We start from the raw sequence: 144,179 nt of genomic DNA, 5'->3' as shown, positions 1-144,179 counted from the left end.
TGCTAAGGCTGTTTCATAACAGTGCCATATAATGCTCTGATTATTGGCCCTAGCTTGCTTTTTCAATTTGATAACTAAAAAAGGAATGCAGAGTACAAATTCTGCAGTAGAGAGAAGAGGACTCAGATAAGGTTTTTGTTGTGCAATCTCTTGCCTCATTCAGGAATTCTATAAGGTTTTCATGCGATTGTTTGTTTTTCTTTTTCTTTTGAAATGCCTGTGCATTCTTTGGCTTCTTCTATTTTTATCTTACCAGAGAAACTCCATTAAGGAAAGAAATGCAGAATAGTTTTGAAATACCTATTGATTGATCTTATTAAGAGCCCACTGTCTGGAAACAGGGGAGAGGATGCCAAGGGCAAGAGCGATTGTGGATAAAAATACAACCAGATGCAGGTATGTACAGTACCTTAAGCTTTGTTTCCTTCAGAGGTTTTAAAAGAAATTGTTCAACACTATTTATCTTCCACCCAAGTATTATTTTCCAGGGATTTCTCCCCCTGTAATGATTACATTTTGACCTTTTTGGCAAGAAAAGAGCACTGGATCCTGCCAGTTTTTTGGTGTTTTTTTTTTAAAAGTCCTATTCTTTTTAATGCAATATACTGTATAGAGAAAACTCATACTGCTACTGTGAAATGTCAGATTCTGAATAATAAGTGGTTTCGTTTAAAATGGGAACCTGTGGCTAAAAATGAACTGTTGATGTTTGATATCTCTTCAATCAAAGGTGGCTAGCTCCTGATTCAGACCGATTCTATAGAACCGGTAGCGGGAATTTCCTCCCCGCTTGCGATCACTGGTTGGCCATGCCCCTGAACAAGCTCTAAGTTCTTGTTTTTGGCTTCTGTGCATCAACAGCTGTTTTTTGCTTCTGTGCACAGCTGTTTTTTACTTCTCTGTTAGTTTTCGGCAATGTACATGCACCTAAATGGAGCAGGAGGAAGCAAACCAGCGCTGAGGTCAGAACCCACCCCTGTCTTTAGTACATTTTGCTTCCTAAGGTAAAGCAAGGGAGAGACAACTGTACTCAACCAGAAGCACTTTCGCAGGGAAACTTCATCCTTTTGAGGAACTGAACGTTACAGATCCCACCTAAATTTTATCTGGATGCTTGTTTCCACTCTGTGCATTTCACAGACCCCTCCCAGTTTTATATCTTATTTTTAAATCCATATAAACATCAATACATGAACAGTGTGGCCTCTGGGTATAATTCATTTTGTTACAAATAACAATAATACCATTAATATTGTATAATCACATTAATATACATTTGTTTTTCTAAAAAATAATCTTTATTGAGTATTTACATTAAAAAGGTAAACAGAATAGGTTACATAGTATAACAATGATGTCAGGTATACATAAACAGAAAAAATGAAGAGAAAAAGAAATGAAAATAAGAAAATTAGAGAAATAAAGAGGAGGATTTAGGGGAAAAGGGGGAGGGAGGATGTGTCAGCTACATGGCTGACACTTGGGTATTATACGACCTCTGGTACTAGGTGTATTTGTCTCCAAATTTTGTTTGTTGAAATGAAGAAATAAGATTAGTAAAAGTTAATATATTAATAGTGATTAAGTACTATACATATTTTGTCTGAATGGTCGATATCAGGGGTTAGGTTTATAGGATTTGATATTTGTCTTCAGGTTGTCATGGTCAATACCTTTTAGGACATAATCTATAACATTATTTTCATGTCATATTGTGTTGAACCGTAAGATTGTTACTAAGTTTTTCTTCTTTTTTGATGGTAGTTATGGTAAGTTGTTGGGGGTTTTTTTGAGATAGCCAATGGTACCATTTCTCCCAAGCCTTGTAGAAGTCAGATTCATTCCTATTTTGGATCCCCATTGTCAGTTTGGACATTTCTGCACATTCCATGATTTTAATTAAGATATTTAAAGTAGTTGGAGTCTTTTCTTGTTTCCAAAACTGCACATATACAATTCTCGCTATAGTGCGGAAGGATGTGTAAAATAATGTACCGGTCTTCTTTTTTAATATTGTGCCTAAACATTCCTAGAAGGAAGAGCTCTGGTTTAAGTTGGATTGTCTGAGATGTGATCTGATCTAGGTTTTTTATTTTTTGCCAGTAATTCTTTGAGATATCACAGGTCCATCATAAATGATAGTAAGTTCTGAGTTGCTTTTACATATTTGTTTTATAATAAATATGCAATATGTCAATGTTCCATTTCAAATATTTAGTGCTCCATGTCAAATATTCAATGTCAATGTTCCATTTTAATGCCAAAAGTAATATTATTTAAGCATACACAGCAATACCATCCACTCACAACACCTTTGACCATTAATCTTTCCATTTTATTATTACTCATATTCTATCATATAAAAATTATAGAAGTTAATATTCCCCTTATTTCTTATTTCTGCCTCTATTTCAAATTCTAGTCAGGTCATCATTACTTATTCTAGTATTAATACATCAGTTTATATTAAGATATAGTCCTTCATTAGTGGTTGTTCAATATTTCAATACGTATTCTATTGGCATTCTAATTTATTTATTGATTGATTGATTTGATTTGTACGCCGCCCCTCTCCGCAGACTATGGCCTATGGTCATAAAGTTGTCATAGCTGCTCATCCCAGGGTTAAGAATAGATTATCATAGAGAAAATCAATGTAGTCAATAAGGACTGAAAAGGATTTGATGGCACATAATCAAAATGTCGAAAATAATCAGAAGTAGGATCAAGTGGACTGTATAATCTGGGAAATTGAGGTAGTAAAAAAAAGGGTTTACAGGGTCACACAACATTTAGTTGCTCTTCTAGGTGATTTAGGACTGCAACTTCAACACAAATAGGAAGCCAATCTGCAGGTGGTACAATATGGGAGAAGTGGTTTGCTCAAAACCGCCTTTTTTAAAAAGAAAAAACAACAAGCGAACTCGAGCCTAAAAGCACCCCCCCACACACACCTTTCCAAATAGAGACGATAGTTGAGGAAGAGTCCGCGGAGAGGGGCGGCATAAAAATCTAAATAATAAATAATAAAATAAATAAAGAAGCTGCAGAATAACGGGGGATGGATGGGGGTGGAATCCACTCAGTTACCCTTCTTTCTCCCCAGGGGACCCCATGTGCCAATTCGTCACCATTAATCCATGAAACGTAGTTCAAAATGTGATCCTAGATGGGCAAGATTAAATGCAGCGGCAGAGACCGATTTCCCGGGCGGGCTGCTACCCGGTCACCCTCTACATGGCTGCATTCCTGAAAGTGGCTTTCTTTGAAAGGCAGCTAATCAAAGGAGGCCGCCAAACGTTGAGGTAATGGTATATTTTCGTCCCTGCCCACAGTCCTTCTGTCCCGCTCCCCCACGCGGACCAGCCGGCCTCCCAGACTGCAGTAGATCGTGCGATCCACACTAATCAGCCTCTCTCTCTCTCTCTCTCCGCTCGCCTGAGGGAGACGGCGGGTTACGTCACTCCGTAACACAGGCAGCAGCTGTTTAAATTGGCGGGATCTGCAGAGCTCCGGTGCTCCCCCCCCCCTTCAAGTTTAGGCTTCGTTGCCTGGAGAAAACACGGCTGAGGATTATTATAATTATTATTATTATTACTATTTTTGGGGGGGGGGAGTCTGAAATCTTATGGGATGGCCCCTTCGGAACCAGGCATCGTTTTTAAGAACTGGGTTATGGTTACAAGGAAGCTTTGGACTGCAAAACTCCAGCGACGCTTGGCGGCAGTAAAGTCGCCGTTTTGGATTTCTGCAGTCTGGATGTGGTGGCACGAAATACCTAGCCAGAAGGACTTTTGTTAACTGGCTTTTTTCATCCGCTGTGCTCCTCACCAGAGACATGGAGGTTTTTTCCCCCCCCAGGGCCTTTTTCTGCAACATGGGTTCATATAGTGCAGTTTGTTAAGATAAGCAAGTCCAGCCAAGAATGTTTGCTTCTGCTTATCAACTGAAGTCGGAGAAATAGAACTGCAGGGATTAAGTGCACCTTTGTGCCTACCGTTCCTGTGTTTTTATCTTTTCTATCTCTACTTTATACTTATGTGTTATGTTAAACATACTACCATACAATACTATATTTGTATGACAAATAAATAAATAAATAAATAAATAATAAAATAATATTGCAAATCCCAGTCTCCGTTTGCAATAGGCAACCTCTGAAGTGCTTTCAGACTAAAGGAGATCTTCTACTTTACCCTTTTGTCTGTCTGTCTGTCTGTCTGTCTATTAATATCTATCTATTAATATGTTTGTCCTAGAACAGGGACAGAAGCACCAGCCTAAAGATGACGAGTGGGACCTCGTCGAAACGTCGCCAGAAATGTCTAAATCCTACATGGGAAGAAACCCGAATATATCAAGACTGTCATACCTGTACCCGTGAAAATCTACGAAAACAAACATCTATTAATATCTATCTATCTATCTATCTATCTATCTATCTATCTATCTATCTATCTATCTATTGGATTTGTGTGCTGACCCTCTCTGAGGACTCGGGGTGGCTCACAAATCAAACAATATACAATATACATATCTTAAAAATCCAATTAATACAGCTAAGAAACTTTAAAAACTCTAATAACGTTTAAAATCATTCATTCCCATTCACACCTACTACACTCTACAGTTCTGGTCACCACACCCCAAGAAGGATATAATGGAACTGGAAAAGGTGCAAAAAAGGGCAACAAGAATGATAAAGGAAATGGAGCACTTCCCTTATGATACCAGGTTGCAATGCCTTGGTCTCTTCAGCCTTGAAAGACGGCGTTTAAGGGATGACTTGATCAAAGTGTATAATCATGCATGGGATAGAAAAGGAGGATAGAGAAAAAATATTTTCTCTATCACACAATACTAGGACAGGAGGGCACTCCCTAAAGATCATAGGTAAGAAAGTGAGGACAAATCAAGGGAAATATTTCTTCACCCAGAGGGTCGTTGGTTTATGGAATTCACTTCCAGAAGAGGTCGTGACAGCTGTCAGCCTTGATAGCTTCAAGGCAGGATTAGACAGATTCATGGATGCCAAGTGTATCAGTGGTTATTGAAATGGATGTCCATGTGCCGCCTCTGTTGGTTGAGGCAGGCAGGATTCCCTTGAGTACCATTTGTTGAGGGTCAGGGGAAAGGGAGGGGTTTGCCTTCTCTTTCTGCGCAAGATCCCCAAGGACAATTGGTGGGCCACTGTGTGGCACAGAATGCTGGAATCGATGGGCTTTAATAGGAAAGTGAATACAAGAACTAGGGGACACAATCTGAAGTTAGTTGGGGAAAAGATCAAAAGCAACATGAGAAAATATTATTTTACTGAAAGAGTAGTAGATCCTTGGAACAAACTTCCAGCAGTCGTGGTTGGTAAATCCACAGTAACTGAATTTAAACATGCCTGGGATGCGTTCTTATGTTCTACACTCGTCGGCCAGGGGGCTAAGGTCTAATGGCGCCCAGCCTGGCAGTACAGTTAGGTCTTTAAACTTTTACGGAAGGCGAGGAGGGTGGGGGCAGTGCGAACATCTGGGGGAAGCTGATTCCACAGGGCCGGGCCCCGCACAAAAAAGGCTCTTCCCCTAGGTCCCACCAAACAACATGTTTGGTTTGTAAAGTTCTTCCATATTTCCCTCCCCTTAAGCCTTATGTTTTTATTTTTTTGCTTTTGTGGCAGGTGGTGACGGTAATGGAACTAGCAAAATATAGAATACTAAATTTCAGTATGATCACATCGGCCCGCTTTCCCTATAAAATTCCACAAACAGGCAAGGCAAATATAGAGAAAACGTTCTTTTGCAATCCTTCCTGTCGTAGAACTTTTAATATTGCTCAGATGGGGATCAGAATGTGAAACCAGCTGCTGGTACTTCCTTACCTTTAATATGATATTGAAATGCAAATAGCAAAGCCCTCTGAAACATGAATATACCAGCTATTGCAGGCACTGGGCTGTTCTTGATGTGGATAGAAACTATTGTTTGCCAATTTGCCTATGGCTGTTGACTCAGAAGTAAGGACAACTGGATTGTTACTCTTTGGCATACATAGGCCTGGACTGGGGCAGGCCAGTGTTGGGTGATACATGTTTGTTTTCCATGCCACTGCGTAGCAGTTTGAACTTTAACTATACATATCACCAATTTTATTTTTATCCTTTCCTTCAGCCAAGAAATTACTAGTCACTGTGAACAATGCTTGAAACCCATTGCTCCAACATGTAGAAATTAATCTGACAACCTTTACTTCCTTGTAAAGAGAGAATATTTGAGACCCCAGGATTTTAAAAGTGATTGTGATATTTTTCTTTTGCCCAAGCTCCCTAAGTAGCTCTCAGCAAGCCACAATCTCTTCGCACCAAACCACTGATGACGTCTTTGAAGATATCAGTTGCCCTCCTTGGTCTAATAATAGCAATGAAAGCTTGGGCATTTCAATAGGGGAAACTGCATAGGAAGAAAGAGCTACAGGGCCAAGAGAGATAAATTTCAGAAGAAACGTGGAAGGGGAAATCAATGGTTACCTCTGTTTTCAGTAGATAGATGCTTTATCACTCACCTGCAATATATTCCTGACCTAGAGAAAAATATTAGTGTCAAGGATTATTGAGATAATTCTGTAAAATGCTAAATATACATTTATATGCTAAACGCTGGAGACCTTATATGTATCCCAACTGAATGGCACACAACTGAATTCTCCCATTGTTGGTCCTTTTCTATTGTTTCTACTTGACCCAGGTAGACTCCTGCCATTGAGAATGGTTTAAGAAACCCTCTTCTAGCTACTATTTCTACCTATTCTTGGAATGCGATTTAGATTAGATGAAAGGAAGTAATCACTTCCTTAACTGAGCAAAACAAAAATATATATTTAAGAAAAACCCCAAATGCTGTTCAAATTGCAGAGCTATATTTTCTTAAGATAAGGACATTACAGGAAGTAAAGGGGATTGCACAGCTTAGAATCTATTCAAACTTACCTTTTGTTTATCCTTCCTGTTGCAATAAGTTGTGGTGGAAAAGGAGAACAAATGACAATAAAAATCAAGAATTCTACTCTGTTAACACAAAGGTGGTTTTTCAAGAGGCAACTGGACTTTCTGGTTTTTCTTTGAAGACAGTTTGCTTATCATCCAAGAAGTTATCAGAGCTAAAGAAGCTTCTTGGATGAGAAGCGAAATGACTTCAAAGAAAAACCAGATAGTCCATGTTCTGTCGGGCTCTCTGGTAGACTCCTCCCAAAAATTCACAGGCACAAATTTCAGACACACACACGTTTGAAAATTCAAAACAATGTTCTTTATAATGACAATTCACACCAAGCCCTCTTTTGGTATAGCAAAGAGCACTTGTCTCCAAACAAACTGGTAATTTGTACAAGTCCCTTATCAGTTCTGTGATACTTAGCTTGCAGCTGTGAGGCAATTCACAGTCCTTCTTCTTTCACAAAGTGACACACACTTTGCTCTGGTTTAGTTTCAAAGCGGGGGGAAATCAGCACACAAAAAGTCAAAGTCAGTAAAGCAGTCAGGAAACACAATGATCAGATAATCCTCCACAATGGCCAAACCCACAGGCTGCTATTTATAGCAGCCTCACTAAGTACCACAGCCCCACCCAACCACAGGTGGCCTCATTTTCTTTGATAATAATCTCTCAGTTGTTGTTGCCTATGCATGGCTCTCCGCATGCGTGGCTGTATCATTAACTCTTGTTCTGAATCCAAGGAGGAGCTAGATAATTGATCTCCTTCTGAGCTGTCTGCCACACTCTCCTCTTCCCTGTCACTCATGTCTTCTTGGTAAATGACAAAAAACAGATTCCCCTTTCTTTGAAGTTTCTCAACACCAAATATGGTCCAGAGACCTAGTGGATTGCCTGTCAGATAACACTGACATCAGTAGCTAATACATTCTAAATTCTTGCTCCAGATAAGTATATCTTGGAAAAAAGATTAAATCAGATTTATCCCTATCTTTTTGCACAAGCATTAAAGCACAAGATTTACAGGGTCCTTGTATTAAAAAAAGGAGTCAGGAAGTTCCTTTTTTTTGACTAACAATTTTTACTAAAAGACGCAACTTTTTCATGGGCTGGAGCAAACATCATATGCATAGAATGGTTAAGCCAATGTATGATTTAAATTGGGGTGAAGTTGGGAGGAGGGAGAGGAAGACGATGGCTATGCAGATGCAGGTTACATAAGAGTCAGAATATAATTGTCTTATAATGGTACTGCAGTGTATTAAAACACGTTGAAACATTCAGAGGTTAAAAGAAACATTTAACTATTGCTGAAAATACTGTGCCAAGCAAACAAACACAAGAGCATTCATATGTTAGCAATCACCCATTTGTCCTTGACTTTTTTCTCTTTTTTTTTACCACAAGGAAGAAGTCATCTCTGCCAGCATGACTGGCTGGCTGGCTGGCACATGTACTGCCATCTTCTGGAGATGATTTGGTTTTACAAGCCTCAAGTCTTTGTCATTTCTGGTGAATGGAAAGGAAGTGGATTAATCAAGTTTGTGTCAGTGACAGTTGAGGATGCTTGGAAAAAAGATTTTGTTAAAGTTCAGAGATTAAAATTAAAAAAACCCAAACATATATCTAAACATTCTGAAACCAGAATCATATGGCCACCCTCATCAGTCATTGCGCTTCAATTCTTTTGTACCAATGTAGTCCAAAGATACAAAGGCATGTTTTTCTCATTGCCGGAGCCATTCCATTCCTTCTGCCAGTTGAAATGGTTGGCTGAATTCTTAGGCTGGTAGGAGAGAAGGGTCATTGTCACCCTTTTGGGAGGATGGCCACTTACATGCTTATCTATTATCTATCTATCTATCTATCTATCTATCTATCTATCTATCTATCTATCTATCTATCTATCTATCTATTGGATTTGTATGCCGCCCCTCTCCGGAGACTCGGGGCGGCTAACAGCGACAATAAAACATTGTACAATAGTAATTTGGTATTAGAAATGATTAAAAATCCATTAATATAAAAACCAAACATACATACATACATACCATGCATAGAATTGTAAAGGCCTAGGGGGAAAGAGGATCTCAATTCCCCCATGCCTGGCGGCAGAGGTGGGTTTTAAGTTGTTTACGAAAGGCAAGGAAGGTGGGGGCAGTTCTAATCTCTGGGGGGAGTTGGTTCCAGAGGGCCGGGGCCGCCACAGAGAAGGCTCTTCCCCTGGGTCCCGCCAGATGGCATTGCTTAGTTGACGGGACCCAGAGAAGATCCACTCTGTGGGACCTAACTGGTCGCTGGGATTCGTGCAGCAGAAGGCGGTCCCTGAGGTAATCTGGTCCGGTGCCATGAAGGGCTTTATAGGTCATAACCAACACTGTGAATTGTGACCGGAAACTGATCGGCAACCAATGCAGACTGCGGAGTGTTGGTGTAACATGGGCATATTTGGGAAAGCCCATGATTGCTCTCTTTATACCTGCCACATGCTGCTCTTTATACAAGCCACATGCTGCTGCAACCTACTGTATTTTTCGGAGTATAAGACATACCTTAGTTTGGGAGAGGAAAACAAGGTAAAAAGGCCTCTGCCTCCCAGCAATTTGCCAAACAGCAAATAGCACAGATGATATACACTGTTTGCTGTGTATTTGTGTGCATGTGTGTGTGTCTGACCCATAGAAATAGCAAAGAATTGGAGAAATGTACATTATGGCAGTAGTATATTAATCCCAGAAAGTTTTCTTAAACTCCTAATTATTTAAACAAATCTACTCCAAACATGACTAACTCAGGATTTAAGTCAGCTGCCTAATCTTAATACTAAACAGGACACTGTTATAGTTCAGATTATACTTTTACAGATTTTTAAATTTTTTGTGACTTTCTGGAAGTATTCTCTGCTATTTAACAGAAGATACAATGGCACTGGGCTTCTTCAGATCAAACATTTATTTTTTTAAAAAGCTTCTTCATTTTGTTAAGCTGCCTGGAACAATAATAAAGCAGTCTTTAAAAAAATAGGTCTAATGATTTGAACTTTCTATAGACATTTATAGTTATTGACTTACCTCCTTGCAGTTTCAGCAGTCCAACATTGCAGCAATTTGACTCTTTGCACCTGGTTTGACTTTCAGTTCTAGCTTGCCTGTGCTGAATCAGCTGTGTGTCGGGAGGCTGATACTCAATTGCTTATGCTAATCAGGCTCTGGGCTGTTTGCTGCAAGGAGGTAAATTGCTGGGAGGCAGAAGCCAAAAGGCAGGGGTGGCTAGGTGGCTGGGGCTACATTTGGTGCATAAGAAGCACCCAAGTTTTCACCCTGTTTTGGGGGGATAAAATGTGTGTCTTATACTCCAAAAAATATGGTAACTTTGAAAGAACAGAGTCTCAAGTTGCCAGTCCTTCACCCCACTCCTAGTTCAAGATAGAGTGGAGGTAGGGTTGGTTGTTCTTTCTCTCGCTGCTGCTTTTGCAGAAGGCCCCATGCCAGCAGAGCATTCAGGTTTTCGGCAAGAAGGAAACTGCTACTGCAGTTGCTCACTGCAAAAGAGGAAATGGGATTATTAAGGTAAATGGACAGCCCCTGGAAATCCAGAGCTCTCCAATATAAATTGTACTTCTTTTGGGCAAAGAGTGCTTTGCAGGCATTGACATAAGAGTCTGTATGAAGGGTGGTAGTCATGTGGCCCAGATATACGCAATTCGGCAATCTACTTCCAAAGTACTGGAGGCTTATTACCAGAAATATGTTGATGAAGCTTCTAAGAAGGAAATAAAAGACATCCTCTTCTAGTATGATAGGACCTTGTTAGTTACTGATCCTCGACGTTGTGAGTCAAAGAATTCTGGAGGACCTGGTGCTTCTGCAGGTTACCAAAAAATCCTACCATTAAAAGGAAACTCTGTCTGTTTGAAATAAAGGATAAAATTTAATTTTAAAAAAAGATAGAGAGGAGTCTTTGTTGTATCCTGTAATGGCTACCTTGTAACTCTGTAAATAGTTTGTTCCTCTTTCGGCGCTGTCTGAGCCCAAGCAGGAAGTCGCTCCTGATTGGCTCAGACGCGGCCGGCTCTAGCTTTGGCGGGAACCGCAAATATATAAAAGGAGCGGTTTCTCCAGGCAGAGTCAGTCGGTACTCGCTGAATTGTCACTTTACCTTGCTGAGCTGTCACTTATTCTCTGAGCTGAATAAAAGTACCGATTGCTCAAAACCCTGTCTCTGGGTCTACTTCACTGGCGACGAACGGACGGAAGAAACTTCGCGTGCAACATGGACAAAATCCAGATCGGCCAGGCTCCGGAACTCTTCGATCCCGAGAAATCGACATGGGACGAGTACATGGCCACCTTCGAGATCTTCCTCGAGGCGGCGGGAATGCAGGACGCCGAAGCCGATCGCAGACGGGCTATTTTCCTTAACTACTGCGGCGCAGAAATCCGTAGACTTGCCCAAACTCTCACCGAACCGGAACAAGCAAGAGCCACAGCGTGGGACGTCCTACAACAAAAACTGGCGAGCCATTTCAAGCCGACCAAACCAGCCATGGTTTTTCGGCATCAATTCCACATGATGGCTCAGAGGGAAACCGAGTCGATCAGCCAGTTTACAACGCGGCTTCGAACGGTACTTGCTCAATGCAAGTTTAAAGACCCGGAAGCTCGCCTCACCGACGCCTTGGTTTTCGGCATGAAAAGCAGCACGGTGAGAAATAAACTCCTCATCGAAGAAGAGCCGAGCCTACAAACCGTGATTAAACTGGCGCAAACCGCAGAAGCAGCCGACGCAGCGGCTAGAGAATTGAAAGAGCACGGAAGGCGAGAACTCATTGCAAAAATCGACTCCGCGTCTCCCAGCGCCGTGGAAACAGACAACAGCCAACAAATTCCCAGCGGAGACAACTGCCTCCTGGTGCAAGACCAGCCGAGACACCTGAGAGCTACTCACCCAGCCCCCTGCGCGGGCTGCCGGGGAAATCACCAGCGCCATCGATGCCCCTTCCGAGACGCTACATGCCGCCGTTGCAACCGGAGAGGCCACATCGCCATCGCATGCAGAGCAACAGCGCCAGAGGAAACATTTGCCACACCGCAATACCAGCGACCTCAAAACCAGACCCCCCAAGCGCGAGAAAGGAGACCATTCCGCAACGCGGGTCAAAGGAACTACTCAACCGCTAACCGCGACTACTATAGAGGTAACTCTCAATTTTCCGTGAATAACACGGCAACCAAAAAAGGGGCTAAAATTGTTATATCACTGTTACTCAATAACCAACCTTGCTCAATGGAGCTGGATACGGGCTCTAGATATACCATCATGCCCTGGGAAAAATTTAAACTGTATATGCCTAATGTATCTAAGGCTGACCTAAATCAAACCTCTTTGGTGATTAGAGACTTTCAGGGGGGAGTAATCTCGGTCTTGGGAACAGCAAATGTACCTATCGCATTCAAGAATGTTAAATGTACCCTTCCCATGCTTATTGTAACAGGGGCCAAGCACTCTCTTCTGGGTTTAGCATGGATGGAACCACTGGGGATCGAGATTTCGGGTGTGTGTAATGTAAACTGTTATGATATGCCTAACTTTGTGAAAGAGTTCCCTGAAGTGTTCAGCCCCACACTGGGATTGTATAAGGGGCCCCCTATATCTTTCTCTATTGACCCCAAGGTCCCACCGATCAGACTAAAACCTCGCAGGGTCCCCCTGCCGCTCCTCCCCAAACTAGACATACAGCTGGACAAACTCATTAGCCAAGGTATTTTGGTCCCTGTGGAGCAGGGGCCATGGGAAACTCCCATAGTTACCCCTCTGAAGCCAGATGGCTCTTTAAGAGTTTGCGCTGATTACAAATCGACCCTAAACAAGGCACTCCAACACCACCCCTACCCCATCCCGGTTGTGCAACAACTGCTACACTCCCTGGGGGAGGGGAAAAGGTTCGCAAAGATCGACCTGGCGCAAGCTTACCAGCAACTTCCGGTCGATGAACAAACAGCAAACGCTCAAACAATTGTAACGCACAGGGGGGCTTTCAAATGCACGAGGTTACAGTTTGGGGTAAGCATAGCCCCAGGAATATTCCAGAGCATTATGGAACGCCTATTGTCAGGGGTAAATGGGGCCATTCCATACTTTGATGACATCTTAATTGCAGGGGAAAACCAGGAACAAGTAAACAAAAGAATAAGGGAAGTACTTAAGAGGTTACAGGACAAAGGTTTAAGAATCAAGCCTGATAAATGTGTCTGGGGAACCAACAGTATAGAATTCCTAGGATATAAAATAGATAAGGAAGGTATCCACCCCACAACAGAGAAGCTGAGAGCAATTAGAGAAGCCCCAGAGCCACGAGATAAGAATGAGTTGCAGGCATTTTTGGGCCTCCTTAATTTTTATTCCGTTTTTTTAAAGCAGAAGGCAACAGTAGCAGAGCCTCTCCATCGTTTACTCCAGAAGGAAGCCCGCTGGACATGGGGGAAAACTGAACGTGAAGCTTTTTCTCAAATAAAAAATTTATTAACTTCTAAAAGTGTAGTAGTCCAATATAGTGCTTCACTACCCATTAGGCTCACGTGCGACGCTTCGCCGTACGGCATAGGAGGAGTCCTAGCTCACGTTCTACCTAATAAGACAGAGGCCCCAATAGCATTTTTTTCAAGAACCATGACCAGCACAGAAAGGAATTATAGCCAGTTAGACAAGGAGGCTCTAGCATTAGTGGCAGGGGTAAAGAAGTTTCACAATTACATATTTGGAAGAAGCTTTGAGCTAGTCACTGACCACAAACCCCTACTAGGCCTGCTAGCCCCCAACAAGCCCACTCCACCTTTTATGTCTCCAAGACTAATCAGATGGGCTCTTTTCCTCTCAGGGTATCAGTATGAGCTCACCCACAAGGGGGGGAAGGAAATCAATCATGCAGACGGTCTCAGCAGATGCCCCATAACAGACTTAGTGGAAGACCCTGTTCCTTCCACAGATGTGTTAATGATAGAACTCGAGGAAAACCCACTAACCACAGCAAAAGAGGTAGCTGCACACACGCAGCAAGATCAAATCCTTAAACAAGTGGTGAACTGTGTTCTAAAGGGATGGCAAAATGATGTTGTGAAACCTGAATTGTGTGATTTTAAAAACAAGAGACTTGAGTTATCGTATGTAAAAGGTTGTTTGCTGTGGGGGGATAGAGTGATCATCCCCAAAAGCCTAAGGGGAAAGGTACTCAAAATGTTACATGTGGGTCATCCTGGGATTGTCAGGATGAAGAGCCTGGCAAGGGGGCATTTATGGTGGCCAGGGCTGGATGCTGATATTGAAAGTTGGGTTTCAAAGTGTGATCCGTGCCAAGAGTCACGGCCCAGTCCCCCCAAAACAACTCCGGCTGAGTGGGAACAGCCTGCTGGTCCTTGGTCTAGAATCCACATTGATTTTGCTGGCCCAGTGGGGTCTCAGTATTTTTTAATAGTGGTTGATGCCTTCTCCAAATGGTTGGAAATAATAGCAATGAACAACATAACCACAAGTGCCACTATCAAGGTATTGAGCAGACTGTTTGCATCCCATGGGTGCCCAGATCTCTTAGTGTCTGACAATGGGCCACAGCTAACAGCCAGGCAATTCGAATTGTTCCTAGATGGCCTAGGGGTCAGGCATGCCCTCATCTCGCCTTATTCGCCCTGGGCTAACGGATTGGCAGAACGTTACGTACGGGTGGCAAAGGAGGCATTGCGCAGGTCAGGCCCTGGGGATGTGCAACAGAACTTGGACCAATTCTTACTCACCCAACACATTACCCCTAACTCGCACACACATGTAAGCCCTGCAGAGTTATTGATGGGAAGGAAGTTGAGGTCACCACTAGACAGGTTAAACCCAAGGTTCTGTGTTAATAATAACCAAATGTGTACAAAACCTGAAAGAGAAATGTATTTGGGACAAAATGTATATGTAAAAAGTTTTGATGGAAATGTAAACTGGATGAAGGGAATTATTGTTAAGCAAAATGCACCTAAGACCTATGTTGTTAAACTAGAGGATGGTCGTTTGTGGAAACGACACATAGACCACATTCGAAAGCGAACAGAAAATCAATTGCCACAAACCGCTGACATGGACTCTCCCCCTTCAACAGACTTTAGTACATTGCCCGAAATAAGAGACACGCAAAGAGACTTATCGGGCCAGGGGGAACCATCCAGCGACGCCGAACCATCCTCGTCCTCCGAAGCCTTCGTTGGGCCCGCCAGGCCAAGTCCGCCACACCGGGAGAACAGCGGCGAGCCATCCTCCACAGTCGGTGGCGAAGGAGAAATTGAACTGCGCAGGTCAGCGCGAGCTCCTCAGAGGCCCCACCGATTGGACGACTTTGTCACATGGCTTTCTTGATGGATGTGTCCAACTATGAGGGGAGGGGTGTTGTATCCTGTAATGGCTACCTTGTAACTCTGTAAATAGTTTGTTCCTCTTTCGGCGCTGTCTGAGCCCAAGCAGGAAGTCGCTCCTGATTGGCTCAGACGCGGCCGGCTCTAGCTTTGGCGGGAACCGCAAATATATAAAAGGAGCGGTTTCTCCAGGCAGAGTCAGTCGGTACTCGCTGAATTGTCACTTTACCTTGCTGAGCTGTCACTTATTCTCTGAGCTGAATAAAAGTACCGATTGCTCAAAACCCTGTCTCTGGGTCTACTTCAGTCTTCATAAGGAAACAAATTAAGTCCTTGCTTACTGTTTTGATTTCCTTCTCATTTGTTTCTGTCTATCATCTGCCCCCCCCCAAGCACCTTCAAAGAATCAAAGGCACCCTAACTCTGCCCTTTAGGTTCTGCCTTGCTCCCATAACACAGATAGTAAACACCATGATAACAATGAACAGCTCCAGAAACAGATTTCTATATCATAGTTTTCTGAGTCACAATAGCCATATGTTATCCCTGTACTGTGACTCCTATTCTCTGACTGGAACCCATTACTGTTGTTATTTTTGCATGCCTAACTCTACCATCCCACCAGCGACTGGATAATTCATCAGTCACCACAGTTAACAGTTTTGCTGGAATATTGGCAATTGCAGGCTCAACTCTTGGAAACTTGAGCCTAGTAGAGTCTGACATGAACAATATATGACTATTTATTTTTTGTATATCGAATTCTATTATGCACACACTTGCATTCCCATGAAATAAGGTACTCTGTGATAATACCTATTGGTAAGCTTTAAACTGTGCCTTAGAGGCATTTTACATGTAAGAGATTAGAACTGATACCAAGTTCAGATCGTGCAGAACGCGGCCGTGAGAGCCATTGTGGGGCTTCCTAGATTCGCCCACGTCTCTGCAACACTCCGTGGCCTGCATCGGCTGCCGATCAGTTTCCGGTCACAATTCAACGTGTTAAAGCCCTACATGGCATTGGACCAGAGTACCTCCGGAACAGCCTGCTACTCCACGAATCCCAGCGACCGATAAGGTCCCACAGAGTTGGCCTTCTCTGGGTCCTATTGACTAAACAATGTCGTTTGGCGGGCCCCAGGGGAAGAGCCTTCTCTGTGGCGGCCCCGGCCCTCTGGAATCAACTCCCCCCGGAGATTAGAACTGCCCCCACCCTCCTTGTCTTTCATAAGTTACTCAAGACCCATCTATACCACCAGGCATGGGGGAGTTGAGACACCTTTTCCCCCAGGCTTTTTATATTTATGTTTGGATATGTATGTGTTGTTTGCTTTTTAAATATGATAGGGTTTTTATGTGCTTTTTAATATTAGATTTGTTTTCGCTAGAACATTGTTTTTATTGTTGTTGTGAGCTGCCCCGAGTCTTCGGAGAGGGGCGGCAAACAAATGTAATAAATTGAATTGAATTGAATAGAAGAGAATGTAATTAGCTCAGGATTGAACTGTGGAATCGTTGGTGCTGAGACTGGTTCTTGCTTGCAGAATTTTTGTTACCTGACTTGGTAATTGGGTAACATCTTTAATGTTAGAAGCGAGTGGGGTTTGCTTTCTGTTTATATAGAGTAGCATGTGTTGGTGGAGATATGGTTTTATCCTAGGTAGGTCTTTGACCAGGCTGTTGTTTACTACTTGTTTTATTGCAAGAAAACAACCAAGCTCAGCAACCCCAAGGATTCCACAGATCAGAAATGTTTCATTATAGTTTTCCTTTCAGTTTAAATAATAATCAACGTGCCTTGCAATATTAAGATTAAAACAAAATTATCTGTCTCCCACATGTCTAAGTATTCAGCCAGAGACAGCAGATTGCATGGCTATTAAACTAAAAAAAAATTCTCCCAATTGAGATTCTCCATCAAAGAGAAGGGAGGGTAGGACAGAAAGATTTCAGGCACCTATGGCAGCTGTTAAAGGAGAGCTTGTGGGGCAGTTTAATCATTCAGAGACAAATGGAAATGTCAAGATAATCACCTGAGTGATCAATTACTCCTGAAACAGGTTGGGAGCCAGTGAAGCTGTGACATGAAGAAGAATATGCTCCCAAATAAAAGGGATGCATTCGGGAGAAACATGTTGCTACTACCACATTAAGGTTTCACAATAATTAAATTATAAGCTATCTGAAGGAAGAACCTTTCTTTCTCTAAGCAAACAAGCTGCTAAACCCACAAAAACATAGTTTGCTGAAACTCCTGCTGGGCAAAGCTCAGTTCAGGGTCATTCCAGATCTAAAAGTTGGACAGGAAAATATAACCCATTTGACTGTTGGTAAAAATCCCTATTGCCAGACCAGCAGTTTCGTTAACTAGGAAACTTTATTATTAATTAGATTTGTATGCCGCCCCTCTCTGCAGACTCGGGGCGGCTAACAACAATAGTGAAACAACATATAACAAATCTAATATTTAAAATTTAAAATAATTTTAAAAACCCTAATTTAAAAAAACAAACATACACACAAACATACCATGCATAAATTGTACAGGCCTAGGGGGAAGGGCATATCTCAGTTCCCCCATGCCTGACGACAGAGTTTTAAGGAGCTTGCGAAAGGCAAGGAGGGTGGGGGCAATTCTGATCTCTGGGGGGAGTTGGTTCCAGAGGGTCGGGGCCACCACAGAGAAGGCTCTTCCCCTGGGTCCCACCAAATGACATTGTTTAGTCGACGGGACCCGGAGAAGGCCAACTCTGTGGGACCTAACTGGTCGCTGGGATTCGTGCGGCAGAAGGCGGTCCCGGAGATATTCTGGTCTCTGAGCAGTTGATTTTTTTTTTGTCTTTCAAATTTACCTGTTTCTGGCTTTAGTCACCAGTTTAAAGTAGAGATATCGATGGGTCAGCAACACACTCCAAATCTTCAGACAACCATTTCAAGCGTTTTGATGATGAGAATCCTGAAGGACAGTCTCAATTGACTCAGCCAATTCCCTGCTGTCCTATCTAGGGTTGCCCCAAAATATTCATTGCAGGACTATTTGGGATGGCAGCACTGTTTGGGATGATGGCAGGAACAAAGGAAGTGGAGGGAGCCACAGCACCACACTCTGCAGTCCATGTGCTGGATTCATTCCTGGAAAAGGCCATCACTGGTCTTCTACTCACTCATGGCCCTGCCTTCCTTCTGCAAAGCCTGGCAAAGCACCAGCAGCTTCTGATGCACTGAAGCCCACAGACCAGTTCTCTAGGGCAGTGTTTCCCAACCTTGGCAACTTGGAGATATCTGGACTTCAACTCCCAGAATTCCCCAGCCAGCATTCGCTGGTTGGGGAATTCTGGGAGTTGAAGTCCAAATATCTTCAAGTTGCCAAGGTTGGGAAACACTGCTTCAGAATATCTAATGTTGAGCAATAAAACCTAAAGTAATCCATTAAATACCAGATGGAATATTAAGTTATGCAAGAAATGGAAGAAGCCCCGAGTCTTCGGAGAGGGGCGGCATACAAATCTAAATAATAATAATAATAATAATAATAATAATAATAATTATTATTATTATTATTATTATTATTATTATTATTATTATTATTATTATTATTAACTGGAGAGCACTGTTGACCTGCTCAGCGCAACCTGAAAGAGATCAGCCTCTGCTCGACCTGGACAGGCTCGCTAGGAGGCATAAAGCGCTGGCTACCCTGGGCAGAACGTCCTGATAGAATAAAAACTGAACGTCCATCTTCTTGAGTCAATGTTCCTCTCCTCCAGGTTGCCTAGTGTTAATCCGAGTCACCTTTCCATCCCATCGAGAGCCCGAGTTGCTAGGCACAAGGCAGTTTAGAAAGGCTACAGACTGAGTAAATATGAGCAGCCCTACCTAAACATGCTGAGCAGCCCTGAGTAAACATGCTAAGCAACCCTAACCTGAAAAACAACTTCGATCTAGATGAATGGATTTCAACTCTTAGAACTCTCATTAATGGCCGTGCTCATTAATGGGAGGATTCTCGGACTTGCCTAGTTGATAACATGGGAGTTTTTACACTGCAGCATTTGTCAGCAAACGTGATACCCGATGTGCTGGGCTACTAAATCCAAATTTCCACAAGATGGCAGCCAAGAGATACAGTAAACCCTAGAACAGAGGCAGGTCTGCTTGTCCTATGTGGCCATCCACCAATTCCTAAACTGACCTCAGACAGCAATGGAGCCTGTTTGTCCTCAGGCAGTGCGGGGATGGGTGGGAGAGACTGCAGGGTTGTCTGGCTAATTTTTGTACACAACAAGGGGTTGGAGTGAGGAGAAACGTTTTCCCCAATGCAGCAAATCTTATTAGATGGCTCTCTCTATGCTAATACTTGTATTTATCTGGCACAGAGATGCATACATACTTTCTTTTGTGTGCATGAAACTCCCTTCAGCTACAAGAGCTCAGCTGCACCGCTGAAGGGCTCCTCTAGTTGGCCTTCTATAATACTGTGGGTCAGGAGAAGCATAATCCAGGCCACAAATTGCTTCTGGCAGTTTCTCTCTGGAAATTAAATATGATCAGTAGCAATTGATAGCCAGACGTTGTTTGCTGCAAATATATTTCACGAAAAGATGAGTTTGCAGGGATTTCGGTGCAGAAGCCAGATCAGATCTGGACACTGAGGTGCTTAAGCCTATCTGTGGTCACACCAGAAGGAGAGACCGATTGAAGGAGTAAAGAAGGACAATCTCTCCCACTTGAGCTAGGCAAAAAGGGCTACTGAAAAAGCAGAGCCACAGAAGGAAGAAAATCCAGCTATCAACGTGCTTCTTGAGATCCTTAAAACAAACCTCATTCTCATAGTCATAAAACCAAATCTGCTTCTATCAAGTCTTACTTGGTCCCTAAATCCTAAATATATTAGGTTTAGGTTCCTATACACACATCAGAGTCATGATTGCCATTATTTTCTATCAAAAACAGAGCTGCTTTGATGGAATTAGAATATATGTGCTGGAGCTTGGGGTTCAAGCCCACCTTGTGCGTCAGATGATGGAATTAGAGACAAATCATGGAAGATTTGTTTGGCGGGACCCAGGGGAAGAGCCTTCTCTGTGGCGGCCCCGACCCTCTGGAACCAGCTCCCCCTGGAGATCAGAATTGCCCCCACCCTCCTTGCCTTTCATAAGCTCCTTAAAACCCACCTCTGTCGTCAGGCTTGGGGGAATTGAACTACCCTTTTTTCCCCTAGGCCTATACAATTTATGCATGGTATGTTTGTGTGTATGTTTGGTTTTAAATAAGGGTTTTTAATTATTTTAAACATTAGATTTGTTATATGCTGTTTATTACTACAGTTGTTAGCCGCCCCGAGTCTACAGAGAGGGGCGGTATACAAATCTAATAAATAAGTAAGTAAGTAAGTAAGTAAGTAAGTAAGTAAGTAAGTAAGTAAGTAAATAAATAAATAAAATAAAATAAAATAAAATAAAATAATAAAGATGATGTCTGAAAGCCTCTGTAGTGTTTATTGCTTATACAGTGTATACAGTTTTCCAAGCAGCCAAAGGTAGAAAGAAGCAATAGCATTTTCATTGGTGAATTCCCAACCCCCACCAATCCTCAAGAATATTCTGTTGAGACAACCTAGATAACATCACGTACCAGCCAGAGTTATTGTCTTAGATCTTTCTGACCATTAGAACTGGTTGGTCTCATGTAGGCATGAAGGACCCACTTAGGGAAGGCAGTATTCTGACACACACCATTCACCAGGCCCTCATCCCTACACTGTTTTTTCTCCCAGTCCTCTATGGTTTGGTTTAACCTTAGAATAGAATTCTACTTTCATCCTGTCAACTCAAGGTTGGGGCGACTAGTGTGCGAGTGTGTATGGATGTGTCTTCAAAACAGTGTTGCTTCTGATGAATGCCTAGACAAATCCCTGCATTTTGGGGGTATGTGTGTCAAGATTTCAAAAGTGTTATTTATTTATTTATTTGTTTGTTTATTTATTTATTTATTTGTTTATTTATTATTAGATTTGTATGCCGCCCCTCTCCGTAGACTCGGGGCAGCTCACAGCAATAATAAACAATATATAACAAATCCAATAATTTAAGAGAAACACTAAAAACCTCATTATTAAAAGCAAACATACACACAAACATACCATACATAAACTGTATAGGCCCGGGGGAGATGTTTCAATTCCCCCATGCCTGACGGCAGAGGTGGGTTTTAAGGAGTTTACGAAAGGCGAGGAGGGTGGGGGCAGTTCTAATCTCTGGGGGGAGCTGGTTCCAGAGGGTCGGGGCCGCCACAGAGAAGGCTCTTCCCCTGGGTCCCGCCAAACGGCATTGTTTAGTTGACGGGACCCAGAGAAGACCCACTCTGTGGGACCTAATCCTACTGCCTAGTACCTAAGGTCGAGAAAGAAAGACTGAGCCAAGTTTACCCATCTAGCTTTGTGCTTAAGATAGAAGTTACCATCTCAGTTTCCAATCTGAGATCACTACACCCAACTGTCTGCCGCTCTCTCCTTTTTTCTAGGATTCTTAAAAAATGAAAGGCTACTTTTCTGCCATTTTCAAATGGGAAAGAAATGAAGACTGTTGGGTAAGTATGGTATGTCATATCTTAAAAGTTAATACAAATTTAAATTTCCCTACAACCAAGCCCATTTATTGAGTGATTTGATCCCACCCACTTATTTCTCTTTCTTCCAATTCTGAAGATATCTACTCCCCTTTATTTTTAATAGAAGCTGTGATTAATTTCAGATGGTGACTTCACAATGAATTATGGAAGTTCCTGAAAAGAAGATAATTTGCATTTGCTAAAAGGAGGAAGAGAGCAGGTAAACTTGAGGATATTTCACAAAAATCATGCGTGGGAATGGTAAGAGTCTTGGTGGTGCAGTGGTTAGAGTGCAGCACTGCAAGCTACTTCTGCTGATCACCAGCTGCCAGCAGTTTGGCAGATCGAATCTCAGTAGGCTCAAGGTTGACGCAGCCTTCCATCCTTCCAGGTAAAATGAGGACCCAGATTGTTGGGGGAAATATGTTTACTCTCTGTAAACCGCTTAGAGAGAAGCGGCATATAAATCTAAATCTAAATGATCAATACTTTTGAGACAACGATGGGATTATAAATTATTCTGATTAAAAAACAGGATGCCCTTTGATTTAGTGTATGTTCAAACCCAGCCCATTATGGCTTGCATCACAGTACGTAGTTCAGCATTTTGTGAAGCCGAGTACAAAAACCATGGTTAAAACAACCACAGCCTAACACAGCACACAAACTTAGTCAATGTTTGTTTTTGTCTCCAATGATACAGGAAATAGTATAAGAGCAATACAGGAAATAGTATAAGGGCAGACTAGATGGACTATGAGGTCTTTTTATGCCGTCAATCTTCTATGTTTCTATGATAGAACTCGGGCCAGCCAAAATACCATCCCAAGCCATGAAAACTGCCAGCATAAATTGAATTTCTAGATTATTTTACAGTAAAAGGAATTAATCGACAAGTGAATTGAAACCTCTCTCCCCCATCCATTTGAAAAAGGGGAAATTAACAGAAAACCTTTAATGAAACCGAACATTGAGATATTGATCACCACTTCTCCTCTTCACTGAAGATTTCTATTTAGCTCCCGGCTTCTACAGGGACAGGTTGCGATTGCAAGCTTGGAAAATGTATAGCCAAGGTCACACAAGACTGGGTTCTCGTGTTTCACGGTGTGGTTTTAGCAATAGAAAACCATGGGATTTTTCTCCAAAGAGGGTGAACTGGTAGAACAAAATCTGGCTTCAAGGGAGCAGGAGACAGGATCAGACTGACTAAACACCACCAGCCACCTAAAGCTCTGCTGATTGTAGGGACTGAGACAAACTATGTTAAGACAGCTTTCTTCACCACCATCCCTGGCTTTTAAATATTTTAAATAGTTTGGTTTTCCTCCCCTAATTTATTCTTTTTTTCACGAATTCCCAGATAATTCCCTGACATTTCCTGAACTGCCGACTTCCCTGATAATTCCCAGGTTTGCTGGACACCCTGCACCATCACCATCCCATACAGGTTAAAGCAAAAAAAGAAAAAATCCAACTCAGAATGGGCCACCGTTCAGAGTTCACGCGCCTGATTTTGAGAGAGTTCAAGACATTAATTAAGAACAAGGGGGCACAATCTGAGGTTAGTTGGGGGAAAGATCAGAAGCAACTTGAGAAAATATTATTTTACTGAAAGAGTAGTAGCTGCTTGGAACAAACTTCCAGCAGACGTGGTTGGTAAATCCACAGTAACATGCCTGGGATAAGCATATATCCATCCTAAAATACAATACAGGAAATAGTATAAGGGCAGACTAGATCAGTGTTTCCCAACCTTGGCAATTTGAAGATATCTGGACTTCAACTCCCAGAATTCCCCAGCCAGCGAATGCTGGCTGGGGAATTCTGGGAGTTGAAGTCCAAATATCTTCAAGTTGCCAAGGTTGGGAAACACTGGACTCAGGGCCGCCGATAGACGGGTATTACTGGGACTGCTGTCCCGGGCCCGGGGAAAATTGGAAAATTGGGGGGGCCCGGCACCCCCCAAAAACTCCCCAACCCCGAAGAGAGCCTGAATAATGGGGGGGGCGGGCCCGGCGCTTCTGCTGCTGAGCCCAGTCTTCTCCCGGTGGCTTTCGACTACTGCAAGGCTGGCCTCGGCTCCCCTTCCCTAAAGCCCCGCCAGCCCCCTCCTGCCCTCCTTCCCCGAGGCGTCCCTTGCCCAGCTCTTCCGGCGAGGGTGGGCCTCCGCCCGCGCAGAAAGCATCCTCCCTCACACCCAGTGCCGGCCATGGGGGCTTCCGCCGGCGCCTTCCGCAAGGCCCCCAGAGGAGCCGCGTGGGTCTCCAGACTTCTCCTGGTGAGTCCCCGCCGCAAGGATGCGGACGAGGGAGAAAGGGGAAACGGCGCCTTGCGGTAGAGGGGTAGTTGGTTTGTGGGGAGCGGGGGAGGGAATTGTAAAAATCACAATTTCTTGCGTTGCTTTTTCTTTCTTTCTCTCTTTCTCTCTTGCTCTTTCATTCTTTTTTCTTTCTCTTGCTTTCTTTCTCCCTCTTTCTTTCTCTCCTTCCTTCCTTCCCTCCTTCCATTTCTTTCATTCCCCCTCTCTTTTTATTTCTCTTTCATTCTTTCTTTCTTTTTCTTTCTTTCTCTTTCTTTCTCTTTTTCTTTCTCTTTTACCTTCCCTTCCTCTATTTCTTCTTTTCTTTCTCCTTCCTACCTTCTTCCCTCCCTCCCTTCCTTCAGTCCTTTCTCTCTTACTCTCCCCTTTCATAAGTTTCCTTCCTTCCTTCCTCTGTTCCTGTCCCTTCCCCCTTTCTTTCTTTCTTTCTTTCCTTCCCTCCATTTCTTGCTTTCCTTCTCCTTTCTCCCTTCTTTCCTCCCTCACTCCCTTCTTTCACTCCTTCCTCTCTTACTCTCCCCTTTCACACCTTTCCTTGCTTACTTTGCACCCTCCCTCTGTTCCTGTCCCTTCCCTCCCTCCTTCCTTCCTTCCCACCCTCCGTCCATTCATTCACCCATTCCTCTCTTGATCGCCCCTTTTACAATTCCTTCCTTCCTTCCTTCCGATGTGGGCCCGGGCCGGCAGAGTAGTTTGCTTTTGCACCCCGTCTCGAGCTCCCTTGGTGCCAACCCGGCCCTCCCCACTTCAGAGAGAGGGGGGAGAAAGAGAGAGAGAGAAAGAGAGAGATAAAAAGAGAAAGAGAGAGGGAGGGAGAGAAAGAGATAGAGACAAAGAGAGGGGGAGAGAAAGAGAGAGAGAAAGAGAGAAAGGGAGATAAAAGAGAAAAAAGAGAGAAAGAGAGATAAAAAGAGGAAGAGAAAGAGAGAGGGGGAGGGAGAGAAAGAGAAAGAAAGAGAGAAGGGGAGAGAGGGAGAGAAAGAGGTAGAGAAAGTGAAAGAGAGAGGGAGGGAGAGAAAGAGATAGAAAGAGAGAGAGAGAGGTTGGGAGAGAGAAAAAAGAGAGAAAGAGATATAAAGAGAAAGAGAGAAAGGGAGAGAAAAAGAGAAAAAGAGAGAGAAAGGGAGAGAAAAAGAGAAAAAGAAAGAAAAGTAGAGAGAGAAAGAGACAAAAAGAGAAAGAGAGGGAGAGAAAGAGAGAGAGAGAGAGAGATAGAAAAGCAGGTGGGGGGGCACACCTATTTTGCCAGCCCTCGGATGGGCCATAGGGATCCAGTGTATGTGGAGGGAGAGGTCCCCAGCTTCTGTTCTGCAGAGGGGAAGCCAAAGCCCCCGCATGGGTTATGCAGAGTGCCAGTGTTTGGGGCAAGGTGGGGGGTGGGGGTCTTCCTTAACCCCCATTTCTTTGGTGGGGCTAAGAGGCCTGCCCAGCAGGGCTGATGTGTTGCGGAAGGTCTTGTTGAGGGAGACCAGTGGAGCCTCCCCCCCCCCCGCTCCCATCCCCAGGGAAGGGGGTTCTGGCATCACTGCCACTGGCTTTGGAAAGAAGCCCCCGGCCTCTTCAGGGGGTGGAGGGAGGGGTCCATAGCACAGGGCTGGACAATGGCTGAAGACAGTTGACTGCAGCTTTCAGAATTCCTCAGCCAGGAATATGAAGAAGACAGTTTGAAAATTTAAAAGGGAAGGAAGGAAGGAAGGAAGGAAGGAAGGAAGGAAGGAAGGAAGGAAGGAAGGAGGGACGGAGGGAGGGAAGGAAGGAGGGAGGGAAAAGAAAAAGAAGAGAAAAAAGGAAAGAAAGAAAAAGAAGAAAGAAAGAAAGAAAGAGGAAGAAAGGAAGGGGGAAAAAACCAAAAGAGAAAAAAAAGAAAAAGGGAAGGAAGGAAGGAAGGAAGAAGGGAGGGGGGCCCCAGACACTTAGGCTGTATGGGGCCCCAAAATTCCTGATGGCGGCCCTGACTGGACTAGATGGACCATGAAGTCTTTTTCTGCCGTCGATCTTCTATGTTTCTATTTTAAACCAGCAAAATTGCTAGTTGAGGGAAACAAGGAAAACGGCCCCGCTTGTTTGTAACTGGCCTCAGATTAGCGCCGCGTCCCTCATCTCCTTCATGGGGAGGGGAGGGGGCTCGGAGCCGCATCTCCTCCTGAGGGCACCGCCAACCATCGCCAAAAATCGCCCTCAGCCGAAGAGCGCCCGGCGTGTCTGCAGGTGGAGTCGCGGCAGCGGAAGGGGAGGAGAAAAAGGACGCCGCAACCTACTTGAATAATTGATAGGCTGGGCTGCGAAGGGGAGAGAGCGAGAGCGAGAGAGCGCGCTAGCGAATGCGGAGGAGCAGCCGGGCGCCGGGCTCCCCGCGTCGTTGCCGCCGTCCGCTTGCCTGCTCGCCGGCGATGAGAGAATTGCGCGCAGGTAGGGGAGCTCGGCCGCCGCGTGGCGCCTCTCCTGCCCGGCTAATTAAAGGAGGCGCGGGAAAAGGGAAGGAGGCAGGGAGGAGGAGGAGGAGGAGGGAGAGCCGGCTGCGGCTCTTGACCCTGACAGATAAGTCGAGCCTCCATCTTCAGCAGCAGTGTACCACTTGGTGACCATTTATTGAGAAGGAGAAGGGCTGAGGCATTCAGGCTCCTCTCTTTAAATAATAATAATAATAATAATAATAATAATAATAATAATAATAATAATAATAATAATAATAATAATGTGAATGAATTCCTGGATGGAGGGATGTTTTGGCTGGGCTGAGCCCTAAATTGAGCGCAAATCACATCCCTCCCCAGGTGGAGCTGGTGGGTGGAAAACGAAAAGGAGGAGGAGGAGAGAGATGGTCCACTTCTTCTCCCATAGCCTTTCTTGCTGGGGCAGTTGAAAACGTTGCAGGCGGAAAATGCTGCAAGAGTTGTTCCTTGGGACTACAACTTGATGCCCCTCTTGGAACTGCTGCCTGTCATTGCTTATTGTTGAAGGGACGGTACTGGAAGAAATGGTGCAAGCATCTTTGCAAGTGATGCTCGGCTAATAAGAGATCTTGGTTTCTTGCGCCAGTAATTATGGTCTTTGTATGTGCCGGAGTGCAGTAGTGTTTAGATCCAGCATAGGTTTTCATTGGTGAGGCTTATCTGTGAAATATAACAAGGATTTTGTTGCTAAGAATGTTCCTTGGCAGGTATAAAATAAGAGAGGGATTTACATTTAGGCAAAAACTATCCCAAAACTCAGTCTGAGATGGAATGCAATTCAAGATTGCTTGCCATTTGTGTCTGTGCCTGCTGGTCTTTGAGGTATTTAGGAAGCAATGGCGGAACCAAAGGGGTTCTGATTGCTCCAACTCTTATCTTGTCTAGGGGGCATTCTTGTATGTTTGGTATGAATGAAGAGGTCTTGCTTCCATTTTCATGCATTAAAAAGAGACGATCGTATTCGTCTCTTGGTTCTGCTGCTGTGCATTGGAGCAGATGTTTGCATTTGTGTTTGAGACATACTGATCTGTTGCAGCAAAAACAGAAGAGTCTGTGTATATGTGTTCTGTGGCATTTTAAGGAATAATAGATTCAATGGGGCATAAGTTTTTGTCAAGATGATTCTATTTCGTCAAACATCACTATTACCTTGAATTGGAAAATGTATTCTTTCAGTGATAAAGAAAGCTTTAAGCTGGTATCTCAGTGACTGTGGCTCTGTCCTGTTTTCTTCTACCTATTTCATATCAGGCTTGTACAATCTTGATGTCATTTATTTAACTGATGGATGGCACATCAGTTTGTTTGATCTACTCATGCAGCCTAAATCATGCACTTTCATCAAAGATAGGGAAATCTACTCTGACATATTTGAAGATAGCTTGGTAAAGGATATGGAATGTTATCTCTTTACTGCACATACAAATTTAAAATGTTGTAACATCCACTAGGAACACTGACAGTGAAAAAATGTTCTTCATGAAAACCTAGGCAAGTGAATTTAAGAACAACTTAAATTGCTAAATGCTAAAACTTTGCAGTTTTATATCAAGTTGCTTTTTTTATAACATTTGCTTATAAATCACTGCACCAAAAATACAAATCTCCCAGCACGCACTTAAATTCCAATTTGGCAGCAGAATAAATTCTACCTTATTTCAGCTGAAGATTGACAAGTGATTTTAAAAGGGAAACATGATTGGATTAGTAAACCTGAGCCCAGTTAGCCAATCTGGAGGAGTTTGTAATTGCTTTTGGAAAACTAACATCTGATGCCAGAGATGCTATCATCTGACATATGCTAAACCAAAAAGTGTTGTCACTGTATTTTCATTTCAGCTTGGAGAATTTAATGGTACTAAGAAAATCTAATCTCTTTTATACTGAGAGTATCTCAAAACAGAGTTCCACAAAATTTCCATTGCAGTAATGCAGTCCTACTTTTTTTGCCTTTAAATATCTTAATTATAGACAGGTTTTATTGCATGTTCAGATGTGCAAGATTGAGATTTATTTTTCACTCAGCCCAATTAAGGAACATAGGGACATAGTTTTTACCCCAGCATATTCAGCATATATTTATTTGTTTTGCATATCCCAACTTGCACACACTCCTGATGGGTGACATCAGTAAAGCAGCACATACAATCCAGACCGAAGCAATTCTTGGTAATCCAGACAGCACTAATCTATTATCTTTCAGATGTTCTCTAAAAGACCTATTATCACTACCTTCCAGAAAACCTTCCTTAAGGCAGATATAAAAGAATCTAATGTCTGTGAGCTCCTGCCCTCTTAATCTTGCAAAAGTGGGGAAGTATTAATATTTGTTGGGGAGAATACACTATTGATCAGTTCTATATGAAGAAGTTGGTCCTGAAGGTACTCGGGGAGCAAAATCATATACGGCTATGCTGGTTAAAATCAGCACTTTGACTTGTACTCAGAATATGAACAGCCAATGCAGACTGTTACATTTTCCATCAACTACTGCATCATTTCTGAGTAGTCTTCAAGGGCAATCCCAAGTAGAATGCAATGCCCAATTTCAGAATGTGGCGTTCCATACAGGCCAGAAAGAGAGTGAACATCTTCAACTTAAGCCTGTACTAATGAACCAATATGGGGCTGATACTTTGGCATCTTCAGGTTGTTTTCTTACATGAATTCGATGAAATGAAATTCGATGACATGTCTCCATCAGAAGCTCAATAATATTTTTAAAGTAAACATTTTTTATATATTTCCAACATGGACTAAAGAACTAAAGTCTCCACTAATACCTCTTCAATGGCTTCATGTCCCTAAAATGGTATCTACAGATTTAAGATTCAAGTTGATTCATCACAAATTGTATTCAGGGTATATTTGTTTGCTACCCTGAGTCCTTGGAGAGGGCCAGTATACAAATCCAATTTAATAATAATAACAACAACAACAACAACAACAACAATAATAATAATTAAAAAAAATTTGATACCCCAAAGGATGTACAGTATTTGAAAGGATGGACATCAGTTTTTCTACATTGGTGACTTTAAAAACTGAAGATTCATTAACCCATTTTACACAGGCATGTGATAATCTGGTATATTTTTTGAATAGTATTTTAATGTACATAAGTGGATTCAAAGGAAAATACCGTATTTAAATTTTAAGAAGTTAACATGATGCTGAATTATATTCCTGTTTGTAAATCTGACTGTTTATTGGAAGTTATGATTCTATGAAGGATGGGGGATGATTAAAATAATTATATTTAAGAAACTGGAAAAGTCATTATTATTCCAGAGATTTAAAAAAGACCTTATAGAAAAAGGATTTTTTTTACTACTCAAGAGATGAAAAAACATATTCTTCTATAGCAGAGATTTTGTAGCATTGTGCAATAATATTTTGTATTCATTATATTATAGTAGTATTAGTAAATTAGCAACTATTGATAAGTTTAACAGATATGTACAGTATGTCACAGAAGTGAGTGCTCCCCCACACATTTTGCAAATATTTAAGTATATCTTTTCATGTGACAACACTGAAGAAATGACACTTGAATATAATGTAAAGTAGTGAGCATACAGCTTACATAACAGTGTAAATGTGCTGTCCCTTCAAAACATACAGTCATTAGTGTCTAAACTGCTGGCAACAAAAGTGAGTACACTGCTAAGTGCCCCGAGTCTTCGGAGAGGGGCGGCATACAAATCTAATAAAACTTAAACTTAAGTGATAATGTCTAAATGGAGCCCAAGTAACTGTTTTCCCTCCCTGGTGCCATGTGACTTGTTAGTGGTACAAGGTCTCAGGTGTGAAGGGGGAGCAGGTGTGTTAAATCTGGTGTTATCACTCTCACTCTCTGGTCACCGGAAGTTCAACATAGCACCTCAGGGCAACGAACTCTCTGAGGATCTGAAAAAGTGAATTGTTCTATGTAAAGATGGCCTAGCCCTAGGCTATAAGAAGATTGCCAAGACCCTGAAACTGAACCATAAATGCCAAGATGTACTGTGACATACTGAAGCAGAGCATGATCCCTCCCTTCAGAGACTAGGCCACAGGGCAGTATTCCAGCATGATAACTACCCAGACTAGATGGACCATAGGTCTTTTTCTGCCGTCAATGTTCTATGTTTCTATGTTTCTAAATACACCTCCAAAATGATTGCTGCCTTGCTAAAGAAGCAGAGGGTAAAGGTGATGGATTGGCCAAGTATGTCTCCAGACCTAAACCCAATTGAGCATCTGTGGGGCATCCTGAAATGGAAGTTGGAGGTGCGCAAAGTCTCTAACATCCACCAGCTTTGTGATGTCGTGGAGGAGTAGAAGAGGACTCCAGTGGCAACCTGTGAAGTTCTGGTGAAGTCTGTGCCCAAGAGGGTTAAGGCAATGGTGATAAATAATAGTGGCCACACAAAATATTGACACTGGGCCCCATTTGGACATTATCACTTCGGGGTGTACTCACTTTTGTTGCCAGCAGTTTAGACTTTAATGATTTTGTGTTGCATTGTTTTAAGGGGACAGTACATTTACACTGTTATACAAGCTGTATACTCACTACTTTATATTGTCATTTCTTCAGTGTTGTCACATGAAAAGATATATACTTACAAAATGTGAGGGGTGTACTCACTTCTCTGACATACTCTAGATATACTTTCCGTTTTTTAAAGTCTTTTTGTTTTGTTTTCTTTCATTAAGTTTGCATAGTCTCATTTAACTATTCTTTTTCAGTATGTTTAGATGTTTTGCTACTTTTTAAAAAAAAATAAAAAATAAAAAATCAGGGAAAAGAGAACTCTGGGGCACCCTGCATGTGAGCCCTCACTAGATCAACCTGTCTTCCCCAATCACCCAGTGTGACACAGCACCTCCAACTCCCAAGTCTGGTAGATTGTCCAGAAGAAAATTGTGGTCAGTAATACCAGCTAATTGTGAGAAGTCTAATAAGAGAAGGGTTGGAATGGGGAAATAATTGTTTAAAATAGCAGGCTCCAGGAAAGATGGAATACTAATGTCTATTTCAAGGGCTAGCATCATCTCCATTGACTATCTCCCGGACCATCTCTCTCTGAGAACAATTAATCAGTGGAACGGCTTGTCTCCAGAAGTTGTGGACGCTCCATTACTGGAGGCTTTTAAGAAAACTGCTTAGCCAGATACACAGATGGAGAAACTTGATGGACATGGATGGCAGATGGCAGAAGTCACATCAGAGAACATTCTAGCCATTTCATTGGCAAGAAGGCATCCCAAATAACTGCATGACACTGCCCCAGGCACCACTTTGCCTCTGCCCATAGTCAATAACACAGTGAACAGTAAACAGTTTAATTATTATAACTTTTTTTTCTATCAAGTGGCAGATTTTTAAAATGTCAATAAACTCCTGAGAGTATCGGAAGGGGAAGGCACTAATGTGCCTTCCGACCCCTGTCCTATTGTGTCTCCTATATCTCCTATATCTTCTCTTCTATACCTATATCTTTTCTTCTATTCTCCAATTGATATATTTTTATTCCTATACTCTTCCCTCTTTTCTTCCTCTAACATATTTTACTTGGAGGTATCCTCTATTACCTTCATTATGTATTATTGTGTATTGGACAAAATAAATAAAATAAACCTGATCACTTTTAATTTTAATTTTAATTTACAACATCCAGTTGAAATATATATATATGGCTAAATTTGGAAGCTTAGTAGGTGATTTTGTCCCAATTACCTTGTCTTAGCTCAGCCTAGTGTATAAGATAGTTTTGTGAAGACCAAATTGCAAACGCATATATAGTGATAGTGTCTTAAACTTCTAAAGCAGAAGAGCAGAACATCATCTTGAGGATCACCAGAGTTTTGTTGAGGGCTGCACAATGGGAAAATCTGTGAACCAATTGGAGGTTTAGAAGTTTAAAAGACTAATATGAATGCCTTAAGTATTTGGAAGATATACAACTGTTCCATAAGCCACACGCTGCTTAGGCCTGTCATAGTCACCCACGTATCACACAAGATATCTACCAATTATTTTCGGTGTGAGCTGGGAAGTACAAGTGATGCTGTAGATATGATACGTCCCATGGAGTCCATTTTTGAGAGGATATAAATCTAAAAACCTAAAATGATTATTGGAGAGGAGAGAAGGGAGACTACTTTAGATGTATATACAGTGGTACCTCCACTTAAGAACGTAATTCGTTCTGTGACCAGGTTCTTAAGTAGAAGCAATTTTTCCCATAGGAATCAATGTAAAAGCAAATAATGCGTGCAAACCCATTAGGAAAGAAATAAAAGCTTGGAATTTGGGTGGGAGGAGGAGGAGGAAGAAGAGGAGGAGGAGGACAGTCGCTGCCGAAGGAAGAAGGTGAAGTGAGGTGAATCAAAAAAATCCAAAACTTTAAGGTTTTTTTAAAAAAAGAGGGACTCTGAGGTGGTGAGGAGGAGCATGCACCTCCAATACATCCGGCGCGAGGCTGCCTCCCATACACTGCCTCCCATACACTAGCTGCTGCTGCTGCTACCTGCTGCCTCTTCCTTCCCATGCTAAAGGGCTCCCCTCTCCTCTTGCTCACTCGTTTTGTAGCCAGTGCCTTTCCTTCGCTGTGGTGACTCCTTGGCTGCCAGAGCGAAGGGAGCATTTCTTTTCTCTGGGCGCTGGCAGAGGTTTATTCCCTGTCCAGCTGCCCAGAGAAAGGAAAATGCTTCGTTCACTCTGGACTGCCAAAGCCTCCTTAAGCGCCACCAAAAAGCTCCTCTGGCAGCTCAGATGGCTGGGATTAAAGGGGGAATGGCAGAAAACTGGCCAGGCCTTCATGCCTCTCTCAAATGTCCTGGTAAATTTTTCCGGGCTCAGGTTCTTAAGTAGAAAATGTTTCTTAACACTCGGTTCTTATCTAGAAAAGTTCTTAAGTAGAGCCGTGCTTAAGTAGAGGTACCACTATCTTTTGAAGAAGTAACTGAAAGATTTAATAACTTCTGAAGTTATTAATTTCAGTTATTAACTCTGAAAAACATAGTTATGTACTGTAATATAGGATATTTAACACATTCATTTTGTTTTGGGGAACATGCAGACATATATAAATACTGATGTTCTTTTGAATTATATAACAATGATTTGGAAGCCAACAAGAGAAGAATGAAAATGGATACTGCACGTATTTTATAATAGTAAAAACCTGATACTGTATTACAAAATTGAAAAGACATTTATTTCCTCTCAGTCATATAATAGTTTGAAAGATACCGTATATCTCTCTTCCTATATTCAAACAAGGATTTTACTGGTAAGAGTCTTAATTTGAGGACTGTTTAGACATTTGATCTGTACATACTAGTTTATTATTTTGATTCCCTTCTTTTTGTATTATACAACTATTATATGTGAACAATTTAACTGTATTGTATGATGTGATAAGCTTGTAAGGCTTGTCTCTTGCATGTTAAAAAAAATTGAAAATGCCATTGAAATGAAGAAGATAAAAGCTTCTTTTATCAGAATCACTTATGAACAAGGAAGAATAATTTTATTATCTAAGCCAGGATGATTCTATTGGTTAATAGCCAAGAATCATTCTCAAACTCTTATGAACAACAGCACTTGAGACCTGAACTTTTCCCATTATATTTTTGCATGGAAGCTGCCTTACAATCCATAAACCAGGGGTGAAATGCTACCGGTTCGGCCCATTTCAGGCACACCGGCAGCTGGTAGTTTGGAGCAGTGTTTGTCAACCAGTGTGCTCTGGCACACGGTCAGGTGTGCCATGGGGAAATTAAACATGGGTCCCCAAACTATGGCCCGTATTCCGGATACGCTTGCGGAGGCCATTTATCCAGCCCGCCGCCAGCTGCCTCCATCCGAACATAAACATTCACCTCACAATCCCTCCAGCTATCAGCGACAGGAAGAGTGGAGGCACAGGGAACGCTCACTGACCAATCACCTTCTAGGATTCATCCCGACCACTAGCGATGAACCAATAGCATGCCGCCTCTCATCCACACCCAGGAAGGTCCCCGCTTGGGCTGCCGTGCACTTGTCATTGTGTGGCCATGGCGAGTAGTTGAAGCTGCTACTCTACTCCTCCCTGTGGTCCCGATTTCTAATCGTGGTTTAAAGCTAAAGTTTGCTGATCTTCCTTTGGACACTTTTTGGTTATCTGTCGCCAAGGAGTTCCCCATTCTGGCCAACAAAGATTGCTCCCGTTTTCAACCACATATCTATGTGAGCTGAGCTTCTCAAGCTTGACTACGATAAAAACTAAAAACAGAGACAGACTGAGAACTGTTGAGGAAGAACTTTGTGTGTGTCTTTCTACCATTCCTGCCCTTTTGTGTTCATCGAAACAGGCCCAGGTTTCACACCAAGTGAGTAAAAATACATTTAGAAACTATATTATTAATTACAGTATATGTATAATATGTACTATGTTAGAATGTCATTTTGGTTAGTGGTGCACCCCAGGATTTTGTAAATGTAAAAAATGTGCCACGGCTCAAAAAAGGTTGAAAATCACTGTTTTGGAGAACTAGTAGTGGCAGTGTGAGGCTCCACCCACCCATCACCATTTTCTTGTTTTTAACCCTCTGTGCATGTGCAAAGCCTCCTGCCTGTGCACAGAGAGTAGAAAACTTCATGCTTCCAAACCAGTAGGGAAGGTAAGTAGATTTCAACTGTTGCCATAAACATTGTAATACCAAATGTTTGTATACAGAAAAGTGATGCAATCTGAAACTTACCTTCTTCTCTGATAGTTCTTATACATCTTAACTGTGACATCCAATCGGGAAATACATCTGTTGCTTAATTTTTCAAGCAATCAGCCAAGCTAAATTGTTTTTATAGCCTTTTCCAGTCTGACATTCTGTAGGTGAGTTGAATTTCAACTCCCAGATAGGAAATTGTAAAAAATTGTTACCCACTTTTGTGGAGGAGGAAAGGTGTGTGTGTGTACGTGTTTGAGGGGGAAAATAGTCTATAATTCAGGGTTATAATATAACAGCACTTCTTCCCCAAAGGATAGAGGGCAACACTAATATACATAAAGACATGAATCAAAATTTGGAATATATTTTTGGCCCTTGCTCCTTTTCAGTATTGTACTTTGAATCTTTTACTATTTATTGCTCAAAATGGAGATTTGTCTGTTCCTCCCCCAATTCTACTTCTACAATATTTTGTCCGTTAGTGCTTTATAAAATTAAAATGTTCAGAATTAGAAATGGCAGGTGGAGGGGTTGGAAGTCCTCAGCAAAGACAGCGAAGTCCACATTTTGGATAGAGAGGATCATTGGTTTGAAAGAGGGGTAAAAGAGGCCATTTATGCTAACATCGAGCAGCCCTCTCTCAACAGAGGGGGAGGAATAGGACATCACCTATCTCCTGTCTACAACATAGTCCCTTGCAGCAGTTCCAAGAAGATTTTGCAACCAATTGCACTTCGATTCAGGTGACTTTTAGGTCAAAGATAAGCCCCCACATGGCTCAAGAGCTCTCAGAGAGAGTGCTAATGACCAGATGACTTAGCATCCTTCCTATAGACACACCCACACCCCAAAAAATCTGGTCATAGAAACATAGAAACATAGAAGACTGACGGCAGAAAAAGACCTCATGATCCATCTAGTCTGCCCTTATACTATTTTCTGTATTTTATCTTAGGATGGATATATGTCTATCCCAGGCATGTTTAAATTCAGTTACTGTGGATTTACCAACCACGTCTGCTGGAAGTTTGTTCCAAGCATCTACTACTCTTTCAGTAAAATAATATTTTCTCATGTTGCTTTTGATCTTTCCCCCAACTAATCTCGGATTGTGCCCCCTTGTTCTTGTGTTCACTTTCCTATTAAAAACACTTCCCTCCTGGACCTTATTTAACCCTTTAATATATTTAAATGTTTCGATCATGTCCCCCCTTTTCCTTCTGTCCTCCAGATTATACAGATTGAGTTCATTAAGTCTTTCCTGATACGTTTTATGCTTAAGATTTTCCACCATTCTTGTAGCCCGTCTTTGGACCCGTTCAATTTTATCAATATCTTTTTGTAGGTGAGGTCTCCAGAACTGAACACAGTATTCCAAATGTGGTCTCACCAGCACTCTATATAGCGGGATCATAATCTCCCTCTTTCTGCTTGTTATACCTCTAGCTATGCAGCCAAGCATCCTACTTGCTTTCCCTACCGCCTGACCGCACTGTTCACCCATTTTGAGACTGGCAGAATTCACTACCCCTAAATCCTTCTCTTCTGAAGTTTTTGCTAACACAGAACTGCCAATACAATACTCAGATTGAGGATTCCTTTTCCCCAAGTGCATTATTTTACATTTGGAAACATTAAACTGCAGTTTCCATTGCTTTGACCATTTATCTAGTAAAGCTAAATCATTTACCATATTACAGACGCCTCCAGGAATATCAACCCTATTGCATACTTTAAAGTCATCAGCAAATAGGCAAACCTTCCCTACCAAACCTTCCCCTATGTCACTCACAAACATATTAAAAAGAATAGGACCCAGAATGGTCCGAATCTATCTCTCCATCCCCCCACTATCCAGTCTCCTGTCAGTACTTATCTTTCCATCCCACCCTCGTCATCACAACTGGTGAAGTTTCTTGGATAAGAAACAAAACATTTTGTTCTTCTTCCTCAAAGGGGGAAAAACAGTCCAGTTGCCTTTTGAAAAAGTACCTTTGAGATAAAATGAGTACCGCAGAAATTCCTAGTTTCTCATCTGTGAAATAGGGATGTTCTTGCACTGATGAAACATGTAGTTTGGGATTTGGAAGTGAAATTCTCAATTGCCCTCAAAGTGGTGCTGAACATCAGAACAATATTGTTGGAGATTCTGGGGGGAAAAGCTCAATTTCTAAACAGAGAGTCAAGATTCTATATTCAGAAATCATGGCGAAATCATATAGGAGGAACTTTGTGGTTCTGATTTTTTGACAAAGCCATGGGATCAGAAACCAGGATTCATAAGCTAAGTTCATACCAAGCTTCAAATTAGTGCCTCTTGCCCCCCCCCCAAAAAAAAAAATTGGCCAGAGATTGTTATTGGGATGACACCAACATTTTAATATAAAATTATATTCAGGGCTACCTTTTAAAACTGATAGTTCACTAGTACAGATTGTTTAAAACATAGAAAACAATTTGTCCCGTGGTTTTATAGTACTCAGCAAAGTAAAATCTAAGTATAGTTTGTTTTAAGCAGAGTATTTTAAATAAACCACAATGGCTAGATTCCATAATATGCTAAGCCTAAAACATTAACACAATATAATTTGGTGGGATATGTGCACCCAGGTTACTGGAGAGAATTAAATTTTTCAGATTAAATTTAACATCTGCATTTTCCTGTGCAACTTGACCTTTTAAAGACCTTTATATCTTGTACGATTATGGCATGAGAGAAGAACTTCTATAAAAGGACCATTTGCATACTTTCAGGCAATAATTTATTGCCTTTAATCTGGCAGGATGTTTCTCATCAGTGTTAAAGTCTTAATATATTATTAAACAACAGAGCACTATATAGTGTGACATGCTTTGCATTAAATTCAGCTAAAAGCCAAGTAAAAGGTATTTAAAATATCTTTCTATAACTTAATACTTTTGGATCATTCGTTTCTAAATGAGTTTACCCTGGCTATCTGGCAGAGAAAAGCCATTTTGACATATTTCTCTTGCTGTTAAATGACTGCTGCAAATTTGATTTTGGTTGCTTGTATTTTAATTACGTATTTTTGCTCCTTTTACTTTTTGCAAGGGCCTAGGGGTAATATCAATTAAAAAAAAGCACAGCAGAGGAAAAAATCTGAAAACAACATCATAATTAAAGATAAGTCCCAAACCTTCCTTAAGAGAGTAATTATATATACTTACGGGAACTGGCTATCTCATAGTTTCATGGTTCCATTTATCTTTAGAGTTCTAAATATATTTAGGGCCAGACGTTCTTGAATTGGCAAATCTATATACCACAATAAGTCAGATTTTTTTAAAAAAACAGATTAAGGCTTAGCACATGATATATAACCAACTCTATCCCTCTGTCCATTCTATTAACAAAATTACTGTTCTGAGGATAAAGTAAAGATGATACTTTCATGTATTTCACCCTGAGCTTTCATACAAAAAAAATGGTATAATAAATAATTTATAAGTAATTCTGTTTGAGATTTATTACTTCATGAAGTAACTAAGAGAATAGTTACTTCATAATATGTAAATAAATATATTGATCTTAGTTTAAAATGTTATATATATATATATATAGGTATACCCTCATTTTGGTGGTGGGGTTTGAATGTTGTCTGGTGGTAGGTGCACAGATCATTGAGCACTGTGTTATATGTTGTGTGTATGATTTTTCTTACTACAAAAATAATTTAAAAAATATTATTAAAAAAGAGAATAGAATTTCTGGGTTTTCTGCTTCTGACATCTATTTTGTATTATTCCTTTTTATATATTTTTATCTAGTGAAATGGTTTAGGTCAGTGGTTCTCAACCTGGGGATCAGGACTCCTTTGGGGGTCGAACAACTGTTTCACAGTGGTCACCTAAGACCATGGGAAAGACAAATTTCCCATGGTGTTAGGAACTAAAGCTTCTATTCTGGTGCCTTGGAATATTATTTTTACAATCCGATCAATCAGACGTTTACAGTGGGGGTGTCCCTCTAACCTTCCTGCCAATCAGCTTAAAGCTCTGTTGGGAGAATTGGTGCCAGACTTATGGTTGGGGGTCACCACAACATAAGGAACTATTAAGGGGCCGCGGCATTAGAAAGGTTGAGAACCACTGGTTTAGGTGAATTCCTGATAGAGAAGAGCAAGATTCAAAATATTAATATGAAGAAAATATTAGCAAGAAGTCTGCTTTAGAACCCTAATCCCATCTACCTAAATGTTCCTGAAGATGGAAACAAGCAATATTAATAAGTACTGGCTAAAGAATTATCTTAGCAAATACCTCTACTTATGGAACATCTGGGATATTCCATAAGTAGAGGTATTCGAGTTCACGGAGAGGGGCAGCATACAAATTAAATAAGTAAATAAGTAAATAAATAAGTAAATAAGAAAGAAAGAAAGAAAGAAAGAAAGTAGATTCTCATCCTGAATAAGAAGAATTTTACATAGAGATCTCCTCTTATTTTAGTGGTTCAAGGTAGGAAAAATAGATTTGAAGACCTAGTTATACTTGATGTAGGGATGGGTCAAAAGAGAAATAATTTATATTTATTTCATTCTTTTAATTTATTTAGGAGAAAAATAATCTAAAGGATTATTGACCAGGATGTGATCTGAGACAGCTAAATGGAATTATATCTCTGTACCTCTGCATTGTTAGCACGACTGAAGCATGTGGGCCATTCCTTAAAAATCCCACATGCATGTTCAGAATGAGGATCACTTTTGTCCCCCTTCAATCAAGATTGAATACATATTACACTATTACATTTCCTCCTTCATTTCTATCTTTGCTTCCTTGCAAGTGTTATCCCTATAGCATCTAAAGGATCTAATTTGCATGATCTACCAGAAATCTCTCTGTGTATTTTTATGGCATGTAAAGGAAACCACAAAATAATAAACATGGTAGGGACCCCGATTACAGTACTTCCATAGAGGACATGCTATGCTTTAAAATGTATTTTCACTTTCTTCCTTGATGTTTATTTCATTCAGTTCTCCTATTATTTTCTTTCCCATGAAGCCCCTCCTCTCTCTTTTTCTCTGTGGTTGCTCGCTCACTCACTCACACTCCTGGTAACCTGCAGTGTCTCCCCAGGAGTTTCCTGCTCTTGCGCAGAATAGGTTCTGCTCTTCCTCATTTGAAGTGTGTCTCAGGAAAGAAAGGCAGTAGCCATTTAACTTCCAGTGTGGAAGTGACTCGGGGATAGCAGTGGTGTCCTCTGGAGACAGGCTGGCCAGTGTATACTGCACCGAAAGAACAAAGCCTACATGCAGGAGACCAACAAAGCCTCTACAGGCACAGAAGAGCCTGCAGGAAGAGAGCATGTTTTCTTGGAAGCGTAGTTTGACCTTTGGGACCTATGGAGGGTATGTATATAGATCAACCCTGGATTTACTCTGCATTCCTTCAAGCCGTGTTGCCTTTCTCCATATTTATTCTAGGGAAATAAAGGCTGCCATGTGCTTTTAACACCTCTGAGCATCTGGTGCCACTTGCAAGAATTGGTGAGGAAGAGGAGATGCTTCATTATTTCAGGATGCTTTTGCCTCAGGTCCTCTTTGTCCCTTCTCCAACTTGGTTCTCTCCAGAGATGCTGGAAACGAAGCTTCCAAAATTGCTAATGTTGATTGGAGTTCTTAAAGAGTTGCTATCCCAGTACGTCTGGAGGGAACCAGATTATGGAGAGTTGGCCTACATAGTTCTGGAAATGTAGAAAGTTGATTGTTCATAAGGCATTGCCTTTAAAATGTGTAGATACGGAAGGACTTTGTAGTCCTCAGTTGTGAATTAGACTGGAGGTGCAGGGCTAAGGCGAAGGGTTTCATTTTAATAAAGACCTAATGGCATGCTTAGAAGCCCAGAGTATCAATATAAATTAACCCGGAGTAGGTAACCACATGTGTTTTCAGTTATTTAATATTAATATTAATAGGATACTTATTTTTATAAACTGTAAATTAAAGTGCCTCGTGTCAATTAGAGAAGATGGGAGTTTTGCTGTTGTTGGCAAAGCATTGCTGGCTAAGAGCAATTAGGACCATATCTGCTTGCAAGTCAGTAGAAGAAAAATATTTTGTACTTCCCCCCCCCCCCCACTCCTTGGAGGGAAACATTAATAAGTATGCAAGGTACCCATCTAGTATAGTACTCTACTTCTGCCATCCCTCTGCATCCATCATCAGTTTGGTGCACTGTCTATGTATAGAAGGCTTTTGTGGTCCTGTAGCCTCTCTGAACGACTTAGAAATTTGCATTCTCAATTGGGAAGAAGTGCCCCAAAATACAAAAATCCCCTCGCAGAAGACCGTCACTCCCCCAAATATGGGAGAGTGACAGTCCTCCCTTGCACTCATCACCTCACTTTTTTTTTATTCTTAAAATCAAGAGTACAATGGCTGACATCATTTGAAAGCTTGCTTTAGCCACAAATCCAAAGGACAGCTTTAGGCAACTCCTCTTAATATTGGACTCTTCCCTTTGGGTTACTATAAGGGAAGGATCTAGCCCCATTATTTCCTTTCATTTTCTTACTAGAGAAGATTTGTGGAAGATGGAAGGGCTGCCCGATTTATTTTGAGTTCTAATGCTGAGAGTGGACTGGAGGCTACAACATTTGAAGAACAGTTGCAGGAACCGGGCAGGTCTAGTCTAATGAAGAGAAGGATTAGGAGTGACATGGTAGGAGTCTTCAAGTGCACTAGAGTCCTTTCTGTCCCCTGTCCTATTGCTCTCCTATATCTCCTATACCTTCTTCTATTCCTATATCCCTTCTATTCTTTCATTGATATGTTCTATTCCTATATCTTCTTTTCTATTCTTTCTTAGATATATTTTACTATGAGCATCTCCTCTATAGCCTTCATCATGTATTTTACTATGTGTATATATATGTATATACCCACTAAAACCCTCATTGTGTATCGGACAAAATAAATAAATAAAATAAAATAAATAAATATAAATAAAATAAATAAATGAATAAATATCTAAGGGGCTGCCCCGCAGAAGAGGGACTCAACCTATTCTGAAGGCAGCACAAGAAGCAATAAATGGAAACTTGTCAAGGAGAGATTCCACCTAGAAGTAAGGAAAAATTTCCTAACAGCGAGAGCAATTAACCAGTGGAACAGCTTGCCTTCAGAAGTTGTGGGTGCTCCATTACTGGAGGTTTTAAAGAAGAGATTGGATAGTCATTTGTCTGACATAGTACAGGTCCTGTCCTATAGGATCTCCTGCTTGAGCTGGACTAGAGGATCTCCCACGGCCCTTTCAACTCCATTATTGTGCTAGAAACTTTGGAAATAAAATGGCTATATAAAGGTTTTCGTACAGAATCCTGAGAACAGTACTCAGTGAAATAGTGGGACTTTTTATTTTTTATTTATTTTATTTTTATTTATTTATTTTGTCCAATACAGATTGAAAGTTAAGGAGAATAAAAACGTGTAGTAGTAAATATCAGGGAAGGGATAGAAGAAGAGATATGAGAATAGAATACATCAATGAAGAGTAGAGGAAGGATATATGGATGGGAGAAAAGATATATAAAATATAGGAGAGACAATTGGACAGGGGATGGAAGGCACACTAGTGAACTTGTGCTCGCCCCTTACTGACCTCTAAGGAATCTGGAGAAGTCAACTGTAGAAAGTCTAAGGGAAAAACGTTGGGGGTGGAGGTTGACACCACGGAGTCTGGTAATGAGTTCCACGCTTCAACAACTCGATTGCTAAAGTCATATTTTTTTACAGTCAAGTTTGGAGCGGTTGATATTAAGTTTGAACCTGTTGCGTGCTCTCTCAAATATTCCTGTTTGACTAAGATCTCAGCCATCCCTGCATGATTGTGTCTGGACTTTGGAGCTCTGCAGAAAGGGGATAATGCATTATGATGATCACCTTGAGCAGTCAAATATGCTATAGAAATGTTCAGTATCTGAACTTCATGTCTTCCAGACGTTTTGGGTTATAAATAGTCCCTGGTCACTGCCTGACCATGCTGAATGTAGTTTGTTTGTTTGTTTATTTATTTATTTTATTTATTTAGTTGATGGAAACTCAATGCCAAAACCACTGGAGAACACCGAGCTGCCTTCTCCTGCAAATGTTCTCCCTTTTTTTTATTGCTATTGAAACTTGCCAGAGAGCCATTATTCTGTGGTACCAATCAAATATCCCACTATTGGAAGGTTTTAAAAGCTAATACATTTTAGTGGCCACTCAACAAGAGCTTTATTATTGGGCTCTGGCTGTTGACCCTATCCTTTCTTTCTGAACAATCCATATTCAGTTCCCATTATTTCTTGTCCTCAGGAAACTAACATTTTTTTAGTTTGAAGTAGATTGTTCTGGTAATTGTTGTGATGTTTCAGAATTAGATTTGCAGTAGGCTACTTCAGGTGACCCAGCTGTTCTTATTTGATTTTCTAGCTGCTTTAAATCTACATTACAAAGCTTACAGTGAACACTTTAATTTGCATTGGGCACAAATAGTTTACCTATGTGAATGAGCCATGATGGGGTAATTTTTCCCTCTAATGCACATTTATTCTAGAAGCACACTATGGATCTTCTAGGAAAGCCTAAAAGCGGGTTTATTGGAAGCAGTAATTGCTCCTTGCTGTGCAAAGTCTGCCTTGCCCTTTTACATGATTATCTGTGAGAAACTGATGTGAAGGCAGAGCTACTGCCTCTTTATATACAGGTAGTCCTTCAGATTCAAAGAAGAAATGTTGGGTGGTTCATCTGTGGACACTGTTATGGTCAAGGCAAGGCAGGCTTCTAGAGAGTCCTTTATTGCTTTAAGTAAGTGTTCCAGCAAACAGCCCTCCAACCACTGGTAAAGCTCCACCCCATGCCACCCTCGATCCCCCAACAAACCCTGTATATAACAGCCACTGTGGTGCAGTGGTTAGAGCAGTGTTTCCCAACCTTGGCAACTTGAAGATATCTGGACTTCAATTCCCAGAATTCCCCAGCCAGCGAACGCTGGCTGGGGAATTCTGGGAGTTGAAGTCCAGATATCTTCAAGTTGCCAAGGTTGGGAAACACTGCAGTAGAGAATAAGAAAAAGAACTGGGGGGGGGAAATCAGAAAATACTGTACAAAGGCCTGCACATAGAAATAGAATGAATGTGGCAAGAAAAAACAAAGATAGTACAAGTAATAATAAATGCCTTGGGTGCAATCCCAGAAGCATTCGCTGGCTGGGGAATTCAGGGAGTTGAAGTCCAAATATCTTCAAGTTGCCAAGGTTGGGAAACACTGGGTTAGAGTGTAGTACTGCAGGCTACTTCTGCTGATCAACAGCTGCCAGCAGTTTGGCAGATCAAATCTCATCACCGGCTCAAGGTTGACTCAGCCTTCCATCCTTCCGAGGTGGGTAAAATGAGGACCCAGTTTGTTGGGGGGCAATATATGCTGACTCTGTGAACCGCTTAGAGAGGGCTCTAAAGCACTGTGAAGCAGTATACAAGTCTAAATGTTAAATGCTATACAGTGTTCCCTCGATTTTCGCTGGGGATGCGTTCCAAGACCTCCCGCGAAAGTCGGATTTCCGCGAAGTAGAGATGCGGAAGTAAATACACCATTTTTGGCTATGGACAGTATCACAAGCCTTCCCTTAACACTTTAAACCCCTAAATTACCATTTCCCATTCCCTTAACAACCATTTACTCACCATTATTAATGATACCCACCATTGAATAAGACACTTAGTGATCCTGATATTTATAGACATAATTATTTATTAACAATAATAATTATTTTTTGTTATTTATTTGCAAAAATTATTAGTTTGGCGATGACATATGACGTCATTGGGCAGGAAAAACTGTGGGATAGAAAAAACCCCGTGAAGTATTTTTTTATTAATATTTTTTGAAAAACCGTGGTATAGGCTATTCGTGAAGTTCGAACCCGCGAAAATCGAGGGAACACTGTATACCAAAGAAAGTCCACAGAGTAGGAGCACGCTCACAGGGCAAGGTCCAGGATCCCAAGTCCAGGTCACCTTGCTAAGCAAGTCCACGAAGTAAACTGTAGTTCTCAAGGCAAAGGCAAGGCACAAAGCAAAAAAAAATGGTTCTCATAGAAAGGCAAAAGGCAAAATGGTTCTCATAGAAAGGCAAAAGGCAGTTCTCAAGGCCAGGCAAAGCAAAAGGCTTTGAGTCAAAGCTGGGGACCTGTAAATGTAAACAAACAATTGTTCCTGTCAAAGACTAACTCCCCACGGCTTCCCCTTAAGCAGTGATGGGCTACCAAAATTTATTACTACCACACTGTGGGCGTGGCTTATGCAGGACGACCTACATTTTATTTCAATATCTTTCAGTGCAAATTGGGTGCTCTGGGGTAGAACTCCGGTTTCGCTACCCCACTGCGCACACCCCCCCTTCAATGCAGTAGCCCACCCCTGATTATCTACTATATAAAGTGTATGTACACACACGCACGCACAGCCCTTCTAAAATTATACACATTCAACCTCATTTACTGTGATAGGAAAAACATACCCAGAGCCCAGAAGAGAAAAAAAGAAGAAGAAAAAAAAATTAAAATTTTGCTACCGGTACTGTGGACCTGACCGTACCCGTAGGAGTCCATCACTGCCCTTAAGACAATCCACTCCAAGTGTTCCTTGTGAGGAGAGGTGGGGCGATCTTCTTTTGAGTAGCCTCGCAACCCTTCTCTGAGTTTTACCTACTCTCAGCTCTCCATGTCCTTAGATCGAGTGGGGGAGGCAGCTGTTCCTCATCAGAGGGGATCTGCTGCCTATCAGCCCTACTGCCTGTCAGCAGCCCATCCTCCCCCCTGTCTATTAGGCGGGCAGCTCTCCACCCATCTCTCCCAATGCTTGTGGGGCTTCTGACAGCACTGTCCTCAGCCCCTGGCCTCCCCAAACATGCCAAGGGAGTCATGGCATCCCCATCAGATAGTCCCAATTCCAACTCCTCCTCTCAACCGGGTTTGCATTCCCAGTCTAGAATGCAGAGTCTTAACACAATGGGGACACTGAAAGCCGATTGCTGTAGTAACTGAGGGTATTACTACAGAGATAACTTCTGTGATGCAGTTCATAGTTTTCTATCAGTTTTTGCCAGCACCGTTCTTTAAAGCTGACAAAAGGAGGCTTCATAGCACAGAACTGACCAATCAGGTTGTGTCAGCAACCACAGCTTCTGGTTCCCTTAGCTCAGTGCTTCTCAATTATTTTCTGTTATGCTCCCCCCCCCCCCCCGCTAGGAAGAAGTAAACATTTTGCGCCCCCTCCCCACTCTCTGCCAGGACAATTGTTTGCAATATTTGGTATGTTTTCCCTGAAAAAACTCAGTTTTTTTCACAAACGCAAGTGTAATGTGTTTAAGTGACACCTTAATTTATTTCGCTTCATGCTGTCCACTGCCAACATTTTTATACACAGTAAACATACTGGCCTTTCCTTGTCTCCCACCATAGTCAGTGAAGCCAAGCACTACATACGCTTCATCATATTTCCTTGTCTTACTTTTGGGAGACTTACGTTTGTTTCATTATCTCCATCTCTCTCCTCTTTTCTCTTCATCCCTGTTAGATATTTTTCCATGATGTCTCTTTAGGGTTTGTTATCTGTACTTTATATCTCCTGCTCTAAGCTGTGTGCTATTGTTCAGTGCAAAAAACCTCTGCTCTGCGGCGAAAATCCCACATTTCCTGGGGTCACACGTCCCCCCAACATCACTCCACGCCCCCCAGGCGAGTCAACCCCACTATTTGAGAAGCACTGCCTTAGCTGAATGTCAAAGTGGTGTTAGTTTCCTTCATAGCATCTTTGTAAAAGCCTTTGTGAATGACCTTGAGGTCTCTTTCCAGCCTCCAGTACATGATACAACAATTGTTAAGATATACAGTGGTCATTCATTAGATGGCATATCCCATCTGCCACCTCTTGGCTGTGATAATCAGGGACTCAGTGCTGTGTGACCCAGAACCTCCAGATTGGAGACAAGGTCATGCTATCAAATGTCAAGGATGGAGCTGAGAGCACCCACGTGAAATTTCTCCAGTTGTTTGATGTCTCATTGATACTGAATTCACATCCATATAGGAGAGAAGGGATAACCACAATTCTGTAGACTTTGAGGTTCGTGAAGGTACGGACATTTATTTATTTATTTTATTTGTCAAGCATGTGTAGGATAGTAGTAGTTTAGTAGTTTGTATAAACATAAGTAAAAAGTAACAATAAAAGAGGACATTAGGATAGGGACGGTAGGCACAGTGGTGCACTTATGCATGCCCCTTTGTATGCATGCCCCATTGTGTAATTTAGCACTCAAGTATGCAGTTGCCCCAGCACTTGGCTGGTCTTGTTGGTCTTGCTGGTCCTGGGCTGAGTCAACCTCTTTGTTCAAAGAGCCACCACTCAATGTTGTGGTTGGCTCTGGCCCAGCTCCTGCCCCAAGGAATGTGGAGGTGGATGCAGGGGAAACATTAACATGTCATAGGCCTGTTTTATTGCCGACAGAGGCAGGCAGTGCAGTTTCCTCAGATGAAGAAGAAGGTGGGAGTGACTTGGAAGAGGGGGGCTTGGCACACAGCCCAGGAAGCCAATCTCCATGATCTTCAGTCGATTCAGATGAGGAAGTGTTAGACCCACGCAGGCACAGAGTTATGCGTAGAAGAGACCAATTGAGAACATATTACAGGAAATAAGAGAGGCCACCTGTGTTTGGGTGGGGCTCCAGTAATTAGAGCTGCTGATACAAATAGCAGCGTGTTGGTTTGGCCGTTGTGGAAGATTATCTGATCACAGTTCTTCAGGACCTTGCTTTGCTGTTTTCCGGACTTTGTTGATTTTTCATGCCTTTGAAACCAAAGTGTGTGTGTCTCACTTCGTTGGAAGAAGGAGGGCTGTGACGTTTCTTCACAGCTGCTAGCTAAGTACTTAAGGACTGATTAAGGGAATTTTACAGCCTACAAAGTTGTTTTGGGATGAGTGCTCTTTGCAATACAAAAAGGGTGCTTTGTTTCTTTTGAATTTTGTGATAAAGAACATTGTTTTGAATTTTCAGACATGTGTGTTTGTCTGAAATTTGTACCCTTGAATTTTCGGGAGGCTCATACCAGAGAGCCCGGCAGAACACTCAAGATGATGTTTCCCAAGGATTTGAAGCTGTTTGCATTTGTCAAGTGGGTGGCATCAACAGTGATTTTTGGTTTTATAGCCTTGGCATTTGGCACAGCCTGATCAAGCATCTCAATCTAATTCAGGTTTGCAGTCAGGCCAAAGAGCATAGCAGAATCTGAGAATTTACATAACGCTGCTAATTATGGAAAATTTACATAATGCTGCATAATAATACTCTTTACATAATACTGCTATTAATGCAGGTAAGCTCTCTGCATAACTAAACGACAGCTTAGTCACCGAATCCCAGACAGAGTCTATAACAGGCTGCAGCTGAGGGCAATCCAGACCGAAATGCATCTGGAACAGCGAAACATGTATCCTGCCCTTCTCTATGCAAATGGCTCATACAAAGAAGCAATTTTTATTATAGTACTGGAGGAGTCTTTTTATTGCTTTGATAAATGATCCTTAACAGCCAAACATATTCCACCAGTTACAGGTAATGCCTGCCCCTCCGGAGTGGAGAAGTAGCTTGCTGGTTGCTATCTTGTGCCTTTTAGGGTAGAAGGAGCTTGTCATCTGTAGGTAATTCAGCTGCTGTTTCCTGTTGAGACAGCTGCCTGCAAACTACAGGTAGTCCTTAACTTACAACAGTTTGTTTAGTGACCGTTCAAAGTTACAACAGCACTGAACAAATGACTTATGACCATTTTTCACAGTTATGACCTTTTTAGTATCCCTATGATCAAGGGATCCAAATTCAGATGTTTGGCAACTGATTCATATTTATGATCGTTGAAGGGTCCCAAGGTTATTTTTGCAAACTTCTGCGACCAGTGGAGAAACCAGATTCACTTAACAACCAGGTTACTAACTGATCAACTGCGGTGATTCACTTAACAACTGAGGCAAGAAAGATCATAAAATGGAGCAACATTCACTTAACAGAAATTTTGGGCTCAATTGTGGTCATAAATCAAGGACTACCTGTACTACCAAAAGATAGGCAGACATTAAGGGGGGGGGGAGAACTATGGACTTTTTTTTTACTTTCATTGGCTACTAATCTAATAAATTAGTCCAGAATCAAAAACAGCCTATCTTAAAATACCAGCTGTTGGAGACCAAACATAGGGAGCTGTTGCTAAGGATAGCAAGATAAATTAACGCATAAATCAAAGAACGAAGGCTATTGCTATTATGTCCTAATTCTGAACTTTGTGGATGTACGTGTGAGGTGCTGGGGTACAGAACAGTGGAGTAGATGGTCTTTTGTTTTACTCTGTCAAGTATTTTGTCATGTGTTATAAGAACATCTATACTGTTGCATTGTGTTTTTGTGTGCATAGAAAACACACGTTTCACACATACTGAATGGGAAGCTTTTGTATATCAGACCAGGAAATTTTTTTGGTGGTAAAAAGTTAAGCCAGGTCAAATTATTATTTGCAGAACTTCCACATCACGCGTCTCTTGGGGCATCGTTCCAGGAGGATGCTATTTTTTATTCATAGCATTCTCCTCTTGTTATTTATGAATGGTCCCAATATGATTCTTCAGGGTTTCTCTTTCTAATTATACTTTCTTGTACATCCCACTCATGCAAATACTTGCGGGGGAAAAGAGATGGAGAAGTAATGGTCACTGCAGCAAATCAGAGCCCTGGGCGTCTGAAAGGGAAGGTGAAAAATCAGGAGTCTGGCAGGGCCTTTTCTGAGACGTTTTATTAAAAGGCATCGGCGTTCACGAGTTGCAACTCACTTAGAATAGAATAGAATTTTTATTGGCCAAGTGTGATTGGACACACAAGGAATTTGTCTTGGTGCATATGCTCTCAGCGTACATAAAATAAAATATACATTTGTCAAGAATCATGTGGTACGACACTTAATGATTGTCATAGGGGTCAAATAAGCAATGAAGAAGCAATATTAATAAAAATCTTAGGATACAAGCAACAAGTTACAGTCATACAGTCCTGAGTGGGAGGAAAAGGATGATAGGAATGATGAGAAAAAACTAGTAGAAATAGAAGTGCAGATTTAGTAAAAAGTCTGACAGTGTTGAGGGAATTATTTGTTTAGTAGAGTGATGGCGTTCTGGAAAATAATAATAATAATAATAATAATAATAATAATAATAATAATAGTAATAATAATAATAATTTATTAGATTTGTATGCCGCCCCTCTCCGAAGACTCGGGGTGGCTCACAACAATATTAATAACAATATTACAATGGTACAAATCTAATATTAAAAACATCTAAAATCCTCATCATTTAAAAACCATGTTCTTGTGTCTAGTTGTGTGTCTAATAAATAATCCAGGATGCAAGCAGATATTCAACAATGGATTGGCAAGGATGATTTGTGATTGCATGTATAGCCTGCTCAAGGTCTGTTCTTGGTTTTTAAACATGCTTCTATTTGACCATTCACTGACTGAGCTTTAATTGCGAATGGCTTTTGCCTCTGAGACCATATTCAGTGTTGACTGCTTGGGTGAGACTCATTAATACATGTCTGCCTGTGATGATTGGGAGAATTTACCTAGGGTTTCTTTATTTTAGTGCTATACATTGGCTAGATATCATTTAAAAGATCTTCTCTTCCTGCCCATTAACAGTTATAATCTTTCTTTGAAGAATTATGTATTTTTGTCTGAATGGATTTTATAAACATACAGTCTGGGCCTTGTTTGAACTACAGTCAGGCCAGTCCCTTAAGCTTATTATTTTTTATTATTTTATTTTATTTTACTTATTGGATTTGTATGCCGCCCCTCTCCGTGGACTTGGGGCTGCTAACTACAGTGACAAAAACAGAATGTAAAAATCCAATACTAAAAACAGCTAAAAACCCTTGTTATAAAACCAATCATACATACAAATATACCATGCATAAATTGTAGAAGCCTAGGGGGAAAGATTATCTTAGTTCCCCCATGCCTGACGGCAGAGGTGGGTTTTGAGGAGCTTACGAAATGCAAAAGGGTGTCAGCATCTGGGAAAAGTGACGGTTCTGCAGCTGTTGTTTCTTTTAATTATGCTAACTGGCATGGCCTCCTTTTCCTACAGGAGATCCGATGAAGCAGAACACTGCATCGGTGACATCTTAGACTCACCTATCCAGGACCCTCAGGCTGCCCTTAATCTAGGTGTTCAGAATAAGGTAAGGAGTGCCCTTGCTTGCTTTATGCCTGCCTCTGATAATGCAGGTGTGCTTAACTCAACCAGTTATGTCTTGTTTTTGCTTTATGAGCTTCATATAATCCTCATTACCCTTAGGGACGTAACCTAGCTTGAGAGAGAAGCTAGTCTAATGTCACCCAGACAGTTTTCTGGCTGACTGAGGATCTTCTAAACTGAATGCCATTAGTGTTCGCCTCCTCCGGGACAGGAAGCACAGCTAGACGAATCTGAGCTCTTTCAGCTGTATAAGCCAGTGTTTCCCAACCTTGGCAACTTGAAGATATTTGGACTTTAACTCCCAGAATTCCCAAGCCAGCGAATGCTGGCTGGGGAATTCTGGGAGTTGAAGTCCAGATATTTTCAAGTTGCCAAGGTTGGGAAACACTGGTATAAGATTAGAACATCAAGTATGAAAGATTGGAAATGGAACTGGTATAGCTAGGGATTGGGGGAAGGTTTGGAGCATGCTGTTTTTCCACATAAGACCTCTTCTTTTAAAACCACGTTGGATGTGTTCCTGTAACAAACCTACCTTTTGTATCTCAATTAGGGGCGTGCATAAGTGCACCAGCATGCCCTCCTTCCCCTGTCCTAATGTTTTCTCTCTTACTAGTACCATTGTTATATCTTTGTATACCACCAGTACATACTTGACAAAGCAAATAAATAATAAAAATTTGGTGCTGTCAATAATATAGATCTTTTCTGCATTTTTTTTTTACCTTACTGCTTATAGTCCTTCCTCTTTCCTTCTTTGCAGTGGCATATAGACTGCTCAGTCAGTAATAGTTCCTGGGTTTTGTCTATGAAAAACTATAATCCAGTGATGGCAAACCTGCGTTCCACAGGTGGCACGAAGCACCCTCTCTGTGGGCATGCGAGCCATTGCCCTAGTTCAGCTCCGCCATGCATGCGCACATGCCTGCTGCTGACCAGCTGGTCATTGGGGCTCTGCTGCACATGTGTTGGGGTGGGGTCAGTGAAGGGCTACCAGATTTTTTACTACCACACTGTGGGTGTGGTTTATGTACTTTCTTTCAACATCTTTCAATGCAAATTGGGTGCTCTGGGGGTGGAGCTCCATTTTCGCTACCCCACTGTGTCCTGTCTCACCTCCCCCATCTGGGTGGGGTGCATGCAGGAGGCACATGCATGCATGGGGCTGGGGAGCATGTGTGGGGAGCATGTGCGCATGCATGTTGGGGTACAGAGAAGATGAGGTGTGGGGGGGCTACATGAATGCAGGGGCACATGTGCATTGCATCTTGGGGGTTCAGGCGCTTTGGGCACTCACCCAGGAAACGGTTAGCCATCCCTGATCTAGATGTTTAATGAAGGTTCCATTCAGCTTTTAAAGAAGGTTTAAAGAAGCATTTAAAGAAGGTTCCATTCAGCTTTTTCTCACGAAAGTATTATGTGTAGTCTTCTATTTAGCACCAGTCATTTAAGAGTTGGAAGCCAGGAATAATATTGGCGAGAGATATGTCAGTAGTATTTGACAGTTTGAAAGGTTCTCATATGCTGTAGATTAATTTCTTTTGTCTCAGTGAGAAAGGTATGGATTCAACCAGAGGTAAATCTTTGGCTAAAATTTAGAAGAACTTTTAATTGTAACAGACTTAAATAGGATAGTTGATGCCTCTTAAAGTGTTTAAGTGGAGCTGGGCAGCCACCTGGTCTTGGATCACTCAGAGTGAGATGGATGGTATCTAAATTAGATGAGTGTGTGTGTGTGTGAGAGAGAGAGAGTCAGAAAGAGAGACATGATTGATAGATAAAATACGTTGGGAGTGCTATAGTGCTGTCCTGCTTTTAGCAGGTACAATGGTACCTCTACTTAAGAGCTTAATTCGTTCCATGACCAGGTTCTTAAGTAGAAAAGTTTGGAAGTAGAAGCAAGTTTGCCCATAGGAATCAATGTAAAAGCAAATAATGCGTGCAAACCCATTAGGAAAGAAATAAAAGCTCGGAATTTGGGTGGGAGAAGAGGCGGAAGAAGAGGAGGAGGACAGTCGCTGCCCAGAGCAAAGGGAGCATTTCTTTTCTCTGGGCGCTGGCAGAGGTTTATTCCCTCTCCAAGCGCCCAGAGAAAGGAAAATGCTGCCTTCGCTCTGGGCTGCCAAAGCCTCCTTAAGCGCCACCGAAAGGCTCCTCTGGCAACCCAGGGATTAAAAAGGGAATGGCAGGAAACTGGCCAGGCCTTCGTGCCATTCTCAAATTTCCTGGGAAATTTTTCTGGGCTCGGGTTCTTAAGTAGAAAATGGTTCTTAAGAAGAGGCAAAAAAATCTTGAACACCTGGTTCTTATCTAAAAAAAATTCTTAAGTAGAGGAGTTCTTAAGTAGAGATACCACTGTACTATACTTGGATTTCCAGGGTCTCTTCCAATTATGTTTGTTTCAAGGTTTAAAATTTAAAGGTTGTCCTTTAAATGGCAAAGTATTTGGTTCTTTTCAGACCAAAAGGAATATCTGAGTAAGGAATACAGTAGTAATGAGCAGCTCACTAAAAGGTGTAAGACATTACACTTTCCCAGAGTGGCCTCGTTTCCCGATAATTAGAGCTTATACAATATGTTTTTTTTATCTTCTGAGACAGCAACGATCAGGAAGCACTCTGTATTTTGTATTTTAATTTTTAAAAAAACACCTGTGCAGTATTGAAGACACGATATAATGAAACAGTAATAATAACCTAAAGTTTGGGGTCTGCAAATTGATTTCTCATTTTATGTGATTCCATACAGGTAGTCGACTTATTTGAAATGATTGAAAAAATGCAGGTATGCTTTTCTTGTTTCATGATCAAATTTTGAACCACTGATAACAAGCTGCTTCTCCTATGGAATTGTCTTGTCACCTGAACATTACCGCAACCTGAATGCAATAATGACCTGGCAGGCCTCTGCCCTGTCCATAGCTGTGTAAGCTGTTAACCCGCTCCAGACAGCTGGCTTCTGGTGACTCATCTTACTTTAATGCCCTTCTATTTCACTCGGCCTGTTCCTGCCGTAATCTTTCTATTGGTTCATCTGGCTCCTGTGAGATTCTCCTTGTAATTTACGAAAATGTTTTTACCTCTCTGCTGTGTCTGTTTGTTACAAATGGATGCTTTCTCTTTGCTATTCTTCTGGAAGTCACGTAGCTCCAAGAGCTGTGCATTCCCTTAGAGATAACTCACTTCTCTTTCTCTGCCTGTGAGCTACATCTCTATTTTCATTTGGGCCCTGGTAATTATCTGACTGCAGGGATACCTCCATTGGGTGAAATGCTTTTTGGGTCACTTCTCTTGCACATCTGTGTTCACGCTTTCTCGTATATTGGAATTTAAACTGAAATCACTCCACTGATAAACTCAATTGAGATTCGTGGAATGAATTATTTAAAAAACCCAATTTGCTTTCCAGGGCAAATTGTGTAACATACAATCTGAGCCTAGCACACTGTAGATGTGTTGCCCAGAATAAGCTTTTGGTAATGAAAGATGAATGAAATTTGTTTTTCCATTTGAAGCTCTCAGAAGAAAGTGGATGGGGGCAGTTAGTTTCACTGAATTACTACTCTGATGAGTGCCTAGATCAGTGATGGCGAACCTTTCTTTCCTAGGGTGCCAAAAGAGCGTGCGTGCGCGCTATTGCTCATGCTGAATGCCCACACCCATAATTCAATACCTGGGAAGGGCAAAAACAGCTTCTCCCGTTCCCCGGAGGCCTTCTGGAGGCCAGAAATGGCCTGTTTCCCAACTTCTGGTGGGCCCAGTAAACTTGTGTTTCAGCCTCCCTAGGCTCCAAAGGCTTCCCTGGAGCTGGGGGAGGGTAAAAACGCCCTCCCCCATCCCCCCCGAAGGCTCTCTGGAAGCCAAAAACACCATCCCAGAGCCTCTGTATGAGCCAAAAATCAGCTGGCTGGCACATACATGCATGTTGGAGCTGAGCTAGGAAATGGCTCGCATGCCAGCAGATATGGCTCCGCTTGCCACCTATGGCACCTGCCATAGGTTCGCCATCACGGGCCTAGATGGTTTAAATTGAAGCAGCCATTGAGGTGGAAAATAACATTTGGTCAGTTGCATTATAGGCAGTACAGATTGGGTTGGTGATGGATTGATGCTCTCAGTTGGGTGAGCAAGAAACCATAAATGAATAGTTTTGTTAGTTTAAATAAATAAATAAAGCTCTCCTGCTTTATCAGAGCTGATCCCTTCTGTCTCTTCTTTCTAGGATTTTAGGCCAATAATATTTTTCTCAAATGTCATAGCATTTATGAATATCATATTTGTTCTGCAATCTGATTGTTACCTATAAGCAGCGGTGGGCTACGAGCCGGAACGCTAAATTGCGCTCACTGCCGCGGCTCATAAGTTCTTGCGGGGTCAGCGTGATTTTGCTGCTGCACCTGTGGAGGTAGCAAAGCCATGCATGGAGCCGCAGGTAAAACCTCGCCGAAACATGGGCGCACCTGTGGCTCCGTGCGCGATTTTGCTACCTCCACAGGTGCAGCAGCAAAATTGCGCTGGTCCTGCAAGAACTTATGAGCTGCGGCAGCGAGCACAATTTAGCGTTCCGGCTCATAGCCCACCGCTGCCTATAAGGAAATACATGTATGTATATGTATGGATGGATGGATGTATATATGTATGTCAAAAGTCTCCTGTTTTGAAAAGAAGTGATTATTCTAGAGTGAATGATTAAGCATAGGAGCATAACCAAAGCACATTCTCTAAATATGTTGCCTATAATGGACTTTGAGAATCTTACTCTTTGTTCCTGAAATGTGAAATGGTTTGGTAATGAGGCTCTTGGTCCTGAAAAGAGCAGTGGCTTGCTGTTGCCAGCTACAGCTTCTAGAGCCCCTCCAAAAATTGCCACCAAACCTTAATATTTCATGTATTAGAATGGAAGAAGTATTGAATATGTGGAAAACAATTAAATTAATTGAGTTCAATACCATTATATGTAAATTAAATTGTGTTTGGTTGTTATCCTTGCTCCAGAATTTTTAAAGCATTGTCCCCACCATGTGATTCAAAGACTAAATGGACTTTCAACAGCCTTCCGTCTCTGAGGCAGAGGGAAAAATACAAGCAGAAATTGATTGATTTTTTTCCTTCCTCCCTCTCTCTCTTCCGGCCTTCCTTGTCTCCCTGTCTGTCTGTGTAGAGAAGCCGTTTGGATGAGCAAAGATGTTCACTTCCAGCAACACTGAAGGTCAGTTTCCATTGTTCATTGCATTATTTTGAATTAGGAATGATAAACTCCAGCAAAAGTCTGCACATTATTATGTGACGGGAAAAGTTGCGCCCTAGTAGTTCAGCAGAATTTCAGTCAACAAACAACCCGGCTTTGCTGATAAGATTTGGGGGTTGGGGGGGGGTTCTTCTTAAGGACTGAGATAGGCTTCACTCCCAACTGAGTGGAATCTGCTCTTTCCCCATCATGGAATGAATAGCAATACAGTGTTCCCTCGATTTTCGCGGGTTCGGACTTCACGAAAAGTCTATACCACAGTTTTTCAAAAATATTAATTAAAAAATACTTTGCGTTTTTCCCCCCCTATACCACAGTTTTTCTTGCCCGATGACGTCATATGTCATCGCCAAACTTTCGTCCACCTTTAATAAATATTTTTTTTTAATAAACTTTAATAAATAAACATGGTGAGTAATAATCTAAGTGGTTGCTAAGGGAATGGGAAATTGTAATTTAGGGGTTTAAAGTGTTAAGGGAAGGCTTGGGATACTGTTCATAGCCAAAAATAGTGTATTTACTTCCGCATCTCTACTTTGCGGAAATTCGACTTTCGCGGGCGGTCTCGGAATGCATCCTCCGCGAAAATCGAGGGAACACTGTATTCTGTTTCTGTACAACTGTGGAGTTAGAATTGCTGGTGCAGGGAATGGACAACTTCAGAGGAATGGGAACAAGGGTTACAATTTTGGGGAGGGCAGGAGTCACAATAGTTTGTGCAGTTTGGGGACAGGTTCACATATTTGGGGCTGGCCCATTTTGCATTTCCTCTGCTTTTGATTTTCTTCTTTAACTCAAACCTTACCTATGGCTTGCATTATATTTTTAATGACATTCCCATCCCAAAATGTCAGAAAACTTGTAATATGACTTTTCAAAATTGTGCCACTAAAATTTAGTGGTACTGCCAGAGGAAGTCCAACATCTGTGGGCATCATTGTGAGTACTGATTAGAGGCAAATTGGAGAGTAGAGAGAAAGCCATAGTCCAGGTGCAGGAAGAAGAGAAATAAAAGAGATAGAGATTACTATAGCAATAAAGGAAAATTAATATTAATGTAAATCAATACCCCTTACATAGTAGTATTGGCTTATTATGACTTTTACAGCTATATTACTCTAGAGCAGTGCTTCCCAACCTTGGCCACTGGAAGATATTTGGACTTCAACTCCCAGAATTCCCCAGCCAGCGGATGCTGGCTGGGAAATTCTGGGAGTTGAAGTCCAAATATCTTCCAGTGGCCAAGGTTGGGAAGCACTGCTCTAGACATGCTAGCTGGGAATTCTTGTCTGTAAGGGGAAGGCAGAAAACTAAGCAAGGGAAATGCCCATTGTTTGTGTATATATTGCAGTGTTTGAAAAAGTAGACCATTTTGGTATAGTAGTTAAGGCACCAGGTAGAAGCCAAAGGTCCATGAGTTCCAGTCTCACTTTAGGCATGAGAGCTGAGTGGCTTTAATGCCTAAACAAACAAATAAATGAAGGGTTCCAAAGCAAACTGTTCTCCCCAAATTGGCACCTTCTAACCAGGGGTGGGTTCAAACTTACCTTGCTGCCGCGTTGCTTCCTTCCACACTGTGTGGCTGTGCCTCATGGGTGTGCATGCACTATGCGTGCACATATGCAGTGGCAAAAAATCCCCCCACCAAAAGTAAAAAACAAAATGCACAGTGCTGAAAACCAGATTCTGCACATGTGCAAAAGAAAAAAAAACCTGGGGAAAATTCAGGGATTTTTTTTAAAAAAACAAACAAACAAAAATCCATTTTTTAAAAAAGACGGCAGCCTCCAGGGACCAGTACCAACCAACTCAGTTACATAACTTCATTGTGACATCACTAGCGGTTCAGGTGAACCAGTCCGAACCAGGAGAAACATCATTAGCGGTTTGCTACCGGTTCGGGTGAACCGGTCCGAACCAGGAGGAACCCACCTCTGAAATAAACCTATTGCCTGAGTCTTCATGTGGAGTTTAGAGAGTTCAGCCTGACACAACACAATGGGGGATGGGAGGGGTAGTGAGTAGTTAGAGGGGAAAGATTCCAAAGATTCCTTTCTCCATGCCAAGGCCACCATTTGTTCTGCCTCAACTGAAGAGAAGAGGAAGTTGATAAGCTCCTGCACACAGACTGGCTCTCGTGATGAACCTGTGGGTATGGGGGATGTAAGATGAACCTTAACCTAGGTGGGATTCTGGGAAGTACTCAGAATCGGAATGGCAATGGCGTAGCTAACATGGTTCTGTTAATAAATCAAGCTCTGATTGAGAGAAATGGACTGGGACTTGTTTTATTTCTCAGATGCTATTTAGAACGCTGACACCTATACTATCATATAAGGGGCATTAATTCAGGAATGCTTCCAAATAGCTCTGGAAGAGGAGGAATAGCAAGATGAAAAGGAAAAGTCACGCTTTGCACCTACAGTATTTCCTGTTTTCCTGTGATTGACAGTGTAATTGTGTGCCAGTCTAGCAGTTGCACTACTTTAGTGAAATGTTTCTTTATGCAGGCAGTAAAATATCCCTCTTCGATTCAGTCATGTCTGATTCTTCAAGATTACCTTGACAAGTTTTCTTGGCAAGGTTTTTTTCAGAATTGGTTTGCCATTGCCTCCTTCGTCAGCCTGAGTGACCAGCTCAAGGTTATCCAGCTGTTTTTGTGCCTATAGTGGGACTTGAAGTGACAGTCTCCCAATTTCTAGCCCAACGTCTTAACCACTACAACAAATTGACTCCCTTCACTATGATTTACAATAAAGCATAAAACCAAAGTTAAACTAAAGATGCCATTCTAAGAAGCGTTCAACTATTCAAAAAAACCCTGCGCTGTTGAAACATAACTTTAAAGCCTTTTATTAAAAAGAAATGTTCTTGATTTCAATTGGATTGTGATGATTTCATCCATGCAATTTCCTTGGCACTGTTATGGAAGGGTTTTTTTTGTTGTTGATGCATGTTTTGACTTCCCAGTCCAGCCTACAATTTGCAGATTATTGTACATCAAAATACTAACCAGGATTGATCGTGTTTAGCTTCTGAGATTAGCCAAGATTCTGTTACCCACTAAAACACAACCTTTACAAAATCTATCAAACAGGTCAATTGCCTGAACTCAGCAAGAAGCACCTTACAGGCTTTAAAAGTGGTAATCAGCCTCTCTCATTAACTAGGAATAAACTGGCAGACACTTCAAATGTCTTCCCATCTTTAAGCCTTTCAAAGACCAGCTTAGCTTGAGTTCTTGTAGGGAGCCATGGAGATGACCTTGGAAAAGCTGTTAAAGACAACAATGGTTGTTGAAAGATGTATTAATGTCAGAAGTGGGAGAAGAGTATTAGGGGAAAAAACTAAGACTTATTCTTTCCTCATTTACTGGAATAGGAGGAGGAGAAGGAGGAGGGGAGGAAAAATATAGGCAGACTTGCAAGATTTTGTTACTGCAGCCAATCTCCATAAAGTGTAGTGTTTAATTTTCCCATGGAGTCAGTTTCCTGAACTGTTCTACCATGTAAAGCTTAAAGGTGCATACAAACATTATAAAGAGGCATAGATAACATTATAAACCTGCAGCAGACAGATCTGTTCAGTATTTAAATAGGACACAATTATGAAATCCCACCATAGTCTATTTCAGGAAGATAAAAAAGACCATCCTGCCAAAAAAACTGTATAAGTAATATTTGACTTACAACCATTCGTTCAACATCCATTCAGACTTTAGACAGTGCTGGAAAAATGACACATTATGGCTGTCTTCAGAAAATCTTTGGAAAGATAGCACTTCTTTACAAAGGCAGAGCAGCTTTCTGAAGACCCAGGGAGCCACAGGTAGGAAATATTTGCCAGATAAGTTGTGTCCAAAAAGGAGTGAAGCAATGGGCTGAGAACTAAAAGCTGAGAGGTCAGTGCAGGGAACTGAGAGCCAAAGGAGCTGGCTGAATGAATTCTTGCTGGCACTTGCTGGGGTACCCCAATATGGCAAGCGGTCTAAACTGAATGTGGTTCAGGGGATGCTTGCCATCCATTGAGGGAGGGACTGGGGTTGAGGGGAGTTGGAGGCAATCCTTTACTGGAGGCTTTGGGCTGGGAAAGATCAAACCCAGGATGGGGCAAGTAATCATGATCCATCATTCTTAGTAAACAATTGCAGTGTGGTCTGCCAGGATTGGTGTCATAAATCAGTGCAGTCATGTGATGCTTCACTTTACAGCCACACTGATTTATAATGGCAATTCTGATCTGAATTGTCATAATTTAAGGGTTATCTGTAGTATACCCATAAGAATAGAGCTATATTTGGGGGCAGGGGGGGAGATGCATGTTCAATTTTTGGATTAAATGTTGAGCAAAGAAAGACAAAGAAAACTACCATAGTGGTGGAGTATGCTATTTGCAATAGGTATATCATTTTCTCTTGTGTAGTCTCATTTTGTTTCTGTCCGAAAAGAATTCCTAGATACAGTGTTCCCTGGATTTTCGCAGGGGTTGCGTTCCAAGACCGCCCGCGAAAGTTGAATTTCCACGAAGTAGAGATGCGGAAGTAAATACACTATTTTTGGCTATGAACAGTATCACAAGCCTTCCCTTAACACTTTAAACCCCTAAATTGCAATTTCCCATTCCCTTAGCAACCTTTTAGATTATTACTCACCATGTTTCTTTATTAAAGTTTATTAAAAAAAAATATTTATTAAAGGTGGAGGAAGGTTTGGTTATGACATATGACGTCATTGGGCGGGAAAAACCGTGGTATAGGGGAAAAACTGCAAAGTATTTTTTAATTAATATTTTTGAAAAACCATGGTATATACTTTTCGCGAAGTTCGAACCCGCGAAAATCAAGGGAACACTGTACTCCTATAACTGAATTTGCTACCAGACTGGCCAGGCAGCAAAAGATACTTTCCAGAAGAAAAAAGGCTCATTAAAAGCAAGTAACTGAAGGTTCTATGATCTAATTAAAGGAGGAGTAAAAATCAGCACTCTCACACCTGAAGTAGTTCATCAGCTCGTGACCCTGCAGAGGCCATTTTTGCAGAACAATCTTGCTTTGCCCCATGTTTTGACTCAATACACTGCTATTAAAACGGTTCAAATTTATGTTGAGTCAACTTCTACTGCAATTTGATCATCAACTATGCCACTGCAGCTCCTGTTCTTCTGTGTGTGTGTGTGTGTGTGTGTGTGTGTGTGTGTGCATGCACAAACACAAAAGCTCCATTTTTGAAGTACAGTATTAGGAAAGAGCATTTAGGTGCAGTTGTAGCACATTGCCTTAGTTCCCAATTCCATATCCCATGCAAGACAGAGACAGAATTGTTGATGGGATGAAACACAAATTCTTTGGAGGTCTTTCAAAATCCAATTCTGTACTGTACCGGTAGGAACCCACTGATGATGCAATTTTTGGCGATTTCCCCCCGGTGTCTCTGTGTTGGAAGAAGCCCTGCCACTCACCTCAAACTTCTGTGAAATCAAACTGGCCGCTTAGGAAGCAACACTGATTGACAGTCAATTTCACCTGCTGTTGTGCACATTCAACTTTGTACAAAAAAGAAGTATTCAATGAGAATATTTCATTCATTCAGATCTAGGATGTGTTATTTGAGTGTTCCCTTTATTTTTTTTGAGCAGTGTATTTAACACTGGCTTCAACTAAGGATGACTTAAAACTGTCTACTCGTGATCTGGAGACCAAAAAAATGATATCGTCATATCATATTCTGATAAGGTGGCGAAAGACCTTAAAGTAGTGGCCTAAGGTATTTAGAATATCTTTCAGTTGAATTTTATGATTCTATTCCTTGATGTCTGAGGCATACCATCTCATATACCAGCTGTGATCATTTACACTTGGAATGATATTTGGATAAACTGGCTATTTCTAAGTTTGGCATTAATGAAACATTATTTTCGGAAGCTGAAAAAAAATATAGTTTTTTTTTGTTCCAGAAAATCAACACAATATGGTAAAAGAGAAATCATAGAATGATGCAATAAATGGGATGTAAAATTGTTGATTTTTAAAAATGTTTTCTGGGTTTGCTTCTCTTCTAGCAGATGTTTCATGATCAGACTAAGCCCGCGATGGCGAATCTATGATTGACGTGGCACCTCAGACGTGGCATGCAGAGTCCTCTCTTTGGGCATGCCTGCAGTCAGCCCAGTCCAGCTCCAATCACATTTCTCCATCACATTTCACTCATTCAATTTTAACTTAGCTGCTCCGAGTCCTCGGAAGGGGGCGGCAAACCAATCTAATAAATAATAATACAAATCTAATAAATAATGACTTCTCGCAAAAGAAGAACATCTCACAAAGTTGGAATTGATGGAGTGAACTCGCACGCTTCACAACGGGGGAGACAGGGTCCCGTCCTCCTCCTGAATCCCATTATGACGGGGAGCCACAGTGCGAACCTGTGTCGGCTCAGCTCGGCAAAGCTGCCTGTGTTGGGATGCCCCACCTCCCTGCCAGCCAGCTGAGTGTGGGGTGCGCTGCTCCTGGTCTCGTCAGCCTTCGGACGTCATTCCCACCACCCAGCACCAGTTCAGAGGTGCCTTCCTTCCTCCCTTCCATGGGGAGGAGGAGAGAGAAACAGAAGGAGGCAGAGAGAGATATGGAGAGAGGGAGATAAATTGAAATGATATTACAAAAGTTATATATATAATCCCCCAGATTCAGTGAGTTCCTGTACTTAGGTAGGAAAAAACAGATCCACAGATGCAGTATAAGCAGTATCCTCCTCATCAGTGGTGCCTATGCCAGAGATCTAGGTGTCTTGGTGAATCACCGCTTAAGTATGACTCAGCAATGTGCTGTGCTGCTAAAAAAAAAAAGAAGAAGAACAACAGCACAATTATGAGCTGCATCAGCATGGAGAGAGTATCAAGGAAAGTGATAGTATCATTCTCAGGCCACATTTGGAATATTGCAACTAGTTCACCATAAAACAAAAAAAATACCCAGGCTCCAAAAAGAATGCAGACAACAGCAACAAATACAATAAGGGGTCTAGAAATTAAATCTTATGAAGACCAGCTAAAATGACTAGGTATTTTTAGATTAATGAAGAAAATATTAATGGGAGACATGATAGTAATATTCCAATACTTGAAGATATTGGGAAAGAATATTGGGAAAAGGAACTGATTTTTTTGTGTGTTTTTTTAAAATATTGAATTTTTCTTCAGACAGACAACACAAACAACATTTAACATTTAAAGGAGCTACATTTGCTCCACTGGTCATAGAAGTCTAGCTAATACAGAAAATAAAATCTAACTATAATCAAATCCCTACAGAAAAATAATTGACAACATTCCACATCAAAATTTCCATTTTAGTATTACAGTTACAGTCAATTCAGATATCAATATAACATTCTAGTTTTGTATTTTAGATTAATGGAGAAAAGATTGATGGGAGACATGATAGTAATATTCCAATACTTGAAGATATTGGGAAAGGATATTGGGAAAAGGAACTGATTTATTCTTGATAGCACTGTAGGGTAGAACAAGACACAATGGGTGGAAACTCGCCAGAAGGAGATCCAACCTGGAAATAAGGAGGTTAGGGGGTTAGATTGGAAGACCTCCAAGGTCTTTTCCAAATCCGTGACTCTACGAAATTCTACAGGAACTGTTACCCAGCAGGGTGCTAAATGCAAAAGTGCTCTCTCAGAGCTCTGGCTAAGCCTATTTTGGTGGAATTCTTAAAAGGTGTGTTTGTGCATGCTTTTGAGGAACCAAGGTAAGAATTCTCTATATAAACGGCTCTTAGAAAAGTCTCAAACTCAGCCATTTCTCTGAGTCTTCAGAGAGGGGCGGCATACAAATCTAATAAATTGAATTGAATTGATTCTATACATGGTGCTCTCAGAAATAAACTTTACTTCTGGTTCAGGCAATTGCCTGCATTCTTTATTCTTGGCTAGGAACCAAACCTTTCTTTCCAACACTCTTTATTCTTTATGGATTTACTAATCAATGGCCTCTGTGCATTTTCAGAGAGAAGAGGAATACATCCCTTACCCCAGCATCCATGAGGTGAGTCAAAGGTGATTTGAGTTCATATGTTTTAATTGAACAAAGCTACCATACGTCTGGCTCAGGTTTGTCAGCTAAGGCAGTGTTTCCCAACCTTGGCAAATTGAAGAGATCTGGACTTCAACTCCCAGAATTCCCCAGCCAGCGAATGCTGGCTGGGGAATCCTGGGAGTTGAAGTCCAGATCTCTTCAAGTTGCCAAGGTTGGGAAACACTGAGCTAAGGAAGGATCAAGTATCATTTTGGGTGATTGCATATCTGAATTCTTTTTGGTAAGATTTTTGGTCTCCAGCTTTAGTTCCTTGGTTTTTTTTAGGTTAAATCCATAGCTATTTCAGGAGGATGAACTCTTTGAGCTGTGAAGTAGGATGCTGCTGCTGAGATATGCTTGATAAAAGTTGTAATCCAGTTCATCTGGAAGAAGTGGAGTGAGGAGGGGTGATGTAAAGTGTTCTGAGGTATATAGCTGTGGAATTTGATTAATTTCAAATGCAAATGCAGATTCCCCTGTCATCTTTCTTAAAAGGTATTGCAGAGGGGCTGGCCATACCCTCTAATCATCTTACCACAGTTTGGGGGTTACTGGATTGAAGGGACCTCTCACAGCCTTCCCGTATCAGGCCCTGAATTGCAAGATTTGCCGTCTCCTTGCAGTGGCAAAGTGAGGTTGGAGTGTGATCCAACAGCCAAGTTGTACCGCAAACACTTCCTGGGAAAGGTAATAGTTTATATTTTTTTAACCTACTCCAAACCTTTGTGTTTTAAGTGTTTTCATCGTAATAGTTTGCAGTATAAATCTGTGGGTATCACTTGATTAAGAAAGCAAAACATACATCAATGTTAAAAATGTTATTTTTCCAAGTAATTTTATTAGAGATTCCAACTTGAAATTTACTATGTCAACTCAATTTTTAATTTTATTATAGTAGAGCAGTGATTTTCAACCTTTTTTGGTCCACGGCCCATTTTTTACATTTACAAAATCCTGAGGCAACCAACCAAAATGATACAAAATGACACTCTAACACATTGTGATGCATTGTATATCACCCTCTGCGGGGGCCTCTTACAAAACGAAAAAGGTCAAATATCTATATACGCCATTAGGATAGACATAACCAGCTGAGGCTGAGGCTTCATCTAGTGGTGGCAACATTTACCTCCGGTCCTGACCAGGATTAGAAATCGGGACCATGGGGAGGAGTAGCAGCTTCAACCACTCGCCGCGGCCACACAATGACAAGTGTGCAGCAGCCTGAGTGGGGACTTCCTGGATGTGGATGAGAGGCAGCCTGCTATTGGTTCATCGCTAGTGGTCGGGATGAATCCTAGAAGGTGATTGGTCAGTGAGCGTTCCCTGTGCCTCAACTCTTCCTGTCGCTGATAGCTGGAGGGATTGTGAGGGGAATGTTTATGTTTGGATGGAGGCGGCTGGCAGCGGGCCGGATAAATGGCCTCCGTGGGCCATAGTTTGGGGACCCATGTTTAATTTCCCCACGGCACACCTGACCATGTCTCACGGCACACTAGTGTGCCATGGCACACTGGTTGAAAAACACTGTGCTAGAGGACAGAATAGGATTTCAAACATAATAAGGCCTATCTTTAAAAGTAAAAAAACCTACTCTGCTATAGTAGAGAAGAAAATATATAGAGAGAGCAATATTATAAGTATAATATAACGTCAAAATTAATCAACTTCATAATATAAAATAAAAAAGGCTTAGGAAATTATGTGATCAACAGAACAGTTCTAAAACTTTGCTTCTATTGCTTGAAGGTCCTGCAGTATGCTAGAAAAAATGAATTCAAATTCAAACAGAAAACACATACACATCAAGAATATATATATATTCATTACAGATAAAATCTTAAACACCCGGTTTGTATCTTGAAAAGTTCGTCAGTAGAGGCGTTCGTAAGTAGAGGTGCCACTGTTTTGGCAAATCCTACACTATGCTGTCCCTTTGAGAAAGTGCCTATGTCACAGTAGCACAGCACTTGGGCATATTAACGCAACTCTCTTGCTATTTCAGAGTGGGGAAAGGAGGGAATGCCTTCAAGTTAATCTTGATTCCTGGTTACTTGCTGGACAAGTCTCTGCAGTTTCCCTGGCAAGTGGTTTGTCCTTGCCTGCTTCCTAGAGCTGAGGGACAGTGACTGGCCCAAGATGGCCCAGCTAGCCTTGTGCCTAAGGCAGGACTAGAACCCTGTTCAGTTTTCTCAAAAGACACCTTACAAAATAATACTATAGAGGGATATAGCATTGCTTCCAACTGTACGGATTCAGCTCCAGTGATCTTAGAAGCCGATGTCTTAGAAGAACTTGAACGATTAAAGATAAATAAGGCAATGGGTCCAGATGGCATCCACCCCAGAGTTCTTAAAGAACTCAGATCTGTCATTGCTACCCCCCTGACTGATTTGTTTAACCAATCCTTGTTAACAGGAGATGTTCCTGAGGATTGGAGAATGGCAAGTGTTGTGCCTATCCACAAGAAGGGCAGTAGAGAAGAAGCTGGTAACTACAGGCCAGTTAGCTTGACATCAGTTGTCGTTAAAATGATGGAGACTCTACTGAAAAAGAGGATAAATCAGCACCTAAAAAGCAATAACTTATTGGACCCAAATCAGCATGGCTTTACTGAAGGCAAATCATGTCAGACTAATCTCATTGATTTCTTTGACTATGTCACAAAGGTGTTGGATGAAGGTGGTGCCGTGGATATTGCCTACCTGGACTTCAGCAAAGCCTTTGATACGGTTCCACATAAAGAGCTGATAGATAAATTAGTGAAGATTGGACTTAATCCCTGGATAGTTCAATGGATTTGCAGCTGGCTGAAGCATAGACACCAGAGGGTTGTTGTGAATGGCAAGTATTCTGAGCAGAGTCAGGTTACAAGCGGTGTGCCACAAGGGTCTGTTCTGGGTCCTATTCTTTTTAATATGTTTGTGAGTGACATAGGGGAAGGTCTGATAGGGAAGGTTTGCCTATTTGCCGATGACTCTAAAGTGTGCAATAGGGTTGATATTCCTGGAGGCGTCGGCAATATGGTAAATGATTTAGCTTTACTAGATAAATGGTCAAAGCAATGGAAACTGCAGTTTAATGTTTCCAAATGTAAAATAATGCACTTGGGGAAAAGGAATCCTCAATCTGACTATTGTATTGGCAGTTCTGTGTTAGCAAATACTTCAAAAGAAAAGGATTTAGGCGTAGTGATTTCTGACAGTCTCAAAATGGGTGAACAGTGCAGTCAGGCAGTAGGGAAAGCAAGTAGGATGCTTGGCTGCATAGCTAGAGGTATAACAAGCAGGAAGAGGGAGATTATGATCCCGCTATATAGAATGCTGGTGAGACCACATTTGGAATACTGTGTTCAGTTCTGGAGACCTCACCTACAAAAAGATATTGACAAAATTGAACGGGTCCAAAGACGGGCTACAAGAATGGTGGAAGGTCTTAAGTATAAAACGTATCAGGAAAGACTTAATGAACTCAATCTGTATAGTCTGGAGGACAGAAGGAAAAGGGGGGATATGATCGAAACATTTAAATATATTAAAGGGTTAAATAAGGTCCAGGGGGGAAGTGTTTTTAATAGGAAAGTGAACACAAGAACAAGGGGACACAATCTGAGGTTAGTTGGGGGAAAGATCAAAAGCAACATGAGAAAATATTATTTTACTGAAAGAGTAGTAGATCCTTGGAACAAACTTCCAGCAGACGTGGTAGATAAATCCACAGTAACTGAATTTAAACATGCCTGGGATAAACATATATCCATCCTAAGATAAAATACAGAAAATAGTATAAGGGCAGACTAGATGGACCATGGGGTCTTTTTCTGCCGTCAGACTTCTATGTTTCTATGTTTCTATGTAACCCCCAGTGTCCAAAGTTGTAGCCTGATGCCTTAACCTCTACAGCAAACTGACGCTCCCTTGTTACATTAATCAGTTAGTCAACATTTGTAGGAGAGGCAGAGCCTGTTCATTTATGCTGCAACGTCCTACCGGTCAATGACTACTTCAGCTTCAACCGCAACAACACAAGAGCACGCAACAGATTCAAACTTAATACGAACCGCTCCAAACTTGACTGTAAAAAATATGATTTCAACAATCGAGTTATCGAAGCGTGGAACTCATTACCGGACTCAATAGTCTCAACCCCTAACCCCCAAAATTTCTCCCTTAGACTATCTACGATTGACCTCCAGGTTCCTAAGAGGCCAGTAAGGGGCGTACATAAGTGCACCGATGTGCCTTTCATCCCCTGTCCAATTGTCTTTCCTTTCTCTCGCTTTTCATATATATTTCCTTCCTTTCATGTATCCTCTCCTATAAGTTCACTTTTACCCTTATATATATTACTACATGTCTATTTTTCTTCCTATGTATTTATGTATTGGAGAAATGAATAAATAAAATAAATAAAATAAATAAATTTGCTTATTTTTGAATATCGTAAGATAATCATTTTGATGCCTTTGTTTTAGGAGCATCAGAATTTTTATGCCAGTGATTCAGCTTTGGGCTACTTGGTCCTCTCTGTGAAGTATGAACAGGTTGAAGGGCAAGACAATCTTCATCTGTTGCTGAGGTAAAATTGCCCTTTGATGCCGTCACCCTCATGATATCACAGGGCTAGTCAGTTCTCCTTCAAAAAACGGCAATTGCCAGTCCTTATCCCAGTTTGTTTATAAAACTTTTATCAGTGACTTGTTTGGTTCAGTTCATTAATGCCGATATAAGAAATGGCCACAAGTCTCCTCTGAATCCCCTTAGTGCAGTGGTTCTCAACCTTTCTAAGGCCGCGACCCCTTAATACAGTTCCTCGTGCTGTGGTGTCCCCCAACCATAGGTCTAGCACCAATTCTCCCAACAGAGCTTTGATCTGATTGGCAGGAAGGTCAGAGAGATGCCCCCACTGTAAACACCTGATTGGTCGGATTGTAAAAATATGTTCCAAGATGCCAGAATAGAAGCTTTAGTTCCTAATACCAGGATAAATTTGTCTTTTCCCAGGGTCTCAGGCGACCCCCGTGAAATTGTCATTCAAGCCCCAAAGGGGTCCCGATCCCCAGGTTGAGAACCACTGCCTTAGTGTGACAATTAATTTACATGTAGCAGAATTTGCCACTGTATGTCTTTCTCCCCAGCAAATTAGATTGTGGTGGGAGAAAAGTGGCTGTAACCCATCAGGGATGATTGCTTGGTTGCTCTTTAATTTATTCTGGGTTTTTTTTCTTGTTGCTCAAACAGAGCTCGAGCCTCTACCAAGCATGATCTCATTCCCATATCCTGCCTGACAGAGTTTCCTAATGCTGTCCAAATGGCCAAGGTAAGTGTTCCAAGCTTTATTCTTTTTTTCTGTCAAAGCCTGGCTTGGGCTTTTGCTATTTAAGTCTCTGCTTAATGTTGTTTTCTCTGTGAGGGTTTCAAATGTTCCATGTTCAGTTACCTTATTGCAGCAATGGTTATGACGATGCTCAAAGGTTGGATGGAGAACCTTCATCTGTTCAGCGATGACATGTTTATATACAGGCATACACATGCAGATGACCTTGGAGGTCCCTTCCAACCCTATGATTCTATGATTTTATGATGTATGGTGCTCTTACACCCCTATCCTTCATATATGTCCACATGCAAGGTCATTGATCCAGATCAATAGTTTTCTACAATCTATCCATAGTGGAGAATCAACAGGATACAGAGTAACATTGGAGACGGGGAAAATGCTATAAATCTCTACAGGAATGAAGGATCTACCGAATTGGTTAGATCTAGGTCCCTGATGGACCAGGAAATTTCCTGGATGTACTTGAGGAATTTCCTGCCTCACCTAACAGTGATATTGTTAAATCCCTGGCGTTTGTGGAACGCAGTTATCAATATGGTTCTTATGGCCCTCTTCTTTCAGCAGCACCTTGGGCTTACCAGGAAAGCTGAGTGCATCTAAGGGAATCAGGGGCTTGAGTATGGGACCAGCTTTATGACTGTGGAAGGTGATTAATTCTTCCATGAGTGATATATGTCTTTCCCATTAGTTGAAGATCTCAGTTATATTTATTTTTATTTATTTAGTCCAATACATAATACACATTGAAGAGAATAGATATGTAGTAATATAACTAAAGAAACGAATAGAAGAAAAGATATAAAAGTATAGCTGAACATATTTGAAAGGAAGAAAAGATAAATGAGATAAGGAGAGACAATTGGACAGGGGACGGAAGGCACACTGGTGCACTTATGCACGCCCCTTACTGACCTCTAAGGAACCTGGAGAGGTCAATCGTGGATAGTCTAAGAGAAAAATGTTGGGGGTTAGGGGTTGACGCTACTGAGTCAGGTAATGAGTTTCATGCTTCAACAACTTGGTTGCTGAAGTCATATTTTTTACAGTCAGGTTTAGAGCGGTTAATATTAAGTTTGAATCTGTTGCGTGCTCTTGTGTTGTTGCGGTTGAAGCTGAAGTAGTCATTGACAGGTAGAACATTGCAGCATATGATCTTGTGGGCAATACTTAGATCGTGTTTTAGGTGTCGTAGTTCTAAGCTTTCAAGACCAAGGATTGATAGTCTGCTTTCGTAGGGTATTCTGTTTCGAGTGGAGGAGTGAATGGCTCTTCTGGTGAAATATCTTTGGACATTTTCAAGGGTGTTGATGTCTGAGATGTGGTATGGGTTCCAGACAGATGAACTGTATTCAAGGATGGGTCTGGCAAAAGTTTTGTAGGCTCTGGTGAGTAGTGTGAGATTGCCAGAGCAGAAGCTGCGTGGGATCAGGTTAACAACTCTAGAAGCCTTTTTGGTGATATTGTTGCAAACTTCATTTATATATAAACTTCATTTTTTTAAAAAGCCCTTCCTGGACCTGGAAAAATCTATGAAATTATAGAAATACCGGTAGAAATTATCTACTCCGGGATCAGATGACTGAAAAGGTAGGGGCATCAAAGTTCCAGATGCTTCTGGACATATTTCAAGTGGAGTTTTTCTATGATGCTAAGACCGATCTGGTTACCTTGGATTGTGCCTTACGGCAGAACCTAGGAGGAAATGAATGTGATCCTTCTAGTTTTCCTGGAATTCTCAAGAGCTGCAGTTGCCATCCACATTGTGTCCTTGGGTAACGTGTGCTGGAATTGGTCTTGAGGGGCACGATTTTGCAGTAATTCAAATCCTTTGGATGCACCTAAAGGTGAGGTTGTGTGAACTATTGCTCAACATTTAGATCACTGATTTGTGGGATTTATGGGAAGACTCTTATCTCCGAGGGTTCATGCTCTTCCTCATGTTGTTTAACATCTACATGAAACTGCTGTGGAAGGTCATTGGTAAATTTGGAATGTCATAATGTCAGCTCTACACTCCGCATTATCTATTTCAAAGGAAGCAATTAGAACTTGGAATGTTGATTAAACTCAAACTGAGTTTACAGCAAGCTGAAAAAAACGATGAGGTGTTATTGATAACAAGAACACGTGACATGAATTTTAAAGTGGAATCCATTTGGAATGGCACTGTTCTCCTCCAGGAAGAGCAGATTTCTAATCTAGCAAAGCTCCTTGATTTGAGATGTCATTCAGTTTGTAGGGGATTGCCAGAATATCTCCGGGACCGCCTTCTGCCGCACGAATCCCAGCAACCGGTTAGGTCCCACAGAGTGGGCCTTCTCCAGGTCCCGTCAACTAAACAATGTCAGCTGGTGGGACCCAGGGAAAGAGCCTTCTCTGTGGCGGCCCCGACCCTCTGGAACCAGCTCCCCCCGGAGATTAGGATTGTCCCCCACCCTCCTTGCCTTTCGTAAACTCCTTAAAACCCACCTCTGCCGTCAGGCATGGGGGAACTGAGACATCTCCCCTTGCCTATGTAGTTTTATGTATAATATGTTTGTGTGTATGCTTTTTAAATAATGGGTTTTTAGACTTTTAATATTAGATTTGTTATTTTAGACGTTTAATATTAGATTTGTTACTGTATATTGTTTTATTACTGCTGTGAGCCGCCCCGAGTCTGCGGAGAGGGGCGGCATACAAATCTAATAAATAATAATAATAATAATAATAATTAATAATAATAATAATAATAATAATAATAATAATAATAATAATTGCCATGGGAAGAAGCCTGTTTGCACAACTATAATCAATGGACTAATTGCCAGTCACTCCCACAATCCTAATCACATTCTAGATACATCCTGTCCAATGGTGGGTTGTAAATATTTTTGCTAACAGTTCGCGTGTGCACAGAAGCATTCCTGGTGGGTGGGTGGAGCCTCCTGCCGCTGGTGCTACTGGTTCTAAGAACCAGTCCAAACAGGGAGCAACCCACCACTGATCCTCTCCCAACTACTGCTTTATGTGAGGTTACACTTAAAAGGTTTCTACAGATTGCAGCTGATGTAAATTGCATTGGACAAGCTACTGATGACTACTGCAAGGAACATCAATCATAAGATGGCTGGATTGAGAGATCTTCATTGATTGCCAATTGCATATAGGAGCCATTTATATTTTTGGTATTGACCTTGGCCTTCCTAAACAGCTTAGGATATGAATATCCAATTTTTTGATTATGAAGGTTCCAATAACTAAGATCTGAGTTTCTTGGCTTTCTGGCTCCTTTTCTGTTGAATGGGCTCTTTTGCCCATTGAATCCTTTACTTTCATTCATCTAACTCAGCAACCTTCTCCAACTTGGCAACTCTTCATTTGGCACCTTTGAAAGATGAATGGAAGAGAATGATTAATTCTTAAGAGGTTTATTTTTGGGGGGACTAAGTATAATTATTTCTTTTCAGCTAACTTACCTGTAAAACTCCCAAGTATACATGTGTTGCAGTATAGCACAAAATATGTTAGAATAGGATTGTATTATAATTATATATATCTGGACCTCTAGCATAAAAATGCTCTACGTAACCCAGGACAGGAGGGCACTAAACTTGCCTAATCTGCATTCCTGGAAATTACTACAAGGAAACAAAAGGGCTAAATAAACATCTCACAATAAACAAAGTTTACATCACTGTGGACAGGATACGATCAAAGGGGGAGATTTACAATTGCCTGAAGCATACACAGGACAAAAGGGGTAATTAAGGAAGATTAGTGAGATAAGGCAGAAGGCTTCAGAGAAATTAGGTGTGAAGAACATCTGCTCTTAGGAAGAGTTTTCTAGGAAATTGTTTCTTGATATCTATGGGAAAAGGAAGAACTCAAAAGATACGTTTGAAGTTATGTTATTGGATGTATCATTTGACATGTATATGTAACTATCCCCCATTTCCTTATTTTTCCAAATAAAAAGTAGTATATGGCTCTACACCATGTCACTTCACCCAGAGAGACAATGTGTCCAAGCTTTCTTTCTAGGATTCGCGTTCGTGAGTGACCCCACACGGCTGGGTTGCTCTTAGCCCCTTTTTGAGGACATTGTCTTCACTAGCGACTTTGACAGCATCCACATACATGCTTCATCCAGTATTAATAGTGTGACAGTTTAACCAATTCCAAGTTTAAAACTCACATTTAATTTCAAAACCCACATTTAATTGCATCTAAAATTTATAAATGTGAGTTTAATAATTAAACAAGAGAAGGAATAAATTAAAAGACAAATCCCTTGTAAATGCAAATCTGTTGAAAATACAAAGCCTCCTCTGACTCATATTAATCATAATGGCATTTGTCCTTTGGCTAGGAAGTCAGGTTTCTACATCAGGAATGCTAAGTCGCCCTACTTTGCCTTGCAGCTGCTCTGTGAAGATGTGAATGTTGACCGCTTCTTTCCCGTGCTGTATCCTAAGGTAACCCCTGTATATTTCTGAAAGAAGAATAGGATAGAATAGAATAGAACAGAACAGAATAGAATAGTTTATTGGCCACGTGTGATTGGACAAGGAATTTATCTTCAGTGCATATGCTCTCAATGTACATTAAAAAACAAGATACATTCATCGAGAATCATAAGGTACAACACTTAATGATTGTCATGGGGTGCAAATAGGCAATCAGGAAACAACCAATATTAATATAAATCATAAAGATGTAAGCAACAAGTTACAGTCCTGTAGTCATACATGGGAGGATATGGATGATAGGAACAATGAGAAGACTAATAGTGATGCAGCCGTAGTGAATAGTTTGACAGTGATGAGGGAATTATTTGTTTAGCAGAGTGATGGCATTTGGGAAAAAACTATTCTTGCATAGTTCTCTTGTTGTGCAGTGCTCTATAGCGTCATTTTGAGGGTAAGAGTTGAAACAATTTATGTCCAGGATGCGAGGGGTCAGTAAATATTTTCACGACCCTGTTTTTGACTTGTGCAGGATACAGGTCCTCAATGGAAGGCAGGTTGGCAGTAATTGTTTTTTCTGCAGTTCTGATTAATGTACCATATAAATATTTTTTTCTCCAGCCAGCTGCCTGCTAATTCGAGCTTTTCCTCCATCTGCTAGGCTTCCCAACTCATTGTTGCATTTGATGAACATGTCATCAGCAATAATTTCAAGTTCGGTGTCATCTACCAAAAATTTGGGCAGGTAAAAATACTTTTCACTCTCACACTTGTTTTTCATGTATATGTGGGGAAACTGGAAACAAATTTATATTCCTTCCATTGCATCCTCTCTCTGTTCTGCTGCTTGTATATAGCCACTTCTTTGTTGTTAATCTTATGCCCCCTGTTCTCAGTCACTTTTGATGTATCTTCAGTAATCAAAAACAGGAGCATTGAAAAATAGCAGGCAAGGATGGTGGAAAAAGGTTGCTTCAAAGATTGGAGCCATTTCAGGACACATGCTACTCTTTTTGAAGAAAAGGTCAATTGCCTTTTGTTCTTTAATCTAAGTGGAAAATTATACTGTAGTATACCTATTATTAGAGATGTGGACTTTGGGGAATTTTTTTCTTCTGCAAATGAACATGATTCTATGTTAATATTCTGCATGTGTATTTGGGCTACATCATTTGATGTGAAAAAATCAAAATCTAGTCCATTTAATGACGCATCAATTGTACATTCAAAAAAATTAAAAGCTTTGATGTGTGGAGAAAAAAATGCTTTTAGTGTAGTGTTGGAAACAATGCTGGGTAGTAATTAATCAAATTTCATATAGTTTTGAAATGGCTAAATTTGCTCCAACTGGAAAATATTCTGCAGAACATTTTGATTTGAGAAAGTTTTCTGATTCCACAGCTTTGCAGTTTACAGAACAATAGCTCTGCCAGCATTTTTATCCATGTGCTTTTGTTTTAAAGTGTCAAATAGAAAATGAATACTCAAACAGCAATTTTAAAAATTAAACAAAATTAACATTTTTCTAAAATGGTAAAACAGATTTGTAGCGACTGTTTCATGCAGGAAGACACTGGATATGCCTCCTCCCTTTGCTGTAAACCTAATATTTATTTTCCCCATTGCATCTAGTTTGGCTGCATCTTTCTTAAAGCCTGCACAGGGATAACAGAGTTGGGTACAGTCAGCAATTAGTAAATGTAGGCTTGCCACACAAAGAGATGAGGCACACTGAAAGATTCCGATTTTCTTTCTTGCCATAGAGTTTTTCAGGCTAGAGTAAAGTAAATACTGGGTTTTCTGCTCCATGTTCAAGACACACCCATTCAGTATGGGAAATCTTTGTTGTTGTTTGAAGAGCTGATCAGATGAAAGAAGGTGGCGTCCTCCAAGAAGATTTATATCCTCGCTCTTGTTAACTGTGAGCAGACTAGGCTGCTGTTGCTCTTCAGTGTTCTGTCATGGTTCTTATGAGACATCCTGAAAGGTCCTGGGCCAAGAACCATTAAAACTGGCATCAAAATCACTTTTCTTGTGTGTTTTAATATTGTGCTGTGCTATACATTAACATAAAGTTTAATTTCAGTGCAGTATCAATGGAATTGCAAAACCAGAAAGTGCTTTTTCATAGGCTTCATGACGGTTATGGGCCAACCAAGCAAAAAGGCAGTTTGGTACTTGGCATTAGGCCTTGTCTTTAGGCTCAGCCTAAACTATCACAGCATGTTCCATCATTCTGTAGGTCAGGGGAAAATGAGGAAGTATTGAAGTTGAACAGGAAGAGGAGTTTTTCTACTTGCATTTTTTAAATACCATTTTTCTTGAAAAGCAAATATTGGAATGAATATTTTACCCCAAATACATTTTAATCTTGTAACAATTCCTTAAATAAGTTGACAAGGCTGGGAAAGTGGCTTGTCCCAAATCATCCAGTGAGGTGAATAACTTACTGTGATTGAACCTGAGCACCTCAGATATACACCATTTCAGACCTGTATTCTTTGTACAAAAGTCTCCTTAGGATAATTTAAGAAAGAATGAGAAATGACCAGGGTTGGAAATCCAGCAGGTTCTGACAGGTTCTGGAGAACCGGTAGTTCAGAGAACCAGCAAATACATATATGGCTGGTCCCAGAATGGAGCTTTTGCAGTATCCTTCCACTGACACGCCCACAAAGCTATGCCCACAGAACCAGTGGGGGAAAATTTTGATTGTCACCCCTGGAAATGACTGCCTGCTCCCACTTTCTATTCTTTTCCTTTTTACCCCTAGACCACAGAGGAAGAAGTCTTCAGCAATACAGAAGAGAGCTTAGGCTTCTTAGAGTTTTTAAATCTCCTAGGCGATAGGATCCAGCTGCAGGATTTTCGTGGGTAAGTGCTTCCCATGTTAAGCCTACTGCCAAATTATTTTCCCTGTATTGGCCTTGATGGCTTTCTTTTTAAAATATAATTTAAAATATAATTTTAATTTAAGATTTTAATAAACAGTAAAAACTAATACAAAGTAAACTAGAAGGAAAAAGTGCAGGAAATGCAGAAATAATAATAATAATTATTATTATTATAATTATAATAATTATAATTATAATAATTATAATAATAACAACAACAACAACAAACCAACTATTATTATTATAATATTATTATTATTATTATTATTATTATTATTATTATTGACAATGGTGATGATGAAGAAGTGTCTTCCAAGCTTTGTCACACCAAGCATAAGATAAATATGACATTTCACTCTCTTTTAAAGTTACAAATAAAAACCTTTATTCCCAATGTCATCTTTTCAGATGGTTCAGCAAAAGTCCATTAGAAGTTACCAGAAATGTTAAACAAATAATTTATACAGTACTTGATCAAACAGTCCTACTTTATATTACAGTACAGTATTTCTTTTTGCTCTTCACAATTTTAGTCTTTAAATCTGGGGTTGTCAACTTGTATCGTCATGTTGTCGTGTGATGTATCCTAATTTTTTTCCTCTTCACTAAACTGGGGGTGGATGTAGCCCGTGCATTTATTCTGAGATTTTAGTTAACATTTTGGTTTACTTATCCAAAATTTTCTTGGATAAGGAAAAGATTATTGCCAACTTAACCATTTTGACTGGGGTTTTTTGTTTTGTTTTGTTTTGCTTGTTTGTTTGTTAGTTTGTTTGATGTCCTGGCCCTTTGGTTCCCTCTAGTGTCCATTTGAATCTGTGTGTACTGTCAAATCAGTGTTGGCTTCTAATAACTGCCTGAACTAATAGTTCACTTGGCAAAGTTTTCAGAAGTACAGTACTTTGCCCTTTCCTGCTCGAAGGCTAAGAGAGAGAGACTCACCCAGCTGGCTTGTACCAAAGACAGGAGACTAGAACTCAGAGCCTCTTGGTTTCTAGCATGGTGCCTTAGCCACTACACCACACTGACTCACAAGTGAGTTAGTTTATCTTTACTACCTTAAAATAGCCCCTCGGGTTCAAGCTTAGCCCAAATGATGGAAGGGTGCTGTCATATGCAAACAGGAGGTGAACTGACTCCTTTAAAATACTGAAAATAGAAGAGAAATGAAGCAAATAACAATCTTCACTGATGTCGCCGTAGGTTTCCCTCTGAGATATGTGTCAGACTAAAAGTTTTGACCAATGGTAGTAGATTCAATTATTACAGCCATGAATTAGGTCCCATCTTTGATAATTTAAAAAAATCCTTATTTGTCTTCCTTCTTTTGTCTATCTTTCCCTTTGCCTTCCCTCTATGGTTCTGTTCAGATTCCGAGGGGGACTGGATGTTACAAGAGGTCAGACAGGGACAGAATCCATCTACACAAATTTTCGGGGCAAAGAGATCATGTTCCATGTCTCTACAATGTTGCCTTTCACAGAGGGTGATGCCCAGCAGGTATGTCGAGTAGAATTGGGAAGGGGACAGAGTTTATCTTCAGATATTGTCCATTTGAGGTGAATAAAAATTCACAGAGAAGGACAAGATGGGCTGCAAAATCTTTCTTGGAATCCTTCAAATTGTCTAAATCGCTTATTTTTCCCAGAAAGGGAAGGCAGCATGAACTCCCTACATAGTATTTGTTGGATGGATACCCCAAAACCCCATTAATTGAGTGCACTCACTCATATGTTGTGTGCATGTTTTTTTTAAAAAAATATATGGGTTTTTAGTTTTAATTATTAGATTTGTATTGTACATTGTTTTTTCTATCACTGTTGTGAGCCGCCCCGAGTCTACGGAGAAGGGCGGCATACAAATTTAATAAATGAATAAATAAAATAAATGACTGGGGAAACTGAAACAATGCAATGTGTTCTTTTATATAGCACTTACAGGGATCTCTGTGTTATATTTTGGCCCTCATACTAATATTCTGCCATACAATGCAGGGGTGGGTTCGTCCCAGTTCGGACCGGTCCGCCCAAACTGGTAGTGACCTGCTGGTAATGTCACAATGATGTCACAACATCGGTCAATGCTGATTTGTGGGTGCCGCAATCTTTCCCCCCCGAATGTTTGGGTCTAAAAGGGAAGCAATGTGTTAAATTGCTTCCCTTTTAGACCCAAACATTCCAGCCTGCTAGCCAAATACACTATAGTACCACTGAAAATTGGGCATTGCAAGGATGACCAGGCCTTCTATTATGTTGGATACATTTTTGTAATTTTGCTAATTATTGATCATATTTTTTTTTTTTAAATGTACTTAAATCTAAATTTCAATATGCATATACCACAAGATGCGCTTCCTACCTGACATTTGTATCTTCTTCGTGTTTCTTGGCATTGTGTCCAGGGCAGCCCGTTCTAAAAGAAAAGTCTCACAAGTTCAATCAAGCTTGATTAAACTTGCGAGACTTTTCTTTTAGAATGAGCTGCCCTGGATGCAACACTGAGGAACGTGACAGAGGTACAAGGCCCAGGTAGGACACACACCTCGCAGCCCTCACCACCACGAGATGCCTGTCGCAGCAAGGGAGGGAATCAGGACAGGCAGAAGTCACCGGGTAAATAGCGCTGGTCCAGAGCAGCCGTTTTCCTGGCTGGATTTGGAGGCCAAAGAACCGGCGTTTGGGGCAAAGAAAGAAAGACTTCTGCTGCTTTCCTTCCATGCAGCCAAAAGCAGAAGCAGTAGAAGTCTTTTTTCTTCTGCTCTTTGGCTGTTGCAGGAGAGGATTCCCTCTTTACCGATGTCTTCCGCTTGTGCTGATTGTCCCCCTTGCAACAGAGAGAGCAATCAAGAGGCGGCTATGCACACACCACACAGGATTGGATTGGCTACTCTGGGCTGCCTGCGGCAGCATTTTAAGACACACTCCTACCTGCACGGAGACAGGGATCGATGCTCGCCTCCTCTTCCTCATGGGCAGAAGCACATTTTAAATTGCAGAGCCCAGAGGAGCCGAGCTAGTCCCACAGTGTGTTTGCGCACCTGCTTCTCATTTGCTCTCGCTCCCCCAACCAAAAAAATGCCCCCCGGAGATAAAGAGGCTCCCAGCATGTTCTCCCCTCCTTCCCCTGGAAAGTATTGGGGGGGGGGGGGTTATTTCAAAGCATGTCACGAAAAGCCCTGTTAGGCTTATCATCGGGACATGTCTTATTATAGGGGAAACATGGTAGGTGCAAAATATTTATGTCATCTGTTTGACAGAATTTGACATCCAAACCCTGGCCCAGGACTGAAGAAACCTTTAGAAAAGGCCACTGTCTCTGCAGTATATTGGTGGAGCTATGATTTTTGTAATTTCTTAGATTTGGTGGTTAGGAATTTGGCAAGTATTTTTTTTCTTTCTAATCATCATTAAGCCTATTTTAGGATTTACACTATATTTTAAGGTTTAGATTTAGGTTCCTGTTCCCAAATAATAAAATTGCATTATTGTTTTTGAGCAACAGAAATTTTAAGGGATGTCAGAATTTGCAGAGGAAGAGTTCTAGTTGTAGATTAACAAACGTTTTTTATTTTATTTATTAATTTATTACATTTTTATGCCATCCATTTTCTAAAAAGTGACTATGGACAGACAAGAGCTTGCGACAAACATCCCTCAATTTTGGGTAGTCAGGAGTTGCTTTGAGGATTGCCTAAACTATGTAGGATAGGTTACCATTTTGTGCAATCTTCTTTGTTCCCTTTCAGCTCCAACGCAAACGCCACATTGGGAATGATATTGTGGCCATTGTCTTCCAAGATGAAAATACTCCTTTTGTGCCCGATATGATTGCATCAAATTTTCTACATGCCTATATGGTGGTGCAACCCCATCACAATGCCAGTGGGGAGACGCTGTACAAGGTAAAGGCACACATTCTACAATTCACCATTCTTGGCATTACAGCGCCTGATGCATTCTGCATTCCTGTTTTTTCATTCTCTAACGTTTCTATTGTCACTTCTGCTGGACTATCCACAACATAGTCAACTACCAACAATCATTAGTCTATGCTCATAGGTAGCTACTGTATTTTTTGGAGTATAACATGCACCTTCCCCCCACCCACCCCCCAAAAAGTGGGTGGAAATGTCAGTGCATCTTATACACTAAATACAGTCATTTTTGGCCTCCCAAAGCCCTGCCCCTGCGTCCCATTGTGTGAAAAATGGGCCTGTTTTTTGCAAACATTTGGTGGGCATAGGGTTTGGAAGGCCTACAGAGTGCTCCCGAGGGCTGGGGGAGAGGGCCCGCCCAAGAAGCTGAAAAACAGCCTGTTTTTTTAAAAAGGGGGACATTTTTGCTTTCCCCTAACCTCCAAGAGCTCTCTGCAGGCTTCCCAAACCCTCTGCCCACCCCATTTTTACAAAAAACAGGTGACAAACAGGTCCATTTTTGCAAAAAATGGGGCAGCAGAGGTTTTGGGAGGGTTGCAGAGTGCTCCTGGGGCTTGGGAGGACAAAAACTTTTTTTCTTAGTTACCTCTTTTAAATCTTGATGTGTCTTATAGTCTGAAAAATACGGTATTTTATTTTGGGCAGACGGTCAGGAGGAACCTTCGGGGGGGTCAAGATTCTGAACCTTCTTCAGAATCTCCAATCCATTCTTCTCATTTTTCATCAAAAATAAAATATACTGTATGTATTTCTTCTTCTATTCGTGAGTAGAATAAAAGGTTTACATTGGCCACAGCATAGAGAGAGCAATTGTTCTTGATGATAGTTCTCAGAAGAAATACAGTAACTGCATTAAAAAGGGCCTATTTCTTTAATGTCAGTACTGTACAAGTATCCATGAACTATATCAGGATCTAAATCTAATACTAAACAATCAGTAAATTTATATGAATATTTATAATATAATAGATATATATTAAACAGATTTTTAAAGAGTATAGTGGGAGTAAAAGTAGAGTAGAGTAGTTGATAGAAGTTGAATTAATAAATAAAATAAATGATAAATAAACATATCAACAGCAAGTAATAGGTCATAGGTCATAATCATAGTTACAAAAAATAATCATAAGTTACAAACAGCAATTGATAAATCATAAGAAACCAATAGAAGGAGATAGTAGGAAAGATGAGAAGATATAAGATAAGAAATGAGACCGTGGGAATTAAGTTTTCATCAGAATGATGGCACAGGGGAGGAAACTATTTTTATATCTGGTTGTTTTGGCATGCAATATTCTACAGCAGCATCCTGAGGGGAGAAGTTGAAATAAATTATATCAAGGATGTGAGGTGTCTGTAGATATTTTCTCAACCCTCTTTCTAGTTTGTTCATTATACAGGTCCTCAGTGGTTGTGACTGTTTTTTCTGCAGTCTTAACTATTAAAATCTGTACCTATCCTGTTTGGTTGCTGTGCCAAACCAGACAATTATTGAGGTACAACAGAATGGTTAATGCCTGGAATTTACTACATGACTTTGTGGTTTCGTTACCTAACCCCCAAAACTTTACCCTTAGACTGTCCACTGTTGACCTCACCCGATTCCTAAGAGGTCAGTAAGGGGCATGCATAAGTACACCAGCGTGCCTACTGTCCCTGTCCTAATGTTTCCCTCTGATCAGTCTTGTTATATAACAATTTTATATCTATGTATATTACCTGTTCTGCCGGGCTCTATGGTATGAGTCTCCCGAAAATTCAAGGGTACAAATTTCAGACACACACACACTTGAAAGTTCAAAAACAATGTCCTTTATCACAAAATTCAAAAGAAACAAAGCACCCTTTTTTGTATTGCAAAGAACACTCATCCCAAAACAACCTTGTAGGCTGTACAATCCCCTTAATCAGTCCTTAAGTACTTAGCTAGCAGTTGTGAAGAAACGTCACAGCCCTCCTTCTTCCACGAAGCGAGACACACACACACTTTGCTCTGCTTTGGTTTCAAAGTCGTGAAAAATCAACAAAGTCCGGGAACAGCAAGGCCCGGTCCTGAAGAAACAACAATCAGATAATCTTCCACAACGGCCAAGCCAGCACGCTGCTATTTATATCAGCAGCTGTAATTGCTGGAGCCCCACCCAAACACAGGTGGCCTCTGTTATCTCCTGTAATATTTCTTCAAGTGGTCTCTTCTATGCATAATTCTGCGCCTGTGTGGGTCTAACACTTCCTCATCCGAATCGACCGAAGATAATGGAGATTGGCTTCCTGGGCTGTGTGCCAAGCCCCCCTCTTCCAAGTCACCCTTACCTTCTTTGTCCGAGGAAACTGCACTACCTGACTGTCGGCAATAAAACAGGCCTATGACATGTTGATGTTTCCCCTGCCTCCACCTCCACATTCCTTGGGGCAGGAGCTGGGCCAGAGCCAACCACAACAATTACCTATATGTACTTGGCAAATAAAAATAAATAAATAAATAAATAATCCTCCATAGAATTTTATCATCAGATCCTTGGGCAATCTCAGATTTTTATGTTGACGCAGGAATAACATTCTTTGTTGTGCCTTTTTAATGATGATTCCATGTTAGTTGTCCATTTCAAGTCCTTGGAGATAATAGAAACTACTAGAAACTTGAAGGTCTCTACTGTTGATACTGTGTTGGCTAATATGGTAAGAGGTGGTTGAATAGGAAAGTATATGAAATCTAGACAAAAGTCCCTCCCCATGGAATTTGGAAGTATATGATTATTTTATTGGGGTATATAATTGGATAGAATATAAAAAACAATCAAAGCAGCATAATAAAATTAAAACTAACTGCAAAGAACTAGAATAAAAAAACAATAAACAATAGCTTGATCAAATGTTTGATTTTTTTAATAAAAAGTTTTACAATTCTTCCTTCTTTTCCTGAGTCAATGTGGCATAAAAAAACCCCTTTATAACAGAAGTGTTGCCAATCCCATGATTTAGAGATTTTTTGGCAAAAATATAATTTATTAATTCTTGTCTTAAGTCTGCAATGACCTTTCTGTGCTCTCTTACTGTGTTAATTATGATGGTTTCAGGTTTCTGTGACTGCCCGTGATGATGTTCCCTGTTTTGGGCCCCCTCTTCCAAATCCAGCAGTATTCAAAAAGGTTGGTATGTCTGGTCTCTAGAGCAGCTTTTTCCAACACTGCAGGATGGATATTTCTGCAGATTATCCAGGATGAAGAAAGTCATATATGATATAAAATATTCTTAGGGATCTAACCCTTCATATGTGTGGTGTGCAGTTTGATTGCCTGAGCAATAATCCTTCTCCCCACACACACACTTTTTGTCTTGAAATTTCATGTCATTTTTACACAGATCTACATCCAAATCTCATACATTGTTATTTACAATACTTCGTATGTTTTCATTGTCCCATTTCTTGGTCTTTTTCCCACATTGTCTCATAGTCTTTCTCTCTTTTTTAAATCCAGTTGTACCATTTAGTCCAAACATAATAATCCAAATCATTTTGTCCTTTTAATATTATCAAATTATCCATTTCTGGACATCTGTATATTTTATCAATCAATACATTTTCCAATGGAGTTTTGTTGTCTTTCCAATATTGGGCATAAACGATTCTTGCTGATGTGATGATATGTAATGACAGATATTGTATATCCCTTGGTTGTTTTATTATTTTATTTATTTATTTATTTATTATTTAGATTTGTATGCCGCCCCTCTCCGAAGACTCGGGGCGGCTCACAAGATAGAACAAATCATAAATAATCCAAATAACATTAAAATATTTAAAGATTTAAAAGAACCCCATATACTAACAGACACACACACAAGCATACCATGTATAAATTGAACATGCCCGGGGGAGGTGTTTCAATTCCCCCATGCCTGACGGCAAAGGTGGGTTTTAAGGAGTTTACGGAAGGCAGGAAGAGTAGGGGCAGTTCTAATCTCTGGGGGGAGTTGGTTCCAGAGAGTCGGTGCCACCACAGAGAAGGCTCTTCCCCTGGGGCCCGCCAACCGACATTGTTTAGTTGACGGGACCCTGAGAAGGCCCACTCTGTGGGACCTAATCGGTCACTGGGATTCGTGCGGCAGGAGGCGGTCTCGGAGATATTCTGGTCCAGTGCCATGAAGGGCTTTAAAGGTCATAACCAACACTTTGAATTGTGACTGGAAATTGATCGGCAGCCAATGCAGGCTGCGGAGTGGTGGTGAAACATGGGCATACCTAGGTAAGCCCATGACTGCTCTTGCAGCTATTATTATTATTATTATTATTATTATTATTATTATTATTATTATTATTCCCCTTTTAACATAGCAGCCAATTTGGAGCCAGTGATTGCAGTTCATTTCACATTTGTCAAACAGTGAACCAGTTAACAACAAGAGCAACAGCATCATACAGTTAACCTTACAAACAAATTTTGCTTTTCTATTTTTTAGACCCACCTAGGCAAATTTGAAGCCTATTTTTTCCAGCTTTGGGGAATGTTTCAGTCTATATCTAACAGTGAAGCACAGAGCAAATTCCAGCTGCAAGACTTTAGAGTTTGCTGCAGTTAAGGGCTAAGCAGACAGGAGCAGGGAGATTTTTATGGATTTGCCTTTGCTGTTCCTAGATCATAGGTGTGATTGTGCGGATCAGCTGCTTGAAAGCTATCTTATAGTGAACAGAGAGAGAACTGACTGAATTCATGTTCTGTTAATGCTCATTCATGCCATAGTTCTCAATATGTATCCTGAGGCAACAGAATCAATTGAGATTTTTCAGTGAAACCTAGGTAAATCTCTTGGTGTCAGAGATATTAATTGACTTATGGTTGGTCATTTAGCTACCATGCAAAGTTATGATGGATCTCTCAGGCGTATTTATAACCCAACACTAAAGTTCCAACAACCGCACCTCAAAGTCCTGTGACTGTATTTTTGGGCAACTAGCTTTGCAGTGTCGCATTATTACTGCTGTAAGTTAAGAACTACCTGTACACCCGTTCCTGGTGCCTCTGTGTAAAAGAATTCCATATCTGAAGAAAAGCTCACACACTCTTTTTATACAGAAGAGGATTGTTTTTCCCTATGAGAATTATATACATTGTTGTGGGAGAGAGCAACTTTATAGCTGTATAGTTAAAACAAGGCTGTATTAAAGTATATGTCAATGCATTCATCAAGTATATGAGCTGCTCTGAGTCCTCGAAGAGGGGTGGCATACAAATCTAATAAATTATTATTATTATTATTATTATTATTATTATTATTATTATTATTATTATATGCTGTACATTGAACCATATTCTTAAGACATTCTGGGTTCTTGTAGTTCCATAGAGCTCATGTTAATTTGTTTGGCTAAAAAGCATTCCCAAACCTTCCATTCGTAACCAGAATGGTTGTAGCTCTCATTGGTTGATGTGAGAGGAGACCCCACAACAGTGATGGCAAACCTTTTTTTCCTCAGGTGCGGAAAGCACAGGCACTATCACATACACGCACATGCCCACACTCATAATTCTATATCCCCCATGCGCCCTGCCCCCTTGTGCATGCACACGTGACCACCCATGCTCCCCCATTTCTTAACTTCTGGTGGGCCTGGTAGGCCAGCTTTTCACACTCCTCAGGCTCCAAAGGCTTTTGAGTCTGCGGAGAGGGGCGGCATACAAATCTAAATAAACATAAACAAACAAACATAAACATTTTGTGGAGCCTGAGGAGAGCAAAAATGGCTCCCCCGCCTTCACCATAGGCCTTCTGGAGACTGGAAATGACCAGTTTTCCAATTTTCAGTGGGCAGTGTTGGCCTGTTTTTTGCCCTCCTCAGGCTCCAGAGGCATTCTTGAAGCCTAGGGAGGATGAAAATGTCCTCTCTCGCCATCCAGATGGTCTCCGGAGGCCAAAGTTGCCCACCTAGAGCCTCTGTGTGAGCCGTAAATCAGCTGGCCGGCACACACATGCATGCTGGAGCTGAACTAAGCTTGCCTACCAGCAAAGCTGTAGGTTCACCATCATGGCCCTAAAAAATGTCCAACATGATGGAGAAGCCTTCCTTGTTTCCTCCCTACAGGGCACAGACTTCCGTGAATTTCTTCTGGCGAAGCTTATCAATGCTGAGTATAGCTGTTACCACGCTGAGAAATTTGCCAAGTTGGAAGTAAGTTAATTAATAACTTCTCAAGCAAATATCTTTCTGAAACAAAATATATTAAATGAAATATATTAAATGGTTGTCTACCTGTCATCTTTTATGTTTGGTATGTATATGTTGTATGGTTTTTAAATTGTTGGGGGGGGGGTTAATGTAATTTTATTATTAGATTTGTTCCATTGTTATACTGTTTTTATTGTTGTTGTGAGCCACCCCGAGTCTTTGGAGAGGGGCGGCATACAAATCTAATAAATTGAATTGAATTAAATTGAATCTTCCTTTTTAGAAATAGGGTCGGACAGACAGAGAATCCTCATAAGCATCCCATTGCTTATTTGCTCCTAACTTTCTAGCATTGGCTCTTTTTAAATGAAAACAGGATTAACATATGTTTAAATAAATAAATAGAAGGAGACTTTTGAACGGAATGTAACATCATAACATTGAAAGATGTAAGCTCAGAACAGTGACTCAACAGATTATGTAACCCATCCAGACATGAAATGGCCTTCAATTTCACCTCTTCCCCTTTTGCAGGTGCACCCCCATAGTTTGACTTGAAATCTTTGACCACAATGCTTCCCTTTGTTTCTCTCTTCCTGGAGCAGGACCGCACCCGCAGTGCACTTTTGGAGAGCCTTTATGAAGAACTGCAGATTCGTAGCCGCAGTATGATGGGCCTGGCCTCGGGGGATGAGGACAAAATAGAAAATGGGGGTGGTGGCTTCTTTGAGAATTTCAAGGTGAGAGGTGGTATAAATGCTGAATTTCTCAATGTCGTTCCACGTTTACTAACTTGATGCTTCTCTGGCTAGTACCAATAAGGAAACAACAGCATACACATAATTTGCAGCTAAGGGGGGGAAAAGCTACAACACAGGCATTGCTTGGACTGAGACCTAGACACAGATCCCCAGGCCCAATGACAAAACCACGTCTTTATTTATTTATTTTTTATTTGTTTATTTTGTCCAATACACAATGAGGGTTTTAGTGGGTTTATATCTATATACACATAGTAAAATACATGATGAAGGTTATAGAGGAGATTACTCATAGTAAAATATATCTAAGAAATAATAGAAAAGAAGATATAGTAACAGAACATATCAATGAAAGTATAGAAGAAGAGATATAGGAATAGAAGAAAGGTATAGGAGATATAGGAGAGCAATAGGACAGGGGACGGAAGGCACTCTAGTTCACTTGTACTTGCCCCTTACTGACCTCTTAGGAATCTGGATAGGTCAACAATAGCTAATCTAAGGGTAAAGTGTTGGGGGTTTGGGGATGACACTGTGGAGTCCTGTAATGAGTTCCATGCTTCGACAACTCGGTTACTGAAGTCATATTTTTTACAGTCAAGTTTGGAGCGGTTAATATTAAGTTTAAATCTGTTGTGTGCTCTTGTGTTGTTGTGGTTGAAGCTGAAGTAGTCGCTGACAGGCAGGACGTTGCAGCATATGATCTTGTGGGCAATACTTAGATCTTGTTTAAGGTGTCTTAGTTCTAAACTTTCTAGGCCCAGGATTGAAAGTCTAGTCTCATAGGGTATTCTACTTCGAGTGGAGGAGTGAAGGGCTCTTCTGGTGAAGTATCTTTGGACATTTTCAAGGGTGTTAATGTCTGAGATGCGATATGGGTTCCAAACAGATGAGCTGTATTCGAGGATGGGTCTGGCAAAAGTTTTGTAAGCTCTGGTAAGTAGTGTGAGATTGCCAGAGCAGAAGCTACATAGGATTAGGTTTACAACTCTTAAAGCCTTCTTGGCTATATTATTGCAGTGGCCTTTGGCACTTAAATCTTTTGTTATTAGTATACCAAGGTCTTTAGACCCACGCAAAAGCCCAACAGACTCAGGAGCAATTTAATCTTGGGGGGAGGAGGTTTCAATCGAAAATTGTCTGACTAGAAAAAGCTCTCTTCCTGGCCCCACCAGATGGTAGTCCCTAATAAACAGAAAGTTGTTATCGGCACCTTGAAATGCACTCAGAAGTACCATTAAGAACATATGAGTGACAGTAAACAGAGCCCCACACTCCAAGAATGGACACAGTTGGTGTGTCAGTGTCCCAGTAAACATCTGAGAAATAAATTAGAATCCAAACCTTGTCCTACTTCAAAGTTCCAATTTATTAACAGAGCCATGTGGGTTACGAACTGTAGTCAAACCAATTCTAACTTTTCCTACAGTTCCACACCCAGATTAAGGTTCATCCCTCATCCCCACACCCACAAGTTCATCACATGGACCAATCCGTTTGTCTCCACGTCCATGGACCTCCTCCATACGTTCCGCTGGTGCTGATCAAAGGATGACCTTGAATCTTCAGGAAGGAATTAGTTGTGACTAGTATCTTTCCTCTCCCATGCAACCACCCCTCCCAATTCCTACAGTACTATTTTATCTGTGGCAGGCCAACTCAAACGATGGCTTTGGCCTGACATGGTGCACAATAGGAAGTTGTAGAAAGGCACACCTTGCCACTTAAAATACTGCAACAGATAGGCTTGTAACTGTTTGCTCATATTATGTTGGTGGGTGGATTTCAAAGCTGAGAAGGAAGTCACAGAATTTCCCACCTCAAAACTCAGTCTGTTAGGTATTAGGCTAACCATCACTATTTGTTTTTCTTGGAAAATAAGGCCATGGAAAATCCCCACTTTGTGGATTTGTACATTAGCAAGAAGGGAAAGTATATTTAATCATTTTGTGTTAGGGAAAGTGTATTTGATCATTTATACTTGAAATATAAACACATTTTATATTCCAGGAGAAATTTGTTAAATTTTATTGAATTTGGAACTGCCCATCTCTCTCACAGATGGACTCTGGGCGGTGTACAATCAATTAGCATAGAAACAATGTACAGATTCTCAAACATGCTTTCTTTTTGTCCAGTTTATGTTATCTTGTATCCCCTGCTCTCATTACAATACAGTGGAGGAGAATGTGAATGAGAAATTGGAGAAATAATGTTGGAAATCTGGAGGCTTAATCATGACGCTAATTCTAAAAATGCTGAAATGTGTGTTGTGATATCATAGCATAAGAACTTCCCTTTCATACTAGCATCACTAAAAATACATAAGTGGGAGAGCTGGTATCATGGTCCATGTTTTCTCGCCGCTGCTTGCCACCCGCCCACCCCCAAAATGCCTGTGTTTGAAAGGTGGTTTAATTATGTTTCACAGGGTACTCCTTTCCACAGCTATGATATTAATAGCCAGGATCAATTATATGTTGTGTATTTGAGTGAAGTAAATTGGGGGACTAGAAAAATAAACCAGCTCTAGTCTGTAGTGGCAAAAAAATTGCATACTCATTTGTAAATGAGATCAAATATTTGAAAGGTCTCAGTTTACAAATCACAAAATAATATTATATTGGGGTGTGGTTTTTTTGCTTTGTGATGTATGTTATCATGGAGAAAATTATTTTGCATTTCATACTGAGAACATATCTATACAATTGGTCTTTGATTGAAGACCACAATTGAGGCCCAAATTTCTATAGCTAAGTGAGACAGTGGCTAAATGAATTTTGCTCCATTTTACAACCTTTCCTGCCACAGTTTTTAAGTGAATCACTGCAGTTGCAAAGTTGGTAACACGGTAGCTAAGTGACTGTCAATTCAGCATTGACTCTGCTTGTCAGAAGATCGCAAAAGGTGATCACTTGACTCCAGGACGCTGCAGCTGTCATAAATGTGAGCCAATTGCCAAGTATCTGAATTTTGATATGGTCTTAGAATAGTTCATAGATTGGACGTTCCCCAAGATGTGCTAGTTTGTATTGGGAAGACTTCTAGTTGACTTCTTGGAAGCATTTTAAAGAAAGGTTGAACTACACTCATAGTAGTGGAATTTCTAATTCTTTAACTTAGTTTGTGCTTGAGCAGTACATAGATATAAACATAACATCCAGACATGGGTTACAGTATGAATGGCAAACCTTTTGGGCATTTCGTGTCAAACTGGAACATGCGTGCATGCATGTGTATGTGCCGGAGCACCAGAAGCCATTTTTGGCCAGAAAATCAGTCCAAAAATGTTTTTTCTGTTTTTTCTCTGTTTTCCAGGCCATTTGTGGGCTGTTTTCTGGGCCATTTTGGGGCCTTTTTCAGCCCTCAAAATGGCCCTGAAAACAGCCCAGAAAAAGCCCCCAAATGGGCCCCAAATCAGCCTGAAAACAGCCCCCAAAATGGCCTGCGTTTTGGCCATTTTTGGGCTGTTTTCAGGACATTTTCTGGTGCGCCAGAATGTGTGCGCCGGAAACCAGAAGAACAGCTGGCGACGGTGTGTGTCTGCATGCCACCTCTGGCACACGTGTCATTATTTCACCATCATGGGGCTAGTGGAAGGAATGTTGGGAGGACGGGATAGGCTCAAAGTCAAAATAAGTCCTGGTCTTGATAAGGACAATAGTTGTAGCTCATGGCTGAAATGAGGGGATCCTTTGAACTCTTTGAGCTTGGTTGTTTTCTTGCAGATGTTTCATTACCTGTTGTGGTTAGCTCTGGCCCAGCTCCTGCCCCAAGGACTGTGGATGTGGGGGAGACATCCACGTGCTGCAGGCCTGTTTTGCCCCCCCCCCCCCGGTGGAATCTGCTGATGAAGGCTCCTCTGACCAAGAAGACATGAGTGACAGGGAGGAGGAGAGTGTGGCAGATAGCTCAGAAGGAGATCAATTATCTAGCTCCTCCTTGGATTCAGAACAAGAGTTAATGATACAGCCACGCATGCGGAGAGCGATGCATAGGCAACAACAACTGAGAGATTATTATCAAAGAAAATGAGGCCACCTGTGGTTGAGTGGGGCTGTGGTAATTAGTGAGGCTGCTATAAAGAGCAGCCTGTGGGTTTGGCCATTGTGGAGGATTATCTGATCGTTGTGTTTCGTGACTGCTTTACTGACTTTGACCTTTTGTGTGCTGATTTTCCCCCGCTTTGAAACTAAACCAGAGCAAAGTGTGTTTCACTTTGTGAAAGAAGAAGGACTGTGAATTGCCTCACAGCTGCAAGCTAAGTATCACAGGACTGATAAGGGACTTGTACAAATTACCAGTTTGTTTGGAGACGAGTGCTCTTTGCTATACCAAAAGAGGGCTTAGGTTAAGTGAATTGTCATTATAAAGAACATTGTTTTGAATTTTCAAACGTGTGTGTGTCTGAAATTTGTACCTGTGAATTTTTGGGAGAAGTCTACCAGAGAGCCCGACAGAACATTACCCAAACTAGGTAATAACATCAGTACTATCACTGTCAATATTACAAAAATTGAAGGACAAAGGAGAGAGACTTCAACATTAACTACAAGCAGTGTGCCGCCTGGTTTAATTTTTGTGGAAGAGCAAGTTGAATAGCTGAAAGAAATACATTTCCTTCACAAGTAAATAGTGAAAGATAAGAGATGCGGTTGTATGTAAAGCTGCTCCCAACATAATGGAAATTAATACCGCTTTTATTCTTTTATGCCATTAAGAGAAAATCATGAAGTTCTTGCTTTATAATTCAATATACCGGTACCATCATTTTACTTTACTAAATTAATTTTATAATTATTTTTTCAGTAATTGTAGTGGAAGTATTACCTTAGAAAAGATAATTTGACTTTTATTGATGACATTTTCAGATAAGAACCTTCAGGATAAATATTATCATCTGTATAATTAAATTTGACATGAAAGTTGTTAAATTGCAGACCCCTAAAGCTGACTGCTAGATCTGCAGGTCAGCGGTTCAAATCTCATCAAGGTTGACTCAGCCTTCCATCCTTCTTAGGTGCGTAAAATGAGGACCCGGATCGTGGGGGCAATATGCTGGGTCTGTTAAAAAGTGCTATTGCTAACATGTTGTAAGGCACCCTGAGTCTAAGGAGAAGGGCGGCATTAAAAACTGAATGAATGAATGGATGAATAAATAAATAAATGTCAGGACAAGCGGTGGAGGAACCTCCATTCAGAGCTTGAGAAGGAGTAATTGATGCTATTCAGGAATTCAGGATATGTGACTCCTCTGCTTTTCTTTCTGGATAATAGCTTAATTATAAAGTGGTGTTTGTTCCATGGTCCGAGCTGACCAGCCTGGATAGAAAAAAGCTAGAAAAGGAATTCATATTTCTCTTGAGGCAACATCTTACTTTCAGTACTATAATGTAGATTTGAGGTTCCAGTATGTGCCTTCAAGGTTCGTATAATAGAGGAAAGAGTTACACTAGGCAAAGTTGGTTCTTCTATGACATATGGACTTCAACTCCCAGAATTCCTGAACTAGCATGATTGTCTCAGGAATTCTGGGAGTTAAAGTCCACAAGTCATAGAAGAGACAACTTTGCCTACCCCTAAACTAGAGAATCATGATTGTAGATGGTCAGTATCACTTAGAGGAAAGCGAGAAAGTTCTTAATTAAGAATGTAGCCTTGGATAGTTTGGGCAGAGTCTTCTGTCCATTTGGATATTGTGGGAGGGGGATACTTCCTTTGCTTGAGATCCTACAGTGAGAGGAAGTCCAGGGTTACTTTTCTTTGCCTCTCAGTTCTTTTTTTTTTTTTAATATATATTTATTAATTTTTTCCTTTTTTAAAAAAAGTACATAGTCATATTTACAGATGAATCTACATCATATATACATTCCTATCGACATTGTCTTCTAATTACTTTTAGATTTCTTGATGTTTTGTTTCAATACTTCTTTTAAGTTTCTTTTTTTTTTCCATTGGTACCATTTTGTCCAGGTTTCATAATAGTCCGATTCTTTTCGATTATTAAGTTCCATTGTCAATCTGTCCATCTCTGCAGAGTCGTATATTTTCTTGATGATCTCATTGTCTTCAGGTATTTGCGGATTTTTCCAGTTCTGTGCAAATACAATCCTTGCAGCTGTTGTAATATGCGAACTTAAATATTTTACATTTTTAGAATAGTTACCTCTCATAATACCCAATAGAAAAAATTCTGGCATACATTCTATTTTTGTATTTGTTATTTGACACAACCAATTATTTATTTTTTTCCAGTATTTTCTTGTCTCTGGACATAACCACCATAGCTGAAAGAAGGTGCCTTGAGTGTTTTTACATTTCCAACACTAGCATCTCTGTTTCTCTTTGTGCTTTCCTTGTTTGTGTATGTCAACGTGTCTCTGTGTTTGTTTCCCTGTTGTCCTTCTCTCTAGCGAGTGATCCGAGGCCGTAGCCAGAGCCTGGACACTATGGGGATAGCCATGAAGAAGCAGCAGCAGCCCCCAGCAACTCTACCCAGCCGCCCAGCTACTGCAGGCCTTGCCCTCAACCAAAGTGTCGCCGAGGGTCCCAAGGCTATTGCTGCGGTAAGGTTTTGTGGGGGCAGGGACTGGGGAAGCTAATAAGCATGCCTTCAGCCCCCTTCTTCCCCTTTTTTCTCTAGACCTGCTGCTTGTCAACATTCATTGCTGGTAGCTGTAATTCCATAAAAATACCTCAGATGTGTATACAGTAGTACCTCTAGATACGAGCTGCTCTACATGCGAGTATTTCAAGATACGAGCCACGAGGGGAGAGACATTTCTGTTCTAGTTCCGAGCTGAAATTCGGGATATGAGCCGAGCGTCCACTAGGTGGCGCAAGAATCCTTGCTTTTGGTTATCTCGGAGGGGAAAAACAACTTGTTCCAGATACGAGTTGCCTCGAGATACAAGCTCCCTTATGGAACGAATTATGCTCGTATCTAGGGATACTACTGTATTGATTTGTTTTCACGTCTCTGTGTTCATTTGTCAGTCATGGTCTTCTGTGTTTGGAACCCGACTCCATTAACATGAAAAGCGGTAGAGTGAGAGAACTTCACAATAGGGAGATAATCTAAGGTAAAAGACAACAAAGATAACACGAGATACTTTTAAAGGCCAAAAAACCCAAGCTTTTATCCTAACACCAAAAGGCTGTTCTGCGCCAACCTCAAATGCCAGTGGCATTAGAGAGGGGCTTTGGGGAAAGATGATCAAAACCAAGTAAGATGCATAAAAAGATGATTGTTGGGAAAAATTCAACCAAGGCCCAAGAAGGGCAACGCGGTGCAAGAAAAACACTGGAACTTTGAAATTGTATTTGCAAATGGTTTCGTATGTGATGGTAGGTAGTCATGTGCATTTTCTGGAAGATGGATGGTTGTCAGGATAGGGATCATCCTGCCATTTTATTTCTGGGGAAAAAATTAAAAGTGTCCCTTGAGGCTTCAGTAAGAAAGCTTAATTAGTCAGCAACAATATGTTTAAATGAAGGAGCTTATCAGTGGCATCTTGAAAGCCCCAGATGACCAAGCTAAGTGATTTCTTGCAGATAATTGTGTGAAACCAGGTGGAACTCTTAGGGATTATTTCAGGTTAATGTCCTTAGTCTAAACTGTGACATCATGGCACTTCCTTGTAAAACCAATTTTATCTAAACGTTACATTTTCAATTCTCCATCCAATTCACCGAAAAACCTTTCCCTGCTGCTGAATTGAAGTGTTTTCCTCCCATAATAACAAAAATCCATGCCAGCATGAAATTTACTATCCCTGATACCCTTCCCAATTTTCCTTGTATGGTCCCTCTTTCCTCTCATCGGCAGCCAATTTCACTGTGTTCCTGACTGGCCATGTTGCAGAAGCGTACCAGAAATTAAGGAGATTGCAGGACATGTTTATGCCAGGTTAGGTGCAAGTTGACCTAATGCCATGTCACTTAAATTGTAAACAGAAAAGAAAAGAAAAAAAAGTATTTCCCCGTTCTCTGTTTGGCAGTTTTCTCAATCTTTAATTGCACACGCTCTTATTAAGGATAATTTGATAGGGGATATAGCAAATAAAGCCTGTTTTGTGATTATCTGACAGCCTCAAATGAAGGAAATAGGAATAGTTTTCACCAGGCATTAAACCGGTTGATGTGCACTGAACTAGTGCATGCAAGTGAACATTTCTGGTTTAACAGGCATGGAAAGCATGCGGAGAAAACCCTCCTATAGTTTAGGGAATTAGAATGGAGTTGTCACTATTGTTTGAAAATATGTGGATTATTAGTTAGTCTGACTTGGACCCATATATACTTGGGAGGTTTTGGCTGGGATCGATTGCATTCAACTCGTATGTTCTTGCATTCAACCATGGCTTAATCCACTGTTAATGAAGGACAAGCCTTTCTTCCAACACTGAACTTGCAGGTTGGGGAGCAGGGTACACATGTGAAGTTGCTGCTTACAATAAATCCTGGGTGTTGGGAGTCACTCCTCTTAGGGTACAAATTTTTAATTGTTAGCCTGAAGATGGCATTGAAATCCATAGTTACAAATCTATGTCAAGATGAAAATTAGTTCTTTTCTGTGACCACAGTTGTAGATTTCTAGGTCCCAAGCTGCTTGTTGGAAGAAAACCAGGAGAAGGAAGCTCCTTTTGGAAAAATTATGTACACATAAAATAAATGCTAGAATGACACCTAGATACTGACATTGTGTTCAAAATGGGTGTTGCTTGTTATCAGTGATATAATGAACATTTATCTTGAAGGAGAGGGGAAGTTCTGCTGGACATTCAGGAAGGGAATGACATTCAACCATCATTTTTAATAGCAATTGAAACTTATGTTAGTGCTTCCTTTGGCTCAGACTGTGGCTCTGTATATTTCCCCCTCTATTTTTCTTTCTCCTTCAATCTATATTGTCTCTACTGTCTTGGCACCGGTATCATTCTATATAGCTGAAGTATTTCTCACTGTTGTCTCTGCAATTACTAGTTTATTGCTTTTAGCATATTGATTTTTCTTTTGTTACGCTATATTTTCTCTATTGAATTAGCTTATCTGGCTTTCTTAAGTTTGACAGATTGATCTGTTAGCATTAAATGTATAGACAGGATCTGGAAATCTGGTTCTCCATCTTTTGCTCCTGTTCCAACTCGTGCTTTTCTATTTCTTTCCTTCTCCTTCCTCTTTTTTTCCCCTTTCTATCATTTCCTCTCCACTAGTCCTTTGCCCTGCCTGGGAGAAGCCCATCACGCAACCGAGGCAGCCGCTTCAATGGGAGACGTAGTAGTGCCATTGGCATTGAGAACATCCAAGAGGAGAAGAGGTATGGACCACGGGAAGAGTGGCAGGACCAGAACTAGAACGGGGGGAGGAAATAGTGTTTGGTTCAAGTGTTAATCCAACCTTGTACCCTCCAGGTCTAGTAAGACTGCAACTGCCAGAATTCCTAGCTATCGTGGCCTTTAACCAATATGTAAGAAAGGTGCAGTCTGCATAGTGTATATTGGTAGGGCACTAATTTTGAAAGATGGGGTTAGTATGGCTATATGTATGTTGTTGGCATGAGAGGCCTTTAGTGCACTCAAAAGGTAATTTTCTTTGTCGAGTAGCAATTTCAGCTGTAACTTTTGATCTACTGATGTGACTCATGGACTCTGATTTTATTCCAAGGACCAAGAGCACTTTTGTCCAAATCTACTTGCTAATCAAACTCAACTGTAGTGTTCCTCTTTGTTTATCATACAGCCTGTTGACCCCATTTTCTCCAACTGTGTGTCAGCTGTTTCGTTTCTGATGTATCATCCTGGAATCTATTAGGATGACTTTCCTAACAGTTCTGTAATTTCTGTAATAAACAACTTAACACTTTCATGGGACAATTTCAATACATTTCTGAATTTAGTTTCTTGAACAATTGAAAACTCAGGTTCTAAACTGGGCATATGAGATTTTTTTTTAAATTGCAGAATCAACCGTGTTTCCCTGAAAATAAGACCGTCTTATATTTTTTTGAACCCTGAAATAAGTGCTTGGCCTCATTGCTATGCACTCAAAAGCCAGATTGGTCTTATTATCAGGGAATGTCTTATTTTGGGGAAAACAAGGTATCTTAAATAGATTAAGAGAACAATAGTTTGAGCTTTTGTGATGAGAATCTCCATAGAGAGATGAGAAAGATTCAAGGGGGAAAAAGTAAACAGGAAGGAATAATTATCAGGCTTGACATGAGTATTAAAAATGAGAGAAAAAGGGGCACTGTTCTTGCTTGAATTTGAGCCCAAACAAATTATCTCGCTGTGTTTTTTCTGATCAAATTACAAGCATTAATTATATTAATGCTTGTAATTAGAGCAAGCTGATTTGGGACATGTTGTGGCATCATAAATTAAGCAAAAAAGGTCTAAAAGAAACTCATATTAATGTATTTGTTGACTTAGATCAAGTTAGACAACTATTTTCTGGATAGGAGCTGCACATATCATAAAATCAAAGTGGTTCCTGAGAGCTAGGGAGGGCATGATAGTTACGTGGTGATATAACTAAAACAATTTGTTTAGACCATTGTCAGGGTTTTACATTTGAATGGAGAGGATTAATCTGCTGTTTTTGCCTTTGTCTAAGTACAAATCTATGCCACTGAAAGGATTTGTTTTCACTTAAATTTGGTAGCTGGATCTCAAAGGGTAGCACACAAGATGAGGTTCTGTGATTCCATTAAATTTCTGGGGTGCCTGCTGATGGTCTAGATCAGGGGTGTCAAACTCAAGGCCCAGGGGCCAGATCCGGCCCGTGGGGTGCTTAGATCTGGCCCACAGGGCCACCGTGGAAACAACAAAGGATTGACCCATGGTGCCTCTGCTAGTGAAAATGGAGCTTGGGAGGGTCGCTCTGTTTTCACTGGCAGAGTGTTACAGGAAGCTGTTGCAGCCAAAAACAGAGCTTGGGACCCTGTTTTCACCGGCAGAGTGCTCGGGCCGCCACAGGCATCCCTGACACAAGTGACGTTGAGCAGGCCATTCCCACCCTGGCCATCCAAGGTCAAACACAACATTTATGTGGCCCTCAATGAAATTGAGTTTGACATCCCTGGTCTAGATAGACAGATACATGTACAGACACATTGCTAGTACTTTTTGAAGAGCTGAAAAATATATTCTTTATATTATTTCCCTTGTATAATATATTAACAATTAATCTTGTATCTGTAAATAATTTTGAACCTGATCCATATAGGATCCATACTCTTTTCTAACAAATTTATCTATTTTTCCTTGTCTGATTACCAGATGAGCATGGTCTGTAATAATAATTATTTTGGTACAGTACTTTTAATTACTCTGGGAAGCTCCTCACCAACATTTAAGCTTGTTGCACTATACAAATAACTTATGGAAGCAGTTCCACTGTTACATACCTTCAACCCCTCAGAATAAAAACAAATAAAACTCAAAATCCCTTTCTTTCTATCAATTGAACGCCAAACAAATGCAAAATGGGCAGGACCCCATGACTATTTTTCTTCAAGCAAATACAGTGGTACCTCTACCTACAAACACCTCTACTTGCGAAGTTTTCTAGATAAGAACCAGGTGTTCAAGATTTTTTTGCCTCTTCTCAAGAACCATTTTCCACTTACAAACCCAAGCCTCTGAAACTGTAACCGGAAAAGGCAGAGAAGCCTCCGTGGGGCCTCTCTAGGAATCTCCTGGGAGGAAACAGGGCCAGAAAAGGCAGGGAGAAGCCTCCGTGGGGCCTCTCTACGAATCTCCTGGGAGGAAACATGGCCAGAAAAGGCGGGGAGAAGTCTCCGTGGAGCCTCTCTAGGAATCTCCTGGGAGGAAGCAGGACCTCCACCCTCCCCGTGGTTTCCCCAATTGCACGCATTATTTACTTTTACATTGATTCCTATGGGAAAAATTGCTTCTTCTTACAAACTTTTCTACAAACAAAGTTCGTAAGTAGAGATACCATTGTACTGGGCTGAGAAGTAACTGCCATGAACCCATGCCTTCTGCTCATCTGAGACATAAAAAACCCAGTGCTGTTAACCATAAAAGAAATTTTTTCAGCCCAGCTGAAAAACATAATTTACAATGAACTGAGGAAGTAATTGTAACCAAGATGTTTTCAGACACAAAGATATTTTCAAACACAAAAGAATCAAAGGAGCTGTTTTTGCTCTGGTGGACATGATCAGAATTTTATCATACTAGAAGTGCTTTTGCAAAATGGTGACTGGGAGGCTTGATGGTTGCTAAAGGATATTGAGCCCCTTTCAAAGGACTAATTTATCAGAACACTATTTCCCACTTGCTTTAACTATCACTACCACCATGAAGCCAGGTGCTCCCTATAAACTCTACTTATCTTTGTCCTTTTCCCAGGCAAATGGATTCATTTCCAAACAAACACTGAATTGCAAAAGCCTTTTGTTTACTTGAGAAAACATGCTGTGTGCAGACATTTTTGGAAAATAAGGGTGCAAGAGGTTAATACTTTTGTTTTACAGCTAGCCATTGATCCCATTGTTTACTTATTTATTTAATAGCAGCCATAAGGATTAATAAAACTGTCAAGTTCCAAGAAGGATGTTAACAGAGTAGCGAGTAGCTATTGTTCTGTGTTTCACACTGGGGGGGGGGGGGGGGTTGTCCCATGAAAGTTCTCAAGGTTATGAACAGTAGTTGGATTTCTGAGAAAAGACCAACTTTTACTCTGGAGATGAGAACTTCTGGAACATCCATAAAATTAAGTCATGGATCCTACATGTCCTCATAGAAGGGCTTTTTTTTCTCTGTAATAACGTTCTTCTTTCCTTTCTAGCAAAGATGTGGCTGAAAGGATACAGAAGGTATTGGAGAGTCCTGGACCCTTCTTTGATCTCAAGTCAGATGGTTCCTCCAGTCCTAGTTCACCAGAATTCCCTAACAGGAAGAGCAAGTGAGTTGAATGTGAAAAATCATACGGGCAGGAGGGGGATGACTTGAGATTATTTCAACAGAATAGAGAAATACAGCTCCTGCCAACAGTGTCATTAGGGAAGACCCTTTCTTTAATCCAGTAGAGGATTTAGGAAGCAGCCATTCAGATTGCTATGATACATAGGCTGACTTTTGTCAGAAGGAAAGATGAATCTTTAGGATGGGCAAACAGCTCTTGAGGATTGTGACAGTGATTCTTTGGAGCTTGTGTTCCTTCAGCAGAGGTCTCTCCAATCAGACATCAGGATATTGTGTGATGCAGCCCCTGTCCCGTTCTTCATCTAATGTGAGCAGCTGTTGTAGTGGAGTCAGAGAGAATGAAACATCAGAGGAGGAAGAGAATGAAGCGGTCAGTGTGGGATCTTTTATTACTCCCTTTCATAAAGGCAATCTTCCAGATAACAGACTAAGTGACCTCTAAAGCCGTTTCCCATTTTTCTTGTGCAGGAGTTAATGTGTTCTCTTGATGGTCCCCAGAAGCAGGATTCCCTGGTTCAGAATGCATGGTTAGATGACAGTGTCTGTACACCCAGTAGTACCAGCTCACCAGGTAAACACTGAAATTAGTTTATTTCTAGGGCAGATCTGCTAGGCAGAGTAGATTCCTTTGGTATCATTGGTGTTGTTACAAAATTGTAACTGGCCTATACTGTACTGTCCCACATAGCAGTGATAGATAATGAATCATCTGGATTAGGAGTTTTCTGTGTTCATGATCCTCAATGAGAGAAATGTAATCAAAACCGACACATAAGAAGAAAGCATAGATGCTTAGGGGAGCATAACATTTATTTAGAAAAGGACTGCTCCTCTCACCCTAAAAACAGCACCATGAAGGACTGAAGGTCCACAGAAGGTAGATCAACCGGGAAGGGAGGCAAGCATTGTAAATTACTAATGCATTATTGGAAGCATGTACAGTGGTACCTTGGTATTCACTATTAATTGGTATCAAAAACAATACCCCCAAAAAAATTCCCATAAGGAATAATATAGTGAGTCACAAGGCAGCTGACACCAACAAGTTCTAGCTTGTGTATTGAGTACCAAATAGTGAATGCTGGGACAATTTTGGCATCAAAATTTTGGCATAAACATGCATTGAGTACCAAATTTGATGAATTTCAAAGCTACCAAGGTACCACTGTAATTGAAGCATTACAATTTCTGAACCTACTGTCAATTAACCACATGTTTACCAGTAGAGTTTTCAGTATAATTTCATATATATTTACCACCTTCTAGAATGGATACAGTGGCGGTGCTAACAGATAAAAGTTAATGGAGATTTTTATCTTTACTTGTTCAGCCAACAGGCTGCTTAGAGAAGAGAAATGGTGTGTATATGTCTGCGCACACATCTGCCCTTAACCTGGTCAGTCCAAGATATCAGAGAAATCTGTCTAGATGGATCTTAACAGTAGTTAGTTAAAGGTAACTAACTACCTTGGTTACCTTTAAAGATAGTTAACAAAAGATGGTGCAGTCCTTACCCAATTGAATTACAGTCAGCATTTGTGAAATAATTTCAAAATATAGTAACATAACCATTTATTTAAATATTTCAGCCTAATTTTTGACCTGGTTTGTGGGCTGAAACTCCCTTGTCTGATAGGTGTCTGCTCCAGATCATGAATGTAGACACTGTGATTCTTTTCTCCTAGAACTCTCTTAATAAACTTCTGAACCAGGGTAAAAACCTAGGCTGAGTTCACATTTAGTTGACCAAATTCTCCGAATTTTAAGACAGAAATTGCATTAATATTAATTATGTAGCTCAGAATCCCCCCCCCTCCTCCCTTCCCTCCAAAATTAGCTATAAAAATATTTAGGCAACAAAGTCGGTGTATCTTTTTAAAAAAGATGACTTTCCCATTTGATGATTCTCCAATATTACCCCTGGATTTTTTAGATTCAATCAGGGGCTTTCTATTGTTCCATTAACATTCCTTCTGTATGAATAGAAAACCTATTGGTCATAAGTCATTTTTTAGGTTTCTTTTCTACTGTGGTTGAATAGTGACCAGCTGGCATTAATCTTTCTCAAAAGCTCCAGCTTGTTTCTCTTTTCCCTCATCAAATATCATGGATTCCTTTTTCTACAGTGAGGTCAGCTAGTATATCTACATATCATATACCAAATTCAATATAACCAGTAGCCCTGAGACACAAGAGCACACAACAGATTTAAACTTAATATTAATTAATATTAACTGCTCCAAACTTGACTGTAAAAAATATGACTTCAGTAACCGAGTTGTCGAAGTGTGGAACTCATTACCGGACTCCATAGTGTCATCCCCAAACCCCCAACACTTTACCCTTAGATTATCTACGGTTGACCTATCCAGATTCCTAAGAGGTCAGTAAGGGGCGAGTACAAGTGCACTAGAGTGCCTTCCGTCCCCTGTCCTATTGCTCTCCTATATCTCCTATACCTTTCTTCTATTCCTATATCTCTTCTTCTATTCTTTCATTGATATGTTCTATTACTATATCTTCTTATCTATTATTTCTTAGATATATTTTACTATGAGTATCTCCTCTATAACTTTCATCATGCATTTTACTATGTGTATATAGATATATACCCACTAAAACCCTCATTGTGTATTGGACTAAGTTAATTAATTAATTAATTACACACAAGCCATAGATTGCTAAAAGCATGATTGTTCTTCCCACTTATTTGGGTTTATGAATAAACTGGCTACTTTTCTTAATTTTGTAACCAAGTTGGGTAGTTGTTTGGGAATAATCAAATGAACTGAGGATCTTGCAGAAGTACTGACAGCTATATTTATACTCTTGCCAAGAATATTTTCTCGAGTGTATTCCCCCCAGTGATCACACATTAACTAAGTAAAAGTTCCTTTGAGTAAGCTTGATTTTTGATGAGTACAGGAATACATTCCATGCTGTTTTCTACAAATAGCATGTAAGTAATTCGTCACTACTTCCTTTCAGGAAATTTTCTCTACTAGGAATATTTGGTGTTCTCTAGCCCGGTGTTTCCCAACCTTGGCAACTTGGAGATATCTGGACTTCAACTCCCAGAATTCCCCAGCCAGCATTTGCTGGCTGGGGAATTCTGGAAGTTGAAGTCCAAATATCTTCAAGTTGCCAAGGTTGGGAAACACTGCTCTAGCCCAAGTAGTCCAAAAGATGCTTTTTTCAAGAGGCAACTGGACTTTCTGGTTTTTCTTTGAAGACATTTCGCTTCTTATCCAAGAAGCTTCTTCGGCTATGACTGGATGGTGGAGAATAGAAGAATTTATACTCCTTTCAGACAGATGGACATTTGCATCCTTTTAGCAGTTAAGGTCACCTGGAGGTTTATCTGTGTCATCAGGGTTACTTGAGTGGAACAAATGGATGTTGAGCCACCTTGTTTTGAAAAGACTGTGTTACAGACTGGAGATAGATAATGTCATATCCTTCCCCCTCTGTTGAGAGAGGGCTATTCAATTTTGGCATTGATGGCCTCTTTGACCCTTCTTTCAAACCACCGGTCCTCTCTGTCCAAAATGTGGGCTTTGCTGTCTTCAAAATGAAAAGTGAAACATCTTCAAAGAAAAACCGAAAAGTTCAGTTGAAAAAACACCTTTGGGACAACCATGACCTGGATGACTGAGAATCTGCATAAATACCTAGCCCAGGTACTAAGCAGATACGATTCAATGTAAGAAAAGACTTGTTAGGCACTGCTGCCACCTGCCGTTATATGTTATGTAAAAGTAGGGGCAAATATATTTTGTTTTAAACCAAAAACAAATACAGTATGTCTCAAGGTTTCAACCAAATTGGTGGGCTATGATTTGACAGAACCAAAGCATTGAATATTGGGGTTGTTCTGGTTTTCAATGAAGACAAACTTTGGAGGGTCTTACTTGATGAACAGGACAATTGTGGAATGCGTTTCCTCAATTTAGGATACGTTTGAACAATTCTATCCATTTTTCTGAAGGCTGATAGCATATATTTTAATGGATTTTTTTCCCCTACCATGTTTATTAGTAATTTTTTAATATGCATTTTTATACATATAGTTTCTATTTTTATAGTTTTATTCATTTTAGCAATGAACTATATCACAATATTCAGCCAAGAGTAGCTCTCAGAATACACATTCGGTGCAAATTCAAGAACGTCACCTTAAAAAGCTAATCAAATTAATTTATTTCTCATTCTTAGATATCCCAGGGAGGATATGTTCTCCCCACCCCCCCCAATCTAAAAACTAGAATCTTAGATTTAAATTCTAAATCCTAGAACTCCAGATCAAAAGATCATCACCAAGTATCTTCCAAATAGTAGACACAAGAATAGAATTTTATTAAGGAGCATATCCCAGATAAACATCCCTTTTGTATATCATAGGTTGTTGATAACTGATTGATCCCATTCCCAGACTTTTTCCGTCAGAGCTGAGCCTCCCCTAGAGTATGTTTTGATATAACTTAATGTTATTTTGTGCTTGGTTCCTTTCAGTAACTCAGCTGCTCCCTTCTAGCAATGCTGCAGGCTCCATGGAAAAGGGGAAAAGCAGTAAAGTGGATGCTCAACGTTACAGCCCAGTATGTTTTATACTTTTTTAAAATGCATGTAGGAAATTCAGGTAGGGAGGTGATTTGTGGGTTCTTCATATACAGGGACTCAGGGCAAGGAGAAGGTTAAAGAAACTGCCACTTCCTTGTTCCACAGGCCTCCATTTTATGCTGTGTGTGATGTCATCGCTGGAGGGGTATCTCAGTGCATGCTGGGTAATTCACAGGTAATCTGCTTCCTAGGGGGTCTCAATACCCTAGGATACGGGGATAAGGGCACATAGGGAAAAAGTGACAGGAGAATTGGTTATCTGTGCTACATATCTCTACATATCCCACCTATTTGAAAAACAGACAGATGCTGTCAAAAATAAAGCCTGTTGGTTTTTTATATTTTTTTAGTCCTATAATATCTTCCAATTCTCTATTTTCTCAGGCTCTCAACAATTTGGGAGCATTTTTTGAGGCAGCCACTCAGTCCTTGCCCAACATGGTTTGTCAACCTACTTCCATGTATCTATCAAGGCTATCTTCATAACGTGGCTAAATCCTTAATACTGTATCCTCTTGATTCCCACAGTGCCCTTTTCCAGCCCATCTCCTCTCATTGCTGTGGCTTATTATTTGCTGAATCATCATTTAGCTCACTAGCTAGTTTTGTCTGTTTCTGTCTATTTCTGCTTTTTCACTGTCATTCGGAGGTGTGCATCCTTTGTGGATTACTGCAAATGGTCAGGATTGGGAGAGAGGAGAAAGTCCCCAAGGGGTGAGGAGTTGTTTTTTTTAATGCAAATATTGTATGTAGCTTCTTCCTTAGTCCTGATAATATCTTTTAACACCTTTCTCTGTTGGAATCATACTTCTCCCCTGGGCATTCCAGAAAGTGATGAATGGATATCAAGTTGTCAAGCTATTCTGATAATTTTATAAAGATGTTACCACAGTTAACAGGAAACCCTCTGAATCCAGCTCTGGTTGATCACTGCCTTCTTATTCCCTACAGCATTATCCTTATCAAATACAAGGATATAGCTTCTTCTAGCTTTTCTAGCCTTGCTCAGTAGAATGTGGTTACCTTCTGCAACAGAATTCTGATGAAGCTTTTGAGCAATCTACCTAGCTTTTTCCTTGTGTTTCCCGTAAAATTGATTAGGGCAAGGGTATGTTATAAAGTCTATGGAACCTCTTGGCTTACTAGCAATTTTAAATCTGATTCCCCCAGTTGCATAGTAATTTGAACATTATAGTTACCCCCCGAGGTGGGCTGCTAGGGTGGAACGGTGACGTGTGCTTGCCCCTGTGGCTCTGAGTGCTAGCAGAGTCCAGCATAATTCTGCTGCTGCACCTGGGTCCGTGCGCTATTTCGCTACCTGCCCAGGTGCAGTAGCAGAATTGCGCTGGATTCTGCTAGCACTCAGAGCCATAGGGATGAGCACATGTCACTGTTCCACCTTAGCAGCCCACCTCCGGTTACTCCATTACAGACTACTTCAACTTGGTCAATTGCTGGACTGTTTCCCAGGACTGTTATTTTCAAAGCTGCAAATATAAAATTGGCCACCTTTACTCATCCAATTGTGCACCTATTTACAAGCGGCCATTCTTTATGAAGTTGCTGAAAATGGCTTTCCAGTTGCTATGTTGGTTAGCTTTGTTTTATTCATGGCTGAGACTCTCTTCATTAAGCTTATCCAAATATAGGAGAAAAATGGCCCTGCAGTATCCAGGGATCACACCTGGCCATTAGTTGATTCCTGGAGTGATCTTCATCTTTTCTCTGTACGTAGGATCTGCTGCTGAAGTGAGAACTCACAGCAGTTCACTTTGGAATTCAGAGGAAACAATGGTGGATTCCCAGAAACGCCTCACCTGGCCCTTCTGCTTCATTGACAGCTGCCCCACAGGCAGTCAGGAACCAGAGTCCAAATGTGGCATTTTACTCATCCATATGTATCATTCCAGTTCAGCAACCTCAGGAGAGCAGAACCGATCTAAATCTTTTTAAAGAGAGAGAGAGGGAGGGCTCTCCCATCTGCCATAGCTTTAGAAGCAAACAAGAGGAGTGCTTTTTTTCTCTATTATTACAGCTAAAATTTAGATATCCAAGATCCCACTTGGAAGTATTTGGGTATCTGTCCTACAGGGCCCTTTCAAGAAGGCTGTGTTTGTGTTCATTCTTCAGCATGAAGGCCTCAAAAGAGGAATATATCTTAGTGCTCCCAGGATTATACCTGGTTCATAAGCAAAACATCAGAACTGCATTATGCAGCATAGGCGGGACACATAGTGCCAAAGAGCATGTGTGGGTGTGTGCGACAAAGAGCATTTGTTTCATTATTCCTCAGATCTGTTAAATATCTCACTGTACCACTGCCACCCTCTTCCCCGAGTCTTTGTGCCATCAAGAACCGAAACCTGTAAATGTGAATCTATGACTCCTTGTCCAATGCTTGTTATGTCTGTGGTGTGTCTTGGGCTTGCAATAAAAGACTACTGTGACCAATTCATCCTTGTGCTGTTGTTTTTTGTTTAAAGCTAACAAGGTTTTATTGTATTGAAAGAGGGATCATAATGATAGATAGCTTAGTTAACACTTCAACATTTCACCTAAAGTGTTTAATTATGGGAGCTCATAAGCCCTAGTAGAAATGTATTCCACCAAATAATGCTTTGGTAAAAACTCTTAAAATACAATGACAACAGCGTGGTTTGCATTGTTTGCACAGAAGCTGTAAGAACCATTCTCAATATCTGTATCACAAAATTTCTCCTATCCCACTCTTAACAATTGCTGCATATTTAAGAATGTTAGAAGCTATTTTAATATCATTATTGTATTTATAATCCTAGAGCTCCTTTTACATGCTCTCCATAAAAAGAACCCCCTCCAAACATAAGTTACCTGTTCAGAAATCCCCCCCCCAAAAAAACCCCCAAAACCTAAGCTGTGTCTTATTTTTTTTATTTATTTATTGGATTTGTATGCCACCCCTCTCCGAGGACTTGGGGCGGCTCACAACATATCAAAAGAACATAGCAAATACATCTAAAAATCCAATTAATATGACTAAAAAGACTTAAAAAGCTCCAATATAGTTTAAAAACATTAATCACCATTCACTCAACAAAACATACTAAAACACTCGTTGGTCAGGGGGGTAGGATCTAATCTAATTGCTGCCGATGGAAGAAGGTGAGATGAGGGGAATCAAAAAAATCCAAAACTTTAAGGCTTAAAAAAGAGGGACTCTGAGGTGGCGAGGAGCATGTGCCTCCCATACACCCGGCGTGAGGCTGCCTCCCATACACTGCGCCAGAAAGAAACCCAGGCGGGCGAGAGGGGGGAACCTCCCGCTCCTTTGACCGAAAGGTGGCTGCTGCTGCTGCTGATACCTGCTTCCTTTTCCTTCCCATGTTGATGGGCTTCTCTCGCTTGCTCGCTTTGTAGCCGGCGTGTTTTCTTCACTGTGGTGACTCCTCAGTTTGACTGAAGCCAAGTTGATCCGGCTGGGGCGAATCATCCCCTTTTGCCTTTCCGCGCCCAGATACTCAGGAAGGCAACCTCGCGATGGGTGTTTGAGAGGCAGCGCGAGGGAGTCACCACAGCAAAGTGGTTTATTCCCTCTCCAAACGCCCAGAGAAAGAAAAATGCTTTATTAGCTCTGGGCTGCCAAAGCCTTTTTAAGTGCCACTGAAAGGCTCCTCTGGCAGCCCAGAAAAGCACGAGATGGCCGGGATTAAAGGGGGAATGGCAGGAAATTGGCCAGGCCTTCTTGCTACTCTCAAATTTCCTGGGAAATTTTTCCGGGCTCAGGTTCTTAAGTAGAAAATGGTTCTTAAGTAAAGGCAAAAAAAATCTTTAACACCCGGTTCTTATCTAGAAAAGTTCTTAAGTAGAGACACCACTGTACTTCAAAACAATTATTATGATCTTTTATATTAAGCCAGTTCCAATGCCAGTCATCTTGTAAATGTAGGAAGTATATGATGTTTATAATATTACTAGGTTGCTTATTTTTCTCATTGCTCCTGAGAATTAAAGCTTAGATGATGTGGGAACCGGCCCCAGCCACTTTTCTCCTGTAAAGGAAAGCAATACCAAACAAAAAGTCAATTTCACAAAACAGGTGAAAGCCACAAATGACGATAAATTGAATTACATCTCATCCTACAGTTCAAACTTTCACATATGAAACATTTCGAGCACTGAACAGTTGCCCCCATTGTACTAAAGTGTTCTAACCCTGTCCCAAGGGTGATTTAGCACAGCGTTTCCCAACCGGTGTGCCGCGGCACACTAGTGTGCCGCGAGACAACGTCAGGTGTGCTGCGGCGAGAGGCGGCGGAGGAGAGTGGGCGGATCGGGCGGGCAATGGGGCAGGGCGGAGAAGCCAGGGGCGCGTTTGGCCGGAGGCACCTACTGCCGCACCTCCCTGCCCCTGCCTCCCCACGGTGCCTCCGGCCAAACGCGCCCCTGGCTTCTCCGCCCTGCCCCATTGCCCGCCCGATCCGCCCACTCTCCTCCGCCGCCGCCTCCTGCCTTGGGGCGAGCAATCCGGGAGTCCGGGACTGTGTGGCTTTGCGCCATGAAGAGAAAACGGCCGACTTTTCCCTGCTGCCGTTTTCTCTTCATGGCGCAAAGCCACACAGTCCCGGACTCCCTGATCGCTCGCTTCTCTGGTCAGCAAAGCCATCTGCCCAGGAAAGCGCCACGCTGGCCGGAGAAGCGAGCGATCCGGGAGTCCGGGACTGTGTGGCTTTCGGCCGGGCTAACGGGAGGCGGCGCGAGGCCGGGCGCTGGGGACGTCTGGGAGGGCGAGGAGGCTGAAGGCTGCTGCGCACTCCACTCTCTCTCCGGCTCTCTCTCGCTCTTTCTTTTTCTCTCTGTTGCTGGCGTGGTGAAAGAGAGAGAAAGAGAGAGAGAGAAAAAGGAGGGGAGAGAGAATGAGAGAAAGAAAGAGAAAGAGAGGGAAAGAAAGCAAGAGAGAGAGAGAAAGAAAGGGGGGAAGGAGGGAGAGGGAAAGACATAGAGGGAGGGAAGGAGGGAGAGAGAAAGAGAGCAAAAGAGAGAGGAAGAAAGAAAGAGGGATGGAGAGAAAGAAGGGAAGGAAGGAAGAGAGAAAGAGGGAGGGAGAAATAGAGTGAAATGGAGGAAGAGATTTTTTTTTGTCCAAACTTTTCTTTAGCCCCCCCCCCCCCCCGCCCCCTTCAGTGTTCCCCAGAATTTTGAAAACATGAATAATGTGCCGCGGCTCAAAAAAGGTTGGGAAACACTGATTTAGCAAACACCTGGCAAAACTGAAATATATTTTAAACTTAAAATGTTTTGAGCTTGAAATATTTCAAACACCTCTAGTTATTAGTACAAAACATCACTGCATTTGCTTTATTACCTCACAAGACCCAGTTAATATTCCAGGCCACCTAACTATATTCAAGACTTGAGTCCCAAGTATGATTTGTACCTGCTCTACTCTAAACCCAGCCCTAAACTACAGTAGGAAGAAACAGAGATGATCCTCTACGTATCTGAGAAATACACTGCTCAAAAAAATAAAGGGAACACTTAAAAAACAATATAACTTCAAATAAATCAAACTTCTCTTAAATCAAACTGTCTATTTAGGAAGCAACACTGATTGACAATCAATTTCACATGCAGTTGTGCAAATGAAATATGAATATTAGAATATTAGAAATATTAGAATATTTCATTCATTCAGATCTAGGATATGTTATTTGAGTGTTCTCTTTATTTTTTGAGCAGTATATTTACTGTGCAACCCAAAATACTGCATTGTATATGAGAGACCACAGAACTTTTATCAAAGGTCCTGAAAACTCTTCCAGAATTGAAAGAAATAGAGGGACTTTGTTACAAAACAAAAGAAAGCTCCGAGAACTGAAGAAAAGATTTGAAATATGCCTGATCTATCATTAGCTTTTTGCAGGCACATTTTGCTACTTCTGTTATCCTCTCGTACTTGATTTTTGGCATGACAGAAAGACATCCAAATGTAAAAGTGTAAAACATACACAAATCCCATTTATATGTGTTCCTTTCTGGAATACTCTGGAGTGAGAGTTATATAAAAAGGTTATGATTCCGTTCAATTCAGAACACGATTGCATGGATTCTCCCTATCTTATAAAGCAACCCTCCCAAAGAGCCTGTCTGAGTTGAGAAGTCAGCTTAATCCAGGCCACATCTCCGGGTATTTCATTTATTCAATGCATAACTGCCTGCAAACCACTATTTGAGGAATCCCATTCCACAGTAGTGCTTGCTCACTTACTGAGTGTTTCTGTTTCAGTAATAAATAAATGAGGCATAGACCCATATTAATGGCTATATCTGTTTGATATTCTCAGCTGGAAAATTTTGTAATGAATTTTAAATGCATTGACCAGAGGAAGTTTCTAGCCACTGCTGACTCGTTGAAACTCTGGATAGTCTCACCCACTTTTAGGCTCTTTTTGATATCTCAAAAATCTACTGTTTCAAACAGTACTTCCAGATTAAAATGCACAGGAGGGCAACATTAACAATCACTAATATCCCCCCCTGCCCAATCCAAGACATTAAAATTTTTCTCTTTTTTCATTTTTTAGGAAAACTCAATAATTCACAACAAAACATTCATAACACTCACCCAAAGCATTTCCTAGTAGTTCTATACGATCTGAACCAAAGAAAAGCTGGGGTTGTCCATCAGTCTGGATAACTAAACATGGCAATCCAAATGCCTATTTGGGAAAACCCAAAGTAAGATATAAGTAGAGAATTCTGCTGCATCAAACTAGTTCATGGTAACAGATGCAAACCAGAATAGTTCCAATGTGTCAATTAGTGTCTGTATTAGGTGGCTTCACGTTTAACCTGCATTTCCTAAGGAGTTTTTAAAGTTTCTTTTTAAATGTGTATTATTGCTCTCCCCTACCCCATACAAGAACTGGGAAATGGGCCCAATTCACCTGTGCCTCCACAACATTGCTAGTTTGTTAAAAAATGAACATGAAACATGTTCAAATACCATCAAAATTCACATGCTCACCTGGATAAGGAGAAAACAGATCAAAAGCCATAAAAGGAAAGATAGATCAATTGCCACACCTGCGAAATCTTTTGTCAACTTTTTGAGTGTCCTGAGTATCACTGTTTTTCACAATGCTGAATACCAATTACCATCCATCCAACTATTTATACTTTGGTAGTTGCTGGTGCATTTTATCTTAAATTATAAAGCTTAAGTAAGATTAAGAAGCCGCCCTGAGTCTGTGGACTATGCGCACTGCTTTTCACTGCAGCAATGTTGGCACACAACTACCGTATTTTTCGCTCTATAAGACGCACCTGCTGATAAGACGAACCTAGATTTTAGAGGAGGAAAATAGAAAAAAAATATTTTGAGCCAAAAAGTGGGCTAAAATATTTATTACAATAACAGAATAACTTAACAACTGGGAAGCGGGTTCGGGGGGGGTGCTGGAAAGCCCCCCAGGCCGGCTGCGATCTTTTAAAACAGCCGCGCCGCTTCTCAGCTGACTCCTGAAGTGCGGAAGTTCGCCTTTGGCTTTTGGCTTCAGGAGTCAGCTGGGAAGCGGCGCGGCTGTTTTAAAAGATCGCAGCCGGCCTGGGGGGCTTTCCAGCACACACACACCCCGAACCCCCAACTCGGAACCGCGTTCAGATGATTCCCCCCCGTCCCCGTCCCTGCTCCCCCTCTGCTCCAGCGCCTCCTCCCCCCCCCCCTGCCTGCATCTTCGCTCCATAAGACGGGGCTGATCCTACTTTGGGAGGGGAAAAACTGCGTCTTATGGAGCGAAAAATACGGTATGCACCAGTCCTCATAAATAGATTACATAGCAGTTCAAGCTGATTTGCATGTAGAATAGTTTTATAAAATAACTCACTAGATGGGAAGTAATAAGCAGTTACCTTGCTGCTCTGCTATATTATATTATTATAAGGTTGCCCATTTGCCTTGCACTGTGTTAATTTGACAGCAATATTTTAATGCTAGCTATGGATAATAGTTACAAATAAGCCAGAAGGTTCTGAGAGGATACAGTTCTTCTAAAGTTACTTCACTAGGCAACAAAGTTGCTCATCACTGCATTATAGAATTCAGCTTCCCAAGATCCTACATCTTTTTGAAAATAGATTGTGATTGAAAGATATATTTCATAAAATATTGGCCCTTACCCCAAAATTCAGGACTTCATCCGTTGTCTCTTTCAGGCGATTCTTCACTTCAGGTGAGGTGCTCATTTTCAGAAGCTCCTGGCTTTTGTCGGGGGACAACCCTGCTTTCTCTCCAGCCTGAGGGGCAGAGGAACCAAATAGTCGAGAAGGTGCAGCCAACTTTATTTCTACTACATATTTCTTAACTGCCAATCTCCCAGGGGCTCTGGGCAGTGTAAAGTTGACTGGATAAAACTTCAGGCAACTTTCTATGCTGAACAGACGTTAATCTACAGGAGTCCATTTTCTGAGCAGCAAATGTTATGAAAGGGCCTCAGCTTTTGTGAGCTGCAATTCATGAAGTATGATGAAGTAGCCTGTCATGTAAGGAAGCTTATGCTCTTTCTTAAAATGTATTAGTCATAAAATTACTACCAGATTCCTTCTGGGTTATTATTATTAGGCTCTCTGGCTAAAAGTTTCCTCCTTTCTCTGGCATCTCCAGAGTCTTAGGCTAAGACTTTTCTGCCTAGTTTCTAGAAATGAATGAATCAAACTGCAGAATGTTTACTGGCTTTGACATACTTAATATTAAGTAGAATACAATTCTTTTTAAAAAATACGACATAGGTCATATGGCCTAGGAAAACTCCATTTCCATGCACCAGACCCAGTTTGAACTCTACTGACAAACTTAATTTCTCCCAGTTTGCTAATTTTAAAAGAATAAAAGACATCTACACCCTTCAAAAGATTCATGACTAAGGAAGAGAACGTAGCCACACAAGTTCCCTTCTGTGTGGACAGTCCTACAAGAGTTCCACACTTACAGCAGCAGACATCTAAACGCTTTCCAATTTAAACTTATTTCAGAATTATCCAGCCAGAAGCACAGACCGGCCCTTTTGCATCTAAACCACCCTGAAGGAGAAGAGCAACAGAAGAGCACAAAGAGGGGCAGGAACTTACTGCCAATATACTTTCTGGCTGAACTATGTCTTCATCCTGGAAAAACAAAAAATATTACAAGTGATTAATAAAACCCGTGGATAAGATGGGTCAGGGAAATAGCGAGGTAAGAAAAGAAAATTAAACAAAAACCATGTCTAAATGAAACTGGACAAATAGGTCCAATTTCCCTAATTTAATCTAGGCAGGGAATAGGGAGAGAATGAAGAGGAAAATGAGATATAGCTGAAATTCCAGACTGTCCTATTCATTTAATTGGGTCTTAAAGAATACTTAAATTTCTGTAGGCCCCCACATAGTTCTGCATTTCGCTTAGTTGACTGACAAGCATGCAAGTCTCATTAAAATGATTTCAACTTTCTTGCCTGAGTGATTATCTGAAAGGCTAAAGAAATCCCAAGAGAGACGCATATGTGTGCAGGACCTCAATACTTACCCTGGACCAAATGCGCATCCAGAGTTCTCTAGAAACAGGCTCCAGAAACTGAGGTTCTGCTATATTGACAGCAGTGATGAAACGCATGGCAGGCAGACTTCCTATAGACAATAGAGACAGTAGTGTGCACTATGAACGCTGTATAAATGGTAAAGAACCGACAAACACACCCTTAATTTTAAAAGGACATCTTTAACTTTCTACTTCCTGATGTCCTCCACATGGGCAGAAACCATCATTTCCAAAATGCTTAAGTGGCACCGGTTTGGAAAAAACAATCTCTTACATTACCTTTCACTATCACAGAGTTTACGAAATCCTTCGGTAAATTCAATGGCACTTGGCAATAGTTTGCCATTCGACCAATATCCTTTAGCATATACTCTCCTCTCTTGGGAAGCATTGCTGGAGGTTGGTTCCCTGTTGCAAAAGATTGCAATTCACAAAATACGATTTCAATTGTAAACTTTTAATTTTATGCTTGTGTTTTATTTTCCATCCATAAAAGTAAGGGAAACTAATATTCTAGGTTTGCATAGGATTGTGGAAAACTGAATATTGCATGCTAAATTTTAATGTAGAGAAGAAAATATTTATTATATTTGGGGGTTTTAACTGTAAGAAATTCGACCAAAATTAGTTGTTATAGAACAGCCAAATATATAGTTAACTATGAACAAATCATACTAGACAGTGGCAATTCCCAACAGATCTTGCTCTCAACTCAGCAAAGCCTTTAAATAGGAAAACAATCCAGCTGCACTCATTTCTAATTACCAATCAATTTAATGATCTCATGGATATCAGAGACCTTCAAATATGACACCTAGTGTTCTACTTTTTTTCTCTTTGATATAAGGATTTTTAAATAGAGATCTTAAAGAGCTTAAGAACAATACATTGACAAAAAGGAAAAAGGATTAGAAAAGTTAGACACAGAATAGGAAACCAGAGAAATAAATCAATAAAATTTCCAAATAAATAGATAAATTAGAAACATTTATACAATTTTTTTTTGGGGGGGGGGGAGTTTATAATTAAATAATACACCAGTAAGAACAGAATTAAATCTATATTAGGAACGGAGATTATTTGAATGTTGCAAATGAACACTAGAGGGGACTAAAGAACTACAGATAAAGAATAAAATTATCAACATTTAAAGTAAGGTCCAAAGTGGCCAATCCAGTATAATTTTTTAATTAATGAAGAGTTCTTTATAAATGGAACAAGAAATTAATAACTAACATCTTAGAAAGCATAAACATTCCAATGAAGATGTTAAGGGGAATTTTAAAAAGCAAATTATACCCAACCACATATATAGAAAAGAGAATAATAGAGTTGGAAAGGACCTTTGGAAATCTTCTAGTCCAACTTCTGCTCAGTCAAGAGACCCTATACTAGTGATGGCAAATCTTTTCAACACTGAGGGCCCAAACCAGAACTTGTACACGCGTGTGTGTGTGTGTGCCAGAAACCTGAAACTGGCTATCTGGTCTTTGGGTTTCTGTTGGGCGCAAACACAGGTGTCCGTCAAGCATGGAAGAGCAACTACTGATGGTGCACATCCCCCACAGGTTTCCCATCGTGGCCCTAAACTATTTCAGACAAGTGACTGTCCAGTCTCTTCTTAAAAGCCCCCAGTGATGGGGCACCTGCAACTTCTGAAGGCAAACCATTTACCCGGCATGCCCAAATATGAGAGGGAGCTCACTGCTCCCTTTTGCCTTTTCAGCCCCACTCCAGGGGCCATCCCTAGCAAGGCATAAGCAGCCCAGATTCAAATCCTTAGAAGGGTATGGCTAACTGATGAAAGCTAAAAAGCTTCAAATACAGTGGAACCCCGACATAAGAGCTGCTCTACTTAAGAGCAACTCGAGATAAGAGCTGGGAGGGGAGAGATATTTTTGTTCTACTTACAAGCCCAAATTCGACATACAAGCGCCAAGGAGCTGTCTCCTGAAGCCAAACGCTAACTTCCGCGTTCGGCTTCAGGAGACAGCTGCGAAGCGGCGCGCGTGTTTTAAAAGGTTGCAGCCGGCCTGGGGGGCTCGGGGGGGGTGCTTGCAGCTTTCTTTCTTGCTCTTTTTCTTTCTCTCTTTTACCTTCCCTTCCTCTATTTCTTCTTTTCTTTCTCCTTCCCACCTTCTTCCCTCCCTCCCTCCCTTCACTCATTCCTCTCTTACTCTCCCCTTTCATAAGTTTCCTTGCTTCCTTCCTCTGTTCCTGTCCCTTCCCCCTTTCTTTCTTTCTTTCTTTCTTTCTTTCTTTCTTTCTTTCTTTCTTTCTTTCTTTCTTGCTCTTTTTCTTTCTCTCTTTTACCTTCCCTTCCTCTATTTCTTCTTTTCTTTCTCCTTCCCACCTTCTTCCCTCCCTCCCTCCCTTCACTCATTCCTCTCTTACTCCCCCCTTTCATAAGTTTCCTTGCTTCCTTCCTCTGTTCCTGTCCCTTCCCCCTTTCTTTCTTTCTTTCTTTCTTTCTTGCTCTTTTTCTTTCTCTCTTTTACCTTCCCTTCCTCTATTTCTTCTTTTCTTTCTCCTTCCCACCTTCTTCCCTCCCTCCCTCCCTTCACTCATTCCTCTCTTACTCTCCCCTTTCATAAGTTTCCTTGCTTCCTTCCTCTGTTCCTGTCCCTTCCCCCTTTCTTTCTTTCTTTCTTTCTTTCTTTCTTGCTCTTTTTCTTTCTCTCTTTTACCTTCCCTTCCTCTATTTCTTCTTTTCTTTCTCCTTCCCACCTTCTTCCCTCCCTCCCTCCCTCCCTTCACTCATTCCTCTCTTACTCTCCCCTTTCATAAGTTTCCTTGCTTCCTTCCTCTGTTCCTGTCCCTTCCCTCTTTCCTTCCTTCCTTCCCACCCTCCGTCCATTCATTCACCCATTCCTCTCTTGATCGCTTAAAGCCGGTCCCTGGTGCAAAAAGGGTTGGGGACCTCTGTCCTACAGGATTGGGTGGCAGAGAAGTTGAACATATGTAAATTTAAAAGTTTAAGAAAGTTTACAAGTTAAGTGAAAGAAACTTCATTATTCATTTATATGTACATGTACATTTCTTCATTAAAAACATGTCTTTCTGCATAATTTAGACTAACTTTGTGAGTTTTTTGAGGGCTGGAACCAATTAAAATTATTTACATTAATTCCTATGGGGAAAAGTCGTTCGAGATAAGAGCTGCTCGACTTAAGAGCCCAGGTCCGGAACGAATTAAACTCGTATCTCGAGGTACCACTGTAGATCTATATCAGTCTCCCTTTATTTTTTTATCAGTTCTTTGCAAGTTTGGAAAATATGGTTTGGTGTCTGGATGGACCCTGGAGTGGGGCTGAAAAGACAAAAGGGAACAGTGAGCTCTCTCCCATATTTGGGCCTGCTGGGGGACTCGACAGAAAAACATATATACATATATATACCTGTATATATACGTTCACCAATTTCTTTGATCTAGGGTTTTGCAACTCTATGTTTCTAACTAGTTGCTGCAGGAGTCTGTCTAATCTTCATCTAAGCTCTGTTGAACAATAAAATACTTACCAGTTGCCTTCATTATCCCTCCAAGAAAAACTGGCCGCAAATGCAGATCTAGATTCCAGATGGGACGGTACCTGCAAATAATCTAGAGAGATGACAGGGATTATTAATATTATTACAGGTGGTCCTTGATTTATGATTACAGTTGAACCCTAAATGCTAAGTGAGACATTTGAGTTTTGCCAAATTTTTTCTTGCCACAGTTCTTAAATTAATCACTGCAGTTAAGTTAGCAATATAAGTGAATCTTGACTTTTGCTTGTCAGAAGATCGCAAAAAGTGATTACATGACACCAGAACATTGCAACCATCATAAATATGAGCCAAGGGTCAAGTGTCTGCATTTTGAACATGTAACCGTGGGGATGATTGTAGATGAGAAAACTTCAAGTCACTATTTTTGGTGCCTTTGTAGTTTCGAACAATCGCTAAATGAATGGATGTAAGTTGAGGACTACTGTACCTGTACTGAGAACTATAAATCAGAAAATGTAAAGTAACAATTGTAAGATTACAGGGTAAAAGAATCTATGTTTCACGCAATAGAAAACGAGAGCTTTCACAAATATATTTTATTTATAATCCATTTTTCCTTCAGGAGCATAGAGTGGCATACGTGCAGTGAAGGGCTACCAAATTTTTTACTACCACACTGTGGGCATGGCTTATGCAGGACACCCTGCATTTTCTTTCAACATCTTTCAATGCAAATTGGGTGTTCTGGGGTGGAGCTCCGTTTTTCCTACCCCACTGCATTCCACCATCCCGTCCTGGCAGCAGCCCACCCCTGCATACACGCCATTCTTTCCTCCTAGTTTCCCTCACAATATTTCTGTGAAGTAGGCTGATCTGAGAGGAAGCAACTAGCCCAAAGTCACCCAGTGTTTCCAAAGCTTGGGTGGAGTGGAAGCTTGACTTCCCTACCCCTAGACCAGTCCTTCTCAAATAGTGGGGGGCGCCAGGTAACATGCAAGGTCCCTCTTTGCCTGGAACGGGAATGTTTTCCCAGTTTCATACTGCTCCGAACCCGGAAGAGAAAGCAGCCAGGCAGAGCAGGGTGGGATGGCTGCGTGAGTTTTTGTTGTTCTCAGCAGGCGCTATGCATATGCCTGCCTAACCGAAAACAGGCTCCATTGAGTTCAACATCACTTATTCCCAGGTAAGTGGGCAGAGCAGCCTTACTCAGCCAATAGTTTGTTTGCAGCTACAATAAGTAAAATATTAACACTAAAATTCCATTGGGGCCCAGATCAGAGAGTTGGGGGGGGGGGGCAAAATATTTACTTCTTTGGGAGATGGGGGGGTATAACAGAAAATAATTTGAGAAGCACTGCCCTAGTCCAATACTATAACCACTACACCACAGTGGTTCCACATGCATCTATTTAAAGACAAGACTCCAGAAGCAAACAAGTTTATCATTTGGCATGAACCTTCATATGCTACACTATCATATGTTCATTGAAGATCAGGTGAAAGTTTATTAGGATATAAATCCAGGAAAAATGAAGTATCACAAGAACTAAACACATACTGGGACTATTTTTTTCTTTTTAAAAACCCTGTCTTTATTATTTTAGTAGCTGGAGCGGGGGTGTCTTCCCTAGTTAGAAGAGCATATTACAAAGGCTGGGGGGAATCCCACAAATTCCAGCAGCTTTCACAAACTTATTGGGGAATGGAACAAGACAACCAGAGATCAAAAGATGGTAAGTGTTAAGAAAAATAATTAAATGGTGAAACCAAGATTACTAAAATGAAGTATCTTGGAGGCTGGCCCAGCTGACGGAAGGAGTGGAGAGGCCCACTCTTTTGTGTCATTCTTTGTCAAGTGGACCAGGTGTCCACTTGTCTGATTTTTGCAGCCTTATTTGAAAAGAAACCATCACAAAAACAGCATACGTGGTGGGAAAAAAGTGCTCTTTCTAATGAAGCAAAAATGAAGATGATTGAAGGTGAGAAAACAGAGAGCTCTGTTTCATCACCTTCAATCATCTTCATTAGAAAGAGCATATTTTTTTTCTGTCTCTCTGTTTTCTCAACTTCAATCATCTTCATTTTTATTTCATTAGAAAGAGCACGTTTTTTCTATCATATATGTTGTTTTTGTGATGGTTTCTTTTCAAATAAGGCTTCGATTTCACCTGGTCCACTTGACAAAGAATGACCCAAATCTAGGTTCTACTGCTATTAGCAAACAGCATGACACGGGACTCTAAACCAAGAAAGTTCCGGTCAGCTGTGAAGCTGTACAGGAATCAAAGCTGATTTCTTTTTGTACTGCAGATTTACTCCCCTAAGTCTTACTGCCCTTAATTACAAGAGCATGGTTTTTTTTTAAAAAAGAAAGAACTACCATTGCTACTCTTACCCTACTCCAAATGGTACCTAATGGGGCAAGTAATCGGACTAAAGCCCGACAGGTAAGGCTCCTGAGCAACCTAGGCTCTGCTTGATTTGGAAGACCCAAGAGCTTTGCTTCCACACGGCTTTTTCCAGCGCTTTTACCTCAAAGCCAAGCCAGGAGTAGGGGGAGACGACGTCGTAGAAACACTCCACCTTCTTCTTGCCGACCCTCGGACTCCCGCGCGCTGTCGCCATGGTCCGCCGGAAAGCCCCGTTGAGGAGGAGAGAAACCCTGCGAGTCCACAACATGCTCCAAAGCGGACCCAAAGACGCGTTTGACGCCGTCACGTGTAACTTTCGGAGCCCAACCCACTCCAGGCTTCTCACTCGGCAAGCGGAGGAAGGCGGGGAAACGTCGCTTGGGGCGGCCTCAGTTGCCGCCCCAATAACGGCGGTTGAGGAAACCACAGGGATCTTCGCACTTATAGGGGCAGGGGGGGGTAAACCTGCGTAAAGCGCGTCTTTTAGGTGCGACTTCTTTCACTTCGCTCCGGAGACATGTGGGCCCGCAGGTTTTCTCCCCTCCTCAATGGGGCTTTCCGACGGACCGTGGCGACAGCGCGCGGGAGTCCGGGGGTCGGCCAGAAGAAGGTGGAGTGTTTTTACGACGTCTTATCCCCCTACTCCTGGTTTGGTTTTGAGGTGAGAGCGCGAGGAAAAAGCCACGTGGAAGCAAAGCCCTTCCCTCTTACCCGTGTCTTCCAAATCAAGCAGAGCCTATGTTGCTCAGGAGCCTTACCTGTCGGACTTTAGTCCGATTTCCTGCCCCGTTAGGTGCGATTTGAAGTAGGTTAAAAGTAGCAATGGTAGTTCTTCCTTTTTTTTTTTTTAAAGTGCTCTTGTAAGTCAGTGTTCCCCAACCCTGGCAACCTGAAGATATCTGGTCTTCAACTCCCAGAATTCCCCTCCCAGCATTCTGGGAGTTGAAGTCTAGATATCTTCAAGTTGCCAAGGTTGGGGAACACTGTTGTAAGTAAGCGCAGTAAGACTTAGAAGAGTAAATCCGCAGTGGAAAAAGAAATCGGCTTTGATTCCTGTACAGTGAATTGCAGCTTCAGATGACTGGAACTTTCTTGGATGAGAGTCCCGTGTCATGCTGTTTGCTAACGTGGAGATGCACCACGGAGGATGGCCCTTTCTTGAAGTCCACTTGCCTTCTGGAAAAAAGCACCTTTGGGACAACCATGACCTGGGTCTGGTGTAGGCAAAGTTGACTCTTCTCTGACTTGTGGACTTCAACTCTCAGAATTCTTGAGACAATCATGCTAGCTCAGGAATTCTGGGAGTTGAAGTCCACATGTCATAGAAGAGCCAACTTTGCCTACCCCTGAGCTGGGTGACTGAGAATCTCCATAGAAGCCCGGGTGATGACGTTTTGCAAACCGGGGCCTCTTTACATCTGGATCTTGCAGTAAAAAGTGGGCCTTTTCCCTCCTTCCGTCAGCTGGGCCAGCCTCCAAAGATACTTCATTTTAGTATTCTTGGTTTCACCATTTAATTATTAACGCTTACCATCTTTTGATCCCTGGTTGTTTTGTTCCTATCTCCAATAAGTTTGTGAAAGCTCCTGGAATTTTGTGGGATTACCCCCAGCCTTAGAAAAAGCTTCTGTTGCCCTTGACAAACATTTGCAACTTCTAGATAATGTTCAGTATATCATAAAACCCTCATCTGGAAATACTCCATCCTAGGAAAAAAAGGGAAAGGAGTAGAGGGAAACATCCCCCCCACCGCTGCCAATTGCCAGCAGTTATCATAAAGCTTCTAATACTTTCTTGGTTTCAACTTTGACCCACTTTTCTGTGGCTGCTGCAAACATTGCAACACTTGTCATGCCTGCACTATGGATTGTGGGTATGCTGGGAATAGAGTGCAATATTAAAATAAGCTGTGTAAGTGATAAGTCACATAACCCTGAGGTTAGTTTGAATTATTGGATTTTGGAACTATTTGTGAATGTGGAGTGCGTTGCCTTGAGCTGGAGGAAAGCAAATCCTGATAGGTATATAAATATTTCAAAATACTCTTGTCAAGCGGGAGGTGGATCATAATTCATTCAATAAGAATGGAGTGGAAGAATTTTTTGGTCCGAACAGGATTTGGTCAGAAGCATTCTTGACCAAAGACTCTACTGTACTTTGGTCTTCAAGAATCAAAGTCTGGATGTTTAAGGTTTTGTGTGCCATCTAGTGGTAATCCCTATTTTTGCAGTCCCTATATACTGTACAGCAGGGGTGTCAAACTTGTTTCATGGCGGTGTCATGTGACATATCAGGACTTCGTCCCCTTCACTAAACTGGGCATGGGTGTGGCCAGTGCATGACACATACGACCCGTGAGCTGCAAGTTTGACAGCCCTGATGTACAGTATTCCAATCTTGAATGATTACACAGTATGGCTTGCACTATCAGGTATCCATAAACTTAATATATTGTTTACAAACTATCCATTTTACCCCAGGGAATATATTAATTTCTACTTTATATTCTTTTCCCCCTCTGCAACGAATGCTTAATATTTTGGGTGGTTTTGTGTCAGTCGGCTATGATGAATAGTATTACTTAAAATACCAAAGTACTTTATTCCCATTTCAAATTACAGTTAAAGATAATCCTCTACTTAAGACCGGTTGCTTAGTGACCATTCCTTGGAGCTGTGGGGAGGGTAAAAACACCCTCCCCATCCCCCCGGAGGCTCTCTGGAAGCCAAAAATCAGCTGGCCAGCACACACGTGCACTTTGGAGCTGAGCTAGGGCAACGGCTCGTGTGCCAGCAGATATGGTTCTGTGTGCCACCTGTGTCAGTCGTGCCATAGGTTTGCCATCACTGGCATAGATATGAATTTCATGCCAAATGATAAACCTGTTTGCTTCTGGAGTCTTGTCTTTAAATACAGTGATCTCTCGGTTAGCGCGGGGGTTACGTTCCAAGACCTCCCGCGCTAACCGATTTCCGCGTTATACTGGATGCGGAAGTAAAAACACCATCTGCGCATGTGCGCCATTTTTTTCATGGCCGCACATGCGCAGATGGTGGAGTTTGCGTGTGGGCGGCGGGGAAGACCAAGGGAAGGTTCCTTCAGCCGCCCAACAGCTGATCTGCTCCGCAGCGCGGAAGCAGCGAGGAGCCGAAGATGGGGTTTCCCCGTTGCCGCGCTGCGGAGCGGATCAGGTGTTGGGCGGCTGAAGGAACCTTCCCTTGGTCTTCCCGCCAGATCACTTGCCGCTTGCCGCTTGCCAGTCCACGCCCCCCGGATGAGCGGCCCCGCATGGCCCCAGCGCCGGACTCCGTTGCTGAACGCCGAAACCGGAAGGGGCGAGGTGGGGGGGGGGAGAACGGGAGGCTCAGCATTCCGTCAGTCGCAGCGCTGGCTGTCAACTTTTCTTTTTAGCACTGGGGAGGCAAGTCAGCTCCTGCCCAGTTTTAAAAAGAAAAGTTGACAGCCAGCGCTGCGGCTGACGGAATGCTGAGCTTCCCGTTCTCTCTCCGCCCCCTCGCCCCTTCGCCCCCCTTTGTTCCTTGGAGAAGTGCTGGTGAGGAGCAGAAGGTCTGTCTTGCCTCAATCCCCAGCACTTCTCCTAGGAACACAGGGAGGCGAAGGGGCGAGGGGGGGGGGAGAGAAAACGGGAGGCTCAGCATTCCGTCAGTCGCAGCGCTGGCTGTCAACTTTTCTTTTTAGCACTGGGGAGGCAAGTCAGCTCCTGCCCAGTTTTAAAAAGAAAAGTTGACAGCCAGCGATTGTTCCGCTGCCGCCAGCATGGCCTGGCTGGCAGCGGAAGATGTAACGGAGCCCACGGGGGATTCGCCTTCCTCCCACCCGCAGCCGAGACTGATCGTGGGCTCCTTCGCAACCTCGGAGAGCTTCCAGGGCATGAAAGCTCACGAAAACCAGGAAGCTCTCCGAGGTTGCGAAGGAGCCCACGATCAGTCGGCTGCGGGCGGGAGGAAAGCGAATGCCACGGGGCTGGGCTCGGCTCCCCCCTCGGCTCCCCCCCTTACCAGCCCCGCCGCGGAAGGCTCCATTCTGTTCCCTGCCGGCCCGATTGAGCGGCCGGCGGTCTCCATTCAGGGAACAGAATGGAGCCTTCCGCAGCGGGGCTGATAAGGGGGGGAGCCGAGGGGGGAGCCGAGCCCAGCCCCGTGGCATTCGCTTTCCTCCCGCCCGCAGTTGACGTCCACCCCCTCCTCGGTGTCCCCGGCACCCAGCGTCCCCACGCCGCCTCCACCTCCCGGTAATGCGCCCGACCTCTGCCTCTCTCTTTCTCTCTCATATACCACGCCGGCAACAGGGAGAGAAAGAGAGAGAGAACTAGCGTGGACTTATTTTTTATTTTTTAATATTTTATTTTTTTAATTAATATTTTTTGAAAAACCGCGTTGCAGCGTTTCGCGCTAATCGAGACCGTGCTAATCGAGGGATCACTGTAGATGCATTTGGAACCATTGTGGTCTAGTGGTTATAGTATTGGACTAGGGGTAGGAAAGCCAAGCTTCTACTCCACCCAAGCTTTGGAAATACTAGGTGAATTTGAGCTAGTCGCTTCCTTTCACATCAGCCTACTTCCCAGAAATATTGTGGGGGGTATTGTGGGGCGTATGCCACCCTATGCTCCTGAACGAAAAATGGATTATAAATAAAATATATTTGTGATAGTGCTCGTTTCCTATTGTGGGAGCATACAGATGTTGCTTTACATTTTCTGATTTATAGTTCCCAATACAGGTAGTCCTCAACTTGCACCCATTCATTTAGTGATTGTTCAAAACTACAAAGGCACCAAAAATAGTAACTTGAAGTTTTCTCATCTATGGTCATCTCCACAGTTACATGTTCAAAATGCAGACACTTGACCCTTGGCTCATATTTATGACGGTTGCAATGTTCTGGTGTCATGTGATCACTTTTTGCGATCTTCTGACAAGCAAAAGTCAAGATTCACTTAATAACTATATTGCTAACTTAACAACTACAGTGATTAATTTAAGAACTGTGGCAAGAAAAAAATTGGCAAAACTCAAATGTCTCACTTAGCAATGGACATTTAGGGTTCAACTGTAATCATAAATTGAGGACCACCTGTAATGATATTATTAATCCCTGTCATCTCTGTAGATTATTTCCAGGTATCGTCCCATCTGGAATCTAGATCTGCATTTGCGGCCAGTTTTCTTTTTAGGGATACTAAAGGCAACTGGTAAGTATTTTATTGTTTAACCAAGCTTAGATGAAGATTAAACAGACTCCTGTAGCAACTATTTAGAAACATAGAGTTGCAAAACCCTAGATCAAAGAGATTGCTGAAGCATTGCATGTTTGTTTTTCTCACTCTGTTCTTTCTTTTAAGGCAATCTGAACTAGCTCTATTATATGTAATATCTATCTATCTACGGGGGTGGACAAAAAATGGAAACACTTGACTTTTTGGCATCATAATGTTTGAACATGTTCAAATCAATCAAAACTTGACATATTTTAATGTTTTTTTTAATTCTGTTAGTTGATATGTTTTTTTAAACTACCTTTTTTTTTTTTACAGAAATTTAAGGAAATTGGTTATAACCTTCTAGAAATGGCAGAGCTCTCAGACTTTCAAAGAGGCCAAATTGTTGGTGCTCGAATGGCAGGCGCTAGTGTAACAGAAAGTGCCCGAATGTTTGGCGTTTCAAGAGGTAATGTCTCAAAAGTAATGACTGCTTTTGAAAGAGAAGGGAAAACGTCCTCAGCTAAGCACAGGTCTGGTCAAAAGTCAAATTTGTCTGAGAGAGACTGTCGGACTCTAAAGCGAATTGTTAGAGCAGATCACAAGCCCACAGCTCCTAAAATCACTGCAGAGCGCAATAGACACGTACAGAACCCAGTTTCCACAAAAACTGTTTGAAGGGAGCTTCACAAATGGTGTTTCCATTAATTTGCCCACCCCCTGCATATATATCTCTATATATATCTATAGCTATCTATCTACCTATAATGGCTAGTCTAGTGAAAAAAAGGACTACACGTGACATATTTGAAGGGCTGCCACATGAAAAAGGGGGTCAACCTCTTCTCCAAATCAAGGAGGGAAGCAACCTAAAACTAAGGAAAAATTCTCAAGACTAACCCACAGTGGAGTGGTTTGCCTTCAGAAGTTGCAGGTGCCCCATCACTGCGGGCTTTTAAGAAGAGAGTAGATAGTCAATTGTTTGAAATGGTATAACAAAGCCATCTCTTGGGCATGTGTACCATCGGCAGTTGCTCTTCTGATTTCTGGCATATGCTTGCCATCCAGCTGGTCTTTGCGCCCACCAGAAACCCAAAGATCAGGTGATCAGTTTCGGGTTTTCGGCACACACACACACACGTTCTGGTTTGGGCACTCGGTGTTGAAAAGAGTTGCCATCACTGGTATAGGGTCTCCCGATTGAGCAGGGACTAGAAGACTTCCATGGGTCCCTTCCAACTATATTCTGTATACAGTATGTGATTGGGTAAAAGTTGCTTTTTAAAATTTCCCTTAACATCTTCATTGGAATCTTTATGTTTTCTAAGATATTAGTTATTAATATCTTGTTCCATTTTTAAAGAACTCTTCAAGTAATTAAAAAAGTATACCGGATTGGCCATTTTAAAGATTGATAATTTTTTTTCTTTATCCATGGTTCTTTAGCCCCCTCTAGTGTTCATTTGCAACATTCAAAGAATCTCCATTTCTATAGAGGTGTATTATTTAATTGTACACATTTTTTCCAAATTGTACAAATGTTTCAAATGTATTTATTTATTTGTAAACTTTATTGATTTATTCTTCTCATTTCCTATTCTGTTTATAACTTTCCTAATCCTATTTCCTTTTTGTCAATGTGTTGTTCTTAAACACTTAAGATCTCTATTTAAAAATCCTTATATCAAAGAGGGGGGAAAAGTAGAACACCAGGTGTCATATTTGAAGGTCTCTGATATCCATGAGATCATTAAATTGATTGGTAATTAGAAATGAGTGCATTTTTCTGTTTAAAGGCTTTGCTAGGTTGAGAGCAAGATCTCTTGGAAATTGTCACTGTCTAGTATGATTTGTTCACAGTTAACTGTGTACTTGGCTGTTCTGTAACAACTAATTTTGGTTGAATTTCTTACGAATAAAACCCCCAAACATAATAAATATTTTCTTCCCTCCATTAAAATTTAGCATGCAATATTCAGTTTTCCACAATCCTATGCAAACCTAGAATATTAGTTTCCCATACTTTGATGGATGGGAAATAAACACAAACACAAAATGAAAGGTTTACTATTGAAATCCTATTTTGTGAATTGCAATCTTTTGCAACAGGAAACCAGCCTCCAGCAATGCTTCCCAAGAAAGGAGAGTATATGCTAAAGGATATCGGTCGAATGGCAAGGTATTGCCAAGTGCCATTGAATTTACCGAAGGATTTCATAAACTCTGTGATGGTGAAAGGTAATGAAAGAGATGATTTTCTCCAAATTGGTGCCAGTTTATTTATTTAATATTATTTTGTCAACTTTATAGGCCGCCCTTCTCCTAGCAGACTCAGGGTGTCTTGCAACAATAAAATGGTTATAAAATTAAGATACCCCAATACATAGAATAAAAACAATTAGAAAAATTAAAACCCATTATAAACAGCATATATTCATCACTCATTCATACTACTGCAGGAGCGGGAAACTATCGCTCAATCACCCAGGCCTGCCCACATAAGTGTGTTTTGAAAAGCAAGGAGAGGAGGGGGGGTTGGTTCCAGAGGACTGGGGTCACAACAAAGAAGGCTCTTCCCTGTGGTCCTGCCAGCCAGCACTGCTTGGCCGATGGGACCCAGAAAAGGCCGACTGTGCGATCTAATCGGTTACTGGTCCTAAGACATGTAGGGAAATTATGGTTTCTGGCCAAGTGGAAGACATCAGGAAGTAGAAAGTTAAATATGTCATTTTAAAATTAAGGGTGTGTTTGTCATGCCTTTAGCATTTATACAGCGTTTCTACTGCACCTTTGTATTATGTCTCTACTGTCACCAGGAAGTCTGCCTGCCATGCGTTTCATCACTGCTGTCGATATAGCAGAACCTCAGTTTCTGGAGCCTGTTTCTAGAGAACTCTGGATGCGCCTTTGGTCCAGGGTAAGTACTGAGGTCCTGCACACATATGCGTCTCTCTTGGGATTTCTTTAGCCTTTCAGATAATCACACAGGCAAGAAAATTGAAATCATTTTAATGAGATTTGCATGCCTGTCAGTCAACTAAACAAAATTACAGAACTATGTGAGGGCCCACAGACCTTTAAGTATTCTTTAAGACTAGTGTTGGGCGAACCGAACCCAAACCCAATTTTTTTTTAAACTTCTGGCAAAGTTTAGGTTCGACGTTCGCTCAAACACCGCGAAACACCACTGCCCGGGAGGAGAGTTGGGAATCCCATCGTGTTATTTCCCACCTCCTTTTGCTTGCTGCACTGCAAGCAAAAGGAGCTGGGGAACCCCATGATGGAATTCCGGGGGCGGAGCTTTGATATTACGTATACTTCTTCCTGACCTCCCTTTACTTGCTTGGAAGAAAGGGCAGAAGCATTGCTGGTTCTATAGAGTAATGGTTAGCGCTCTGGACTTTGAATCTAGTGATCCGGGTTCAAATCTCGGTGGAACCTCCTTTCTTTAGAAAAATTTTAATTTTTTATTATTATTATTATTATCATCATCATCATCATGCTTCTTTATATAATAAAAGGGGTTTGGGTCCTTTTAATGCTTTCTTAGTGGGGAAAAAAGAAAGCATTAAAAGGACCCTCCAGCTCATGGGGGCAATAGGGAACCTTCCCGATGTGCCCATGGAAATAATTAATAAATAATGATGATCATGATGATAATAATAATAATAATAATAATAATAATAATAATAATAAATAATAATTTTAAAAAATTAAAAAAAATTTAAAAAGGAGTTTCCACCGAGATTTGAACCCAAGATCACTGGATTCAAAGTCCAGAGTGCTAACCATTACACTATAGAACCAGCGATGCTTTTGCTCTCTCTTCTAAGCAAACAAAGGGAGGTCCTTTCAGCAAAAGGAGCTGGGAAATCCCACAATGGGATTCTGGGGGTGGAGGTTTGACGTCACGGAGGGTTCGGGTTCGGCGAACTCACCCGAAATTTACGGCCAGTTCGGCCGAACTCGCCAAACCCGAACACTGTTGGGTTCACCCATCACTATTTAAGACCCAATTAAATGAATAAGTCTGTAATTAACATATGAATTACAGAATAAACAAAATAAAGACTATTACGTAGTTTGGGGAAAACTATATAGTTGGATAGAAAAGAAAAAAGAATTGAATTCATGTCTAAGAAAAAGAAAGACTCGTTGAAAACAGAATTGTAACATATTTATTAAGTTGATTGACCTTGTGCTCGTTTTATGTTTGTAAGTGTGTTTGTATGTTTATTTCTGTTTTGTTTTTCATTATTAAATTTTTTTTTAAAAAAATTAAAAAAATAAATGAATAAGCCTGGAATTTCAGCTATATCTCATTTTCCTCTTCATTCTCTTCCTATTCCCAGGGTTAAATTAGGGAAATTGGACCTATTTGTCCAGTTTCATTTAAACAAAGGCCATTGTTGTACTTCATGGTTTTTGTTTAGTTTTCTTTTCTTACCTCACTGTTTCCCTGACCCACCTTATCCACGAGCTTTATTAATCACTTGCCCTATTTTTTGTTTTTCCAGGATGAAGACATAGTTCAGCCAGAAAGTATATTGGCAGTAAGTTCCTGCCCCTCTTTGTGCTCTTCTGTTGCTCTTCTCCTTCAGGGTGGTTTAGATGCAAAAGGGCCGGTCTGTGCTTCTGGCTGGATAATTCTGAAATAAGTTTAAATTGGAGAGTGTTTAGGTGCATGCTCTGTAAGTGTGGAACTCTTGTAGGACTGTCCACACAGAAGGGAACTTGTGTGGCTACGTTCTCTTCCTTAGTCATGAATCTTTTGAAGGGTGTAGATGTCTTTTATTCTTTTAAAATTAGCAAATTGGGAGAAATTAAGTTTGTCAGTAGAGTTCAAAATGGGTCTAGTGCATGGAAATGGGAGGTTTTTTAGACTATATAACCTGTGGTTTACTTTTTAAAACAATTGTATACTACTTAATATTAAGTATATCAAAGCCAGTAAACACTCTGCAGTTTGATTCATTCATTTCTAGAAACTAGGCAGAAAAGTCTCAGCCTGACTCTCTAGATGCCAGAGAAAGGAGGAAATTTTTAGCTAGAGAGACTAATAATAATAATAATAATAATCCAGAAGGAATCTGGTAGTAATTTTATGACTAAAATTTTTTAAGAAAGAGCATAAGCTTCCTTACATGACAGGCTACTTCATCATACTTCATGAATTGCAGCACCCAAAAACTGAGGCCCTTTCATAATGTTTCCTGCTCAGAAAATGGACTCCTGTAGATTAACGTCTGTTCAGCATAGAAAGTTGCCTGAAGTTTTATCCAGTCAACTTTACACTGCCCAGAGCCCCTGGGAGATTGGCAGTTAAGAAATATGTAGTAGAAATAAAGTTGGCTGCACCTTCTCGACTATTTGGTTCCTCTGCCCCTCAGGCTGGAGAGAAAGCAGGGTTGTCCCCCGACAAAAGCCAGGAGCTTCTGAAAATGAGCACCTCACCTGAAGTGAAGAATCGCCTGAAAGAGACAACGGATGAAGTCCTGAATTTTGGGGTAAGGGCCAATATTTTATGAAATATATCTTCCAATCACAGTCTACTTTCAAAAAGATGTAGGATCTTGGGAAGCTGAATTTTTAATGGTCTTATGAGCAACTTCGTTGACTAATGAAATAATTTTAGAAGAACTGTATCCTCTCTGAACCTTCTGGCTTATTTGTAACTATTATCCATTAAAATGTTGCTGTCAAATTGACAAAGAGCAGGGCAGATGGCCAGCCTTATGATAATTAATACAATATAGCAGAGCAGCAAGTGAGTTATTTTATAAAACTATTCCACATGCAGATCAGCTTCAACTGCTGTGTAATGTGTAAGGTCTGTTTATGAGGACTGGTGCATAGTTGTGTGCCAACATTGCTGCAGTGAAAAACAGCATAATCCACATTTGAGCCAAAGGGAGATACTGTAAGTAGGGTTTGCTTAGGAGCAACCACACATTTGCTTCTTAATCTTACTTAAGATTTATAGTTTAAGCTAAAATGCATCAGCAGCTACCAAAGTATAGATAGTTGGATGGATGGCAATTGGTATTCAGCATTGTGAAAAACAGTGATACTCAGGACACTCAAAAAGTTGACAAAAGGCAAAGACTTTCTAAAGTTGGGAGATTTTGCAAGAGTGGCAATTGATCTTTCTTTCTTTTTATGGCCTTTGATCTGTTTTCTCCTCATCCAGGTGAGCATGTGAATTTTGATGGTATTTGAACATGTTTCATGTTCATGTTAGAACAAACTAGCGATGTTGGGGAGGCACAGGTGAATTGGGCCCATTTCCCAGTTCTTGTATGGGGTGGGGGAGAGCAATAATACACATTTAAAAAGAAACTTTAAAAACTCCTTAGGAAATGCAAGTTAAATGTGAAGCCACCTAATACAGACACTAACTGACACATTGGAACTATTCTGGTTTGCATCTGTTACCTTGAACTAGTTTGATGCAGCAGAATTCTCTACTTATATCTTATGTTGGGTTTTCCCAAATAGGCATTTGGAGTGCCATGTTTTGTTATCCAGGCTGATGGAAAACCCCAGCTTTTCTTTGGTTCAGATCGTATTGAACTACTAGGAAATGCTTTGGGTGAGTGTTATTAATGTTTTGTTGTGAATTATTTTCATTAAAAATGGAGGGGAAATGAAAATTTTGAATGCCTTGGGTTTGGGGGGGGGGATATTAGTGATTGTTAAGGTTGCCCTCCTGTGCATTTTAATCTGGAGGTACTGTTTGAAACAGAAGCGTTTTGAGATGTCAAGAACAGCTGCTGGAACATAGTGGCTAGAAACTTCTTCTGGCCAATGCATTTAAAATTCATTACAAAATTTTCCAGCTGAGAATATCAAACAGATATAGCCATTAATATGGGTCTATGCCTCATTTATTTATTACTGAAACAGAAACACTCAGTAAGTGAGCAAGCACTACTGTGGAATGGGATTCCTCAAATAGTGGTTTGCAGGCAGTTATGCATTGAATAAATGAAATACCTGGAGATGTGGCCTGGATTAGGCTGACTTCTGAACTCAGACAGGCTCTTTGGGAGGGTTGCTTTATAAGATAGGGAGAATCTGTGCAATCATGTTCTGAATTGAACGGAATCATAACCTTTTTATATAACTCTCACTCCAGAATATTCCAGAAAGGAACACGTATAAATGGGATTTGTGTATTTTTTACACTTTTACATTTGGATGTCTTTCTCTCATACCAAAAATCAAATATGAGGATAACAGAAGTAGCAAAATGTTCCTGCAAAAAGCTAATGATAGATCAGCCATATTTCAGATCTTTTCTTCAGTTCTCGGAGCTTTCCTTTGTTTTAAAACAAAGTTCCTCTATTTCTTTCAAATCTGGAAGAGTTTTCAGGACCTTTGATAAAAGTTCTGTGGTCTCATATACAGCGTAGCACAGTAAATATTTCTCAGATACTTAGAGGATCATCTCTCTTTGTTTCTTCATACTGTATTTTAGGGCTAGGGTTAGAGCAGCATAGATAGAAATCATACTTGGGACTCAAGTCTTGAATATAATTAGGTAGCCTGGAATATTAACTGGATCTTGTGAGGTAATAAAGCAAATGCAGTGATGTTTTGTACTAACAACTAGAGGTGTTTGAAATATTTAAAGCTCAAAACATTTTAAGTTTAAAACATATTTCAATTTAGCCAGAAGTGTTTGCTAAATGACCCTTGGGACATTTGTTCTAATTGTGTTAGAACACTTTAGTACAATGAGAGCAACTGTTCAGTGCTCGAAATGTTTCAGATCTGAAAGTTTGAACTGTAGGATAAGATGTAATTCAATTTATCCTCATTTGTGGGTTTAACTTGTTTTATTAATTTGATTTATGGTTTGCTTTGCTTTAATTCACAGGAGAAAAGTGGATGGGGCCAGTTCCCACATAATCTAAGCTCTAATTTTCAGGAGCAATGAGAAAAATAAGCAACCAAGTAATATTATAAACATCATGTACTGTACTTCCTACATTTACAAGATGACTGGCATTGGAACTGGCTTAATATAAAAGATTATAATAATTGTTTTCAAATACCATGCAACTGCCAAGATTGAAGCTCTCAGAGCAGAGTGTTGTTGCAACCACTGAGTACCAGGATCTAAAAGGCTCTAAAAGATAATGAATTGTCATGGAAAGATCCAAGAGATCAGTTCCTGGTGGAATAACATCTGGTTTCCTGTGATTCCCAAAAAGATGAAAGCAGTTACCTGTGGTCAAGGTAACTGACAATTCCCATGTGCTAGGAGTCTTCAGTAGTCCAGACTCCAGATGCTTGTCTGCAAGAATTATTTTCTCTATCTTTTACCATCTACACCAGCCACCAAAGCAAAGAGCTATGTAATAATTCTGGTTGAGAAAAGCAAAAATATTAGTAGGTTGCTTTTTACCATCATTAACAATCATTTATATAATATTGCATTTTATCCCCTCTCTTTGTTTAGCAACACCATTGTCATTAAGGGAAATAATATTTAAGTAGATGTGCATTAGAGAGCTGTAAAATTTACTGGTTGCTACTTTCTCATTCAGATGAGGTTCATGCAAGTAGGGTAGTGTTACTTTCACCCTGTGGTTTGGGCCAGGCTACTCGGCTATCAGAACGTCCACACCCTGAATGAACCTGCCATACAACCCGTATGTGCGTATCCACTAGCACAATCCGAGATTAGTTGAGGGAAAGACCAGAAGCAATGTGAGGAAATATTATTTTACTGAAAGAGTAGTAGACGCTTGGAACAAACTTCCAGCAGACGTGGTTGGTAAATCCACAGAAACTGAATTTAAACATGCCTGGGATAAACATATCCATCCTAAGATAAAATACAGGAAATAGTATAAGAGCAGACTAGATGGACCATGAGGTCTTTTTCTGCCATCAATCTTCTATGTTTATATGAATAAACACTCATTTTAAGGTATATATTAAGCCAGCTATAAAAATCACTGCAGGTGGTATGGGATTTGAATGCACATAGCTGGGGGCATCCATTGGTTGAAAGGCAGAAATTTATAATATCCACATTTGCATTTCTGTGGAAGGGTAAAGTTTGAGGAAAGGGGCAAGAGATAGTTTAGGGCAGGGGTAGGCAAAGTTGGCTTTTCTGTGACATGTGGACTTCAACTCCCAGAATTCCTGAGCTAGCATGATTGGCTCAGGAATTCTGGGAGATGAAGTCCACAAGTCATAGAAGAATCATCTTTGCCTACCTCTGGTTTAGGGGATAGACTGAATGAATTCACACTTGTTCATAAGGAGGGTTTATGAAAACATCTCCTTTTTTTTTTTAATAGTTTTTTTATTATTTTTCATAAAAAGACAAACAAATACAAACAAACAATGAACATAAAGTGGGGGTGTATTTCCCCCGCTTCTTATGAAAGTATAAATTCAAATATAGAAAAAGAATACATATGTATTAACTATTATAAAAAAAAGAAAAAATTAATAAATTTGAATTGAAGTTTACAAATCTTAATGTGGGTATTAAGGTTAGTATAACATAGTTACCAAAAAAGAAAGATACCTTTAATATAATCCTAATTACTATAATAAAATAGTATTAAACCTTCAATCTAAACAGTAAGACTAAATTCAACTATTATACTTCAAAAATCTTAATATATTGCTTATACTTATACATACATAGCTATATCATAATCATCAAAAAATCCTTTTAAACTAATATTACTATTATTATCATCTAAATAAAAACTAATACAAAATAAAGAGAAAGAAAAAACAACCACTAACGATATATCTTATTTTTTCTTATCTATCCATTTGTAAACGTTGTTCCATGTTTCGTAAAATTTAGTATCCTCTTGATCGTTTAATCTTCTTGTCATCATATCCATTTCAGCGCAATCTAATATCTTAGCTATAACCTCTTCTTCCTTGGGGATTTCCTCCCCTTTCCAGTTTTGCGCATATATTATTCTAGCCGCAGTTAATATATGTATGATTAAATAAAAAATTTCTTTCTTATAGATCTGGGTTGTGACACCTAATAAATAAAATTCCGGGGTATTATCTATATCTTGTTTTATTATTTCTTTTAATATTTTTTCAATCATCTTCCAATATAGTTTTGCTTTGCTACATGTCCACCATTGATGATAGTAAGTTCCTATATCCTTCTTACATTTCCAACATATTGGGGATGTTTTGGGAAACATTTTTGCTATCCTATTTGGTGGGAGATGCCATCTATAGAACATTTTGATTTGGTTTTCTTTTAAAGAAACTGATTTAGTCATTTTCCAATTATTAATCCACACTTTCTCCCATGTGTCTATATCTATTTCCTTACCAATATTTCTACACCATCTTATCATAGTATCTTTTAAAGTCAACTCTATATTTTTATGAGCAATAAGTAGTTTATATATTTTCCCTATCATTTTTGTAGAGTTAGTGGTTATTAAGGTAGTTAAAGGATTCTTACTTTTATTAAAAATGTAAAGAGTTTTATCCTTCTGATATCTAGATCGGATCTGGGCATAGTGCCACCAATCTATTATTATCCCTTCTTCTTGTAGTTCAATTCTAGATTTAAGCTTCATCTGATCATTTAATAGTTCTTTATATCTATGAGTCATTTTCTTGTCCTTTATAGACTTTGGATGCGTTATTGCTTCTAAGGGAGCTAACCAATCTGGGATGCTTAAGAAATGATTCTTCTTTATATCTTTCCATACTTCTAGTAAGTATTTCCTTAATGTATGCCTTTTAAAATATGAATGGTTTTTATCCTTATCATACCATAAAAATGCGTGCCATCCAAGCATTAAATCATGTCCTTCTAATTCGAGTGTTCTTTTATTATCTAAGATTATCCAATCTCTAAGCCATGTTAGTGCAGCGGCCTGATAGTATAATTTCCAATTTGGAAGGCCAAATCCTCCTCTTTCTTTGATATCTTCTAAACAATTCATTTTTATCCTTGCTTTTTTACCTTGCCATATAAATTTTTTAACTAAGTTGGTTAAAGTTTTTAAAAAGATACCCCCTGGGTTTATTGGTATTGTCTGAAAAAGAAATAAAACCTTGGGTAAAATGTTCATCTTAATTGTTGCAATTCTTCCTAAGAAAGATATTTTCAAATTGTTCCAGGTTGCTAAGTCTTTTTTAATTTCTGCTAACAATTTCATATAATTATCATTTTTTAATGTTATTGTTTTCGCTGTTAAATTTATTCCTAAATATTTTACCTTTTTTACAGTCTTTATTCCAGAAATAGTTTCTAATTTAGTTTCTAGTGTTTTGTTCATATTTTTAGTCAAGTAATGTGTTTTGTTTTTGTTTATCTTTAAACCTGCTACGTTTCCATATTGTTCAATGGTTTGTAATAAAGTAGGAACTGTTGTAGTCGGTTCTTCAATTATAAACATTAGATCATCTGCAAAGGCCTGGAGTTTATAGATTTCATCTCCTACGGTTAAACCTTTTATTCTGGGGTCCGCTCTTATTTTAATTAATAAGGTTTCAAGGGTCATAATAAATAACAGTGGTGATATAGGACATCCTTGGCGAACTCCCTTATTTATGTCAAGTATTGGTAATTGACTGTTATTCAATATTATATTCGTTGTTTGTTTTGAATATATGGTATCTATTAAATTAACAAATTTTGGGCCAAATCTCATTTTATTTAATTGCATTTTTATAAATATCCAATTAACGTTGTCAAAGGCTTTTTGAGCATCCAAAAACATTAAAGATGCCATCTTATCTGGGTGTTGTTCATAGTACTCTAGTATATTTATTACAGTTCTAATATCATAATCTTCTGGACTTAATTTTTCAAGCGGAGGAACACAGTCTTGCTGCCTTTTTTTTCTTGCTGCCTATTTTCACAACATGAATAACTTAATAATCATGAATTAAATGGAATCTAGAAGAGATTGAAATCACTTCTTTCTTGGATTACTTATTGTTGGATTAACCTATTTGGAATACTTGCTGAGCCTTTTGGACTATTTGCTGACACCTTTTGGATTATTTGCTGAGAACTCTTGGTTTAACATCTGCCTGCTGCACGAAAATTAACTTGACTCCATCTTGGGATCTCTTTCTTTGTTCTTTGTTCTTGTTTTGAATTTGGAAAATAAACTGACTCCATCTTGAACACAAGCAAGCTTTGGAATTGCTTTACTCCTTGAATTTTGAATTGAAATCAAATATAACTTTACCCTTTGAGATTTGGATTTTCATTTCTACTTCCTAGCAAAATTACAGGATCTATAAGAAGAACTTAAGTATACAATACTGTTATTGTGTCTTTGAATAATTATCTGGTTTTTTTCTCCCTGATTTTTCTTTGACTTTCTTCCTTACATTTCTATTACTAGAAGAAGTTTGGTTTGAACTACATGCATTGTTGATAAACCTTGGGTTCCTGCTCTATTCTAAATAGTTGAACTAAAATATCACCCTCCTTCTTTTTCTTTTTGAACAATTCTTTTTACTTCACTTTTTCCCCCTTTCTTTTTTCCTCCCTCCTCCTAAAGTCTTTTCCTCCAAAAATTTTCTTTTTTTTTTCTTTTCTTTCTTTTGTCTTCTATATATAGTTGATATTCTTTCTCTTCTTTCATTTTCTGTCCTCCTTTTACTTGAAAAGGCTAATATTTGTTTTTTTTCCCTGTGGCACTAAACAATAATATTTCTTTTTTTTTTTTTCTTCTTTTTTTGAACTCTGTTATTAATTGAATTGCTATTGAATTGGTATAGTCATATTATAAGGGAAACAAAATATATTGAATAGATTTGGAATTTATAGTAATTTCTTTTCCTTTTCACTATATATAAAATTGAAACTAACCTTAAAATTTGAAATAGTGGATTCTAATTTGATAATGTCCCACACCTCAACTCTTGTTAAAACAACAAAGAAACAAACAACACCAACTACCCTATCTCCACAAGTGTCACCGCATTCTTCTCCTTCGCATCAAGTGCTAACCATGTCTACCAAAGACAAAGACAAAGACAAAACAATGCAGTCCAATCTTGCAACTATACATGAGACTTTGAATGCTTTGAAGGACTTTATGGTCAAATCACAAGAAGATGCCACTCAACAAAGAGAGGCCATAAAGGAGGAGGCAACACAACAAAGAGAAGCCATAAAGGAGGAGGCAACACAACGAAGAGAAGCCATAAAAGCTGACTTGGCAGAATTTAAAGTGGAGATGGCTCAAATGAAAGCTGATATGGGCGAGATGAAAGATCAGATAAAGCAGATCCAACAAACTCTTCAAGAAAGTGATGACCGAGTAAAAAAAGTTGAAGAGCAAGCTGACAAAAATGAGAAAAGAATGGAGTATCTTGAAGGGAGAGCTGATGAAAGATACAAAAGATATGATGAATCTATCATCCAGCTGGAGATGCAACGAGCTTCGTACGGACTTCGATTTCAGAATATAAAAGAGGAAAAAGATGAAGACTTAAAAACGACTATGGCGGAAATCATTGGAGGTATACTTCAAGAGGACCCCATGGCTTTACAGAAAGAAATCGATGAAGTATACCGAATTTTGAATAGCTATATCCGTCGACACAACCTCCCAAGAGAGATACATATTAAATTTACAAGAAAGGCGTTGCGAGATGAGATACTTCATTATTCAAGAAACTCCCCGCCTCAACGACATGGAGTAGAAATAAAGATATTAAAACAAGTTCCAAGAAGTGTCAGAGAAAACAGAAGAGATTACCACTTTTTAACCAAAATCTTGATTAAAGAAAATATCACTTACCGTTGGCTCATTCCACAAGGACTTTCTCTGACATGGCGCTCTACAAGGTACAAACTGGAAAACGTAGATCAAGCTATGTTCTTTCTTGAACAGAGTGGCTTGGGCCACTCCGACCATGCAAGTAAGCAACTAGTGGTCCAACTACAACCAGCTCAACAGCAACCAGGGGAAAAATCACTAACTCAGCAAGAAGAAAACCTGGGGGCAACTGCCCAAGTAATAGAGCAGGACCAAGGTTCTAGAAGAGTTCAACCTCAGCGAGAAACCAAAAAACCTATTAAATGACAACGAATAAAGACTTGAAAATCTTTTCCGTAAATGTTAATGGACTTAACGAACCAAGAAAAAGGAAGCAAATTTTTTCCAAAATCAGAAACCAAAATGTTCAGATTGCAATACTACAAGAAGTTCATATTAAAAAAGATAACCAAAAATTACTGTTGAATCCCAAAATTGGAAAAATGTATGCTGCATTAGCAGACCAAAAAAAAAGAGGTGTAGTGATGTATGTCAAGAATTCTATAAATTCCAAACAAATATATAAGGATAAAGAGGGTAGGATATTGATTGTACAAGTAGACATTGAACCCAGACCTCTAGTGGTTGTTTCTATTTATGCCCCCAATGAAGACCAAATGACATTCTATAAAAATTTACACCAAATAATAACAGATTTAGCTATTGATAATCTATTGATAATAGGTGATTTTAATGCTATCGCGAACAGACAATTAGACCACTCAGGAGGGGGAGGTAATAAAAAAAGGGGAAAAGGTAAAAAAACAAGAAGAAACTTGCTACCCAGTACTTTTCAAAAAATGAAAGCGGAACTATTATTAAGTGATATTTGGAGGGAAAGACACCCTCTCAAAAGGCAATTTACCTTTTATTCCAATCCTCACAAAATTTGGACGAGAATTGACATGTTATGGGCACCAAAAACGGTGGCAGAACAAATAAGAGAAGTTGACATAGACGTTAATACATGGGCCGATCACAATCCAATAGTGGTCTATATGACGATGAATAATAAACAGAACAATTGGCGGATGAACAGGTATATATTAAACGACAAGAAATATAAGGATTGGATTGAAAAGGAATTAAAAATATTTTTTGAAATTAATAAAACATCAGACACTACTCCACAGAACTTATGGGATACAGTTAAAGCGTACATAAGAGGTTTAACAATATCTTATACAGCAAAATACAATAAGGAAAAGAAATTAGAGTATTTACAATTAACAAACGAACTAAAACAATTAGAATCCTTATCGCAGCAACATACTAAGAATAGAGATCTAAAGACAGAAATAAACGTAATTAAACATAAAATTAGAGTTATAGAACAAAACCAACTAACTGAAAAGATTAAAAGAGCAAAGCAACAATACTTTGAATATGCAAATAAACCTGGCAGATGGCTAGCGTATAAACTTAGAAAACAGAGTCAATCAAAATTAATCCAAAAATTAGAAGATAAAGATGGTAAAATAAAATACGATACAGAAGGTAAGGCAGACATTGTGTATAATTTTTATAAGGAATTATATGCTAAAGATCATGTCATTGAAGATGAAGTTTTTAACTATTTAGAGGCTTCAAATCTACCACAAATAACAGAAGATCAACAGGCTACCATGGATGGACCAATAACAATGGAGGAACTCCTAATAACAATTAAAAAGCAGAAAAGCAACAAGGCCACAGGCCCAGATGCCATACCTGCAGAATGGTATAAGATAGATAATGAAACAATAAGAAACCATATGTTAGAAACTTTTAATTCCTGTAGACTTGACGGAAAAATTCCTAAATCTTGGTCAGAATCACTGACAACCTTAATACATAAACAGGGTACAGAACCAGAAAAAATCAAAAATTATAGGCCTATATCACTATTAAATGTAGACTATAAGATCTTTATTGCCATTTATGCAGAGAGACTCAAAGGAGTTATAAATGGAATAATACACCAAGACCAAAATGGGTTTCTTCCAGGGAGACAAATTAAAAATAATATTAGAAAACATCTCCTAATGGCTCACTGCACCATTCAAGGAAGTTAAGAGCTTTTCTGATTCAAATGCAATTGAGAACAATCTTCGACTGAATATAGGAGAATATTAAATGTGACGTTCCGTAAAAAGAAACGGTTGCTAAGATCTTTGTGCCTTCTATCAACACTGCTTTCTTTTCTTGTAATAGCTATTGTCTTCTTTTTTAATTGATAGGAATGTTCTAAAGAAAGTGCTTTTTCCTCCAAATTTTTCAGTTTGAATCTTTTTCAGTTTGAATCTTAAACTTTGGGGAAGTCAGAGCTAGGAATCGTGGCTAGATCTTGTTAGATACTGTAAACCTTTAGCTTGTAAACATGTTTCATTTGGCTACTGAATAAACTCATTTTTTGAGTCAAGACAATTCATTCTATCATAATAAACTAATCAAATTGCCTGGAGTTCTATATCACATACAAATTAAGTAGGATTAACGTGCCAGTTTAGCCTTTAAAATACAATGCAAACTGTTGCTTATTACTTCTCTAAAGTTAGATAGGTAGGATAGAAAACGTCTTTTAATATATCTAAACTAAACTGCCACAAAGTAGATGCAGATAAAGATTTAAAAGGTAGAATAAGAGATAGAAATAACAAGAAGGGAGAATATTAGTGTATACTACTCCATATAATAAAACCAAAGCAATAATGAGAAAGCAAGGAATACTTGGATAACGATAGACTGCAGCTTAATATAAATATGTATTAATAGAAATATATAAGTTGATTGAATGTAATAAGTATAATTAACTTCACTAGTTTCATTCATATTAGAATGTATGACACCCAGGAGCAATACTGTTCATGCAATGATATGTTTGTAAAAAAAATTTAAAAAACCACTTTTTTTTTAAAAGAACCCAAGATGAATGAATAATAATTAATAATAATTTATTACATTTGTATGCCGCCCCTCTCCGAAGACTCGGGGAGGAATTGTACATTATGAGTTGCTTTGGGGCAATTGGGGGCCATTCCAATTGTGTTGGAATGCTTTACCAGAATAGCAAAGGATGACACATCCTGTGTGTAAGATTCTCCTTCTGCCCCTAGTAATTATATTGCCTATATTTACTGCTAAAGGAAAGCGCCCTTAGCTTTTTTTTTTCTAGTATCAAATTGCAGGACTCCTATTATGTTTTTTAAACAAGAACTATCCATAAGCCCCTTTCCTCTTTTGTAAATGTCCGCTTTTTGCCATACATACACAGTAATGGAGCGGTAAAAAATAATTATTGTAACTACATGAGAAAGGGAGATGGAAAGGAGACTATTTCCCCTAATAGTTACCAGGTATCCAAGAAACAAGGCAAATTGAATCAACTTGTGTAATTTGTTGTCAGGGATTTGCTTTTAATTTTCTATCCTGCCTGAGGGCCTACAGGAAACAAATATTAGTGATGTCATTATGTCACTAGAATAACTAAGATCAAAATAGTATTTTTT

General features: G+C 40.5%; 3 protein-coding genes and 1 pseudogene across 5 annotated transcripts; 3 read left to right on the top strand and 1 right to left on the bottom strand.

Annotated features, from left to right (window-relative positions):
* The first annotated feature begins 9,415 nt into the window (after positions 1-9,415).
* Positions 9,416-10,897, top strand: LOC139159507 (small ribosomal subunit protein uS9-like; annotated as a pseudogene).
* A 15,711-nt stretch (positions 10,898-26,608) lies between these two features.
* LOC139162056 (rap1 GTPase-activating protein 1-like) lies at positions 26,609-108,666 on the top strand. The gene is made up of 24 exons (XM_070742035.1): positions 26,609-26,708; positions 51,657-51,750; positions 54,516-54,551; positions 56,928-56,975; positions 65,028-65,066; positions 65,592-65,783; positions 69,571-69,674; positions 70,337-70,415; positions 74,840-74,893; positions 75,546-75,629; positions 77,658-77,758; positions 79,149-79,278; positions 81,524-81,679; positions 84,790-84,861; positions 87,795-87,881; positions 88,484-88,618; positions 95,053-95,205; positions 97,855-97,958; positions 101,459-101,575; positions 101,836-101,965; positions 102,064-102,166; positions 106,108-106,193; positions 106,321-106,390; positions 107,951-108,666. Exons 3-23 carry the CDS (start codon positions 54,534-54,536, stop codon positions 106,342-106,344), a joined length of 2,016 nt encoding a protein of 671 aa, XP_070598136.1. The 5' UTR covers positions 26,609-26,708; positions 51,657-51,750; positions 54,516-54,533; the 3' UTR covers positions 106,345-106,390; positions 107,951-108,666.
* Positions 108,667-109,109: 443 nt separating this feature from the next.
* On the bottom strand, positions 109,110-122,012 carry LOC139162055 (glutathione S-transferase kappa 1-like). 3 transcript variants are annotated; one of them, XR_011558225.1, is made up of 8 exons: positions 121,790-121,992; positions 119,285-119,366; positions 116,045-116,173; positions 115,754-115,854; positions 115,318-115,353; positions 114,370-114,486; positions 112,817-113,534; positions 109,110-110,243 (listed from the first exon to the last, which is right to left on the bottom strand). XR_011558225.1 is itself a non-coding variant. In XM_070742034.1 (8 exons), the coding sequence occupies exons 1-8, from the start codon at positions 121,934-121,936 to the stop codon at positions 110,200-110,202; spliced, it is 750 nt and encodes a 249-aa protein (XP_070598135.1). In that variant the 5' UTR covers positions 121,937-122,012; the 3' UTR covers positions 109,110-110,199. The 3 variants fall into 3 exon arrangements, 2 of the variants coding, with proteins under 2 accessions (XP_070598135.1, XP_070598134.1); XM_070742034.1 differs by having other exon boundaries at positions 112,817-112,910; positions 121,790-122,012; XM_070742033.1 differs by lacking the exon at positions 116,045-116,173 and having other exon boundaries at positions 112,817-112,910; positions 121,790-121,989.
* Positions 122,013-122,023: 11 nt separating this feature from the next.
* Positions 122,024-135,419, top strand: LOC139162054 (glutathione S-transferase kappa 1-like). The gene is made up of 8 exons (XM_070742032.1): positions 122,024-122,329; positions 126,802-126,883; positions 128,999-129,127; positions 129,706-129,806; positions 131,407-131,442; positions 132,280-132,396; positions 133,388-133,481; positions 134,772-135,419. Exons 1-8 carry the CDS (start codon positions 122,186-122,188, stop codon positions 134,801-134,803), a joined length of 735 nt encoding a protein of 244 aa, XP_070598133.1. The 5' UTR covers positions 122,024-122,185; the 3' UTR covers positions 134,804-135,419.
* Positions 135,420-144,179: the final 8,760 nt, after the last annotated feature.

The sequence above is a fragment of the Erythrolamprus reginae genome, chromosome 2 (assembly GCF_031021105.1).
Source record: "Erythrolamprus reginae isolate rEryReg1 chromosome 2, rEryReg1.hap1, whole genome shotgun sequence".
NCBI lineage: Eukaryota > Metazoa > Chordata > Lepidosauria > Squamata > Dipsadidae > Erythrolamprus > Erythrolamprus reginae.
The sequence above is the reverse complement of the archived record's forward strand: the minus strand, read 5'-3'. Positions and strand labels throughout refer to the sequence as shown.

Excerpts from the sequence above, each read along its gene's own strand:
- LOC139162056 (XM_070742035.1), top strand. Across the intron at positions 75,630-77,657 it reads TCTACCAAAAATTTGGGCAG|ACCACAGAGGAAGAAGTCTT; the intron begins GTAAAAATACTT and ends TTTTACCCCTAG. Across the intron at positions 102,167-106,107 it reads CAGTAGTACCAGCTCACCAG|TAACTCAGCTGCTCCCTTCT; the intron begins GTAAACACTGAA and ends GGTTCCTTTCAG.
- LOC139162055 (XM_070742034.1), bottom strand. The coding sequence starts at position 121,936 with ATGTTGTGGACTCGCAGGGTTTCTCTCCTCCTCAACGGGGCTTTCCGG. Across the intron at positions 115,354-115,753 it reads GGATGCGCATTTGGTCCAGG|GATGAAGACATAGTTCAGCC; the intron begins GTAAGTATTGAG and ends TTGTTTTTCCAG. Across the intron at positions 112,911-114,369 it reads ATGAAGTCCTGAATTTTGGG|GCATTTGGATTGCCATGTTT; the intron begins GTAAGGGCCAAT and ends TTTCCCAAATAG.
- LOC139162054 (XM_070742032.1), top strand. The coding sequence starts at position 122,186 with ATGTGGGCCCGCAGGTTTTCTCCCCTCCTCAATGGGGCTTTCCGACGG. Across the intron at positions 131,443-132,279 it reads AGCCAGAAAGTATATTGGCA|GCTGGAGAGAAAGCAGGGTT; the intron begins GTAAGTTCCTGC and ends TCTGCCCCTCAG. Across the intron at positions 133,482-134,771 it reads ACTACTAGGAAATGCTTTGG|GAGAAAAGTGGATGGGGCCA; the intron begins GTGAGTGTTATT and ends TTTAATTCACAG.